Raw genomic sequence first — 144,179 nt, 5'->3', positions numbered from 1 at the left:
CGGCCATGTGACTGCGTCATGGACGGCAATAGTAATGGAGGATTTTGAATCCTGTTTTTATCGTCACACATGTACACAGCACAGCACACACAGGGAAATTTAGACTCTGCACAGTATAGTATTAGTAGCAGTGGGCAGCTATTCCATCCAATTGTCAGACCAGAAGGACCCCTAGTTGTTTGCTGACTAGCAGTTACAGAGAAAGAGTGAGAAATACTGTCAAGAAGGGACATGAAATATGAAGTGTAAAATGTAAATTCCTAACATTGTTCACCAATGGTAGTTTAGAATAAGACCCCTCAAAAAATGGGAAGCAATTATCCACCAGAGCAGAGACTGAAGATAACGATGCAAATAATTATTTCTAAAAGAACATCAATGAAAGCAAGACACATTAATGTGTGTTGCTACTTGGTGGTTAGGAGTTCTCTGTCCTCTGTGAAGAAGGGGGTTTTGTACAGGTTATATAAAGTTTTATTACTAATTAGAGGACACATGAATAGAATGAGTTGTTATACTTGTCATAAGTGTGAACTGCAGTGTGTTTTTGGAGCTCTAGAAAATAGTTTCACTAACACACAGAATAGCAGATTGTAAAATACAAATGATTGGGAATGTTAAATGATTATGTAACTACATAGTCCACCACTTTGGGCCGGACTAAAATATCAAAAAATCTTTTGGATGGATTATATCCATATATATTTTTAGGATAATAAATAAAGCTTAAAATGCTGTTAATGTGAACTTTTTTATTAATGACTTACAGTCAGTCGAACGTAATGAAGCATCCTAAGAGACAAAAGCAAAGGAGAGTGGGAAGTTATTACGAATTTATGAATTACAAATTACGAACCAGCTATGTGATGTCACGGACGGCAATGGTAATGGAGGATTTTGAATCCTGTTTTTATCATCACACATGTACACAGCACACGCAGGGAAATTTAGACTCTGCACAATATAGTATTAGCAGCAGTGGGCAGCTGGTATATATATAGTGACCAGGGAGCAGTGCAGGGTGTTCAGGGGAAAAAGTCCCAAACCAAGTCCCTGCAGACTGAGCTACTGCCGCCCCATGTTCAGCCTCCTGCATGCTCTACCCAGGTGCCACCCCTCAACTAAACCATATGGAGTATTTCCAGTAAGTGAAAACGTGCCTGACACGGACAGTCTCCTGTTGTGTGCTATATAGGCCTATGTCCAGACCGGATCCTCTAGACATTGTCCAGAGTTCATATGAGAAAATGGCTTTGTATATAATCTTGCTGACAGGTACAAGGTCAACAGGCAAGTTTTCGAAAAATGTTGGCGATGGAGACACTGGTGACGAGCAACATTTTTGTTCTGGGATTTGGAAATAATGAGAAACTTAATATTACATGTTTATTTTTATTAGCCTCACAACCTACAGCCAGGACACTCCAAACATAAAGCCTTACATTGTCAAAGGTATACCAGACAAGGACTCAGACTTGAACTCTTTGTGGAAGAGCCAAGAGGACGTCTCTAAGTGTTGCATCACTGGCAGAATTCTGAAGGCCCCAGGGTCGTTTTGATGCCCTGTCTCTATTATAACAGCCCGCTAATGAGGTTCCATTTATAGGCTGTTCATTTATATGATGTCAATGCTGAGGTCAAGCCAACGCACGTATCTCCATATCTGAGTCTCAAAGGAACACATTCCTAATGGATAGCCTAAATGTAATTTACGAATACCTTGAGAAGTCTTGCTTTCCTAATGTATTAGTCCAGTAATTTATTCTAGGGGTTCCTCTTAACCCAGATATATACTGTTACAGTTATATGACTGCCTTTTATTTTATTAGAATCGAACTGTACTTGAGCATAAGGGTTCTTTACATTGATCTGACCAACCCTGACCAAACAAGGTTATATGGCTGCCACCCTGGCATGTATTCGCATTGAGCTGGGGGTATCTCGCTCTTTTGATGATAGATGAGGATGGAGATTTTTTGCTTTATAGCTCAGCGCTCTGTCTGGACAGCCTTTTTCATGTCAACCGTCACAACCCCTGCTCTGGGTCAAGGCAAATGTCAGCTTAAAAACGATGAGCGTACCACATGCTGCCAAACTTACAAAACTGCCAACAACAAATAGTAATTGTGTTCAATTATCTCAAGCTGTATTAAGAAGACCTTTACAACCGGCTGCACGTCTTGATTCCACTGAAACATTTTATATTCGACATATGTCTGACTTCACAGTAGTACACAAAACATATTGCAACTTGAATCATATAACTTCCACTCAAACAGAGGGTCATTTATTGTACTGTTGCATTTGTCCTCAACTTAATAAGAAGAGCCATCTGTGCTTTATTGTAAAAATGTTCTCACCATCTGTATTTTCTGGCAAGTGTATTCTTCCCTCTGCAGATGGAAAAAACATTTTTGTTTTCCTTCATACTCTGGGTGCCTTGTAATCAGATGTCGTGCTAACTTGGATAGCATCCGAGTTTTGTTCTCCAGCAAGTTATGACAGATGGTGCATTTAGGTCATTGTCACTGTTTTCAATATACCAAACTCAATAGATCTGTTAGTTAATTTAGCGGGGAATGAACTCAGCAACCTTTAAAAGTATAAAATGGGGAGTCAAACTGCCATGTACATCAATGTACATGATACTTCAGTTTGTAAAAGGAACCACATTGTGATAACATCAAGTATAGCAGAAAATCATTACATGTTGGTAAAGAAAGTGCACTGTTAGCACAGAACAAAACATATCTTTGCTTTTTGGCTAAATATGAAAATAAAAACTCAAATGTAACTTTTTTAGGTATGGATGTTAGAGGTGGATCTTTTATATTCTTTAATAAATATTTATTTATACTTTATATATATATATATATATACTATAATAATTATTTCGTATTCTTTGCACTACAGGCAAATAGCAAATATGCACTTGTTTTCTTGTTTATCAAATAGAAGTAAGAAGGAAATTAGTCCAAGTAAAAAAAGTGATGGTATCTTTGGCACAACACAAACACAAACATTGCATATATGAAAACACTTCATATTTCAACCTGAAATTTATCAAACCATCCATTTTTTAAAATTGTATTATATTATATGTTAAACGATTATGTAACTACATAACCCACCAACTCAGTCCACCACATTGGGCTGGACTGACATATCTAAAAACCTTTTGAATGGATTGCCAATTGATTGCCAATTGTCAGACCAGAAGGACCCCTAGTTGTTTGCTGACTTGCAGTTACAGAGAGAGTGAGAAATACTGTCAAGAAGGGACATGAAATATGAAGTGTAAAATGGTCACCAATGGTAGTTTAGAATAAGACCCATCAAAAAATGGGAAGCAATTATCCACTAGAGCAGAGACTGAAGATAACGATCCAAATAATTATTTCCTAAAAGAACATCTATGAAAGCAAGACACATTAATGTGTGTTGCTACTTGGTGGTTAGGAGTTCTCTGTCCTCTGGGAAGAAGGGGGTTTGGTACAGGTTATATAAAGTTTTATTACTAATTAGAGGACACATGATTAGAAGGAGCTGTAATACTTGTCATAAGTGTGAACTGCAGTGTGTTTTTGGAGCTCTAGAAAATAGTTACACCAACACACAGAATAGCAGATTGTAAAATACAAATGATTGGGATTGTAACTGACAGCACATGATGACATGCACATTATTATGTTAAATGATTATGTAACTACATAACCCACCACCTCAGTCCACCACTTTGGGCCAGACTGAAACCTTCTGGATGGATTGCCATGAAGGTTAGGCAGACATTCATGGTCCTTAAATCAAGGATAATAAATAAAGCTTAAAATGCTGTTAATGTGAACTTTTGTTTGTATTAATGACTTACAGTCAGTCGAAGGTAATGAAGCAGCAAAGGAGAGTGTGAAGAACTGCAGAACAGGAGATCAAGTGTCACAGTTTGAGTGTTTGAGCCCTTCTCAACTTTTAAAATCAAACTTTTATCTTTACAAGGTGAGAGCACATTGACACGTGACATCATTCTCATGAATTCGAAGCCTGTGTGGCTTTCAATGGCAAGGTTACAAAGACCACATAAACACTAAATGATTTTAATAACCAAGCTAATTCAAACATGGGGTTATTATACATAAAAATAAGTATAATTAATGAGTAAAATTTGTGAATCTTTATTTTAAAGTCACTGGATGCCTGGTTAAAAATGTTCTATTTGATTATTTCCATTTTGGGCGAAGTTAAATGAAAAATATAAATACATCGCATGCAGGCTTTTATATTTTCAGTTTCCTGGTGATAATTTTAGGTTGTGGCCTTGACTGTACTGTGACCAAAAACAACATCCAAGAACAGAAAGTGGATAGCTAAAATAAGTTTTGGATAGGGCACTGCTGTGATCAAATGCATTTTTGCCATTGTGGGCAGCAGAGGTTTACTGCACAATCATTGTGTTATTCTTAGCTCTTTCTTTGACCTCTCATGCATATGAAAGCTTAGGAGGTTCAGCCAGTCATAACTATAATTACATTACTCACTTTCCCTAATCAGGTGCTCACAATGTAAGTGTAGAAATGGCGTTAAAGCAATTATGGGCTTTTTTGCTCTCTTGCAATCATGTAAGGAACAAAACAGCCAGGAGCCTCTGATACCTGCAGGTTTAAAAGGACCATTTGTCTCAAAATAGGCAAATTGCTATCCATGAATTGTCAAATGTGTTGCATTTACAGGATTATACATAGAAGCACACCTGCTGTTAAAAACAATTGTACTTACTGTTACTTCAATGATACGGGTATAATTTGATTTACAGTGAAATTTGTACAATCAGATAAAATATAAAAAATGCAACCTCATACAGCTAAATGTTATATTCTTTCTTTTTTCTTTTTGTTTGACAGAGCATAGGCTGACTGTTTATCTTTCAGTCTCTAGCTAAGCTTAGCTATGATGACAACTGATCAAACTTGAGCTAGCTAGTGAATGGACCTTGAGTTTGTTTATTTAGTGAAGCTACACACATCTAAAAACCACTGCATACTGTATACTGGAGCTCACAGTGGAATATATGTTGGTCCTCTAACTCTGTGTGAGGTGGCAAACAAACATATTTTCCAAAACATCTAACCATTGCTTTAAATGTGTTATGCCTAAAGTCTATTATATCAGTCACCTTAGAAAACAAAAATATTCTATTTTTGTTTTTTGGTCAGCATTAGAATTGAACAGCTTTCATGATCCTAAATAACACACTTTAAATGGGTGAAGGAGGCCTTTGACAAAAACCTACAATTACCAGAGGCAACGTGAGGAACAACAGCCAGGCTTCCTACCTGCTTTTACTTGTCTGTGGCCAACCAACAACTACTGTTTTCTTGTACCAAGAATGCATATTAGGTAAAGGATGAATTTGTGGTGTAATGGCTGGTTACACTGAGGTACTTGGTATTTTAACTGTCAACAGACATTGTATTGTTCTGTTTACAGATCATGCTCGTGCTATGTAACTGTTGTCTAAATCAACACTGTGTAAGCCTAAATGAGGCCTTCTGCTGTACTTGCAAATGGATGTCAACACACCGCAATAACAGAAAAAGTACTTACAGTACATGCAAGTCCATACTCGGCCTCTGCTTTTATCTATGTACATCATTTGTGCCCAGCACTGCCCTTACTGTAGGCCTACTCCCCTTGTGTGGTTTCATGGTTTGTGCATAAATACAGTAAGTGCACACAAAGTTCAGTATTTCCATCAAAGGTTCTAAACTTTGTTAGGAATGATTTCCATGGCCAGAATGGGAGTTTGAAGGAAACCATCTCTTCAGTAAGATAATGTTGTTGGGTTGATCAGTTTTGTTAACTTTTGGCAGGTGGCGGACATATTGAATTTCAATTCATTTCTGGCGAGTTATGGTGTGTTTACTTCTTACTTTTTTTTTAGTAATATCAGTGTGGGGGAACTGTTTCCTGATGCCGAGCTCTTGAGCATGCTGCAAAGGTCTGGTGGCTCTCATGCCAAAGTAGGTCATTGAGAAGAAATAGCATCCTTGTTGTCAGCTCCACTCACCTGTTGGTTCTTCTGCTACTTGACGGAATATTTATTTATAAAGTAGGTTAAGAGGAGGTCAGCCCAACCTTGAGCTCTGTACAATGATAGAGGAGAGTGTTTTGTAATATTCAGCACACTGTGGTTGCTGGGTTTTATCAAACATGTCTGAGCTGCAACATTTGTCACTAGGAGTCAGAAACACCTTCCCCAGTTGTCATCACTGTGGAAAAAGTAAAAAACCTCTTAAAGCAAGTGATTTAAAACACAGTATGAGCATACACAAATAGTGACCTATCTGACATGCTTTAACCACTTCCTGTCTGCAAACCTCAACGCCTTTCATAATCTCAGGGATATCTCAAGATTTATGTTTTTCTTTTTCTCTGTAAAAGAAGGATTCAGCTCCACCAGCTTCCTGTATATTACAGAACTGACTGGGCTTTGATGTTGCCCCTTTTCTACAAAGCACTTAAAGTTCTTGCTCCAGAATATAATCAGAAATCCTTTAATTGTCCCACGATGGGGAAATTTACATTGTTACAGCAAAGAGAGTACACAATTAAATTGAATAAAATAATATAAATAATATAAGTACAGGCGCACATGACGAAAGTTATAAAAAGAGAATATTGCACAGGCATTGATAATTGCACACAGTGTTGGAATAGACTTTTCTTGGTGTGGTGGTCTACCAGGGGCCGTGGGGATTGTACAGTCTGACCGCTGCAGGAAGAAAGGACCTAGAGTATCTCTCTGTGAGACACCGCGGGTGAAGCAGCCTGTCACTGAAGAAGCTGCCCAGTGCGGACAAAGTGTCCTGGAGGGGGTGGGACATGTTGTCCAATAGAGATGACAGCTTGGCCGTCATTCTCCTGTCTCCCACCACCTCCACAGTGTCCAGCGGGCTCCCAAGGACAGAGCTGGCCTTCTTAACCAGTCTGTTCAGTCTCTTCCTGTCAGCAGCTGAGATGCTGCTGCCCCAGCAGACCACTCCATAAAAAATAGCAGATGCAACCACAGAGTCAAAGAAAGTCTTGAGGAGCCCCCTGCACTCCAAAAGACCTCAGTCTCCTTAGCAGTTAAAGCTCTGTCCCTTCTTGAACAGAGCAGCAGAGTTATCTGACCAGTCCAGTTTATTGTTCAGGTGAACGCCCAGGTACTTGTAAGATTTTACAATCTCAATGTCCGTATCCAGGACGTTCACTGGCGTTGGGGGGGAATGATGGCACCATATCCAATTGAAAATCTAAATTAAATTTTCTCCAACAGCCTGTCTTCTGATTTGAGCTTTGCAACTACACTATTTGCTTTTAAGAATTAACTAAAGACATGTTGTGCATTGTTTAATTAGTTGTGTGCGTGGGTGTTTGTGTGTGCCGTCTGTTCAATTTATTTTCAACTGTCGTATCACTCTGTTATGTACATTCAATTACTTTTTATGAGATTGTTTTTCACAATAAATTGGAAATTTGAAACAAATCATTATAATTATAATTCCTACTGCACATTGGCATTGAACGCCTCTCAGAGGAAAGTGTTATTTTACGTTAGTGTCCTACACACCTTGTTTCATACCTTTGTAGTTAACTGATCAATAAAGTGATGCATTCAACAAGAGTAATATTAGGATACTATTTGTCGTCTGCACCTCATTTATGCTAATGTTTACTTAACAGTCCTAGCTAGAAATCCCCACAACACTAAAATGCGAGTGAATGATGTCCAAGCAGTAGAGGGGGACAGAGACCAAAGACTGAGCAGGTTCTAATCTACAGATGCAGTGTACTTACTGGCCAGAGGAAGGTAAGTGACTATTTATTGGTATGTTGGTGCTCTCTGCTGGACAGAAACGATTAATACAGCAAGAGAAAGGGGGTAGAGTTCATCCAGTTTAAAAGTAAAACAAAAGAAAATCATAAACACTTCATTGTAAGTGACATCTGATAAATCACACCAGCGCAATTATTAATTTCCAAGTAAATGTGAGATAGAATTAGCATGCAAAGCAATTGATGAAAACTATACCATCCAGATAACGAGAGGGAACGACATCTAGTACTCATAAATATACTATTTCCACTGCCCTGTTTTATTATTAGTCTTGTTTTAATAAAACAGCATGAATGACCGTGTTAGCTCATATTGTAAATTCTCCATGTTATCATTTCAATCCAATAGCAAAAGGGCAATAATTTAGTTCTCAAAACAGAGAATAATTTATTGTGTGATCATGCTTCAGGGATTGTTGAGAAAGGCTTCTTTTCTGTGACAGCATTGATGGCCCTCTGCAGATTGGTCTTTATCAGCTTTTTACATCTCGACAAACTGCAAATGTTCCCCATTCTTCTGCTGCTGCTTAAGCTCTGTAAAGTTTCACAAGGGCTTCAGGATAAAAGCAATTTTGAAGTTGCGCCACAAATTCTTGATTGGAATCTGACTCATCTACTCCAGGACATAAACATTGTTGTTTTTCAGTCATTCGTGTGCAGCTATGGCTTCATGTTTAGGGTTGTTGTCTTGCTTGAAGATAAACCCTGTCCCAAGTTACAGACTGCAGCAAGCTTTTTCTCAGAATGTCTCTTTATTTTGCTGCATACATTTGACCACCCACCATCACAAGCCCTCCAGGGCCTGTTGCAGAAAAGCATGATGCTGCCTCCACCGGGATTTAGGGATGTTGTGTTTAGTGTTGAGTATGAGTATGATGCCCAGAATCTTTTTTTTTTTTTATCTCATCAGACTATTCCAATATTTTCATTTAGTTTCAGAGTCTTTCACATGCTGTTTAGAAAACTTCATCAACATAATGAGTTTTTCTTCTTCTCATTAGTGACTGTGTGAAGCGCCTAAAACCCCTTTAGATTTGCTATAGGCCTTTTGATGGCCGCCCTCAGTGCCCTTCTCGTAGGGATAGGCTTAGTGCTACACTCTTACTACTTACTTTACATTCTTCCTCTGATTAGTACCTTTAAATAACTTTCTCAAATCTTTGTTGTTTGAGTGTTTCTTGGTCGTCCCCATTGTGCAGTTTTTGCAAGGAAATCAACTTAAAATTGACCTTCCGGATACATTACATTACATTGGCAGCCCTGGTATTGAAATCATTACCATCCGGTGTTCTGTTTGGAAGCCATACCACTAGACCACAAGGCCACCACCACTCACTTACACAGGATACAGGTGCGTTAACCATGAAACAACTTGTTCCACCATCAATTTATTAGGTCACTTCTAAAAACAAGTGCACAATAAAGCAGTCAAATATGTATGTAACCAAATGGTGTTACTATATTTGCAATTTGCTCTGAATTGGTTTGATTTGGTTTTCACTTTCTTGACGTTAGATTCAATTCTGTCATGTTTGTCAAAACTTATATACTCCCACAACACAAGAAGGCGCTAAATGCAAAAAAGCAGCTATCTACTGTATGTCATGAGTGTAAAAATACTTACAATGATTTAATGTAAAAACCTTATAAATTAAAGTAGATACAATATGGATTCCTGTGTTTCACACTCTTTTTTTGTTGCAGTTTATAGATTTAAGTGGCCGTTATTGTTGCTTTAACTTATTGTGGACTTTACAAAATGTTTTAATAAGTATAATTCATATATCTTAACTCACTAAATGATTTTCAAATTAAGTAATCCATTGATTGATTAACTGTTTAAACTAGTGATTGATTACATCATTAATTTAGTAATTAAATAATCTAGCAAATCTTCAGATGATTTATGAGGTGTTTGCAGAGGTTTTTCAATGGGACTCTGTACAAAAAAGGCAAATAAACTCACCGCATACAGTTCACCGTATCCTCACCACTGAATGGATAAGGATTCAGTACATAATAAAAGCCTTAATGTCTTCATAATTTATGTTATTGCAGGCTAATGTTGTTTCTGCTCTTGGGAACTGTTGCTATGTTGCATCTAAGATGTTATAATAGTACATCATAAATTATTGTTATTATAGTGTTCCTGTTTATATGATTCTACAGTTTAATAATCCAACCCACATTTACAGCCCATGTCTGCGTATTATATATTATTAGAAATACTCAATTTTATTAGTTGTCAAGACAAAGCTTTTTATTTGAACATCCTGGCACAAAGACTTTTCTCTAGAAACAAAAACTAAACTATTTCAAAAGAAAAAAAGATTGCTAATTCTCAGAGTGGGGTTTTGAAATGAAAATGTGTTGGCCAACCAAAATCTTGCTCTTTACTGGTAACCTTAAAACAAACTGTATGTAGACTACTGCAGTTAACTGTGCTAACCTGAGTGGATTTACGTGATTTGTTGTCACTCTTTTTAACTGGTAAGAGTTTTAATTGTGGTTTAATTGCTCTTAACAATTAGGAAAATGCAGTCTTTGGGAACAAACTGCTAATGGAGGGTTGCTATTTTCCTTTCTATTTAAAATGATCAACAATAATATTTTTTGGAAAACAACTGTGAACTGTATGTGACCAAGAGGGTATGATATTTTAACACATTAATTGTTCATCAGCCTAATACGCTTAATTCCTGACCTAATCAGCAACTATTATCTGATCAAAATAGCCTCACGTCTAAATAGTGTATAGTGTAGCAGTAAGAGCCTGCTAATATAATGTTCTCAATTTACATTAGAATATTTTCCTCTGCGTAATTTCCAGGGTCTATATTCCCTGAGTAACTTTATCGTCGGCCAACCATTTTTTCCTGTCTTCTTCACAGACTTTTTTCCTTTTTCTTTCTTTTTTTTCATGTAGGCTAATATACTGGCCGGCGCTGCAATTTCGGAATCTGCCCTTGTATATGGCGGACGAAATTTCCACAGGAGGAACCGCAACACTAACCCCCTGCGCGAGGCAGAAACGAAGAGCGTGCACGGACTGAAGTAGACCTCGATAAATTCATGATTCATTACGCCATTACTCTTTTCTAAAAATGTAACGTAGCGTGTTGCGGAGGAAAAAAAACGCTGTGGTGAAAATTTGTAACATTTGGAATTTCTCATAACTAATTCACAATTTTTTTTGAGGAAGCAGTTGTGCACGCAGTCACCTCTGCTCGGGGAGGGAAGATTTCTGGAGCGGGAGCCTGTTTCGCATGAGCTGCATCTTTTTTGGAGGTATGTCAGACCACTGGGTTTTCTTTTTTCTGATTTAGAAATCCTAAATTTTAGAAATTTCAGTCGTGGATGTTAAGTTTCAGTCCCCGCTACTTAACAAACGAGACCTGACAGGCTCGCGCACTATTGCCAACCACTGGACCAGGTGCAGGCTTTGAAGCAATCCGAAATAGTCCTAATCTGTTGATGTTTTTTTGACTGAATTTTCGTAATGAAGTTTCCGTGTAACTGCTGACTAGTCGTCTATGCAGCTGGTTTGTTCACATATACACCACATAGGTAAAACACTGTATATCCCGATGGAGCAAGGGGACCTGACTATAGTGGCAATATGAAGGACGACGAGGGGAGGAACAATCTGAAACACAAAAACCTCCTGCAGCCATGTTTTGTGAATTTTCCTGCAAATTTGAGCAGAGCTTCGGAGTTTCTCCTCTGAAACTCACACAAAACTAACGTTACTTTTGACTGTATTTCAGGGCTTGATATTAACTGTAGACAGACAAGAAAATAAAACCACACATGTCACATGTCAAAATACATCTCAAATTATATTTTTGGGAAGATAGAGGATTTTAAATCTGGGTGTCATTGGCGCCACCTGTAGGCAGTCATTTTGAGAAATTAAAAAATTGTATTAGGACTAGTTTTGAGACTTGTTTATTCAATTGAATGTTATTTTGTGCAAATGGAGACACATGTCCCAATGCTGCTTGAAATGCATAGATGTCATACGTAAATGATTACCAACCATTAAAATGAAAAGGATCTTGTGCTTTTCATACCAATTAATACAAAATGACCTTTTTAAATGCTGCAGTTTAAGCATTGTGCAAGATAATGTGTTCCATCTTTGATTTTAGTCATGTACTTGAATTATTTTTTGCCAAAGGTTTAAGCATTCATTGAAAACAGTTTGTCAGTGTGAGATGAAGATAAAAAACTAAAATCTGCTTAATCCACCCTGAATCTTTTCAGTCTAACACATTAACTGTAATTTTCCAGTTTTTACCTTTTTCTTGTTTGTCCATGGATGTGTATTTTTGTGTTATGGTGGGTAAACAGATATAATTGACTACTTTAGCAAACATGGACGAATTTGGACTTTTATTTCTAGAGATTGGAAATGTTTAAGCGGAAAATAACTATCCAAAGTGAACTGAACAGCACTGGAAGAAGAAAGAGCATGTCAGCATAATTTGAGGGCAGGAAAAACAATCACAACCAGTGGCTCCACTGTTTATATTAATCCTGCAGATGCCAAACAGTTTCCCATCTTGCATGGCTTGCTTTTATTTTAATGTAAGGGAAACTGTGGAGGCCATTTTGCTGTGGGTAATTTTAATGCTGACCTTCAAATCTGTATAAATTTGAAAGAGCTGGTGGAAATTGTATGGTTGGTATGCAAAATCTCGGTGGAAATTCTGACCTTTCCTTGGAGTCTAATCAAAATGCAGGAGTTTCAGTTAAAGTACAGAAGTGAAGAGAGGCAACCAGTGTCATGGGTTCAATGGGGTTGGATCACTCTGTGAGTGATGGGAATGTTTATAGGCAGAATACCTGAAGGTCTGAGTAATAAGTTATAAAGCTCGCAGGAATAATGCGTCGTTGTTGCAATGAAAAACACCTTTAACCCTGATGTGGTTAATGAAAACTGCATTCTAGGAGGGTTCTCATTTGAAGTAAGGTGAGAGGAATGCTGGTCTGTCTGTACTTAAAACAACAAAAGCTTTGATTCACTGAGGATATTTAGTGCGAATAGTTTGGATGGAAAAGTGAAACTTGACCCTCCAGGCACTGATAAACACTCGATGGTGAGGGATCATATCACAGCCTGCTGTGGTTTTCAGTGTTTGAAACATAGTTGCTGCTTTAATTGTCATTAACTTACTACAGAGGTTTTTCTTCTTCTTAATTTTAAAGGGTAAGCAGTGTTAAACAAACAATTTCTGTCTTTGAAGTCATGCCAGTTCTTTTTTGTTAATGTACTATTACAGATTCATGATTTGGGGCTTAGATGTGTCTGAACAAACATGCATCTTTTTTAAACATAGCGAACATAGTGCGTTCGGATCTTTTCTTAGTGGCATGTTGAAAATGTCTGAAAATGGCTTCACTTAAATTAGTCTCTAGGGAATGGCTTTTCAGGGGTTGGGGCTGCTGCATTAAAAAAATTCTGTGCATTCTGCACATATTATTCCTGCCTCTTCCTTTGTAAAAATGAACCTTATTGGTTTCATGAATAATGCATAAGGACGTCAATTGCTGCAGCACTGAAAATTAGGCTTGTTTACGTGCAGTGTACAGAGAAGCTTCTTTTTTCCCTTGACCATTTTCTGAAGGTAGAGCCTGAGTAGCTTTTCTGAAAATACAAATTTTCAGCGAAGCAAATCTCATTTCTTTGAGTGAAAAGGGGAGGGGTGAAACTCCCGCGGGTTTAATGAATCCATAAATCACAATAGTGCCAGGTTTGCTGCGCCTGCGTCAGTGTGCAGTGCAATTTTGATTTTCATCAAAAATTTAATCTGCCAGCCTACAAGGGTTTAGCAGCAGACCGGATGCCGCCCTGAATTTCTAATTTTAGGGGCCTGATCTTTCAGGATTTATTTTTGTATAATTCAAGTCTGCTTTTCAATATCTCTTGTTATTAAATTTTAATTCGTGGCATTAACATATAGATTGAAAAGGTTTTTATGGGGGTTTTGAGTGTATGCTGATGGAATTTTACTAGACGACACAGTTTCTTTTTCCAGAGCATCCCGGGTGTGTGTGTGTGTGAGAGGTGGGGTGAAGGGGGGGGGGTTTATCCATTTCTCTGCATTATTGCTTTTTGAAATCATTGGTCATACACCATCTTGGAAGACATTTATTACAGAGGACAGAAAAATGTGCATTTGATTAAAGAAACCGGGAAAGCAAAGCATTTAGTGTGAAACAGGTTTTGGTCAACCCTTGCTCCTAGTCACTGACTCTGCTCCGCATAATACAAACATGCAGTGAAAGCAGTGATTGAAGTGACCCCCCACCATCCCCCATTTTAGCTGATTCCTATTTTTAATCCCTCTCAGAGTAGAAAATATTTTCATGAGCCTTAAACAAATTTGTGTTTTATATTTGGAATCTCTATTCCAGTCTACTTAACATGCAAAGCACATCGATGTTTGGCATTACAAGGTATAATTCAAAGTAAGAATATCTCCCCAAGTTAGAAGCACAAGACTTTTTGCTTTAACCAAGCATAGTGATTGATTTACTTCATTATTGTGCAGAGGCAGATACAGTACTGCCCAAATATAGGCCAATTATTTTAAGTACCTCGACTAAGCGCTGAATTCTGAACAGAGCTATGTTTTAGAGATGTTTTCCTTGTATGCCTAACCTCCTTATTCTGTAACCCTTGATGCACTTAGTACATTGCTGCAATATATTGTTGTTAATATGCATGCATTGTCATTTTTAAACGGCGCTGGGCCAAAGTCACAAAGAGGAAACTTGTTTAATAGATTAACATAAATCACAATCACCGCCCTCTTCTTACTTCAGTGCCTATTACAATGCTATTATTGATAAATCCTTGATATGCTAATATCGTTTGATGATTTAATTTTACTACATTTCCTTGCCTTTTGTTTGAGTTAGTTTCAGTTGTGATTTATTTGTACGGAACATCAAGCAAATGTGCATCTGGTTTAGATTTTCGTTCTGCATGGTGCGTGCTGCAGGTTACAGCATATCAGAAGCTCCACACTATGAAAGAACAGAAGGCCAGATGGCTAATTTTGCATTTCCACTTTAATTAGAGGAAAGCAGGCCCTTTCTTATTTTCAGAGTATGCATTTAAAATGTTGCACAGGGAATATTACAGTGGGTGACTAAGGGATTGATCTAAATCAGATATGCATGTCTCTTTGTCATTATTTCATTTAATTACAGATAACTAAAGTCAGTTAATTTAGCCATTATTTCATTTTCATTTCCACCTACGGACTCCTCTCGGCTACAGAACAGGCTGGTTGTGCTTAGTGAGCACTGAGTACCTTTTGTTAGCATGATACGAGCAAACAGTGCTAACGGAGAATTTCGTGTTCTTTTTCTAAACAAAAGCAGACTTTTTGAAAAATAAGGGAATGATTTGTTGCTGAATGTAACAGTGTTGGAAGAAGTACTCGGATCCTTTTGCTTTAAAAGTACCAATACACCAACATACAAATGGCCCATTGCAAGTAGATTCCCTGCATTTAAAAGTAAAACTACTCTTATTACCTGCTAAATATAAGTGAGTAGTAAAGGTGCTTGTTCTGTATAACAATGGCCCTTGTGAGTGTTCATTATTGTTTAAGCAGCATTGTAAAGTGTATCTAGTTGTAACCACTCTGTATACAGTTATATAGGCCAGTGGTTTTCTTAAGGGTCACGTATAAATCTGGGTTGTGAGATGATTAATTGGAGAGGAAGGATGAATGTTCTGCTACACATCTGTTTTAATTTATTCTCTAGTCTTTGCTTTTTAGTGAAATAAAAATAATGGACAATTTTACCTCTTTGGACTTCAAACAGTTGTTTAAATGAAACCATGTGAGAAGTTATGATCGAAAATATCCCTTATTCGTGGCGCCCCAACCCCCCCCCCCCCCCCCTTTATCTTTTATAAGGGGTCCCAAGCCTAATGGTTTGAACCACTGGTATAATCTTTAACAATGTCGTGTTGTTTTTTATGAGCTTATGTGTTTTTTATATGTCAACTATTTATCCTTAAGTTATCTAAACAATATGTACAATATTTGTGTCTGAAAGGTAGTGGAGTAGAAGTAATAAATAACACAAGTTGGATATGCACAACTGAAATACAATAAAGTACGCTACCTCAGTCTTACTTTAAGTAGAGTTCTTGAGTAAATCTACTTAGTTACTTTCCACCACTGAGATATAATCAATCATTCATTATCAAAGTTTAAAGTGCTGTCTACATTTGTTTTGTCTGTAAGTTAAGATGACAGAAAGCCTTTACACTATCATTCATAAAAGAACAATAATGAGATGACTCATTGCTTTTTGTATTTGTGGGGGATTAGACTTGACACAGTAGAACATTTTCATACCAGTGTAAGTTCTGCCAGAACAATGCCAGATACCAGTGTTGTCGACTTTGGAATTGCTTCCCTTAGGCTACGTTTTGAAAAAGCGCTGAGACAGAGAAGCCTGGCTTTATTGTATTTTTCGTGTTCCACTTTGAAATTTTCACATAAACACACTTTTCACACATCATTTTCAGCAAGACAGACCAAACAGACTGACTGACCACATACTGTAACCTTTTAAGTTTAAACTGTAGGTCTACTAAAAATGGAAAACTGACATCACACAATAAAAATGGTCCAGTCAGCAAACTTTGACTGCTGCAGAACCTAAACTATTGACATACTGGAGAAGTTTATTTTGGCAAACAAATTCACTGCCATAATCTTACATCATGTCTTTCTCTGAGTCAGAACATGTATAAATCGAATCCCTTTCACCAGCAGGTGCTATTTATTTTTGTGACTATAATTTTTGTTTTTCAAACTCATAAATGGTGCTGCACGCCTGTCTGCTGGTTTTGCGGACCGTATACCACTGATACTGCACACTGCAACGAGCCTTTTAAGGAGCTTTTTTAGAGAGACGAACACCAGCAAAGCTTAGCTTTTGTTATGTATGATCTGTAATGCAATGCTTTTGATGATATTCGTACACTTTGCACTTCTGTCCACCAGTAACAAAACATTCATGAGCAAGTTTCTTACCTTAACTCCCATTTTCATATATTAAATGTATGAAAATGGCCGTTCCCTCTGCAGCAGGTTAATGCCGACCATTACAAGAGTTCACTTGTACCCAAGACACCTCTGTCCTCAAGCTCGAAAATAGAGCGCTGACCATTCAGTTAATGATGTCACTGGGATGTAAAATTTGGCACTGCTGCGTCGACGATTAAATGGGCCACTAACTTTGCTGACCCAAAATATTTCTGTGCCTGCATTAACATTTCACTTTTCATTATTTTGTGATTACACAAGTGTAACAATTTCACTACTTTCTAGCTTTAGATAAAAAAATAATAGTCCAGCCATAAATATTACCCCAACTGTTTTGGTTCACAGGATGAACTCTTCAAAGTGGCGGTATATATCTGCTGCTCAGGTTACATTTTGAATAAGTAAACCAGACACTATGAATAAATAATCATATGTGATTGGCTGTTGCTATAGCCCATATATATATATATATATATATATATATATATATATATATATATATATATATATATATATATATTCTGCATATATATTCTGCATATATACGTGACCTTTTATGTTTCCTAATTCAAGTAACATTTTGTATTTATTTATAATATAATTAGGGCCACAACTAATGATTATTTTCGATATAGATTAATGTGCTGATTTGTGATGTGCTGTGCGGTTTAAATTCTATCTTATAATTACTGTCATTTTTGATCAAACGGGTAACGTAAAGCTGTATCCTGCATATGCTTTTCATATATTCACACTAGCTTTTCAGCTATTTTCAGTTTGTCTTTCTCTCCAGCGATGTGCTTTATTGCTAAAGCTGTAACGTGGATGTCTTTCTGACATTTTGCAACATAGATTTGACTTTAAGAATAAACTCTTTTGGCCACTTAACGAGGCAATCCAACACTACTGCTCCGCTATGAAGTCTACTTGTATGATGCCTACATTCATGGTTTTTTACAAAGGGGTGTTAATTTAATGATATGCTTTAGCATTGGTGTCATCGTCACGTGTAGTGTTGTGCAGGCAGTGTAGTTGTTGTTCTTATGTATGTATGTTAATGGCAGAAAACTAGAAACGGCTCTCATTATAATCGAGTCCATTTCAACACCACCTTTAACTATGACCCCAATGATTAATATATAATTAAATGTACACATTACCAACAATGTCAACAACATCTAAACATTGTAAACTTCCTTAAAGTAAAAAAGGAAGTATAAAATGTAATACTTTCCTTTTTTATTTTTTACTCCTAAATGCTTCTATAAATGAAGCCTTTGACACACAGAAGCTTGGCTTTACATTTCTATTGTCTTGCAGTCCACATGTTATTCACATAGGGAAGTTTTAAAGGACCGTGGTTTAAAAGTGTACTAATGAGCCTCTGGTTATGAACCTGGCTTATGAATTAGTTGGTATCTTTAAGCAGCTGTCTGGTTTATGTCTGTAGTAAAGTACAGTAGTTGGGAGACATTTTCTCTTTTCAACAACGGTAATTATTTTATTCAACGTGTTAAAATGCATAACAAGGTCCCAAAGATAACCTGTGAATATAAACACAGCTTGGTGGCTCATGTCTGCTCTCACTTCTAATCCATGGACAGTGTGGACACAATTACACAGGTGTACACAGTTGCTGTAACCAGACACTGATGAGACTAATGGAAAGGGAAATTGAAAAACCTGAACTCAAAATGCCATTTCAGGTTTAAAATGGGGAAATGCACCAAGTGCATAAAACATACTCTGCTTTGAAAATGCTAAGAGTTATGTTAAAATGGAAATACTCAAATTAAAAGCAACGTTTCCCATAAAATGGATGGTTTTCCATGACATTTGGCTCTAAGGAAGGATCCTGGCTTTGTTGATCCCCCGGCACTTTTTTCTGTAGCGTCACAAGGAGATCAACATCTTTGTTTATTACAAGATACAAAATGGACTAAATGCTCATAAAATATGCTGTGGATTTTAAAGACTTAACAAAATGACAATTGCATGTACAATCTTAGTCATGTTAAGCTCGTTCCTTGTAAAAGTTGTAGAAGGAAGGTTTTAGGAAATCATAAAAACACAATTACACAACCTTAAGGCCCGCTTTTGCACATAATGTAATTATTAAGCTGGAAGTAGCTGTTTTCAGAGACTTCTTTGTCGTGTGTCATATCCAAAAAAAATTGTATTTGGCTATGAAAGGCTTGTTTTTGCTGTATTGGTGTGCTATTATTAGACTTTCCACTCTTTCCATAATATCAGCCATCCTGGTATAACTCTGCTTTGCATGGTTGCATTTTGAGTACATTCTCTTGACAAGTCCTTTTACAGCCATGTAGTGAAATGACAAGTTGTGTCATTTGGATAGTTTTGAAATTAAAGAATTTAGGCATCTGGATATTACGGTTTTGCGCTAACACATCTCTTGACTGTATTTAGAAAGAGAGGGGTGGTTGATTCACGTTTATTAATTTTTTTTACACTTTCAATAGTCAGATGCAGACTACTGATGTTATGTTGATTGTAGGTAGGTAGGTTCCAGACCACTTGTTTTTCTTGAATATTGGCTGTGTTGCCATGTTAGTTTCAAAACAACACATCTTTTTGACCTGGCAGTGCTGATATTGTGCACCGACGCTATATGTTGGGCTAGAAGTCGGAACTAGGCTATATTGTTATAGGACAGTAAAGTAAAATCTTTGTCTCTCTCTGTTTATCCCCCTGGTACAGAAGCAGGGGCTCAGAGGAGGTGGAGTCATGAGTGCACAAGAGGCACCCAATCCTGGGATGGAGCAGGCGGACGGTGGCAGTACAGTCACAGATGCTCCCTCACCAACCTTAGCCCCAAAGCCCAAGAGTACAACTCCACCACCTGTCACAGTCACAGTAAAGAAAGAGCCTGGGACTTCAGAGACGAGTAACGGGAAAGTGGGTGACGTCAACCCTGCTGAGATCTGTGTTGTCATTGGAGGAAATGATGGAGGAGCAAGTGGAGGTGGATCCCGTAGAGCTCAGACCGAGGGTATGTTTGCCCTAGGTACTCCTCCTCCAACGAAGAGCACAGACTCATGCATAGGTGTGTGAATATACATATGGATATATACATGCATTTCCTGACTGCAATCTTGTCTGGTGTCTCTTGACCCTGACCGACATCCTGACTGACAAAACAACACAAACAAACTGCTCAGCATTTTAAAATTGTATTATTTTTTTTATTTCAGCAGCAACATTTCAAAAACAAAGTTCTGGTTACTCAGGAAAATCCACAGACTTTACTGAAAGATGTTTTTATTTCTTTATTGGAACACTCTACAGAAGAAATGGCCCCTATGAAAACGAACGGCAGCGTTTTGTTACGGTTGAATTTTTTTATTTAATTTTCCAATCCTCTGAGCACAATTGAAATTCCATACACCTCCATTTTATATCGTGGATTGGCATCCAAATCTTTTTTCCCCATGTTTTTGTGTCTAACTGAATTTGAAATGAGTCCAGTACAGAGCGAGTACGCTGCATCCGCTAAACAGGGGCTGCTATGTAATCGCTTGGGCAATGTACGTCCACTAAAAGTAATTGTTTTTGACACTGAGGCTCGGGTTGTTATAATTATCTGACAACATTATGGAAAGGACTGCTGTCATTGGGAGGCTCATGCAAAAGCCTGTGGTTGGCCCATAAATGGATGAGGGCAGGGCAAAGGCGTCTCATTAGCAATTGACAAACTTCACATGTTAAAATCCAAAAGCACGCAGTACACTCACTATCCATGCACCCTGTTTTTCCTCTGATAATGCAACATTATGATCCACGTATCTGTTGAACTCGGCCGGAGGAGAGCTGTAACGTTGGCTGTTAGCAGCCGGTTGGCTAAATAACGGAACTAACTTTAACGAAGGTTGAGGAGGACAAAATATAAAAAATGCCTTAATTGGCCCTGATACCATTCTTTGCTTCTGACATTCATATTATTTCAATTCATTAGATTTGTAGTAATTCTTGCCTTTTTAATCAAAAGCTGAGAAAAGGTCTCAGTAAACATTTAATGTGATGTAAAAATGTTGTGATCTTTAACATTAACTGATGGGTGATATTGTGGGTGTACTCAGTCGTTATGATGATTACTAAGAACATGAGTTAGTTGTTTTATGAAATATGTTACACGTGTCTACTCCTGGTGCTACTATCACTTTGTTTTTATGACACTGTTTTAAATTGTCGTGCAGGTTCCTATGTATGTGGGGTATGTGGGAAGAAGTACAAGTATTATAACTGCTTTCAGACACACGTCAGGGCACACAGAGGTAAGACGCTTATAAACGTATGTATTGTCTTTATGAAAAGCAAAATTATAACTCACTGCTCGCTGTGTTATTCCTCTCTTGACTGCATCGGCGTAAAATTATTCACTTCCTCTAAATTAGTCATGCATGTCCTGTTTTGGCTAGGAATTGTATTTGATTTATTTATTTAATATCTTTGGCCTCTGAATTGATTTTAATGTGAGATAACAATTTTAGCACTGGTGGGAAGCTGTGAGCAGATTCATCTATTCACAGATTTCTCTAAGACTGACTGCCCCCCCCCCCCCCTTTTTTTTTTTCACTATAGAATCAGACACCATGGTTGCAGATGGTCTACCCCAGACACCCAACAGTGAGTACACATTTGCACACTCATCCAGTGAACACAACTCAAGTTTTTAAGCATGTCAGCACAAGCTGTTTATTTCATACCTCATTTAACAGACATTGTGTTGTTTTACGATATATCCTTTTAGATTCAATCCACCGCATCTTATAACTGAAGATACCTTTGTCTATTTGACTTAGCAGACTAAAAGCCATATTATTTGCCCTCATTGTCCCCCTTCCTCTCTCCCATCAGTCTTGTCTCCTCACTGTAGCCGCCTTCCCATAGGTGACATCCTAATACCAGGTACCTATAAGGCAACATCCAACTTTACCTCAACATTTCTGGCACAATCATGTAATGTTCTGATTATCACAATGATTTTTGTCTGACAGCATCAGTTCCTCTAATTTAAGTGAGGTTAACCTGAAACTACGTATCAAAATAAATGCTGGCCTGCAGGTTTGGGGATGTCGCTCTTTTAATTGCATTGCATATCAGCTGCCAGGGCCTGTATTTATCAGGCATCTTAAAATCACTCCCAGGATTCACGGTGAAAGTTTGATTAGGACTAAAAATACTCCTACCTCAGAGTAGTACTTGAGAGTTATTTATAAAGCATCCTACACGCACTCTTAGCAATCATTACATGAATGTGCACATCGCTTAAAGGCAGCAGTATCAACATGGCAAGGGGAAAAGAAAGAGTAATCATCTTGATGCAGACGGAACAACAGTATTTTTATCTACGAGGAGGAAGACGAACACAGTGCAACCTAAGGTCTGTGACGGTGTTAGTAGGTAGCCCAGAGAGGCTTCTTGGCAACAAAAGAACCCCCTGATAGATTAAATTCTTAAGAGGGTGGAACGTGCTGCAAAGCATTTTTGCTTCGACGCCACATATTTTGACTTTATACTTGAGAATGACAGGTATGCGAATTCGTAAGAACATTTTTAAATATAACTTGCTTCTATGAGCAGTCCAAGTGACCCCAAACGAATGTGGCAGCAAGTAAAGATAAAACGAGCGGAGGCAAAGTATAACTTGTTTTAGTAGCAATTAATTTAATATAGTTAAATAAATAGACTGATTTCCCTAGGAAGAATAAAATTGGTTCTACTGTCGGTGATCAAAATAACATTTAAAGCTTAGGTTTAGGGCAGCACAGTGAAGATATGGCATTAATGTAACCTTGACTTTAAGCCTGCTTAACACCAGACTTGTTCTTAATGACTGGTTACTATAGCAACTTTCCCTGGATCATTGCAAGCCTGTATTTTAAAACCAACTGAGGAAAAATGAAGCCAGGCCAACTGATAAGCTGTGATTTTTCCAGTTAGTATGGCTTGCAAAATCTCCCTCTGTTGAAGGAGTGCGTACGTAGGAGAATTTTGAAATGCAGGAGACGACATTTGAGTTAAATCCAGGCCAAAGGTTTTAATCATTTGAAAAAAAAAAACATTTGAAACTGAGATTTCATTCATCTTGAACTTTGAAAAATACAATTATATATTTACAATAACAATAAGTATATAAAAGGGTTTTTCAGGTTGAATGTTATATTTGATTCAGTTCTGTAATATTTTGGTATTTGAGTTCTTGTTTTTTTCATTTGCAGATTTTATGTTTGTTTTTCAGATTCAGATATCTTTACAGTTTAAAATCTTGTTTTTTCAGTTTCAGACTTTTGGCACTGATCTGGCATAGGGGGCGGGGCTTCAACTGAGGGGCGTTGAAATGTAAGTGACAGCAAAGCAAAGAAGGCTGAAGACCTTCCTCAATAATGTTGCCTTCAGGAAACCGCGAGAAGTATGATTCAACACTTTCTATACATCATATTCCCGGGAAAAAAACTGACGTCAGTGACTAAGTTCTGTAAAACAAGTTGTCTTAGATCATACTTGGGACCAATAGCAGTATAAGAGCAATACGCTTTGACAGCTTGTGCAGTTCAACAGCCACACTTCAGGATGGATGTTTCCCACTTCCACATAGCACTGTGAACGCAGCGTAGCAGCTCACTATCTTTAATAGACACTCTGGGAAATCATCCTAAGTATTATGATAGTGGGTCATTTTTGTTACATAGGGACATAATGGGAAAATAAGTTATTGGGTGGGGAATTTGCCAAAGCTAGAAATGAAACATTTTATGAACTAGCTTTATGCTATTAGCTATAGTGTTAGTGAATGTTACACTCTTTACAGTGTCCAGCTTTAAAGCTTTTTCCTTAAATGTCTTTGTTATCTGTGTTTGCGTGTCTAACGTTACTATAATTCGACACTGGCTGCACAGGTCTCACAAAGCTGCCCCTTAGATGTGGATTACTTGGAATATTTATATTTTTTAATAGGAGTGTTCTTTAGGCCTGTAAATTATAACGCCCAATGTTTTATTTCTTATGTAGAGCTATCTTCCAACGAGTACAAGCGGGCTGTGTACAGTATTCAAGGATTTTAATATGGAGCAGCCAGCCAGTGAGGAAAAAGTAACCAGCTAGGGGGAGAAAGATTTTGGCCATAACAGCCCAAATGTTGTGGCCTCTGGCACATTCTAATGCCAATATTCCATCATATACAGTGACCCTATTTTATTGCATATTTTAATGAGTTTCCCTACGTGATTGTAAACATGTAGTGAATTATTGTAAAGGAAAAGTAGGCTTCTTACAATCTTTAAATGGGTATTAATATTTAAAACCACACCCATTGCTGACTTATAACAACTTTTGCAATAAATAATCCTTAGACCTTTTTATTTAATTTTTTAAACTTAAATCCCTTTTTCTTCCCTATTGATATACTCCACACCTATAGGCAAGTACATTTAAGAATATACATTCACTTTGTTAAACACAAAGCAGGACAACATGTATATCTTTCTCACTAAATGTATATGTATAGGTTTTTCCACATTATCTGACATTAGTTTGCATAATTGTTCAATTGCCAAAAAACATTGTGAGGCTGGAGCAACCTACATTTCCCTCATTTTACAGTCATTTTACTTGACAACATTGCCTGTTTCAGTGTTTGCAATGTGTCTGGCTCTGCAGTAAAAAGAGCAATGTAAATAAAGATAATCCATTCATTAAGCCCATACACGTCTGTGTGGCGTATATGAAAAATGCAGAGCTTTCAGTGGACTTTTTAATGCTTACTGCGCACTCTCTGCCACCGGTGTTTTCCGACAAGTCGAGTCTCCACCCTCTACTCTGCAGGACACAAGCTCTCAGCTGAGCGCGTGCACAGTAGTCTGCTGTTTGACCGGCAGCTGGCGCTTATTGAGGGCTGATCTGAAAAGTGACACCGCTCCTCTCGCTGCCTCTCCATGTTTTATAGATCCACCCTAGACACATTATTTTGATGTGGCAATTGTATGATTGGTTAAGTCGATGAGGAGACAATTAAATATATTTTTTTATTGTTGAAATTTGGAGTGAAGGGAGGGAAGCCTGCTAGGCAATGGTGGGGCTGCCGTGCCCATGCTAAGAACCGGGCGCAGAGACTAGTTCATACGCATAATTTAACGTTAGTTATTACCACGCATTATTAAAATTAGAAAAGGTTCAGTGTGGGCGCATTTATAAAGACTGCAGCCACTGTCAAATTATAGTAACGTCAGACACACAAACACAGATAACAAAGAAAGGAAAAAGCTTTAAAGCTGGACACGTGTAACATTCACTAACACTATAGCTAATAGCATAACGCTAGTTCCTACAATGCTTAATTTCCAGCTTTGGTAAATTCCCCACCTAAAAACGTATTTCCCCCTTATGTCCCTATGTTACAAAAATGGCCCACTATCATAATACTTAGGATGATTTCCCAGAGTATCTATTAAAGATAGTGAGCCGGTTGTCCTGGTGGAGCGGACGCCAAGCGAAGACTACGCTGCGTTCACAGTGCTATGTGGAAGTGGGAAACGTCCATCCTGAAGTGTGGCTGTTGAACTGCACAAGCTGTCAAAGCGTATTGCTCTTATACTGCTATTGGTCCCAAGTATGATCTAAGACAACTTGTTTTACAGAACTTTGTCACTGACGGCAGTTTTTTCTTCTTCTGCCAATCACGGGAATATGATGTATAGAAAGTGTCGAATCATACTTCTCGCTGTATCTACGTTTCCTGAAGGCAACATGAAGCCTTCTTGGTTTTGCTTTCACTTACATTTCAACGACCCTCTCAGATGAAGCCACGCCGCTCACGCCAGATCAGGGCCAAAAGTCTGAAACTGAAAAAAATAAGATTTTAATCTGAAAACATAAAATCTGCAATTGAAAAAACCCCAACTCAAATATAAAAAAAAATATATATTTAGTATTATATAGTAAAAATAAAAATAAATAGTTTATTCAAAAGAACTACAGAACTGATTCAAAATACTATTCAACTCATTCACTTATCTTTAGTTTTAATATATTATTGTATTTTTCAAAGTTCAAGATCAGAACTTGGGGGTGTGTAGCTTCAGGTACCAGTTAGACATTAAAATGCCATCCAAGAAGTCTAGTTTGATTTATGGATCATGCATCTATTTAAATCATCAGACAACCAAACACTGAACAGTATAATACTTGTACTATGAGACGCAATTTTACAGTTCTATAATGTTACCACTTTCTCATATTTGATTGGCCAATGCAGTGACTTGCCTGATGTCATTGCACTGTGTATTCCAAATGATTGGATTGTAAAATCAAATGCAAAATAGATTTTTGCATTTTCAGTTTTGTTTAATTGGCAGACAGTGTGCAAGTTAAACTTGAAAATTAAAATTGCAATCTGTACTTTGGCATTTGAATGTGAAATATGTAATGGTTTTATTACTTATCAAATGAAAGTGAATTTGAAATGTCAGTTTCATTTTGATTTGAATAATGGCAGGATTTACATAGGCTTGTTTTCTGAAAAGCAGTGGGCGAGATATAACATCCAATTGCTTGAATTTTTAATGAAACACCCAAATCAGAGGACGGTCAAGGTTGTCATATCTTGTGCTCTGAATTTTTTTTTTTTATTCTTAAAGCTGCTTTGGAAAAAGAAATCGGAAAGTAATCAGTTTGGATCAGATCAGGCTTGTCACTTAACTGCCCTTGCTCTCTTAAGGAGTGTTTCTGTGTGGCTGTGTAATATGTCACAACCTGGATCGAGAGGAGGTGACAAGGAGGGAGACCACACAATGAAACACCTTTCTATGGTTTAATTTAAGTAAATTATACACAAAGCACAATACAAATAGCAGGCCAGAGGGAAGAGACGGAGAAGATCTTGCAGGTCTCTTTATAGCCTGAGCCCAGCCTGCTCAGGTGTGCTGAATCAGTGACGAGGAGATGACGAGGTCTCAGCTCCACCAATCAACCTCCTGAAACACAGGTTAAACACACAACATGGGAAGGACAGGGCAGGGGCATCTCTGAGGCCGTCACAAATAGCACACATGTGACATATCACATTAAAGGGTCCAACCTGCTAAGATCATGCCTCCATAACCAATTATCTATGTTATTACTTTGTTATCGATTTACTCAGAATGTGTCCTCACCTATGCTCGGAGCAATGATGTCATGTGAGCTTTAATTACACTGACAAATGCCAAGAACCCACTAATTTGTGGAAAATAGTTTTAATCATGTCAATTGGTGGAGGAATGATATAATATGCATGGTATTGGAGCCTTGAGGTGTTTTAAATGCAATTACAGTTTGGCACCATAATAATCGCTTTTGTAGCTGTAGTTCCTTGTTGCCAATTAAGTGTAAATTGCACAAACCCTTTTGCTGTGAAGTGAAGAAACTGGTTGTTTTTGAATCAACTCTTTTGGAATTGTTGTGCCCTTTTTGTATCACATGTGTAGGGAAGCCATTTAAAGTCAGTCGCTCTCCTGCTAACAAAGAGTCTGCATCCCTTATGTCTCTCTCGCCTCTACACACTTGACAAGAAATGGCTGCAAAAGTTAATAAACTTTCTAAACTTGTTTATAAGAAGCAATATAAAAAAAAATATATGTTGCATTTGAGTAAAAAGAAAAGAAAAGAGAAATTAATTTTCAATTCAGTATTCAAGGTAAAGAAATAATTCTATTTTTGTGCTCGGAATATGTACAATCTGACAACTTCCAAATAAAAAGGCTAGGACAATTTCCCATACAATTCTTAAGAAGTCTATTTTATATTCTACTTAATAACACTACTTGAATTTAATTTAAAATGCAGCATTGAACTAATTGACACTGTTTTGCATACATGCATTTATTTATTTTTAGCTTTGTTTATATGGAGATGTCACTCATAAAAAAAATTATCAAATCATTATTACCTTTTCTATCAATTTCCCCCCAGGGATTCATCTGCCTATTTGTCTTGTTTATCTAATCTCATTTAGTCTCCCTCTGTGTGTCTGTCCCAATGCAATCAAGGCTTTTCTTATGTACTTTAATCATATTTGTTTGTTCATTTATCATTTTCTCTTTAATGCAGAATGACTAAAAACAGGACTTTGCACCTCTTTCTATGGCACAATGAAATAAGATTATCAACTGGTTCTCTAAATGTTTAAATTGCTTTGTTTTGGGGCTCAGTTGGTAAGAATGTATGTACTGTTCCTTGAGCCTTGTCATGTTTTACCTTTGCCCTGCTCTCTGTACTGTAAACTGTGCACCAAAGCAAAGGCTTTTAATTATAATCAGGTTATTATTTTCCCAGTTTGCAGTTTTGGATTCAGTCATCCACAAAAGACTGGTTGTCAGTGCCAGTAATATCCATTGTCTTTTATAAACAGATTTGGTCTCTCTTTATCTGTTCATCTGCAGATAGCTTCCGTTACTCCTGTGACATCTGTGGCAAGAAGTATAAATACTACAGCTGCTTCCAGGAGCACCGTGACCTGCATGCAGTTGATGGTAACCAGGAGTTTTTGGACAATTTGCATGACAATGTATTTTTTCTTTGAAACTCCAACACTTGATCTGGAAAGCCATTTATAAGTGAACTTCCCATCTCACTGTGTCCCTTCGCACCAGAGTCTCTACTTTCTGCAGCAGCAACAAAAGCTGAGTAGCATAGTAAAGAAGAGTAGATCAGAAAAACAGGAAGCCAAAAAAACCAAATAATGAGCAATAACCTGACTCTAATATTGACAAACAGACTAGTTCTCACTTCAGTGGAGGTAAATAAATCCCACTATTTCAGAATTTAATGTAATTTGACAAAATTCAATATTGTTCCCTTTTTACGAGCACTTAACTGCAGAGTATCACTCCATGTGACGAGGTAGAGAAGGTAGACATGTGTAAGTAAACTCTGGGATGCCACTTGCCACTCTCCATCGAAAAACTAATTGCCTAATTATTTCTCATCCCCCTCCCCCACCTCTCTCAGATCCTTATGAACAGGTAGTGTTACCTGTGGATGGCCTTAAGGAGGAGGAGCCAGTTGAACCCTATCAGAAAATCGGACCAAGTAAGACTGTTTGATGCACTTCTTTTTAGTTAGTTCCACATATAGAACATGGCTGGACAAGACTACAGAATGCACTATATGTACAGTAGCGCCATTTGTAGCTGTAACCCATTGTTTCAAAATTATTTGATTTATTTTGTTTTAGGTTATATTTCAATGGGGTAAATCTGACATTTTTGCTTCGTTGACATTCAAATTCTAAGAGAATTTAGGTGCATCCATAATTCTACAGATTTTTCTTAACATGGCATACATTTGACAGCTTGAAGTCCACCTGTGCCCAGGTCAGCGTATTGGACACTAAACAACCTTACGTCATGGTGAAGATCCATGTTAGACAAATAACACTTAAGCATATGAGCTAACTCCACACTGGAAAGGTTGCAGAACATGAGTCCAAAAGTCCTCCTTCGCAGGGGAAAAAGCACTCGCCCATCTCCGCAGAGACTGCGGGTTCGACCGACGACAACGGGTGTCCCTTCAAACACAATTGGCAGTGTTCGCAGGTGGGAAGCCTGCACTTGTCACTGCACTAATGACTCCTACTGATTGGGGGATAGGGTGAACCTCCACACACTATGAAGGGAAACCCCTGTGTGTTTATGTTCTCTAATATTAAGGTATTGCTAAATGTAAATTATCAGTCAGGAAAAGATACAATTAGAATAATCAGCTCGTTCGTCTTGTCCGCTCTATTAGGACCTCTTGTTTAGGACATAATTAACATCATTTCTCTAACATCACAGTTAATCCAACAAACTGGACCTTAATTGATATGATGAAGGTTTTACCACTGATGTGGTTTTTTGATGAACGCAAAGGTTTGATTGTGTGTTTTCTTGTCTGCAGAAACGGGGAGCTATGTTTGTGAGTTCTGTGGGAAGCAGTACAAGTATTTCAACCCCTACCAGGAGCATGTTGCTCTTCACACACCAATGGGTGAGCCTGTTTACTTTCAATGTAAAGGATTTGAAATGTTGTCTATTTTTGTGATACAACCTCTTAAAAACAGACATCGTAGAGAAAGTGCCGGCATCTCAAATGTTTACAATGTTAGTTGTGCATCTTTGGAGCGTTTAACTACAATTGACTCTAAACATCTATCTTGTAGGCGCCTTTGATTTGAAGACAACACGGGTACAGGAATGTGGTAGCATGGATATGAGTAAATTTGGCCACAGCCAAACTGGTAAGATAAAAAGTAAGCATTTTTATTTTATATATCCTACAGTAGTTTATTGATTATATACTTCTAAACACCGTTTTTATGCGTCATTGTTTTATAATCCAAATGCTTATTCTTCGCAAGCACACATACACAGTTCTATGGTGACTCATTGAAATTTGATCATCATAGCTCAGCATCATGCACTTCTTCTTATAGCAGTGCGTAGAGCACTATGCTTCTTTTTCTTTTACCTTTTCCCTCGAGTATAATACTTACAGATCATATACATGATGTAGAACTTGACTGCTTTTTAATTGGCTGAGGTTGTCAACTTGACAAATTGCAATATTATTGGAAATGAGTCAGGTCAAAATTTAGCAGAGATTAAAGTTGATAAAATGGGAAAACAACCTGGGAACATGATCAGAAACCAAACACCTATTGCCTGTACGGTTGAATGATATATTTTTAAAATGGCAGTGTGAATCTTGTCGCCCGCACACGTCCACAGAATGGCAGTCAGTCGGCTCACTAAGATATTGGTATTGCTGGGTATGAGGGCGGGAACAGTCACAATAATCTAGCAGTCCTGCTGTGAGGGCGTGAGTGAAATTCATAAGAGCCTCACTGTGGCTAAAGTGTGTGTGTTAACCCTGCGCCAGTGGGAAAAGGATAGCGATTGGATCTACTGTAAGGTTTTGAGTTACCTTGGTACGTTGAACCCTCTCTATTTCTTAATAGTCTTTTTTTAATTGCCTGAAGCACCTAAACACATTTAAAAATGATGTTCAAAAACATTCAATCTAAATTTGATACAGTCCAAACAGATTCTCCAATTTAATACCAAATATTAGTCTTAAAGCAGCATTTTCTTTTTCACCGGAAAGATATAAAAACTAAATAAAATACTTTTTGTTTACTTTTGCACATTAATTTTTTTTTGATTTATGTTTACATATTGTCAACATTGCAGGCACCGTTTTGCTCCATTTCTTCACCAACATTTTCTTTTCTGCCGTCATGTTTCATAGATTTTTCTCCCAACTGGTACTGTATTTTGTGGTATATGACCCACCCCTTCCATCTTTTTGCTAAGAAGCGCTCTGCCATAAAGAACTATTTTAAGCATGGCACACACACATCTTAGAAGTGGGTCAAAAAGATGGAATGAAGAGGAGGAATTAAAACCCATATTTAAATGTAATACGAACATTTGGATCCTTTTGTCAAGGCTGTTAGCGTGATTGATTTGAATGCCGCAAACTAAAACTGAGTTAATAAATGACGTCGCAACTGTTGTGGGTTCGTAGCTTGAATTGAGAATATTTTCCATGTTATTTAGCATGGACATGCCACTCAGTGTTTTTCCTTTTTGTTTTCACTTGCAGACATTCCATTCAGGCGGAAACTGGAAAGTGCAATTCAGTCTAGTCTGGTTGACACAAACAGTTCGCAGAATTCAAGCGGTGAGCACTGATTCACTTATTTTATGTGGATGTGTGTGTATTTGGGTGGAAATGTATAATTTCTGCTCGAACGGTGAAAGGTATTTTCAGTCCTTGCTACAAAGCAGGTTTATGTGAGTGTCAGTATAGAAAGAAACAGTATTTCTGCAAACAGTGTTTTGCTGCTGATGCCTGGGCTGAAAATTGAGATGGAGGGGGAGTAGACGATGTAAAGAGGTTTGTGTGACCTACCTTGCATCAATTGTTACTATATAAAACTCAAGTCCATGAGCTCTATTATTATTCTGCTCCACACTCAGACCATGAAAATTGAGACCTTGTTGAATACCATGTTGGATCACTCTTTGGCCCTGATAACGCACACTAACATGACACGGCAGTAATTCTGCTTGTAAAGAGACTTGCAGTTAAAGGCCCTGCAAGCATATTTTCTTGATCAGCTTCTTACTTTGAGCAATGCTGTCCTACATGAACACAACATGTTCTGCAAAAGTTGCAAAAGTCTTCTTTGTTTCTCATTAGAGTTTTCTGTCTGTGCCATTTTGTCTGTGCTTTTCTCACTAAGGAAGGTTGTTTGTTTTGCCTGGTGCTGGAATCAATCAATATGTCCCTTTTTTTAAAAAAAAATTAATAAATGCAGTATTTAAAGTGGTTGTGCACAGTTTACATCGCTTTCAGTCACTGATCAACATTTCTGTGAGGTTTCATAATGTTTGTTAATTCAAATCATAGAAATATATGCAGTACATGCTCTTTGATTGCAAATCACGGTTGCCTTTAAAAAGAAAAGGCACTGACTGAGTAAACAAAGGGGAAAGAGTGATCAAGAATGGCCGACTGTGTCTGTAGTTTTAACTCCCTCCCTATCTTCCTCTTGTCCACAGGAACTCCGAGCCCTCTGGTGGCCAGCACCTTCTCTACAACCCAGAGTAAGTCCAACCCCACCTGCCTGTTAAAAACAGAACATATGCACGCTGCCTTCTCATTTCCACCCTATTGTTTCTGGTATGCTTCAATTTTTGTTGTTTCTGTCATTTGCAAATATTTTCCATAGAATCCATTGTGATTAAAGCGGTGTTCTGCTTTTAGCTTCATGATGACGAGGGAAAGCCTGAATAGGATTGATGGTCATATTGTTCATCTGCACTGTGTTTAGATTTAGCTGTGTTTTGTAATGACTGACAACAAAGCGTTGACTGACTCATACTGTTACAAGGTTTTCTTTTGGTGGACAAAGATTGTTGAAAAAGCTACAGATAAAAATTTATTACTACAATTACATTGTGATTACATGACCAGCGCCTCAAACTCCACAAGGACACATAAACATGCACATTTTAAACGTTTTTATTTGCAGTTATTTACAAAGTAACCGAACAATTCAACCACAATTTATAAGAAATGCTGCTGCAAATTGAGTCACTTTGGGCTGCAAACATCACAGAAGCAGCATCTTGGTGAACAGTGTATTAATTTTCTCCTCCAACAAAGTGTCAACGCTCTTCTGGTCTTTGTGATTTGTTTTAGAACCCTACACTTGTGGTGCCTGTGGGATCCAGTTCCAGTTCTACAACAACCTTGCTGGAGCACATGCAGTCCCACGCAGGTGAGTCCACGACTACTAATGCATGTTAAGCTGGACGGGGAAACGAATACAGAATGTGAACAGTGGCTGCAGTGTACAACATCTGTATAAACAGTTCAAAGGAATATATTGTTGTAATAAGGGTAGTTGGTTCTGATGCTGCTGGATATGACTCTTTTATGTCTTATTGCAAAAGCTTTAGTGCATCATACATGTCCCCATGTATACACACACTAGTGCATTGTCTTCTGGTTATTTTTTAATTGTCAGAAATACAGACAAATTCTAATCTCGAGCAAACACCGCCCAATTGTCTGCCAATCTAATAAAATAAAAATAAACACATTTTTTACAAACGAGGATAGCAAGCAAACACACATATTTGAGAAGCTGTACGTTTACTTGATGAAGTTACTAAAGGGCAGTTTGTTTACTTTTTTTTAAGCATGAACCTTGTTTTCGACAGTCTTAAAATACTTCATCCAGCCTTCACCAATGGGAACAAAATATATTTACACTAGTTGATAATTTATGATGATATCTTGATGTTTGGCGTTGCCCTTAGGTCCTTGCTTTTGGAATTATTGCTGCCGAGACTGACCTCGACCTCGACCTTTTGTAAACTTGCTGGTTTTGAAGGCACAATTTGTTAACGACAGACTCCGGGAGGCCAATAAATGTATTCTTGTCTTTTACTTTCACTGACGATTGTTTTGTTTGTTTAAATTTGTATCATCATTTTCTTCTTAACATTTTTCTCCACTGGAAGAACTTAACCTACACTTTCTCCATTAGAACCATACAATATCTCTGCCTGTCTGTATCTCCCCAGCGGACAATGAGAACCACACCAAAGGTGACTCTCCCAAAGCCTCCGGTCCTCAAGAGCAGCTGTGGAGAAGCTCTCAGGCTCCGGCCCATTCCTTAGTTAAACTACAAATCCAGCCTCAAAGTATCCCCCAGAGAAACCACACCGTAAGCCGTAAGTACTGAAATCATCTTCCTTCATTTTGCACTGTGGAAGTTACTGTATACTAGGGCTGCCCCCTAAGTCGACTTGACATCACATTTTTATATTCTAGCAGGGCGAGCTCGCTTGTTAAAACAACATGACGGACGGCCTTCAGATTTGTCGGTCATTGTTAAAATGTTTAAGTCAGTGACGGAAAGTATTCGGCGAGTTGCTGATATTGCCACAGACTCCTGACACACTGAGCAGTCGCCAGTCAGACCAGTAGCAGGGGGGCCCGGTCCCTCCCCTCGGGGAGGAAAGGGTGCAGCGAGAGCACTAAGTACTCGACCCTGAGAAGCTGCAAGCGGTGCTGGAAGCCAAACCGAGAGCCGGTCGTGGCACACTGCTGCAGAAGAAAATGTGCCCGGCGAGGGCCAGCCAACGAAGGGGAGAGATCCCACCAGGGGTTCCTCCGAAAACAAAGGAACAAATAGTCGAACCTTCGTGTTGAACAGCCAGATTCAATTTGAATAAAACAATTTAGAGTTTGGTACAATCCTAGTATATACGTTTGTACCCTCTTGACTCTCTGTGCACTGTTTTGTTAGAAAATTGTTAAAATGGAATTGTTTTTTGTGTTTTGAGCCTCCAGTGGCCTTGTAGTTAAGAGGCATTCCATATAACTGCAACAACGAGGTTTGATTCCTGCTGAGGAGCTTTGCTGCACGCCCCCCCCCCCAGACAATCAGACAATTAAAGCTAAACGAAACAAAAAACATGGAATTACGTTTTTATGACTTACTGTTATCTGTTGCACTAGAGCACTAACAAGATCCTTTTCATGTGATTTACAATTCAATTGATGCACTTTAAAACTTAGGGAAGGCTATATTTGGCATCTGGTCTGTATAACAAAGCCATGTTTATTCCCATGTTATTGCCATGTCTTTATTATCCTCGATGATTCTGTATCTCCTTTCCCCTTCTAGGATACTGTGTTTTCTGCCAATATATCAAATAAAAACAAACATAAACACTAATTATCTTTCTTATGTTTCACTCCGTCTTCCTGTCCATCCATCTGCTGTGCGTGCTGGCAGAGAATAATGGACTACCTGAGAAGGAACGACAGCAGGTGGCTGAGCGCCTCCTACGGGTAATGTGTTCAGATCTGAGCATGCTAAATGTGCTCAACAGCAAAGACTTCCTGAAGTTGGCACAGACCCTGGTGGATACGGGTGCTCGTCATGGTGCCTACTCCACCCGTGATGCTTTTGGCAACATGAGTTCCTTGGCACTGCGCCAGCTGCCCCGCATGTACAACCAAGTGAAAGTCAAAGTCACGTGTGCTCTCGGCTCCAATGCTTCACTTGGCATCGCCGTCACCTGCCACTCCCAGACATCGGGCCCAGACGCTTGCTATGTTCTAACGGCCTACCAGGTGGAGGGCTCGAGACTGAAGCGATATGTGCTGGGTGTGAGGGAGGCTGAGCTGAGGGAAGGGCCCGAGCAGGTTCACCACTGGGTGCAGAATGTGCTGTCTGAGTTTGTGATGTCCGACATACGCACCGTGTATGTCTCCGAGCCTAAAGCGTGGGCAGCAGGTTTAGCGGGATCACCACTTGGTGCTGGCGGCCGGAGCAAGGTATGCTTGCGATGCGCCGGGTGTTCACTCGGTGCAGTTGTCCAGGCTGTTCTCGGGAAGCGCAGCCTCCAGGCTCGAGGTCTTCATGAGTTGTCTGATCTTCTCTCAGCGTGCCGAGATATTGCCTCCTCCACCACGCTGTCCCTTCGCGAGGAACAGTTCACCAAAACATCCACAAGCACAACTGAGGAAGGTACACAGGGCAGCCCTGCACAATGCCCCAACCCTCCTTGCTGGGATCGTACGGCGGAAGCTCTTCTGCAGGTCCATGCCCACTTTGAACAGATTTGCGAGGCTTACGGACGCAGCAAGACCACGGCTCCACTCCTCCAAGGTCTCAACAAGCATCTGCTTGGTACGCTGGCTTGTCTGCTGGCACCTCTGCGTCTGGCAGCTCTGGAGCTGAGCAGCCAGAGGAGACCAACCTTACAGCAGGTGCTGCCCGTCTACCTCCGCCTGGAGAAGTTTTTCACGTCCAAAGCTGGAGAGGCTGGAACCGGCACAGCTAGCAAACTCTGCCACTACTTTCTCGAAGCACTTAAGGAAAACTTCAAGGTACCAAACTGGTTTTGCTTACATTAATTTTCCTAAGTTAACATTTAGCTGTCAAAGTGATAAGATTCCTCTTAAATTCTGTAAGGATTAGGGAACGATCTTCTGAAAAATGATTTGGTTCCAAACATTGTTAAGGATTAAAAGCCAGCCCTATGTAAGAGAGCCTTGATCTATGATGAATGCATAAAAGTGATTGGTTTTCGGAAGAACTGACAGTCATTGAAATGTTTGTCTGTCTCCAGGTTGAACGAGCCCACCAGGTAGCCATGGTCCTGGACCCGCAGGTCAAGCTGTGTTCAGTTCCGGCCTACCAGCACGAAGACATAATCTGCCGCGCATGCGAAATGGCTGCTGAAAGCAGGGATGGAGGTATGACCGGTGGTGGTGGTGGTGGTGGTGGAGGTGGTGAAGAGCGGGACACTGATGGCCCACCAACCCCTAAAATAAGCCGCATAGAGGGAGGGGGAAACAATTGTGGCCCCTCTAGGGGCACCTTCCTCTTCTTACACTGGCAACGATGAGGGTCAGAGCCAAGTTAGACAAGAGATTTTTCAATACCTGGCCGAGCCACTTCTCCAAGGCACACCTGACCTCTTCCAGTACTGGAGCTCAGCGGTGAATGAGAAGTTCCCCAGGCTTTCTCGCCTGGCAATGTGGCTCCTTGCTGTGCCCGCTGTGGGCATACGCAATGAGTGTGTGACTGTGTGTGAACAGAGCCTGGCTATGAAGAGGAGGCAACAGGTTACCACTGAGGAGATGAACAAACTCATTTTCCTTCGCTCCAACATGGGCTAGGGGAGACAATTAACCAAACCTTCACCTCCAAACAATGACTGAAGACTATTATTTATATACTGTAGGTTTAGACCAACTGTCAACTTAAATGTGTTAAATACTTCTAAAGACAGATATTTACAGGAAACTCACATTGTATAGGTTGCAAACACCCATAAAACAATACGGCTTATTATATATTTTATAGGGAGAAAGGACTGTTGTAAAGTACTGTGGACAAAATGTAGGGGTGGAACGGTAACTCTCAAAAGATAGTCTTGTTTGGTATGCCACCCTCGGTTTGGGATGCACATGTAAGCAGGATCAGTTATGGCCAGTGATTTTTAAAATAATCCAGCCTAATGACTAAACTGCTAAAAGGCTATTATTGCCTTATTATTACTATTGCTGTTATTCTCACTGGGTGGCAACATTTTCAGGTAAAGTCAGCTTTCACTGCTTGAAACTATTGTCATAGACCTCTGAAAACATACAGCAGTATGCATGTACAGTATTCAGAGAAGGATCATTTTCATTGGCGTATGACAATAAATTCAAGATGTGAATCCTCACTGCCATTGCACCTCTGATAATTAAGTTTACTAGGTCTATGATTTACTATCACGTATCACTGAAAACATCTTTATTTTTTTCTCCAACATATTCAGCCGCGGGAGACGGGTCAGGTATCTGTGAGCTTAATCATCGCAGCTAATTCGACGGTCGCTTCAGCGGCCTACAAATGCAGCGTTGGATCATTTGCATGCACTGCACTGCATGCATTTCTCATTCAAAAGGGTAAAAAGCTGATACAACATTAATAAGGATGTGATGCTTTCCGTTTTTGTTTTATGTTCCAAATTGTAAAGAAAAGTCAACCAATGGTTTGTTTTCTTTAAGTTAACTGAAGAGGTCTTATGCTGCTAGATGTGCAAGTCAAACGGCTGGATTTGCACAGAGGGCCAATATCATGAAGTTATCTCGAATGAATTCAAGCTTTTGTTTGAGTTTTCTTTACATGCACGCAAAGAGGACAGCATCATATGAGAACCTGTTGGTGGTCAGCTTTTACTTATTTCATTCAGCCTCACCATAGGGGGGGGGCTTACACTAACAGGGAATTAAATAGCATTGATTAAATAAATCTTGTATTGCCATTTAATACTAGATGTTACAACCCAGGTTATATGTCAGTACATGCACAACGATGACACCTAGAGGCCAATGTGTCTGGCTTGATGATAGTTTCCAGTGCTGCTACTTCAGATAGTCACATCAATCATGAGTCAAGGAAAGAGACGTCAACACTTCTCTATACCGGAGACGTTTTGTCTGTGCATTGTCCTCCGATAAACAGCAGAAATGTTATTAGCCATCAGTTTGGTAAGCTTGTAGGCAATTGATAATTGCATACATCCTTGTGTGCTTGCCCACTGTGTGTGCGGTTATTTGTTTTGTTTTTTCAAAGCTTAATTAGAAAAGATAAGAAAGTTAAAATTTTATTTATTCATTTCTCATTCTAATACACACGTCGTCTTCCTTGTGTGAGCTACACATGTCCATTTTTGAAGCAATAAGCTTCATCATCGGGCATAGTTTCCAACTTTATCTGCTAAACGCGACTGTTTTCATGACGCTCCTACAGTTTAATTATTAATGGTAAATTTATTTTTCTGTTTGTAAAATCAACAGGATTTTCTCAGGAATGCACCCGAGCAGGCACCGCCACTTTTTCCTCACTGTACCGAAAACACAACAAACTGTGACCTCAATGCCGAGGTCTGTACTGAGCCGTGACTTTTGTGAAACGTTCCACCCCAAATACAGTTAGTGCCATTTGCAACAAATGAAAAATGGATCACTGAGGGTTTATTTTCTTTTCCAGGATGAAGCAAATTCTGCCAGTACATTCACTTAAGTCAACACATGCATACTAATGAAGTCAAGTGGTTTATTTTTTTATGAATTCTAGTGTACATTTTTGCGAGCTAATACCTCCTAAAAAATGACTTGGATGAATGGAAGTTATACTGTACATTTGTTTGTTGCCTTTGGTACTAACAAGTCAAGTACTATTTTGTCATCTCTGTTTTTGGGCCTTAAGTCTCTTTTCATGCGACCACCCTAAACCCTACAGTCAGAGCCAACGTCATGCCTTTTTATTGCTGTTAAATCGCCTTCTTTTAACCATGTTTTTCAAGCTTGTAGGTTGTTTCCCCCCCCCCCCCCCCCCCCCCCCACACACTCCTGTAGACTCAAAGGAACGTCTGGGTGATGGTTTGAAACAGTGTCCCCTTGTGGTCAAATGTGGACTCAAAAAAACAACAACTGGTATTTGACATGTGCTTTATCCCAAAGTTCAAGTCATCTCTTGGTTTATAAAACAGGTCAGGTATTATTTCAACAATAACACACCCAAGCACAAGTATCAACTGTATAAACCTATACTCCATAGGTCAGGTTTTCATTGGGGTCATACCAGAGCAGGAAGACGTATCAATACTGATGATGTGGTATGGGACTCATTTTGGATTTTGATGATCTTAACATTTGTGGTGCAGCTTAAATATCATCTTTTGATCCTAAAGGATGCAGGACAGTTTAATGAGTTGGCTGCTCCGTGTTAATAAGAGGCTACATTATATTCTGTCAATCCTGATTATAAACACTTATAGTCAAAATTGAAAATATCAACTGTAAAAAGCATTACAGTATCTATTTTCTCATGTTTCCCAGCTTTAGGCCCCAGTACAGCTAAAGGTACAGTCACTCTACACTTCTACCCAACACAATTTAGCTCCCGTTCATTTCATTTTAATTAAACACATTTAAGCCTCCGTTTCCTGTTTTTGGAAATGGAGAAGTCACTATTCTAGCCCCGTGGCACCACTTTGTTTTGTGCAATATCACACCAACAAAAGAAACAACTGCTGCATCGTCCTCATAAACAGTTTTTAATATTATAATCACATAAACGTTTATTTATGACCCAGGTCAGAATTGTGATAGTTTTTGAGGCTGAGGACAATTTGGTTAAAAATGACTGCACCTTTTTCAGGGGACACAGGAAGTAGGGAGTACGGAGTCAGTACACTGCACATGAACAATTATACGGCCTTTGAGTGAACGCTTTAAAGCATAGGTCTTCAACAGGGGGTCTTCAACAGAGGTACTGCAGGGGGGGTCGCAAAATAGTTTGTAGATAAAGCAATAAAGAAATGTTTTTGTAATATTGTTTTTTAAATGACAATTTATTTATTTTTGTTTTTCGCTTTCACATTCCCTCGTCCGCTGTACTTCACACACGCCTACATTAAGAGACAGAGTGGAGGAAAGGAGAGGGATGAACTAAAATTATTTTAGTTTATTGACCCCCCCCCCAATCATACGGACCTCTTCAAGCCTCTTCTGTACAATATATACAGTAGGGCAGGGGTGTCAAACTCCTTTTAGTTCAGGGGCCACATAAAGGTCAATTTGATCTCAAGTGGGCCGGACCAGTAAAATCAGAGCATAATAACCTGTAAACAACGACAACTCCAAATGTTCCCTTCGTTTTAGTGCAAAAAAGTACATTCTGAAAATGTTAAAATGTAATGAACTATCTTTTTACAAAACATTATGAACAACCTGAAATTTCTTAAGGAAAAAAAGGAGCAATTTCAACAATATTATGCCTCAGTTTATCATTTACACACGTGCATTACAACTTACAGATCACAGTGTAGCTACAAAGGCACACAACATTTCGTCACAGGTATCTGGAACTGTATTTTACTTTTTTACACTTTGCAAAGTCATCCCGCGGGCCGCATGTTTCACACCCCTGCAGTAGGGGGTCCCTGCACCACGCTACTCCAGTTTGCCGGTCCTTGGCCTGAACAACGTTGAAGACCCCTGCTTTAAAGTATCAAACCAAGAAAAGAGAAGTCTCACTGAAATGCGAATCTGTTTGGGTTCAGCTGAATGCAATTGTATCAGTTTTCAGTTATATGATAAAATAACGTTTTATTATAAATGCATTAAAGTTTGAAAAATGTCTGTCAAAGGTTAATGACTCTCCGCTGCAAACTATATCATATTGTTTTTAATATGTTGCGCTCCTTACGTCCTTTGCAAGCTTTGATTAAGTATTTAATTGCTTTTCTCTTCTTAAAGAGTAAGGTCACACTGTTTTGCTGCCCTCTCTGGTTGAAGGTTTCTGCTCTGTTTCACCATCAGTAAAGGGTAGATGTGGTCTGAAATGTGTTCTGTTACACCTCTAACTACACCCAACAGTGATGCTGAACATCACTGCAGCAAGGTGAGAGGTTTAACCACTAGAGGTCAGCAAAGGCAACATTTCCATGGGGTGTTAGGTTACTCTATAATGGTTTCTTAAACTGATTTCTTCTTGTTAAGGTTCTTGAAAGGAGTTCTTGACATTCACGTTTGATCACATTTATCCATGTTCTCACTCTAAGGCTTGGAGAATGACTTGATTCAGTGTAACCAATACATGCATTATGTCATCGGGATAATATGTACACTGCTGTTTTCAAACTGATTTATGTCGCACATTTATATTTATTTCTTTGGTGGGGTGGGGGGGGGGGAAAGCCCAGTGATCCAATATTTTACCTCAGTACTCAGACGGTAATGTTATACTTTGATTTGGAAATCAGATGGTCATACAAAATTTAGCTTTGGTATAAGATAGTTAAAATACTAAACATTGGTTTGCGGTTTTAGCAGTGATCCTCGATTGAACCGATTTTAAAGGGATTTTTCTTACAGTTTTTAGATAAGTATTTTAAATAGGATATGCTCTGGGACAAAAGGCCATTGTTGACGTAATTATGTCAACATAATTTTACTTAGAAATAGCATTCTTTTTGTTGATTAAATGAGAATTATATCTAAGATATGCATGCTTTTTATTAAGAGAACTGATATATATAAAGTTAGAGCCAACATGATTCACTTCCATCTGATGAGAAACAATGGCATTACCTTAACAGATAAGTAACCCGGACTGAGTTTTAACCTTTTGAGGTGGGAGATGTGATTCTGATGTTGGGTTGGTGTTAATGGGTTGACATCATCCATGTTCAGAGGATGTATTATGTAAATACAAGATCATTGCTGTTTTTATGCCACAAGGGGGGAGCCTTCATTCAGAGATACAGTAGGGAACACCAATAACATTATACCTCTATTTTCTACAGTAGCATTTCAAAAAGGTTTTTGATATAATAAAAAAACTCAACTTAGATACTGTTATTAGACAATTGAAATCAGCTGTAAGGTTTAGTTTGTTTCAGGATTTTAACTTATTCAGATAATAATTGTAAAAAAAAGGTATAAGAATGCAAACAGTGAGATTGTTTCTGTTTTAAACTATGGATTATAGTCTATTATCAATTCAGGTTAAGAAATTAGTGTTGCTTGCATCCTATTTTACTGGCATTTCTTTTTATACTCTGCTAAAATGCAAAAAAATGGGTTTGATTCTCTTCATTTTGTCTTTTTTATTGCACTTTGGCAGCAGATTCCTGTGTAGCTTGAGATCTAAGTTGTCTTATTAGTAAGCCTAATTTATACTTTTGTAGCAACACTATTTTTATATAATGGCAAAGAAAGGGTTCAGTGTCTTTTTTTTTCTTTTCTTTTTTCCCTGTGTCATATGTGGCAGCACTGTTCAATGTTTCTTGAATACATTACCCACTGTAGTATGTGATGTGTGAATAAACTCCAAATATGTGTCAACACTTTTTGTGTGAGTGTGTGTGTGTGTGTGTGTGTGTGTGTGTGTATTCAAGGTCTAGAGAAAGTTTGAAACTAGCTTTAAACTCTCTGCCTGCATTTCCGATGAAAGAAGTTTCCCTTTCAGTCAAGGGATGAAGTGAAATGTTTAGAAAGCCTGCTCCTGTATTTATGAATCGAGGGAACTTGAGAGGATATTTGACGATGTTCCTGTAAAAAAAAAAATAGGCTGGTTGCTTATTTTCAGTATAAATGAGGACTCCCACCCAGAGAGCAATGAAGCAGAGCTTTCCACAGTGGCTGAGAGGGAGAGACCGAGGGCCTCAAACACATGCAGAGGGGAAAGAGGCCTTATATAAGGGCAGAGCGATTGAAGACTCACACATGGGGGAGTGAATATACAGAGGCTGCTTAGAGGTGCGTGCAAGGGTTCCCTAGGGGCCACGGATAGGGCAAAGGAGCGAGACAGGAAGAGGGAAAGAGCGAGCAAGTGTTCGTCACAGCGTGCCGTCTTTCTCCCTCCTTTTTGCACCTGGGTCAGTCAGCCCCCAAGGTGCAGCAGTCTACTGCCATGCAGAAACACCCGCACTATTGCTCCCAACACAAGGCCTGCCTACCCAAGCCTAATTTGCAGCACATGCGTCCAAGTTTACCTCCCCCACTCTTTCTCCACCCACTGCCCCACCAACCCCCCCCCCCCCCCCCCCACACATACACACTCACACACAATACGGCCTCCTCCCTTCCTCCACACCCGACTGCTGAAGGTGACGTTTTTCCAGAAGCTATTACTGCAGTGAGATGCTACGTTTGTTTTTGCTTACGGCACCAAGTGTTTGCCCTCGTTTTCAGTCATTTAGAAAAAGCAAAATGTGGGGGGGGAAAACGACCCGTCCGTTCGACAATTACTTCCGTTTCATTCTGGGTTAAGAGAAAAGTTGCAGATCAGCTCTTTCTCAAGGAAAGTAAGGAGGAGTGTGTGGGGCTGTTCTGCATACATTCACACAAGCCTAATAAGCAGAACAGATTAGGGTTTTTGTTGGATGCCATTGTTCAGGTTTTAAAATGACTAGTTTAAGCTTTAACTGCATGCATTCGGACTGTGATTAATGCAGCAGCAGCTGAACATAAAGGGGGTTCCCTCTGTGTAATGTTATGTAAACACTAGATGGCAGTATCTGGCCTTTTATCAGCGACAGAGTGGAGACGATAAAAGCATCACCGGTACAATATCATGCAATCCAGAATAGCAATCTCAGAAGTTAACATGGATTTGAGACCAAAAAACATCAGGTGTAGTTTTCGATAACACTGATTTAGGCTACTTGTGGGGATCCAGGTAACCTAGTTTAGGATGTTCCTTCAGAACCAGAACTTTCAAATATTATTTGATTTCCCAAGACAGCTAGAAGACCATCCAATAATCCAGATATGTTCTCCTTAAATCTGGAGGATTTGCATGTTGTTGGATAGTTGGAGAGATCCAGAGCCTCTGAGGAAATCCCCTGACGGAGTCAAGTTAATACATTAAATCAATGAGCTACTATGCAGCACTGTACCTACACAATTTACGCTGTTGGTGTTCATGTTTGTTGACTCTTCCACAATGATCCATTGAAGAAAATCTCAGACCATGAAACTGGTTGTTGTGCTTTACCCAGTAAGACACATGTAGCCATCCAGCTACATTTACAGTAACACAGAAAGCTCTGTACACTCCCCTTTGCCCTTGGCTGTTACACAACCAAAGGAGAGGCATCTAGGTTTGGTTTTCCAAGCCCAAATCTGGCAGTGCCATGTAGCTTTGCTCCCACCTCTGGCATTGACAAGGTTGGCACCTTCACCCCTGCCCAACCAATGGCTCACACAGCTGTCCTGACTTGTCTGCTCAATGAGCATTGGAGGGACAGGGAAGGACAGGCGGAAGGAAGTGTTCTCATCCTCCTCCTCCTTGTCCTGTATGGAGGACCCAGTGGCACCGGCACTGTAGTTTCTCCTGCTCAGCAGGTGCTGACTTTTATCAGTAGTGACATGAATGTACAGAACTGCCAGGGCGCATCCACCCAATTGCTGTCAGGTGTCGTTCCCGCTAACACTCCACCTAGCCCCTGACCTCACAGGCACCCGGTGCGCCTGTCTGTTTGCCCGCCTGCTCTGCTTCCTCTGCACACCTGTGCAGACACACATATGCACGCACCCTTGTACACATACTTCGATTTAAAGTCTTTTCCCATATAGAACCCTAAAGATTGAGTGTGTGGCTTCTCATGCACCTCTCAGAGAGTCTAGGTTCTGCTCAAAGCCACACATGATACAATATAATGGAAACTCGCATGATGATTGTCCAGGTGTTTTTGCACTTCTCACATACAGTGCATCAGCTCACAGGTGCTGGCAACTTCCTCCCTTAAACAAAGAGCACACAGTCTGTGAAGCTGGTGATGAGGAATTTCACCGCCTATTACAGTAGCCAGAGCAGCATTTGAATATTTCATATCTAAGTCAGAGTTATGAGATGACGCTGAAGTGTGAAAATATGATGTCTGACTCTTGGCTTGAGGAAGGCAAGTGTGGTCACTGTGAAAAAAAGAGGTCAAGGTTAAATTTTCTTTACGGATATAAATAGCCCTTCAGTGATGTCCCCCTGATCTCACCGTTATTATTTATTAATCGTCATCATGATCTGGGGAGCACATCCAGCCTCACCATGCAATTTCAGACAGCTGAAGACAATGACAAGAGGAGGACAAATGTCTAACCAGAATTTTAGACCCTTACAATGAAGCCCGTATATTTTCCGTTACAGTGAAACAGGCCTATTTGTTTTGTGTAAAGACGTCATTGCCCTTTTGTTAAACTGCCATATTAAGGATTGCTGACGCTGGTCTTTACAAGCATTGTTCTTGCCAGGGCACATCAGTGGTTGTGTTCCCGACATGACTCTGCCTTTTGTTAAGTCATTTTTTTCATCAACATAATTTCTCTATTCTACAATTAATTTGCACCAAGGGAACCAAATGCTTGACAAGTAACATTACACATACCAATAAAATGGTGTTATTTGGCTGGGAAACTATTACAAAATGTCAGGAGTTGAAAGTAATTAACTCGTCTGTCTTGGCTCATTATACAATCTGTTTCTTCTGTTGCCGTTTGTTTTTGCTCCCCTGTTTTGCCCTTCCTCTGTAGCGTCTGCAGTTTTCCGCTGTTCACTGAGTTCACTTTCTGCAACTTCTTTCCCTGCAAATGTGTTGACAGCTCACTAAGCTAAAACATATACCATGTACTTGTAACATAGTGGATTTAAATCCAGTTTATGATCTGTGTGTTCTTCCATTTCCTCTGTCTCCTCCCTGCTTTAGAAATATGTCCCCCGCTGTATGTCATTATAATACAATAATGCAAAAGAGCATTTAATAAATGTAAATGTATGTTTTAAAAGAACGTATTCACATCTCTTTGGGCATGCTTTTGAACTCAGCTTTCTGATATATATATTTCTGCAATATATGTATCTTTTTTTAAATTACTTTTCTTTTATAAATCACGTCTCTCTCTTTTGTTCCATGAATTACAAATTTAAAGAAGTAACATTTGCTCAAAGAAAAAACACAAAACGTTTTTTAATGGAGAGGTAGGTGAGAAGATTTCACACCACTTTCATATTGTTCTGTTATATATGAATACATATATATATATATATATATATATATATATTCTGAATATGAAGCTAGATACAGCAGTCTTTTAGCTTAGCTTAGCTTAGCTTAGCTTAGCTTAGCTTAGCTTAGTTTAGCTAGCAAAAAGCTAGCTTGGCTCCAAAATCCTCCTACCAGCTCCTAAAAAGCTCACAAATTAACATGTTTTATTTTGTTTGGTTAAACTGTTCAACAACTAAAGTGTAAAAACTACAAGCTGCGGTTCAATGGAGGGTTATGTGCCTGGACTATTTCTTGAATGGGTGCAGTGGAGAGTGTAGGGAGTCACTGCCCCAGGTCAACAAATAGTCACATAGCCCATAACTACCCTTTAGAGGTGGTGGTAAGTGGATTCTAGACTTACCTTAATGTCTGCAATGTCACAAATTAACTGGCCATATTCATGATCTGTTAATTTGTTTGTTGAACAATAGTGATCACGTCTTTGTAATTTCTTTTTTTTAAATCCTGAAACGTATAAACGTATTAAAAGAGGAATGGAAAAAGAAAAGATCAAGAGAATTCTGTTAATTAAATATTAAACCAATTATCAATTAATAATTAATTAATTAAACCATCTTGTTTTGCTTGTTCTCTTTAGGTTTTGTGATGCTTGGGAATGATTGATGACTTTGATGAGTTCATAGTTATTTTTATGAATTGTTATTAAGCTATAGTGTTATGTGATCTGAAGGTAACACAGAAGTGAAGAGAAAGTAGTTTTGCGAGCGACTTCCTCCGTTTGGCAGTGCAAGTGTCATCACTTAAGTGTACTGTTTGGCCTGATTTTACAGCATTCCAATTGTATTACAAACCTTTTAAATCTGTTTTATTGTTGCGTGTCATGTGTTGTTAGGATATTGCCTTTAGTTTTAAAAGACTTATCTTTTACCACAGAACAGCCCAGGCCAGCTCGCTCTTTATGCTTGGCTCTCCGCCAACCGATGTCGTGTGAGGCATCGCTCTGAAACTGAGGTAAAGAAAGTACATTTTTAATGATTTAACATCGAGTGCCTTTCTATTCCATATTCCATCAGCTCATTTCCATGATTTGTAACTACTTGATGGCTAGAATCATTCCTTAGGGAGAATAATTCCTTGGCACAGAAGCACAGTCAATTGAAAATACACGCTGGGCAATTTTAGTTTGAGAGGATACTGAAAAATGACCCATTTATTAAGCCTGTTTGATAATCAAAGCTAATGGATCGTTTCAATTTTCTTAACTCTGCAACTGCTAAGAGGAAATGAGGAGAGCGAGACTGCGTCTTGTAATTTGGATATATGAAATAAGCTGATTTATAATTAAATGAAAGTATGCTTTTGTGATCGTAAAGCTTAATTATTTGAGTTATTTTGTCAAGAGTAGTTTCCCCCCCCCCCCCCCACTGTAAGGACCGGAGATGAATGTGTACTTCTACAAATATTAACCTTTTTTTTATTTTTTATTATAGCTCACACTAAAGAAGACCAAGATGGTCAGAGTATATGTGTGTGTGTTATTGCCATAAGGAACTGATGACTACGCAGCCACAGATCTAAATCTCCTGCAAGGTGTCTCAGATTTGGAGCAAACACAGAGGGGCCCAAGGGCATTACAGGTGCATCATGATGACGCACACGGCTCATCAATGTCCTAGTCCTTGACAATGTCATTCTAAACTGAGGGAAAAAAAGAAGCTTCTGGGATCTGTTCAGCGAGGCAGGCTTGTTTACATTCTCTCTTTTCTTACTCCTCCTAATTCTTTATGGCATTCTTTTCCCTCTCACTCCTTTGTTTTGATGGAAGCTGATATCTTATTGGTGGAAACAAAAAGAGAAGTTGATTGATCAGGCCAGGGGGTATTGATCAAGCTGATCCTCTAGCCGTGACCCTTGACCTTCCGATTGACAGCAGCCCCTATAATGAGGCCTCGGAACAGAGACCATAGGATAGGGGGTTTTGGGAAGGGCATCTGTGGGGAAAAAAGAAACCCAAGGGGATGGGTAGCGTACACACACACACACACACACACACACACACACACACACACACACACACAGCCCAGCTCAATCAACTTGGTGCCATTGTTACATTGCAATGCCCTCGATAACCCCAATTTGCATAATCGGCTTTTGCATTGTTTGGCCCAGACACATTAAGGTGCGGCATTGCATTGTTGACTGCAAATCAGCACGTGCCCATTGTTTGCTCATCTCAATGTAGCATTTTGCATTGTTTACTTATGCTGCAGCATGTGTTTTTCTGCTTGCTGACTTTACCATCACACTAAACGCATTATGTTTCCTTTCCCAGCCAGAGTAAAATATACATTACATCTTACGCAACACAGTGTGTCTACAAAAAACCACAACGTTGTTTACACACTCCACAAAGCAACTCGATTATGTACGACACACCCAGTCCACTGCATTTTGACCACGTTGTTTACCAACCGCATTCTAGACGTTCCTGACATTATTCTCTTGGTTATAGTCGCTTCAGGACTACACCTCTTTGAATACTGTGAGACACACAGAGAATTCACTTCTTTCAGTCTGATTAGCACGTTCACACGAACAACCGTAAAGTAAATCTACACACACACACACACACACACACACACACACACACACACACACACACACACACACACACACACTATGCATCCAAACGCAGGCTCCCACCTACTCTTTTTGGCCATATCAATTTCTGTTTACAGGTAAATGCAATCATACAACTAAACTAAACACTCGTGTGCAAGCGTGCACACTCATACACATCGACAACACAGAGCCTTGAGGCCGGCGCCGCTCTATGAATCTGATGCTTTATGAGCATTTAGGAACATAGTTTTTCTTTTATTGTTCAGATGAGTGTAAACATGCCCTGCCAATGAAATACACAACCTCAAAGATATTGGGCAATGATGCTTGGTTGTATTAATAAAGGGACAGTTTTATGTGAAACTTTGAGATGTGCTCACAAAGGATACTTGAGAGAATGTTGACTTTGTTGACAGGTACTTGTGTAGGGTTTGTTGAGCTTTTGATAGCCGTTGATTTAGTTTTATTGCAGCTCGGTAGCATACAGTAAATATTAGTTAATAAATGTTGTTTTTGTACTTAAAATTGCGGACCAATATGCTACAACAGCAAAACACCGGGACACCCAGTGGTCTCTATACTGATTCATTTTAGTGTGTTACTATATTTTAAAAAATGGTGTATGATGTGGAAACCTCCCGACCTCCACACTGCTGTGTTTTTGTTTGGATGAAGCACATTGTGCTGAGGCAAGCTCCACCGCAGCGTTACCTCCACTTTGAAACCAGTTACACCGGTGAACAGTTGTTTGAGCGTACGCAGTAAAATGTGTTCTTATTCTTGAAACTCATCTCCTATTTCTTTTTTGAAATCTTGCAAACATTGACTCCAGATTTCTGTTAAAGCTATTGATCTTTGTGTTCAAATAGAAAGGTTATTACGAATATGTATATTGATCAAAAAACGATTGCTGCCCTTTTGGTTTGGGGGTTGTTAAATACATTTAAACCTAAATTAATTGACGTTTTCTGCCTATATGGGAACAGCGCAATAAACTGTGAACACAATATGGACATATCATCAGCTAAACTTGTTATCTTATTTACAAATTGTGCAGCCACAGGGAATCATTAGCATTCATTTGGAGTTTGATTGTGTTTCAGAATTAATTTTCCTTTTTAGCTCTGTTTTGGTCTTCACCAACTCCTTTGGGCAACATTTGCCTCTTTCGTTGCTAAATGCTCCACTAATTTTACAAGCTAACATTGTCTGTCATTTGGTGCTGGGAGGTTAGCATATAGTGGGTTTATCAAAGCTCTTTTGCAGACTGTAAAACCCAAAAACAATGAGTAAAAAGTAGGACTGCTGAGTTGGGCGATAAATCTGAATGACATTTTTACCAATGCATATAATAACTTAATACATCTATATATCACAACTTGAAGGTGACAATAAGTTACAGTATTTTAAATCCTTTTGATTTAGATTGGCATAACGTTTTGGTCATTTACTTAATGAATTCTTTTTTTGGTTGAACCCTAAAAGGGCTGCAGTTTTTCATGCATAGCTGAGGGGAAAAATGACTTTCCTTCTTGCACCATGAGTACAATTTTCCCATGGTATCAGGTTCCCCAATTTAACTAAATCAAGCCTGTGTAGACATCTACTGTCGAGAAGGTGTTGAAAGCACGCAAGGCGCTTTAATCTACAGCTCTCTAAATACAAAAAGGGGTGAGATATACCGTAAATAACCATTTTTATGGGTGTAGTTTACAACGTGAAAGCCTACATAATATACAGTTTATTTTATGTGCGGAACATCTTACAAGTAAATGAAAGAGGGTTATGCTGTTTGAATGTAATGCTGAAAATTCATTACTGACAAACTGGGAATGGTTGTTGCATGCACTTGGTCTCAAATCTTGTTTTGCCCTACAGCAATTCTCGGGTCACCCTAAATGGTTTTAATAAGACCAAGCGATTTCTTCCAATGGGCCATATCCCATTCACCTTACCAGACATGTTTCCACTCTTCCTCACCCAGATGGATCAGACTACCTCAAGCTAAAAGCTCCAGAAATCGTCCAAGAAATAATTTCTCTCCTTATTCCTTTCTTGGAAAGCATGCCGTTTCAGCCGTCATTTGGTGAATTGGAGGCCTGCGCCAAATTGTTGTCAGTCCTGGGGGCTTGATGTCTCAACCTGGTTAATACCACTGCAGAAACCGCTCTACTTTGTGTTTTTATGGACAAGCGTCACTGCAACTGTATTTCAAGTAGGCCGGCTAATGAGCTTTTTAACCATCTCCATATGGACGTGCTCTAACGTCTAGACGGAGGGGCAGTAGTGGTGGCAAGCGGTGGTGTGCTGACTGTGCCGTACTCTGCACCCTTGCACATATAATTATTCCCCACAAGCAGCAGAGTTAAAACAAGGGCAAGCCTTGGTTGCCGTTGGGGACCCATAATGGGTTATTGTTTACCGCAGTTTACAACAGCGGCTAAAATCCAGGATGTGAAGATGATGAGGGACACACTCCTCATGCACATTTACAAATGTAGGCAATGATGTGATGTTCAGCGTGGTTCTGTATTTCCTGAAGGATTTCGTTTTTACTTTTGAAGTATTTTGGAAGTACTCAGTATTTCTTTTAAACAATTCCTTATATAATATTTATACGCTCTCTCTCTCTTTCTCAGTTGCTTGTTAGGTTCGACAAAAGCATTGCTTTCTTCTTTGCTTTGGCTCCCCGAATCGGAGACATTTGGAAATGTCAGTCCTGCATTGTAATGCGGATGGGAAAATTAAGTTTTAAGCAAGATACCAACTTTCTTCCACCTCCAACTCTGCATGTTTTTACTTCATAGTAGCCCAGCGGTCTGACAACATAAAAAGCAAGGCACGCTAATGGCAACACCCATGTTGTTTGGTCAGCTATACTAGAACACAAAATGAACGATGACAGAGAATGTCTGATACAACAGAATTGAGCTTAACCAGCTAAGGCATCGGCAGCCAAGTTTGTCAAAGAAATCTACCCATTCCACCACACAGCTCACCAGACTGTGACGGTAAAGCATCATGCCATCGTCAACCAACATTTAACTAAAACACAATGTATTAAAATATTTTGCTTGTTTCTTTTGGCATTACAGCGTGTACAGGAAACATTTAGACAATGAACCAAAAACGCAAGCCTGGACAGAAAACTTTTGAGAAGTAAATTGCATTTTTTAACTGAATCCATGTTTCTCTGAGAAAGTGTAGCTTTTGTGCGACAAGATGCCAAAAGTTCGCTAAATCCACGTGTAAGTTTGTGGATGGCGGTACGTACAGCCGAGTGTATGACCACCAATACGATGAGGCCTTAGTCTGTTAAATTGGGATTTCTTTTGTGTTTTAAAAATGTTTTGTTCATCCCAAATTGTTTTAACCCAGAAACTAATATTTGAAACTAAAACTACTTTTTGCTCTTAGAAAGAGTTTTAATTTGCTTGAAAGGTACAGATGGTGTTACAGAACGACAGAACTTTCTGTGATTAGAAAGTCTCGATGCAAAAATACAACATTCCTCTTCTCTTAATTTCTGTTGGAAGCTCTAACTAAGTTAAGGATAGGGATGACAGAAGAAAAAAAAGACTAGAATGTAACATATCATAGCGTCGTGATACAAATGCACTTAGGAGAGATGATTCAATTAAAGATTTAAAAGTAGGAAAATAATCATGTGCTTGTGTTAACCTCTCCCTGTTGCCTGTGATCTACTATCTGACTTAAGAGGATTCAATTTGCTCTGATGAATTATTGTCAATGAAACGGTAGACTTCACTAATTCATGTGGCATGACATGGAATAATTGACCTTTTCAACAAAGTGTGACATTTCATTGATTTCATGCATCATACCAGACAATAATGTCACTGCTCTGTGCTCTAAATAATATTCCACATCCCATTCTGCCAATGATTTCATTATATTTTGATTATGAAACTGTAACACAATAGCAGTTTCTATTTTCAGTGTTCATGTCTATAATATGCCACTGTGCAGCTGAACTGGCTGCCCTTCCATGCTAAGCGCATATAAATGACAGCTGTCATAAGCATTAGCAAAGATTAAACCCGATTTACGCAAATGTATACATTTTCTGTAATCTTTGCGATATTCTGTTTTAAAATTGCCAAACAACACCTCTGTCTCAGTTAGCGCATCTCTTACTGGGACGTGGTTTCTTTTTTATTTATTTCTTTTTTACTGCCTGCGTGACAGTTTCCTGGAATCACTGAATATTCGACCTGGTATGAGTTTGTAGGTATCACAGGATTATACTCTTAAGGGCTTTAATGGGTGTTCTGTAACGGCATTATATTTAGAAAGAGCACCGCCCTACAAGGTCCCGGCCACTATTATGGAATCCTATTGTCACTACAGCTTTGATTTTTTATTTCCATTTCACATTTTTCATTCAGAATTCAACCATATTTACAGTAAACCTCATCTGTGCTATTCTTTAATGTGTTAACATTGTTGACACTATATCATTTTACTCTCCAGATCATCCACACAAAAATGAAAAATAAACGAGGCAAAAGCATTTAGGTTTGCACTTTAGAACAGTCACAGATTAATCCGGGTGCATTAATGGATTATCGGACAATGTTTTTTTCCTATTTGACTCGCACTGCTCCTCAGTCACTCTGGTGACATAGTGGGATTATTGTACGATACTGCAACCACTTTTATCTGAACAGTAGTGGAAGCGACGGCTGCATCACCACAGAGCTGGAGATAAAGTTTGAGGATGCTTATGATCTACATGCATTTAGACAAAGTTAATAAAGTTTGTATTCAAAACACATCCTCATTGATGGAAACTAAATCGAAAGAGCCATCAAATGCACTTACCTTTTGCTCTATTCTACTGTTGAATATTAACTTCCTGAGCTCTGTGTTCCCAGAACGTGCTCATCAAGCTGTTACTTTTAGAAAGCACAGATGTAATCTCCCTGGATCAAAAGTGAAAAAAAGAAAAAGCCAAAAACTGTTTTCATGCATTCAGATACTGAATGTGGATAATCCTGACTGTCACTGACTGCTACAACTCTGTGTACATACATGTATAGTAAACATGGGTAAAGATATTTGGACATTAGACACGATAAAGGTCAGATAATGCGACTCAATAATCTTTTTCAATTGGGTTAAAAAAAGATGTAATTATATCACAATCGTGTAGAAGATGTACTAGTCACTGCTGCATTTGTCTTCCGTGTCTGTTTTTTGTCTGATTTGAAATCGTCGAACGATCTCGTTATTTCCGCTTGTGTTTTATTCACTGGTGACCTCTGACTGGTTTTAACTGCGTATACGATGCAGTGTATTCTGCTTCATGGACTGACTCAGATTTGCAGTGGGATTTGCAGAATTGCGCAGGGGCTCTGTGGCATGAACCTTCACGGGTCATTAGGTTAAAATGGGATGTTGTCTTCCTGGACCAAATCAAATCCAGGAATAACTGGGAATCAGCCTGAGATATTGCGACGCTCTTTTAATGGCAAATGTTGGAGCCAGGGAGGCACACAGTTTGAACTTTGCTCAAGTTGATTGGTCCATGCCCAGAGGGGTTGGGCGGTGGGTGCAAGACTGTACTAAAACAATTCAACTCAATCTCCTTGCATAATGGAGGGAATGCGAATGACCTTTATGTGAGCATGTCCCCCCCCCACTCCATCCTTTATTCTGGACATAGTGTACCAACCTGAAAGGATGCTGACTGTAAGACATTAGGTCATCTTTTCTATCTATCCACTCACGTTGCATTATAGAGAGAGGGACAGTCTGATCTTAGGTGAAAAAGACAAGAATGCAATACATTTATAGGAGAAGTCTTTCACCTTTTGTTATGATACTTTGGTGCCTAAGTGTGTTCACATTTCCATTTTTACTTCAGTGTTATCAAGTATGTGTTAGGAAAATCCACTTGCAGTACATTGCAACACTGAATTGCATTCAAGTCGATGACCCAGCGGTATTTTGCATCCCGAAGAAAAAATAGGCCAATCTTTTAGACAAGGACCCAAACAAAAAGTCTCAAGTGCTGCCACACAACCACATCAAACGAGAGAATGTGTGTTGACAACCTGTCATGTGAAGGTTAGGACACCCAAAGTTATCCAGTGTCTCCTTTGACAAGATTTACATTTGTGGTCCATGTGAAACTCTGCTTACAGGTCAAACGCCTCTCAATATGTGATTTTCCCCCTGCTCAAGACACAAAGGGAAATATGTGGCCCAAAGTCGCAACATCATATGAAAAAGAAAGCAAATATTTAATGTTTGTTCTCTCTTTCCTTTATGGTAGGGGGAACGTTTTTGGCTGTCTAAACACACATTTACAACAAACAACCGTGGGAGAACAGAGAAGAGACACCGACATTCCAGCTGACTGTCTCTATGGAAAGCCATTAAAAAGGTAAAGTCACTCTCCTCTCTGGTCAATGTTACTGTTACTCTGGTGTTGTTTTCATTTCACTCAGCAGCTGAGACTTACGAAGGCTTTGTCACCGGACTCAAAGGCTTACGAACTTTAGTCAAGAGTGTGGTTTTGAAACTCACATCCATCTAAAGTGACGGGTCAGTAAACATTAGGATGTGTGAGTCAACCTGGAACCTACAAATCCCTTACATTTTTCTTTTTCAAATCCTTTTCACAAAAATCCTTGTGTGCTAATAGTGAAACTTAGATTGGAGTTAAACGAGTTGGCCAGATAAAAAAAAGAAAAAGAAACCATGCACAGGAGGGAAATTCACATAAGTGCACTCATGTTGCCATTTTGTTGTTAAACACCTCAAACTGTGGCTTTTAAATTCAAAGAAGAAAGGACATTATGATCCATCAAATTAAGTGAAGTAAAGAAAGGACAAGAACTGCTCTGGCTTTGTCAATGTTCTCCCATTACTTCTTTGATCTACTGCTTACTTTTTTTTTCTAAAAAGACGTTAATGGGAAACATGACTTTGAAGGCACAGTTAGATCTACCTTTATATAATATGTTTGCCAAAGTTAAATTGGAGGACTTTCCAAAGAGTATGTGAGTTGCCTGATAGTTGTCTTTTTTTATATTGGATAAAACATTTAGATTTAAATTCTGAAATTGATCAGAAATGTTTTTTTTAGCATTACAAATTAAACAAAATAAAAGCTTCGATCTCTACATCATATTTGGCACGATCTTTATATTATATTCTATAGTACATTTTAAACATTTACATTTAGGAGTAGTTATCCGTTTAACTAAGCTTTCATGTAAGCTATATCTTGAGGAATGTCGGTGCCAAAACCTTTTGACTTTCAAAATGAAATCAACTTTAAAGCCGAGCTTTCAGGTTTTTTTTTTTTTTTAAATTAAAGATCAACAGAGGGGGGATTGGAATAATTCGTTCATGTTCTCAGACTGCTTGGTTGTGGTCCATGTGTTGTGGACTTGGAGGAAGTGCTGGATTGTTTAAATTGTAACCGCTAGAGGGATACATATACGCCTTTCAAACTCCGTAAACACCATCCTATCCCTATGTGCCATGAAGAAAATTGCCGTCAGTGAGAGTTGCCTACCTGTGTGACTTCCCACTTTGAAGAAGAAAAAAAAAAAAAAAAAAAAACACTGCCCCGGAACATTTGAAACATGAGTTGTTCTTAAACAGACTTAGAGAGAAACTGCCTCTAAAGCGGACGGCGAGCTCCGACTCCTCCAAGTGTATCTGCTTCAGGCAATCAATGAGGACCGCGATGCTTACTTCTGCAGCTCTCTGCCCCTCTTTCTCTCATTCGCCTTACCAGATATTATAGTGCATTTCAACTTTTGTATACAGGCATACAGGCAAGGGGAAGTTTGGATTGCATTTTTGATCACAATTTACCTCTTGTTTCCTGTAATAAATATGAGAGGTCGGTTTGTTGTCACTTTTGTTTGGAATTTAATATGTGCTATTTCTTATGCTGTTTTACGGGTAGGATAAGGAAACAACAAAAAGGTGTGACAAGAGCTTGGCGGACAACTGTGGATTTCTGCGAGTTACTCCTACCGTCCAAAGGGGATGAGGGGGGCATCGGCCGGACCCCCCTCTTGATTGATTAGTTATTAGTCATCCCTTTGGCTAAATGGGTTCCATTGAAAAGGCACCGTGGAACACATACATGAAGCAAATATTCCTGTGTCCCCTGAATGTCTCCAGAGTAGTTTTGCTTAAGAGAGGGGGTCGTGGCTTAGCATTATAAAGAGGGAAAAACAGCATAGCTTTATGGGTTTATTTAGACAGTTTCTACGGTTTGACATTCTACCGCTGTAAAAACAAGAGAGAAGGAAAAACTCGAGAGGATTCCAAAGAGGAGAACATTTTGGACATACATTTTTTGTAGTTATTCCGTTGTTTCTTTTATTTTATTTTTTTCTCTTATTTTAAATATTTTTTTGACATTTCCTCTCCCGAAAAATGAAACTTTGGACATCTCCCTGGGTGTCTTCCCTGGTGATTCTCATCTTGTGTTTTGGATCAGAGTGCGGGACAGTCCGAGGAAAGAGGGAGTTGGTGCGCATTAGGGAGGCGAAAGCCACCATCCCAGGGGCTTGTGCCACACGTCTGCCCCGGGGCAAACGCTCATTGCCCGGCTTGGAGCGTCGGGTTCTTCGCCAGCGTCGGCGCTCCTCTCAGGCGGAGGAAAACTCTCCAGACCGGGGGAAAGCTGTTTATTTTACCGGCAGGGGAGATCAGCTACGGCTGAAGCCTGGCGTGGAGATACCCAGAGGAAATTTCACTCTGGAGATGTGGATCAAACCAGAGGGAGGTCAACGATCACCCACAGTGATTGCAGGTAGGATAGTCTACACATCCTCCATCCTATTGTCAACCCAACTCATTGTGTTAGTGATAACTCCAAAACTGGCCAGTTAAATTTGACAATTATAACTAAACATGCAAATGTACAGTATTTTATCCCAGTGTCATGTAGTATGAAACAAAGCAACATGCAGTTTCAGCGAGTTGAAAATGAGTTCATCTATCAGACTAGACAATGATGTAATGCTCTGAAAAGTACAGCGGATATTTTAGGTAGTGCACGCATAGGGTCACTGAAGATTTTGATCACATTTAAGTTTTCCAGTGTACAGAGAGAAAATCGCTGCAATATGATTTTATTTTCAAAATATTTTTTTTCTGTATTTTTCTACTTTAGAATGATAATTTATGTGGGTAATGATCATAAAAGTGAGGAGTACGGGCAGCAGATAGGCTACTGCATCATTTGACCGGCAGCTGATGTCACTGTGCGTAAAATGTAATTTCTCTGAACCGACTTGGCTATTTTAAAACTATGATGTAATGGCCAAAACTTTGTGAGCGAGCACGTCACGTAAGGCACAAAGCGGGAGAGATCTGTATGTGTAGGCGCTCAATGCGCGCAGCTCAAGCCGCAAGCTTGAGTGTCCCCAAAAACCAACACCTTTGGATTGGCTACCGGAGTTACGGGACAGGACTGAGAGATCCAGGGTTTCCCCTCATGCTTGAACATGTCTTGCGTGTGTTTGTGCTGTGGCAGTGTGCATTTATGGTGACCGGTGGTGTTAAGTAAAGTCTCTCCAAAACGCAGACTATTGTGCGAAATCATGCGTTATTCGTTATTATTATAGTCTCTTATTTAGGGCACAACCAGATTTGATGCATCCCTATCCATTGACGCAGAGCTGGATACACACACACTTGAGTAGATCTCTGTGGTCAGAGGAAAGCTTGACACTTTGTCATCTTTGCGCACTCCTTTTTCTCCTGCAGCCATGCGTAAAGGAGTTCCAGAAAGGTGTTGAAAACAGTTCTGCATCATCTGTTTTGACCAATAGCGCTTTTGTGCATTACAGTACAGTACAGGTTTTTTTTGTTGCTTTTCTTTGCCGATAGGGAGCGTTGCATACACAACTCATTGCCTGCTACAGTACTTGTGCAGATGGCTGCCTTTGAACTGAACTGAACTGAATTGAACCCAGTCCTCCTCAACCTCCAGTATGCCAGTCTGCACGTATGGGGACTTGACTAAACCATATGAGTAAATTTAAATGCTCCTTTTATTTTCTATCTGTATGGCTGTCTCAAAACACCCCCCCCCCCCCCCCCCATCATAAATAATCACTGTGTGTGTGTGTGTGTGTGTGTGTGTGTGTGTGTGTGTGTGTGTGTGTGAGTGTGTGTGTGTGTGTGTGTGTGTGTGTGTGTGTGTGTGTGTGTGTGTGTGTGTGTGTGTGTGTGTGCGTGCGTGCGTGCGTGTGTGTGTGTGTGTGTGTGTGTGCATTGAGATACACTTTTAGGTAGTGCTAGCCAGTTGGCAGGGACATGCTCTGCAAAACCAATCCCTTGTCAGAGTCTCAAACTAGGGGAGAGGGGGGTGAGAGGGTCTGTTGTGACCTGAGTGACTCCTAGATTTACAGAGGATGGACACAACAGGAACATCTGTACAGTATTATGCAATCCTGTACAACAACAACACTAACAACGGCCCCCACAATGACCATAGAGTTAAATAAACACCTCAGGGGCACAATCTTAACAGAAAATGGACAATATAGGCTTTACGAATGTGGTATTAGATCACATTATTTTGTACAGGTGTTGTTGTTGTGCCCTGCACCCATATTTTAATGTCCTGTCATTACTAGAGATTACTGTTCATGTATGATGATCAAACAAATTCAATAAAGCCTAATCTTTTAAATCCAATTCCTCAAAAAGCCCAGTGCCTCTCAAAATGCTCCATCCCCTTGTTTTGATCCCAGCCCAGTGTTGTTTGCAGCAGCTGTTTTTTTTTTTTACAGTTGTTTTGACCACCACCGTTTCCCTCTCTCTCTCTCTCTCTCTCTCTCTCTCTCTCTCTCTCTCTCTCGAGATATAGAGAGAGAGAGAAGAAGCGAGGCTCTACTCTCGAGAAAAATATAGATATGCTAGAGAGATCTCTTATATAGATCTCATCTTCTATCTTCTCTCCATCTCTTCTCTCTCTATCTCTCTCATCTCACTCTCTTTCTCTCTCGCACACTCTCTTCTCGCTCTCTCTCTCTCTCTCTCACTCTCACTCTCTTTCTCTCTCTCACACTCTCTTTCTCGCTCTCTGTATCTCCCTCTCTCTCACTCTCTTGCTCTTCTCTTCTCTCTATTGCACAATATGATCTTATACACTCTGTGGAATACCTTCCATTTAATTTAATCGGTGAGAAAATAAACTACAAGACTTCTAGGGCGAAAAAAATAGTTTTTCTAATAGTTACAATGTGGCTAGAAATGATCCCAGGTTCAAAAACATTTGAAGCACTTGATTGTTTATACGCACACACGCATGCACACACACACACACACACCACACCACACACACACACACACACACACACACACACACACACACACACACACACACACACAAACAGAACTTCAAGTTCTGTGTCCAAATGCTATGCAAACTTTGTTGTGCCCTATTAGCCCTTGTATCCGGGTCATGTTGGGTTGTCCCGCATCAAAGGAAGCGGAAAATTATTCACAAAAGGGACAGAGGCTCTCTTCCATGACCTGCTGGGGACAATTATATGCAGACGTTAACAGATAATAGCTGCGATAATGGATATATAGTGGGATGATACACACAAAAATGTGTTCAAAAACACATATTGCTTTGCTGGTCCTTTTATTCTTTAATACTTAAATATGTAATCCTCTTCCTGTTTCATCATCAAGTCATCGTGTAACTGGAACACTAAGAGGGATTGTGACTTATTACCTGGCATGTGGTTAGAGTTTGAAGAGGGGTTGAGCCCTGAGTGCAACACTTTTCACTCAGCGATCACTACCTCAACGAGAGACATCTTCACAGTCTTCTTATTATTTCATTATCATCATGGTCATGCACCGTTTGTTAAGGAGAGTCTGGAAAAGTGTATTCATTGTTCCTTTCCTCTCTGCTTTTTATCAAGTCCGTGTGACATTTTTCTTTGTGTGAGATGTGTGTGTTTTTTTTTTTTTTTACCTTTTTCCTGACTGTGTTTTTCTTGGAAGAATACAAATGCCCAGTGCGAGGACAGAAACAACTCTCTACCGTAGCGTGTGCACACGCAAATCCCTTCTTGTGTTTGTGTGTGTTTCTAAGAAGACACAAATGTGCACTTTAACTTTTCAATTTGTCTGTGCATACGGGAGTGTGTGTATTTTTTCATGAGCATATATACTGTGTTATACTGTATAAGTGTGTGTGTGTCTCTGTGTGTGTGTGTGTGTGTGTGTGTGTGTGTGTGTGTGTGTGTGTGTGTGTGTGTGTGTGTGTGTGTGTGTGTGTGTGTGTAAGCTGGAGGAGTCGCAGTGCAGGGTCTGGAAAAGTGTAGTGTGTTAGATTAATTGAGCATGGCAGAATTATGACAGCTGTTTACACTAGGAGCCCTACGAACATTTTAGCACACCTTTTAGCCTTGAGTGCACTAGCTGACAGATGGAAGGCTTTTTCCTTCCAGTGTAGTGGAAAGCCTGAAAACGTCATCCACCAAAGGACTGACCTTGACGTTGAACCCAACCCTTGCTCTTTGAACATTAGTCCATTGAAATACCAAGTTAATGAATGCATACTGGAGTGTGCATCTAATTAGAAATGGGTCAAAGTTAGCAAGATGTCTGTGCAATTACCATTAGCCAGCCACTTATTGCAGGCTCAGGTAGTCTAATCGATGGGGAACAAAGGCATTTCAGCAGACAAGTGCATGGAGGCAAGGATGTGATCATCACTATGATAATCAGTTTATAATTTCAGACCACACTAAAGGCAGCAGAGACAAATATAAAGGGTACGTACAGGAATTTGATGCACATATCCTAGAAGCAACTGCAAAAGACTCTCAATACTTCTATGGGCTGGGTGTTCATGTCACATATTGAGGTTCTATTTGTGAATAGGTATAATTCCCAGAAAGCGTGTGGTTAGAAGTGCTACCCTGATGTTAGCAAATCCCAGGAATGTATACTAGTCACAAGAGTGGAGTCCTGCTCTCTCCCCAGAATCACCTGCGAACACACAGACTTTCACATGCTGAGATGGACCTTGTGAGGCACGTCAAGGTGCTTTGGAATCTTTGCCCACTTTGACTGGAGCATATGGATATATGCACATAGTCACGAACATGCATTAAAAAACACACACGCACAGACATGAACTTGTGTGCCTGCACACATGTACCTCAACAAGCGCTAAACAAACAAACAGTTAACATTCAGAGATCCCCTAAGAAGTGAAAACACATTACCATGCTGAAGCTGACATACAAGTGAAAACAGGAAAAAGGTGTTTTGGTGCCTCTACAAAAACAAGGCTTTAGCAGAAAACTAGCCTTTTCTGGCTACCCCACTGGCAAGGGACATTCACACGAACGACTTTAAATGCACTCAGTGTTCGCAAAAAGCCTATACAGTGAGATTTCCATGGGGTCTCCCTTAGCTAAACATGCACTTCAACCCAATTTCCAGGACAACACGCACTTAAATATGGAAAAAATAGATTATATATATATATATATAGTTGAGATACTATAATAATATATATATATATATATATATATATATATATATATATATATATAAATATATATATATATATATATATATATATATATAAATATATATATATATATATATATATATATATATATATATATATATATATATATATATATATATATATATATATATATATATATTAATTGGATTATATATATTAGGGCTGTCGAATTAATGCATTCATTTTGATTAATTAATCACAGAAAATAACGCGACAAAAAAATTAACGCAGATTAATAGCGCTCTTAGATGCCCCTTGACTCTTTACGTCACTGACGCGGCGCGGCCACAGCAGCCTAGTCAACATGATGAAGCGGATGAACGTTACTTAGCCCAGTGAATGGACAGTTTACATTTAATAAACGCCCGGATGTAACTGTAGATAGCATCGTTCTGTGTGATTCCTGCAGAAAATAACTTTCGTATCATCGCAGTACTTCTAGCCTGACATCATCTCAGAGCAAAGCATTTAGCAGCTAGCTAGCACCAAGGTGAGCCTTGTCAAAGCTCTTGATCAGGCGTTCAGAAGCAGAATTAGTAAATCTACCTCTGACAGATTAACCAACTCAATCGCGAGATGGATTGCATTGGACTGCAGGCCAATTTCGGTGGTAGAGGACGGCGGTTAACGGAGGTTTTATGGATAGTGCAAAAGAAGAGAGCAGCCTTGACATCTCAGAATATAATCAAGCTAGTTTGTCTCAGTAACTGGCTGAGGGAGAAGTGAGAGGTATTGTGAGGCCGATGGGTCCGTTAAGTTACACTACATGTTGATAAATGAAACTGTTATGGCATATGTTGCCAGAGGAAACTTTTGCTTGGTTTTGTTCATTTTGTTGTACAAGAGGTTGTTTACTGTACAATGAAAGATGTTAGGCTATCTTGTGGCAAACAAGATATTGGATATTGGTATTGAAATAAAAGACATGTTGACCAGTTCATAATGCCTACTCATTGATTCAACAAATACTAAATATATAATTAGCATTAAGTATCATATGCATGTTAATTGTGAAGATTACAAAATATTATATTATTAATAAGAAACAATGTGGACTGAAAGTATAAGTAAAGTGTCATCTCTCTTACAGGTGACCGTTGAACAAGGCTTTTAAATTTTCTGTTGCTGATTTTCTCTCATGTTCAGGTCCACATTCACACCTGGAAATAAAGGCATGCATATATTAACTGACTTTTTTTCATTCTCTCTCCAGGCCTATACGACAAATGTTTCTATGCCTCCAGTGACCGAGGCTGGCTGCTTGGCATCCAGGCGGTTAGTGAACACGGGAATCGTGACCCCCGCTTCTTCTTCTCCCTTAAAACTGACCGTGCCCACAAAGTGACCTCCATCCACTGCAACATTCGCTATGTACCTAACCAATGGGCACATGTGGCAGTCACTTATGATGGCGTGTACATGAAGCTCTTTGTCAATGGCGCCCAAGTGGGTGTCAGTCGGGAGCAATCGGGTGATGTCTTCAGCCATTTGACCAAAAAGTGCAAAGTGCTGATGATTGGGGGGAATGCACTAAATCATAATTACAGGGGTGCAGTGGAGAGGGTGGGCCTATGGAGGCAGGCCAGAGGGCAGAGGCAGATTGTCAGGGATATGCAGGGCCACGAGGACCCACAAGATCTACCTCAGCTGGTCATACGTGAAACATTCGAGCATCCAGGCCGGAAGTGGCTGACTGTAAAAGATGGTAGCTTTCCTCAGCCTGAGCAGGGGAGAGGTGGTGGTGGAGTTGTAAATTCTGAGGGATTATTGGACACAACTCTGGACCCTCCAACTTGTGGTCAAACTGTCTGCGACAATGTTGAGGTCATCAAAAACTACAACCACCTTAGGAACTTCCGTCGACCCAAGAAAGTACGATATCGTGTCATCAATGTTTGGGACGATGCACGGATAAGGCCAACTGTATCCGACCACCAGATCAGCTTGCAGCACCAGCAGCTAAATGATGCCTTTAGCCCCTACAACATAACCTGGGAGCTTAGCATTCACAACGTGACCAACTCCTCCCTTCGAAACCGCTTGATTCTAGCTAACTGTGACATCAGCAAAGTTGGCGATGATGCATGTGACCCAGAATGCAACCATCCGCTGACAGGGTTTGATGCAGGTGACTGCATGTCAGGGCATCGGAGCCGTTGCCCTGAACACAAGCAGGGGAATGGTGTATGTGACTCTGAATGTAACTGGGAGAACTTCTTCTATGACCTTGGCGACTGCTGTAACCCTAATGTTACTGATGTGACCAAGACATGCTTCAACCGCTCCTCTCCACACAAGTAAGATCACTCTCTTCACATGTTGCATGTTATCATGTTTGTAACACTGGTAATCCTCTTTGGTAGTTGTCCAGACTTAAATTCACCAAAAGCTTTATCCAACCACAGCATTCCTTGCTTAATTTGATAAATGTTTTCGCTTGACATGATTAAATAATTTTGGTAAACCAACTCCACACCATGGCCTCACATGTCTGGAGTAAATCAAACAACACATCTTTCCATACATGTGTCCCTGAAGAGAGGTTTTAATGTCTAGTCCTACTGTTTCCTGACCATTTGGGCTGAGGCTGAATGTAACATAACTCCCCGCCTGTGTGGCCTGGGAAATCCTCTGGGAGCAGCTAGTCCAATCTAGCCTTGGCCGGGTTCAATCAGTGTTCCACACTTAAGCAGGGCAAAACAAACTCAACCGGATGACTTTCTTTGTAACTAATGCGCAGGCCAGATCACTCATTTTTGTATAACTCTTTCAACAACTATCCCCACCGTTTTCTATCCTGTCTTCTATACCCAGTGGTCCTAATGAATCTGGCTTGATTGGAGAAGGGAGTTGGTTGGAAAGACTGACATTGTAAACAGAGTATAAGAGTCAAGTATGTTTTTTGCTTGTAGCAATGTAAATAATTTCAAAAAACATACCACTCTCTCCAGGAAACCCCTGAAAGACATGTTTCCTGAGGAGGAAGGTATGGGTCCCTAAACGTGGGTGCCTAAAATAATTTTCCAAGAAAAACGGTGAAAGAAAATCTCCTAGGTGTACTGTACGCCAACAAGCGATTATATGGTTTCATGCAGATACTTTAAAAGAATACAGAGGCCTTCATAAATGCATGCAAATTTTTGTTTTTGTGGTAATGTCATTGTGGCTTGTAGATGATGAGTAAAAGCTGGCAAGGAGAAAACTGCTGGAATTTGTTGTAATAAGGTTTGTGCCCGACCTCCAACAGCAGGATTGTTTGTTTCTTGGTATTCTGAAACTCAACACAGTAGACGGAGACATTTTTGTGGACAATGCAGGGGATCTTTATGGTTACGCCAGAAAAAGAGAAATAAGTGACCAAAATTCAGATGTTTGTCAGGATCTCTTGCCACTGTCATGTGGGGACAAGCGGAAGGGAGAAAAACTAGTAGGCCTAGTGTGTTGGATCGTTTGGGTCTTTCTGATAGCGTGAATCAAGGAAACCAGGCTGTTTTCAATCACAGTTAAACTGGAAGCATTGTCTGTTTGGCACTATCCTATTGTTTAAATGACCGCAAAATAGCTAAATAATGACATCTAATTAACAACATCAGAGGGGGAAAGCAGGTGGGTTTGCCGTTGTTTCCATCTCTCAATTCCCATCACATCCCTTCCAGTTTAGTCATCATTAGAAGCTCATTCATCAAGTGGCAGGCAAATTACTTCATTCAGACATCAGCCATTGGCAAAACGCTTTGCCGTTGCAATGTTCAGACCTCCCTGCGGGCGTTTGAAAGATGGGCTTGTGAAAGGAAGGATACCAGCAAGAGAGAGAAAGAGAGACAGAACGAGGACAAGAGAATTCTCAGTCTAAAAACATAGATATAATCTCCCCAAGTGGTTGCTTATTTTGCTTTGATTATGGTATGTCTGGAGAGACTTGCACAGAGCTGCACTACAAACAGTTTGACATTCCTCCTTAATTATGGAATTCTGGATGAACAATGTGATGTGTATGCAGGGGAACAATGGTTGTGAGGTCCTGCATTTATTTTTGCAGCGTATGCGCCTGTTACCACTTACAAGTAGTGTTTTCAAAAATCTGGCTGACACAGGACACAGGCAGCTATGTGGTCCTGCAAAACGTCTATCCTCTGAAAATACCATTGATACCCCCGCCCCCCCCCTCCAAAATTGGCTTAGGGAAGTATTTTGCATTGTTTTTACAGCCCTTGGTTTTGACACTTCTTATGGTTTTGGTGGTATTTGATGTGATCTGACAGCCTTTACATTCTTATGTCTGGAGCTAAGGGCATTGGCAATTGTGGCTGTAATTTATACACTGAGAGTTAACATTATGTGGGCAGAAAAGCAGAAAACAAATGGCACTCTGAAATAGTTGTTTGAGAAGCTGATGTGTGTGTTTGACTGTCAATGAAGGATCAATATAATATCCGAGCAATCAATCCCATAATATCAGAACTCATCAGATTCAGAAGGTTTTTGCGCCTGAAATTAAAATGTTTTTTTTGGAAACCACTCCCAAACTAAAGCAAGATGGATGCACAAACTTAACCAGGTGGATTTTAGGACCATTTTGGACTCAATATATTTTTGGGAAAATGAAGTCCTGGCTTTATCAGAGGCTAATAGGTCATCTGTTTTCCCTTGGCCTCTGTCTCTCTCCCCCTCCTGAGTCAATACCTCTCACTGTGGCAGGTTAATGGATGGACCACCCTTTCTCTTTCATTCACTTCCTCTCTCTGCTGTATTCTAGCTCAGAGTGGGAAGCTAATCTCCAGGGCCCTTCCTTGACTTGGGTGTTTTACAGTTGGTCGTCTAAACCTTAAGCCCCCGTCCCATAAAACATAATGGAGTGCTTGGGCGTAAATACCAGGAGTTTGCACTTCCCCTTTAAAACCATAGCGGTGCTAGTACACTTATAAAAACACCTGTTGCCAAGGTTTCACCTGTGCTCGCATGGGGGCTTATAGATGTCTTTTGGCTTAAATAAGGGACTGAGATGAAAGTAAGTAGGGAGGGGCTTTACTTGGGCAGGCAGGAGAGTTGCATCTGGAGGATGGGATAAAATGTAGCCAGATACTGTAGGTGGTCTTTTGAAAATATGACACACTGGGGAATTTAGTTGATTGGCCTTTCTGGGGTCATTGCTGTTCAGACCGTCCCATCGTCCATTCCATATGTCTTCAGATCCTTCTTGTTCAAATTCTTCTCTCAGCAAAGAGCAGGCACGGCAGGGTCTCCGGAATTTGAGCATTGAAACAGTGTCTGCATGTGTCTTCCTTTAAAGGGAAAAAATAATCAGTGGAGTAAGATGGAAGGTTAAAGAGGAGAGGGCAAGTATAGTAATAAAGGCAGAGATGAATGATGGGTTTAGGGGCTGTGGTGTTGACCGACTCGATGACAGAGGAGCTGAGGGCCCCCTCCAATTTTAAAAGTGTTCTTGGCTGTAAGACCATCATTGCCATGCCAGCTAACCCCAGATTTCACACTATGCTGCCCCAGACATATGTATACAAGGCAAGTTTATGGGCTTATATGAATTATATATGGGTGTAAATGGATGAGGTCATAATCCACCATTTAATATGTATCAGATACAAAAGCATTAACAGTTTGAGCTGCCTCGCGCACCCCTGGATCTCCCTCCAACAGATGCTCTGCAGTGATGCGCTCTCTCTCTCTCTCTCTCTCTCTCTCTCTCTCTCTCTCTCTCTCTCTCTCTCATTTTTTTCTCTCTTTCTTTGCAAGTCTTTTTTTCCCAGGAAATGTCTGAATAGTGGTGTGGTTAAATGCATGGAAAATACTGTCTTTCCCAAGTGGCTCATCTCGGCTGAAGAAAGTTTGTTGGGAGGCAAGAGAGGGGAACACAGGGGGCTACAGGATGGGGAAATAGTTGAGGGGTGTGTGAGACAGAGATCACCGGGGGTAGGCTAAAAGGTTATTAGGGAGGAGATTTGAGTAAGATGTGTATGGACAGATAGAAAGATAGTGTTTGAAAGGCCCAAACTGCTCTGACGACAAACACCCTCACGATGTAATCATTGGGTATCGACTTCCTACAGTGGTAGCTAACCTAAGCCTGTACTAAATCTTTACCAGTGTCTTAATTAAATCAAAATCAAGCATACATATGTATGTAAATGCAGACACACATTGTTCAATCAATCAGTTATCTGTCTGCTTTGTGATGCAAAGTGTTTTTGTAAAGGTCAAGGGGGTGTTGGAATAATTGAACTCATTAGGTTCTGACCCTTCAGTAGAACTGTTGCTCTTATTCATTGCTGACTCGATCATTTCAGCATCAAACCTCGCTGACCCTTTACCCCCCTCATGCATGTCCAAAAACTCTGGATAAATATTTTCTGAGGAAATAATGAAATTCCTGAAATTATTAGGAAAAGGGACCTTATATCATCTGTTCTCTCTCAGTCTCTCTCCTTAGACCTGGCCCCAGTGAGTGCCCCCACTTGCACTCGCATAGTCTTGAAGAAAGCTTTTGCTACACTGAACCCTTTTTTCAAAATGTTTGTTTTGAGGAAGCACGGTGTCTTCACCAAGCAGAAATATACATTGTTGGTAGCTTTATCAAGTTTGTCACAACCCTTCGGAACACCGCCACACACCTATGTTACTGACATCGGCTACATTGAATATACTTTAATGTATTTTATGCTGACATTTAGTTTTCCAACGTATAAAAAGGAAAATGAGGGATCTATAGCACAAAATAGATTCTGCAGGTCTAATAGTGTAGTGTAGTGTTCAACTTTGGCGACTCAACACTTTATTCGGTACACTTTTTGTTTTTGGAGCTTTGATGCAGCCATCCTCAGGCACAGCTCTAGTTATGTGATCATTTACACTAAACATGTGACACTGCACATATTTCATTTAGAACCTTTACTATTTCAGTATATGATAGAAATACAGCATTCAGTAACATTTCGAGAGCCTTAAAACTGAAAACCTTTTTTATGGTCACTATAGTGACCCATGGGATTAAGTGGGTACACTGAACATACACTGGTACCACTTCTTTTGGCAACCAAGTACTCCAATATAATTAAGCTAAAATCACAAGATGTCACTTTTTATTCCTTCTGCTTTGAGCTGCTAATTTTGTGTATATCACTTTTATTATCACAGGGCCATTAATCATATATTGTGTTGCATGTCAGTGACTCTTGCTAACCCTAACCCTAAACCCTTGACATTATACCAGTGTGTTTACTGTCAATGATAACCTCAACCCCTCAGCTTGTACTCAAAATAAATCTAATTAAATCAAATCAAATCAAGTGTCTGTGGCTAGTAAAACTTATAACTTTACAACAATTCAACACATAGTGTAAATATACTTTTATTTGGAGACATCTGTTGAGTGGGAGAGTACATATAAATAGCACACTCCAGGATTTTGCACTTCACAAAGGCATGAGCCTTTGAAATCTTTGCTTTTATATTTATATTTACTGAGTTCACTTAAGTGGGACAAATGTGATGTACACTTAATAAAAAACAAAGCATGATATACTGTATACGCAAAATGAGAGGAAACTCTCCCTGCTATATAGGGTTAGGTGGAGTAAAGGCATGCTGTTTTAGCAACACACTTATCACACTTAATTTTATGATTTAATCACATCCATATTAAGAGTACAACATATAAGGCAGGCAAGTGGGTCACACAAATGAGGTCAAAACATCCGAAGAGTATCTAATTTGTGTGATAGCAGTATGTTTTCTTTCTGATAAACTTGTGAGTATCCATTGTGTATCTATTTAAAGCCAAAGAAAAGGAATAAAGTATCACTTCAGCGTATGCAACAGATTTAAATTGACTCGTCAAAGAGTACTGAGGTTGTTGAGGCTCTCTGCCAGGACCACCAGCCAGAGAAGAACTTATTTGATGAGTTCATAAAATGAATGCCAGTTTCACTGCTGGAAAGACATCTCATTGTGTTGAATGATTGCTGTCATTAGTGCTCCCGTTAGTGTCCCCAGGGCAGACACAAAACATTATTTCATCAGAATACCTGAACAATGAACTGACAGTGTCAGGCTGACTTGAATGGGTCAGGCTGACCTGAACACATTCTATAGATGCAACCTAAATAAAGAAAAACATGGAACCAGTGTTGCTGCAGGGACACATACTGTAGCTGTATTTCACGGCCACGTTAGCACCTCCTCATATACAGTATACTACATTATTCTGTATATTTAGGGATAGTGTGGATATTTGAATACATCATATTATATGCATAAATCAGGCAGGAGCCATTCACTGTAAATGTCACTTTAGGAGTCAATTCGAGTTATTCCCACTGGCACCTGTTTGGTACTTATGTGGCTTGCCATGACGTCTCTTGCACGATGTTAAGAATTAAGAAAAAGAGCACACTCAAGGGGATCGTCAAAGATGAACAAAGAAATGGGAAAAATTAATTGTTTTTTCCCATGTAGTGGTTATGCATGATTCATTGACTTCTAACATAAAACATCCGACATCATCACAGATACATAAACATTTCGGCATGATATTTCGTGTCTCAACATTAAAAGTGCTATACGCCCATAGTTGCATATTTGGGGTATTGTACTGTTTATCTGCGCCTCCTAGACAACAAAATCAACAACATTGTCTGTAATCCCCCTTTTCGAGTTAGTTAAGCGTGGTGTAAGTGAGAAGGGATTGCAATAAAATGTATTGGAATGAGAAAAAACAATATAATTAATCAAAATTGATACCAGTCCATTTCACAGTTCTTTAATTAACCTTATCTGACACCCTGCTAAATCGCACTGCAGGTGCAAAATCACTGTGGAAGGACCTGTAGACACGAAATTACGAAAGATCTGTTGGTGGTATCCAAGGGGAAACATACTGTACTTCAGGCACTATTAGGCAGAGCAAGGATATTCATTTGGGCTTATTGGTTAAAACGCCAACTGGTTTCAACCTTACACGGTCAATTATTTCTATTGAACCTTCATTCTGCTGGTTTAAGGGCCTTTGGACATGCCAATACACTTAAAAGAAATACTTAAATTCAACAGGGACCTATTTCTGAGATGACACTTTTTGGCTAGGTTGTAATTTGTAAAACTTTGCCTTGGTTAACTCTGCATTCACGTGGAAGAGACTATCTTCATTGTAGAGTTATTAACTTAATGAGAATTAACTTTTTATCTTCCAGAGCCTATTTGGATGTGAAAGAGCTGAAAGAGATTCTGCATTTGGATGGCTCGACACACCTGAATGTCTTCTTTGCCAATTCTTCTGATGAAGATCTTGCGGGGGTTGCCACTTGGCCCTGGGACAAAGAGGCCCTCACACATTTGGGTACATCCATACATGCATGCATGCATACACACATCCCCTCTTTGGCAGCCTAGATTGTTGATTTTGAGTAATTACAGTTCAAGCTCCAAGCTGCTTTTCTCTTAATCACAGCTCTAACAGGGAAGAATGTGATAATGAAGCTTAGGAGGCTCATTAATAATGCATTTTCTGAATATTACTCCAGTTCCACAACTACTTTACACTACACTAGGAATAGACTTTTGTGTTTGTTGCACATTCACTTGAGTTATTGCAGTGTTTACATGTGTATGTGTGTCTTCCTCCTTCATTTTCTCAGGTGGAATTGTGCTAAACCCTTCCTTCTATGGTACGTTTGGTCACACTGACACAATGGTCCATGAGATCGGTCACAGTCTTGGGCTTTATCACGTTTTTCGAGGTATATCAGAGATTGAGTCGTGTAATGATGCATGTTTGGAGACTGAGCCCTCATTGGATACGGGAGATCTGTGTGCGGACACCAACCCCACTCCCAAATTCAAAGGCTGCCACGATCCTGAACCTGGCAACGAAACCTGTGGCTGTCGGCATTTCACACACACGCCGTTTAACAACTACATGAGTTATGCAGGTGAGATGGAGCCTCCACATATGTTCTGCTACTTATCTAGACAAAACGTTAGTTATACCTCTCACATGAAACTGACACACAGAGATCTGTAGAGGAATTTGTTGAGTCTGTGTGCATACAGAGACAGGTGTGGAATTTAGCAGGGACATCTCATGGGGAAAAACACAGCGGGGGGCGCATCCTTTCATGTTACTTGTGCAAAACATTTCTTTGTCATAGTTAAATGGAAAAAAGAGGGCGCTAAAAACACATAGGTAGTCCATTTAATTCATGGAATTGAGACCAGTGGAAGGTTTTAATACCTTCTTTTCCTGTCACTGATCAATCCAAAATCCAATCCCCACTCCTCACACTAACCACCTACCTCTGTTACCTGCAGATGATGCCTGTACAGACTCCTTCACGCTGAACCAGGTTGCTAGGATGCACTGCTACCTGGACCTCATCTACCAGACCTGGCAACCCGCCTCCAAACCTCCTCCAGTGCCAATGCCACCCCAAGTCGTTGAGCAGCATCATAATTCCATCACCCTGGAATGGTTTCCTCCGATTTCTGGACACTTTTACGACAGGTGAAATGAGCTACATAGGTTGCCAAACAGTTGGTAATAAAGTTGACAGAGATTAATGACATTATTGATCATTGTTTGAGTTAATATAACAAGTAGTGAAATTTTATGTTCAATTCATTTTTTACAGATTAAAACACATTTTAGTGAGCCAAATAATTGGAAGTACCATCTTAAAACGTTTTACTTTAATGGTTTGTCACATAACTTGACCTTATTGTCATGACTATAACTTTATATCTTGTATAAATTATAAGTATTTGGCCTGTATCTAAGTTGGTTGCTGTGCCTGTCTGTTGGTTTCCTAGAGAAGTGGGATCAGTGTGTGATAAATGCACTGAGGGGAGAGTTCTACTGCAGTACGCCTCCAACTCCTCCTCCCCACGACCGTGTGCTCCTTCTGGACACTGGTCCCCACGAGAGGCTGAAGGTACAGTACGATATGATACACTATAGTGGTTGTTGGGTTTCAAGGCATTGGACAAATTACAATTTGTAACAATAATAAGTAACAATAATTTACAAATTGGACACGTTCAAGGCTCAAGTGTACTCTCACTGATGCTAATCATGCTAATCATAAGAAAAGCAAATACGTTTCCTTTCCTCGTCCTTCACTCAGCACTGAATCTGTCTTTAGTTATGATGCACATTTAAAACAAAATCAAAGCCACATCCATCTTTCATCCACAATTTACAGTATGAGTCAATATTCGGACTTGCAAAAATAATGTGGTGCAAATGACTCACTGGATTCATGACACTTGGGCCATGGGACAATATGGAAGAGGTCACTTCCTAACGGATGATGCTGTATGATAACACAACTCCCATATGTGGCTGCAGGCTCAAAACCAAGGTTAAATATTCACTTTTAACTGTAATTCTATTTAACATTTCAGTTAAGAGGGATTTAGGTGTAGTAAATGCTGAAATTAGCTGACGTTTCATTTATATTGTTGACCTTCTAGTAAATCCATATTATAACAACTATACAGTGAGACGAGTCAGCGATGAGGTATTAAAGTTATAAAAATAGTTGCTGTCACCTCACTCTGTGGTTCTGGCAGTGGCAGGATCAAGCATACTCTGGATATTATGCATGTCACTATGTGCAGCTATGTGTTCATGCTTTTGTTTTTTATCAAGTCATTTACACTATGTCTAACAAGGTTGTGTCCAGTCAAGTATCTCAGATGTAGTAATGTTTCCCACTTGAAAAGAAATTGGGTGGAGATCTGTATAGCACCGTGTTGGCCTGAATTTAGGATTTTCTCCCCCCCCCCCCCCCCCCCCCTGGAAATCAGAACTTCACGTTTACACCAGCACATGTTTGCTTTAAATTGAGCAAGCTAGTACGAGCATTTAAGAGCATGTTGCATTATGGGTTGTTTTTAGCCTTAATGTTGCTAGACTAGCAAGTGTATCCCTGTCTGCAGTGTGTAAACTGAGTTTAACATTCAGGAGTTAATCTATTGGCTCATGTTAATGCTCCACAGAGGAAATACATTTGTAATAAGTGGAGTGTTTCCTTATGTTCTGACTGCAGTAATAGACCCAAAGTCATTTGTCAAGAGATACATTCACAGTGCTCATGTTAACAAATGAAAGAGACTAAAAGACTCACTGAAGGAATGGCACACTAAGGTGACGGCAATACTTTTTTAAATGTATGTTCAAAGAATATGTTTAACTTTAGAGAAATTAAGAGAAAATGCTTCCATGAAGAGGACAAACCGATGAATTTAACACTATCTTGGGTAAACCGTCCTAACTGTAGTAATGTTAAAGCGTGGAACCAATCTGCTACCCTAAACAATGCTACGTAAGCTCGGTACTAGCTAGAACTGAGTTAGCTAGCTTATTATTATTAGCTAGCTAGCATAACTCCACTGATTAATTAAATGTAAAATTGTTAAAAGTGTGATAACATTTAGTTGTAAAAGAACTCACAGTTTTGAGATGCGTGTTGTACACACTTCGAGGGCCATGCTATTAAATAATAGTAGTTAATGATCCATTATGTGAGTGCATTTAGTGCACTTCATGCTACTTTTCATTAGCTTCTAGTTAACTTTAGCATATATTTTATATGTAGATAACTTTTATTCAAGGGAACTAAAGAGGTCTTGAGCTTGAATTCTGACTAGTTAGCAGATATCTAACAATAATAATAATAATAATAATAATAATAATAATAATAATAATAATAATAATAATAATAATAATATCTGCAACTGCATTGTAAATATCTGTAATAAGAAATCCCACAGGCCTACATATTAATGGCAAAATGAGTTTGAATCTTACTAGACAAAATGTAATTAAAGATATCTAAAATTATAATTTTGTCTAGTCAAAATAGAATTACAGATAATTTGAATTAGAGCTTTGACTGGGCAGAATGACATTGCAGATATCAAAAATGAATATCCAGTCAATCTAATAACGAAAGGGTTGCTGTAATAGTGTACGTATCAGAGGCAAGTCTGGGCTTGTCTAACATGCTGTGTGTGTAAACCAACTGCACTCTATTTTCCCTCCTGGAAGGGGTCCCTGTTTTTGGCAGCTCCCCATTCCCTATTAACTCCGCTTGCACCAGCTACTCACTGGACACCACAGCTGCCGTTTCCTGCTGTGATGGTGCATATTACTAACTACCAATAGGCAATCTGGCAGTTACTGACTCTAAGATGTAAATCTACACTAAAGTATAGGCTTATTAACTATTGGCATAACATCCTTATACTGGATGATACATGTGTTAACGTATGCACGCTTGTGACTGTGTATGTGTGTCTACATTACATGCATTCATCAGCATTTATGCATACACATGGCACCTGTTATCTAAGGACTTGTTGTGTCCTCACACTACTTGACTGGGAAACACTGGCATGGTCAGAGACAGCCAGAGTACCTCTCATAAATCTTTACTACTCTATACCCTGGAGAAATATGGCTGAAGGAAAAAAAAAGAAGGCAAAAACACACATGGATATGGATTCAGGGAGGGGGTAAGAGAGGTTGGGTCGGGTGGAAACCACCCAAGATAGTTAGGAGAATTGCATGTGGTTAGTGACATTCACAAGGGAGGATCCTTGGTTGATTGAAAACAGCAGTGTGCATGAATGGAAGTGAAAGGTCCAGGATGTGTATGTTCGCCAGCATTTGTGAGTATGTGTGTGTGTGTGTGTGTGTGTGTGTGTGTGTGTGTGCGCGTGTGGCTCTATGTGAATACACATTCCTGTTATTTTGTATCTGCACATGGAGGTGCACTATGAGAATAATACTCTTCATTTGCATTTGCAATATATACAGTGTACAAAATGTTCACTTTTGTGTGTAAATATGTTTGGATTAACTCAATAAGCCTTAACAGCAAGCATATGTGTGTCTGTATGTTGAGGTTCAAGAAATAACCAAGTAGCCTTGCTGATTTACGTGATGCAATGCAGGGTTTGTCTGCTTGACATTATTCAATGCTGTGCTCCAGGTCCATGCTCCTAACAAGGATAACTAACGCATGATTGTTACATAATGTGTGACACATATTTTTTGGTAAATAGACACTCTTCTGTAATGCATAATTGCCCTCATGTACAGACTACTTTAAATCCCATTCTCCTCACTGAGTCTTTAGCACCAACTATTGGTTTTAACAGTAATAGGCTATAATTAGATTTTGTAATTCCCTGGAAGCAGTAGGGTCTAACTTAATCCAGAGTCATTAATTAGCTAATTCCTTCTCATTATGGTGCAAAAATAGTTCAACTCAAATAAATATTCTGAAAAAGAACAAAGATATGCTCACTTTCAATCCCTTGATTTTGACCGGATTAAACTGGGACAGGAAAAAGAAAATACGATTACTGAGAATAAAATGGGTAGTTCTCATTGACATCTTGATGTGATCTCTTTGTTTAAGCTATCAATCATTCTGATCCATTGGTGTATACCGCGTAATTTGCTACACTGAAACACAAAACAAGTGATCAAAGAGAGAAAGAGAGAGCCTTGTTCTTTTACCTTTCAAGATCAACACTGGCCATGCTTGAGTAAATGGTCTAATGTGTGATGTAGCTGAGTGAATATTTATTTTGGTATAACATTTACACCCCGAGTGAACAGTAACTCTATCGTACATAGAGCACTAAGCTCTGTTCAAAAGTCTGCTCAGTTTTACCTTGCCAGGGGCTAACATTATACATGAACTGTCGGCAATTTGACCCCCTTTGCATTAAAATGCTTCCCGTATCCAGATTGTACCTAGATATGATTTGAACTGATTACATTTACAGCTGGTATAAAGATGTGCCTCCAGTTTTCACATTGAAATCCATTTAAAATCTGCTCAGTCTGTCCATCTCAAACGACCAAACGTCACATCCTCCTCTCGTTTGCACGGAAGGCGAGGAAGAAAGCTGTTTTATGCAGCTGTTTTTATTCCAGCTGTGGTCAGCGCCACCATGATCCCACTCACGGCACTGTATGTTCCTCTACAACTACTGTAGCTCCTCTTTTGATATTTTCTCTGTCGGTCAAACTTATCTGTAGTGATGTGTACCCAGAAATAGCACCTGTGTCAATTACTCCATGTGTAAAAAATAAACTAAACAAAAAACAGCTGCTAACAGCTATGATGGATTAACCTCTGAGATCCTCGAATGAAACGTGATGTGACATTGATTCCCAAGCTGTAGAGTGTCTGTTACCTTCATAAAGTGTGTCTGTGAAGTGTCTCTCTGTTTGTGTTTGTGTGTGTGTCAGGGTAAAAGGGTTAGCGGGGGTTGATGTCTGCCTTCGGAGTGAGGAAGTGTGTGACAGTGAGTCATCGATAGTGAGAGCCAGAGCCAGACACTTCTTAGAAAGCATAAAGCGTGCATGCCTGGACATATCCCTGTCTGTTTATTCATCCGGCTCTCTGGACTTTTTGTGGATCAGTATGATTCTCCATCACGGAAGGATTATGGATGGATAGCGGGCAGGCACCAGCATCTATGCTTTGCATACTAGTCATTTTTCCCTAACTTGTATCAAACATTGATTATCCTATTTTAGAACAGCACAGTATCAGTATTATTTCTTTACCGCATGAACAAGATTAACCTTGAATGGCTAGCACAGTTGCTGATTATGGAATTGCCAGTTGTCTGATGTTGCTCAATTATCAGATAACTTAATGAACGCATAATTGTTGAATACATCACTGTCAATTCAGTTAGTAGTAGATGTTAATATTTAAAGAAGTGTTTACTCAAAAAAAAAAAAGAGAAAGAAGTCTCATTATAACCCCCATGCCCCTCTGCCCATATCAGCTATAATCCTGCTGAAGTTCTGACAATGAACAAGATGAAGGAATGCTATTATTGCCAACCACTACGTTTAACCCTTAAAAGAACAAATGTTACAGGGATGAAAATAAGACTGTGTTACATTAGCGCAGTATGAAATAATGAACCCCCCCCCTCCTTCCTTTGAACGAGGCAACTTCGAATGAGCAGGAGTGCCAACAAAACAAAAAATCAGCATCGTTTAGCAAAAACGGTTGAACCAGACTAAACTTTTGCCGCAATGAAATCAAACGTCATTCAGCAAGTCGCTGTGTTGGCCAGTCAAATCCATGCACACGCTCAGTTCTAGTACGCTGTGTTTCAGGGCAATCATCGCAATTAAAGATATATGATTCTCATCGTAATAACATTTCACTTAATAAGATCCTGTCTCAGAGTATTTTAGACCCTCGTGCATAGGTTTCATGTCTAATAAGCCTTCAGACCCATGTAGACTTCCTGGATCGTATTTTATCTTCTCATTTTGATCTGTTGAAGGTAGCTGCTCTGTCTTCAGTTAAGCAGATAATTAATGAGACATTATTGTGGATTTGATGTTGGAATTCAAACCCTTTGCTTGCACAGATTGTTCTGCCAATCATAGATACATCTTTGCATCTTTGAAATACAGTTTACATTGCCTCAGGTTACACGGTGGATGAGACTCTTATTCTGTCTCCTCTTAAATCTCCAACCACATTAGCAACAGCGCCAGAGCAGGAGTAGGGCCCATCATAACAGCTGACATTACAAAATATTTTCAGTGGCTACAGCTCCTTTTCTTGCAAACTCCATGAAAATGTACCCAGAAAGCCAGGACTACATAAGCCGAGCAAAGCCAAGCTCTTGGAGTATCTCGGTTCATTCTCTCCCAGCCTCCCCTCTCTTTCTCCCTCCCTCCCTTTCTCTTTTTCTTTAATTCACCTCCACTCTGGCCACACACACACTTACAGTAAAATAATAAATGTGTTGAGATAATGTGGCTTGGAAACCATATTCAGTCCTCACTTGATTAAACACTGGAATTTTGCACGGTGCCCAGAAATGAGGTTAGCAAATGGCTTCGTTGGTTGCCAGCTTGGAAATGCACAAAAGGAAATCGAGGGAGAACATAGTGTCTGCTGCTTGCTGGCTTCTAAAAGTGCTTGATGAATGTTAGTGTACGTCACTTGGGATAATGCGAGTTAGCTGTGTGTGGACTCCAAATATGGCTGGAGTGTGACTGTTAGGGGTTGTAATGACTGTGCTGAAGTGAGAACCCTGCACAGGCCCCTCTCAGAAGGTACACACCTCAGCTCTGCCTTTCCTCTGCAGATGGACTCACAATGAACTCTCAGTTGCACCTCTACCTTGATGTTGCAAGAAGTGCAGCTATACTAAAAAAGATCTCTGATGCAAATGCTTGATCTGTCACCACTCATGAAAATGCTATTAGCTTTACGATTGAGATATAAATTAAATATACATTTTAATTTTTCCTGTGCACAGTATTTGAGGACATCCTTTGAGGAATTCAAGGACCTGTGGCATATCATTTTTGTATTCATCACTACATGTCTAATCTAACAATCATTCATTATGTTAACATCGGAAATGGTTCGGTGACTTTTGCTTATTGTGTCTGGTTTATCTTAAATGTCATTTTGTTGTGTCTGTCTTGTATCCACAGGACCTCCAGATGTGGAGCAGGCTTGTGAGCCAAGCGTGCGCACCTGGAGCCCAAATGCCGGGAATGAGCATGGTTTTGTGGGCCTGTCGGAGTGTCCTCTCCAGGGCTGCATGCTTCAGTTAGAGTTCCTCTACCCGTTGGTACCAGACTCCCTGACTGTGTGGGTCACCTTCTTCAGCCCCGAAGAAACAGCACTGCCAGCTATCCATAACATCTTGCTCCTTACTGTCAGTGGGAACAACATTTCATTGGGCCCCAGTAATGTCTTCTGCGATACCCCACTGACTCTGAAGCTGGATATAGAGGAAGAGGTGTATGGAGTACAGTTTTTCACTATGGAACAACACCTAGAGATCGATGCCACCCTCTTGGCATCCAAGCCAGATTGCATACTTTGTAGGTATTGCCAACCACTACGCTATCGACTGTTGCGTCAACCACCCTTCACTCATGCACCACATGGTCTGATGCTGAATGAACCTACCCGTCGATATACTGACAGGTGAGTGACCCGGTAGGTGAATACTTTTGTATGAGTGCGCAAAGATCTATATATGTCCTCCCTGACATTCCTGAGTTTGGAAAACTCTAAATACTATCAAGTTAGAGTTTAGTCTTTGTCAAGGTTTGAGAAAGACCAACCTTTCCTCATAGAAGAGGGAGAAAAGCCAAACAATACATTGGACATGCTTTGGTTTGAAACAATTGTTTTTACCCAAAGCATTTTCTTTTAAAAGTTGAGAATTGCTGAGTACTTACCATTTTGCTTCCTGCTGCAGCGTGATGTAATTATGTTTTTTTTGGACATGCAATAAGTTATTTATTTATCTGTGGAAACTATCCACAAAAAAAATGTTTTCTTGTAATACCAGATATCCTTTTCAATACCCCCAGGAGCACAAGCACGCCACCACTGCTTCTGCAGTTTCAAATCTACTGCCTAACATTTGTTTCCTAAGTCATAGGTCAGTTGTTGCCCACATTTGTTTTTTCCCATATTCCATGAAGAAAGGGCAAACAGATGGCTTGTTAAAGGTATTATCTGCACACTGTGGTGAGAGTTTAGTGCTTTGCTTTCATGGAATGTGCTGACTTGATAAAGATTGTGCTATACATAGGGCCGCTGCTTGTTGTGCCATCTCACTTTCGTGCTGTCATTGTGGTTCACATGAGTAGGAAAGTGCTTGATAAGAGGCGAAAGGGTGAGCATGCATGTTATGCAAGATTGGACTGATGATACCTAAGTTCCATAAAGTGTCCGTACACAACTTCCTGGTTGAATGGATGTGTCTGTGGAAGGCTGTCTGCAGTACACATGCATTTATGTGGGGTTTGGGCACACTTCAGTGATCATTGATGTACTGTAGGTAGTTTCACTGCTGTGGTGTATTTCACTAGCTGTGGTTGCATTCCAGTGGTAGTGGTCAGTGGCACTGGCTGACTATTTTCTGTTGTGAGAGCATCTTGTCTCTGTTAAATGGTCAGAGAAGTTTTATAGCAAGTTTGTATTCCAGGCATCAACGTCTTTAACTAATTTAAATGAACAATATGTGTAACAAAAAAATATGCTGTCTTTTTTTTTGTTAAACTAAAATATTTACCTTTAAAAACAGTTTTTGGAACAAAACATAAAAACTTAAATTCTAAAAAAACATAATAAGGAGATAAAAACAAACAATTGAGAGCAAACATGCGAAAGGTATTAAAGGTACTTTTCTTACAATGAGTTACTCTTGGTTATTGATCATCACATGGACATTAGCTTTATAGTTTATGATACTGATGCAGGGGGAGCACTTTGTGTGTACTACTATGTTCTGGGGTCTGTTTGCATGTCATGACAAACCAAGTAACTTAAATGCATAGTACTAATGTGGCTTTCTTGACAAATAATCCTAAAAGAAAGTCTAACAAGAGAACCAACAGTCACTCACGAAAAGGTTTGTTAGAGATGTTATATTCTGTGATGTCAGTTTGACGGCTAAGATAATGCCCCATCTCCCTCACTGTCTGACACCAAACATAACCTTTGACATGGTGGAGTAAAGAGCAAAGTTCACTCAGATGTTTTGGCATGCCACAAATCCAATGTGAAGTACTCTGTTTGATCGCCTTTGTGCATCTGCTGAAATGCTTTTGTTGACCACACAGTAAGCTGCTTCTTCTTGCAACATGTTTCCATGGGGTTGGGTGGAGTGATGGAGGTCTTGGTTGAGGGGGTTGATTGACCTCCCACTGTCAGGCCACTGGCCTTCACCTGAGCTGGGGCAAACTGACCAAGAGCACAACTGACATCTTGGCTCCGTCCATGGGTGGTGGTTAGTTTGGAATGGCTAAGGGCTGGGAGGTCAGGGTGACAGAGTAAATTATGGTGGGGAGTAAGAAGGGTCAAGTAAAGAGGAGACGCAGCGGTGGAAGGCTGGACCAGTTGGGGGTAAATTATCGCTAGGCTCAAGGGGGGCAATAGGTGATGGAAGAGAACATTAGGGGGTCGAGAAAGTGTAGGAGGATTGGATTAGTTTGACCCCATCCCTCTGAGGCACCCCAGCCCATCAGCTAATCCTCTTCCTGATGTGGATTTCAGAGCTGTCATTCAGTCAAAGCCTATCTCAGAGCTGATGTGAAAAGACCTCCCAGCCAAGAGAGAGAGAGAGAGGGAGAGAGGGCAGCTCCCCCAGCATCATTACTACCCCACACCCCCTCTGTAATCTGACTCTACTCTGGTTCTGCACAACTCTTCCACATAATACCCCCATCCATCCATTACCTACTCTGCTGCTGCTTGGAAAGTCAGTCTACCACATGTTTCCTCTTAAAAAGAAGATTCTAGATTTGTTTATCCGCATTTATGTTTTTTTGAGCTACACACTTTTTTGGCTAATTGTGAAAAATAGCGCTGTGCTCTGGCAGTCATCATTGTGGGTATCCTCTGCGTGTATCAAAAGGCGCCAGATACTCTGACAGTGGCTGTTTCAAGATCACTTTTTATTCTTTACACAACTGTTGTGGTCACTTGTTGTGTATACACATTAGTGCAACACTATGCATGCCTACCTGAAAATGTCTATAAAAGCAATTAACACTTTTGCCTACTGACATAGTTGGTACTAGACTAACTCTTAGTGTCATTGTAAGAAATGAATCAATATTTTTAAATAAACTGTAAATGATCTGGCAACATTATTACATTTTCATTCCCTCTCATCACTCATTGATTTTACTTCGAAAATGGCTTCTTCTTTTCATAACAGGCTGACCCCCGTCGCCTTCTTTATAGGATGTTAGACATTATAATGCCTTGCGTAATCCTCCTAATATGAACCATATTTATGAGTTGCAGACAGAGTTAACGGTGTAGTCCTCGTGGGGAGTCATGGGATGTCTGGTGCATTCACCAGAATTTCTCCAGCACTCTGTATCAAAGGATTGGAACCAGACAACTCATATAGGAATGGATTGGGACTACTCTAATATCAGAAGTGGGTTCGCAAGTTTGTTTGTGTGGATGTTCAAGAAGGAGGTCATATTTTTTGGACAGAGGCTGTCTTTTTCACGTAAAGATAACAATTATAACCAATAGCTGCAATTAAGGCAATTAGCGGACTAATCAGCATTCCAATGTAATATTAACAACACACTTCACCTCACTAGTATTTGTGGGTTTGCATTTGTCTGTCTCTTTTGAAGTACCTCTTTTAAGTCTAAACTTGTGCCATTAGTTTGTAAGACACACCATAGGTGTAAAATTAATAGCAGTACTACCGCAAATGCATGTCAGCTGCCAAACTGACAAAAGGAGCATTGCCCTGTTTGTTGTTCTTGCAGTCTCAATATTTTCTCAACTTCCTTAAATCTATCTGCTTTTCTCATCTGGGATCTCTCAGCCAAGAACAACAAGCAGCTACAGAATGGAAACACATCCATATGCATGCTCACACATAAGCCTAGTGCACACGGTAGACAGGAACACACACATAGATGAACACAGACACACACCAACACTCTTCTTGCTCTTAGTAGCAGGCACATTCATTAGCACATGCTTCCATCTGTAATCATCTGGTGTTATCAAAACACATTTGAAAGGCATATTACAGTGTCAAAGTCAGGTACAAGGGTACCTGACTTTGAGCATGAGCCAAGATAAAACCTCTATTCCTACAGGGGTCTTGAGAAGAATGTCTGGATGCACAAAAAAAAGCACCAATGATGAAATCTTATCACGTGACACCTTGTCTGCGACTGGAGTAAAGTCCTTTGTAGTATGAGTTGCATCTCAGATCAGTTACATATCATATCTAATCAGTTACAGATGAACATGTGGTTTTATGAAGTCTGGATTTTTCCAGTCATGTCTTTCACAGGTTATTGGCCATTACATACACACGTGTCAAATGATTGTAACACATCGAGTGAGACTCAGAGATGATGCTGGCCATACACACTTTGAGAAACTTGCTGTTTAATAATGTCCCTGTCACTCTAAATGTTGTTCTTATATACAGTATATCCACACTCATCGCATCGCAAGGTATGGATGTTTTTAAGGAACTGTGTTACATCTGCACTGTTCTGTTTCATTCTTCCCTGCTGCCAACCGCAGTGTCTAACACAGCATGGCTATTAGCAGTGAGGTCAGAAGGAATCAAGCATGCACCTAATTGGGAACAGGTTGAAAGCTACGTTTAAATAGTTGTTATCACGCTATGAGGAGTTGCACTATTGACCCTCTAAAACCAAAGGTGCATTATGAGACCTGGGTATTATATGTTGCTTAGCAGCATTACTAGTCCAGCACAGGATGTTAAAACACTACTGGTGGAGCAGATCATGGATATGTCCTTTGATCTCAATAATCTGTTTAGAAACACTTTACCATTGTATGAACATTTTAAACTCTGTAACAAACAAAAAAAAGAGTTATACAATAGACAAGTAGTCTTTTAAGCCTGCTAAACAGCATCTGATCTTCCATAGTCCATGGAGTAAGGCCACAGTGCCCTCATGTGTGACTGGAGGAGTCCAAAATCCTGGCCTGCAGACGCCTTCATAGAGTGAGAGAGCTGCCTATGTGGCCCAAGCAGGTAACGATACATGACACAGTGGCATCTGAGTTCTTAGTGTAGTCTGGGTAAATAATTGAGGAAGGTCTTTCTACTGGAGAAGGTTATGGGTCTGGTTCCAGGAGTGTTTGCAGTAGTCCACTATTGACCCTGCCAACTGGTTTGCAGTTTTTAGCCTAGATAGACTGTGTACGCAGACCGGAGAGACCATGGCCGTGCGCTCATCCACCTCGACTTTTTGTGGTGATACACCAAACTCCCGCTACTTCTGCCTTTGCTGCTAAAAGAGGACCATCATTATTCCCAGGACAGCAAGACATTGCTTGCCAGGAAAATGTAAACGTGCAAACAATGCTCTCATTTCTCAGGTGTCTTTGGTCTCTGAATCTCCTATAACTGGCATGAATAACCTAACATCAGCTGATTCAAGGCTATTGGGAGAGCGCTATCTTGATTCTAGCTACCCGTGGGAAGGTCGATAGAATAAACCTCAGCATCATATTTTCCACAGAAGCCCCCCTGCTCTATATACAGTATAAAACTCTAGGCCCTATTTTAGAAGTCACCATTCACTCCTCCCTTTTTTCCCCTATCTCTTCTTATTCTTAGTTTTTCTCTTCTTGCTCTCCTCTCCGTTTACCACATACTCAGCCGGATCTAGCCACTTGTCTCTTTGTTCTTGCTCGTTCTTGCATGACCATGTCTCTCAGTGTGGTCTGAAGAAGCGGCGCAATTACTTTTTTTCTGTGCATTGGATTACCTACATTATATGGTAGCCAGGATTTCTCATTATCCATAAAAAATGATATTCATGTGCTGCCTTACTGGCTTTTCTCTCTTCTTTCCGTCTATTCTGTGTGTTTGCTCTCCTCAAAGATAAAGTCTCCCACAGCTCGACTTTTCCAGGGGCTAAACTAATTCAATTAGAGGGGGCATGTTTGAGTGTAGCCTGGAGTTACACCCCATGAGCCAACATTGCAGAACAGGACATACCGAAATATAAAAGAGAGTCTGTCAGGTCAAACATTCTGTGTTGATAATAATAAAGCCAACATAAATATATCATCCTAGGCACAAATTTTGCTGTGGGGAAATTCATTTTGTTACATGATCTTTAGGTCTATCAGTTTTTATAATTGAGAGAGCTCAGCGAACTTGAACTTCGTCTGCCGAGAATGTGATGAACAAACACAGGAGAAATGAAGATGAGGGGAGAAACAAAAGCCATGGACCATAGTCAAAAATGTCATTAAGGAAATACTTTTTCCTGTTGTAAATCTTTTGTTTGTGTACTTTTTTAACATGAATCAACAGGGGAAGAGCATGAATGCGTGTATTCACAAGAAAACACAGACTCGCACACCTTTCATGCAATGCAGTGTATTCGTGTGTATATGTTTATACACCAATATGCACAATACCTGCTTCCTACATTCAAACATATCTTATTGAACATTTGACTGCACTTAAATTAGAAATGGTAAATGCCTCTCATTCACCCACACTTGGGGTTCACTGTCTTACCCAAGGACACGTTGACCTGTGGACAGGAAGAGCCAGGGATTAAACCACCAACTCTGTGATTAGTGGACAAAAATGTTGAACTCAATGGTTTGACTTATAACCAGGTCATAAAAGGTTATGGCTTCCCTGCACACAACTCAAACACTTTAATAATTAGGTCTATAGTACTTCATGGTCAACATGAAATGATCGGTCTTATTTACCCTCATTTACTGATGGTGTTCCCCATTCATATACCTCATTTCTTGCCATATGCTTAACCAATACTACCCATGATGGTACACATGTTTTCTGACATAGTAATCACCTGCCATTCAAACAAATCAGAATTGCAACTACACCAATACATGACAATGAATGAACATTGTGGTGTGTGCAGGACAATCGTCGGTCAATAGTCAATGCATACATAGTATATCGAATTCACAAAAAGCCATTGGACATTTATAGAGCATCATTTATTAGTGACTGTATGTCTGAATCACAATAAGAATGTAATGTAATAATGTCTTCAGTCTTGGGTACAAACACACCTGGACACACAACACATAGGATCAAAAACTCTGAAAGCCAAAAAAAAGAAAACCATGAAGGAGAAACCATGACCATAAGCGACAAATCAAGCTAGAAATGAGAAACCAAAACTATAAGCAAAAGGAAAATAAAAAGTCAAAACGGAAAACAAACTGTAAACAGTAAAGTTGCAAATGAGAGTGCTGATGAGATCCTGTTTTTATTGTTTATAATAGTCAAAATAGAACATTAAATACATCAACCTTTAGATTTTTTGCTTGCCTTTACTTGTTTATTTTTAAACTTCTGTTCTTAGTTTTGTTTCCTGTTAAGATTAAACAATAATGTGGAGTTATAGGGCCGCTCCATATTTCTTCTTACTTAAGATTGTTTTGATTGAGGCTGATGAGACCCCATGTTGGGTGTCCTGACTTACAGGAACCAGTAAACCTGCCTGCTGTTAAAACAGGGCCAGAATCCATCAGAAGTGGTTAAACCTGAGGGTAACACAAGTAACACGTAAAGGCAAACAACAGATCAGAGAGACAAAGGAAGCATACAATAACAATAAAAACAGGACAACTCATTTCATGACGGCTCCCTCACCTGCACTTTTGTTGTTTCTCATTTACAGTTTTCTTTCCTTGAGTTTTGTTTTGTTGCTTTGCTTATGGTTTCTCATTTACAGCTTTGATTTTGGTCCTTTTTCATTTATGGTTTTGGTTTTCTCATTTATGTTTTTTTTTTTTTCCTTTCAGACTTTTTTTTTTCTTCTTCAGACTTCCTTATCATGGTGACTCAAGAAACCATCATGGCAACTTACACCAGTGAAAGTGAGTAGTCCCCCCCCAATGCTTCCGCTGACCATTGTGTATTCATCATGATGGTTCCTCGAATCACTGTGATGAGGAAACAAAACAAACCTGGACCGAAGACGGTAAACGCAGCAACCGGATAGGTAGATGTGTGGAAGCGTGCGCTGAGACAGATCATCTAATTTGTGTTGTGCTAGTGGTACTTGAGATATAAGATTGCTACAACACACACACCAGCAAACGGAGCAGTAGTCCTATCGACCCGTTCTCCACAGGCCTCGTCCCAAGTATCTTCCTCAGCTGCTCTTTCCTCTTTCTTTGTGATTCTTCATCAGACATATTTCCGAGTCTTCACATTATACCGAAATGTGTGGACTTACTGTGATCTTTGTCTCTGTTCAGGGATGTGGCGCCACATGTCGTGTACACCTACCAGGTCCAAACCATGTCCAGTCGGAGCGAGAGTGAGCCCTCCGCACCTCTGGTACACGACCTGGGGGCACCTTACTGCGGGGATGGGCACATCCAGAGGTAACCGGCACCCATACTGACATGATCAAAAATATTTATAAAAGCATGCAGACAGATGTGCAATGAAGCGTTTTCAGAAAAATAAACGGTGTGTGTGTGTGTGTGTGTGTGTGTGGTTTTATGAGTACCTCATCCTGCTTTTTTTTTAGTTCCAAAGGAGAGGAGTGTGATGATAAGAACTCCATGAACGGGGATGGCTGCTCCAGTCAGTGCAAGAAAGAGCCCTTCTTCAACTGTGTTGGTAAGTCATGTGGACAAAGGTATCGTCAAGGTTACAAATGCAGCCGCTTTACTGATTTCTTGTGAAAAGAAAAGGTATTGAAATAATTAAAACTACATATAAAACTCTATATTACATACTGTATCTTTCTTTTTTTCAATTATGTAGACTGATTAACTTCTAAACATATTTTACTTGCCAAAAGTGACATTTTAAATGACATGTACATGTGAAACATTTATCATTATGTTATGTTTTAACCACCGGTTTCTTACACAGCAGTACAGTTTGTTTTTCTTCTGTGCCATGGTATTATTGTCTGTGTGGATTCGACTGACAGTTTAAAAAAAAGATTTTACAAAATAGAAAAGACCCACACGCTGAAAAGACCCACAGGCATACTTTATGAATGAACAGATTTAACATCTGGGCGTCTTTAATCCAAGTACTTGACGCCTTTCTCAGAATACTAAAAATGCCATTAGATATAATAATCACTTTGACCTCCTGTTAAAAAAATAAATAAATCTGGAAATCATTATTTTGTTAACGGGTGAGTCATTTTATTCTGCATAAGTTAGTAACTGGCATCTCTTACGTTGTTTTATTTTATGAATAGATAGATGGTTTCCCGTCCAGTTCTCTTGCTGTAGACTATCATTTTGCCCCCCTGACGTGTGTGTGTGTGTGTGTGTGTGCGCGTGTGCGTGTGTGCAGTACATGGATGCATGCACACACGTGTGAGCCTCTGTGAAGTGGCCACTTAATCCTTGTCAGATTGCTGGATGACTGCATTGGCTGTGCTGTTTTTCCACCAACTGCAGTGTTCAGGGGTGTGCGTAAGTGTGTGTTTGTGTGTGTGTGTGTGTGTGTGTGTGTGTGTGTCCGACACTGTCTGACATACTTGTAGTTTTGAACAGAAATCGGACACTATAATGATGGGACCGTCTGTCCATCTGTCTGTATGTGTGAGAGAGTGCCTGCTTGTCAGTGTGTTGGATAGTGAAAGAGAGAGTTGGATGGAAAATTGACACTAAGTATACAACAGGGTCCAGGGTGCTCAAGCCTGGATGAGCTTTAATAGGCTGTTCACACGATTGAGCCGAATTATATTTGGAATTGACTAAATTTACAAGTTATTCACCTGGCGTTACAATCCCAGTAATGTCTCAATAGGGCTCCAAGCCACAGTAAACACAGGTGCAGGTATAGCATAAAGGGAATGCATCAGAAAAGTGATGGTTTTAGAAGGTCAGATTAGCCCCGCTTGGACATTTGGTCAGTGTAGCTTGGGGTGCTGTCTTAAAAAAATCAAAGTGGTATAGTTTGCTTTGTCAGCCTCTGGACCTTTCTTTTCTCTGGCTCTATCCATCTTTGTTCATCTCATCGCTCTCTTTCTTTCTCCAACTGTAGAGCTCTCTTGCAATCAATCACCTTTCCACTTTTTCCCCATTCTATCCCTGTCCAAATTCAAACACAATACCCTTTCTCTTTTTCCTTTTCCTTATCTTCTCTTATTAGTTCACACTCTAGGTATTAGTTCTGCAGCTTTCAGAAGCCACTGTTTGAGCTTCCTCATGCCTCGCTCCTTCTCTTTCTTTCCTCTGCTCCTGCTGAGTGAGTGGCGGGAGCGCATTCTGTATGCCCCCTCAGTAGCCCCTCGTTTCACCATCGCCAGAGCACAGAACTGACTTGAGTTTTTGGCTTTGCTGGAGAGGGCTGGAATTTCGAGAAGGAGGCCCCGGCCAACTTGGCACAGAATGCCGCCTTTCCCCCTCACTGGAACCCCACCGACTGACACTGCTTTAGCTGAGAGCTGAGAACAATGAGGCCCAGGCAACCTCACTGCTCCCCTCTCCTGCAGTCCATAAGCTTCCAGTTCCAGACCTTAACTCTGGGCAGGATGTCTGTAAAAATTATGGCTGTATCTTTCTTTACCTCTTGACTTTGTCCCCCCCCCCAACCTCTTGACTTTGTCCCCCCCCCCCAACTTCCTCTCCTTGTGTTTATCTATATTCTCCCTTTCCTTATTTCTTCTTTTTTTTTTCCACATTAACATGTTCTCTTTCTCTTTTTTGTAAATCCTCACAAACTCAAGAATGTATCCTCCTTTTTCCATGCACCTTTTATCACTTACCTTCCTTCCCATTCTTTATTTGGTCCTGTCTTTACCTTTAAAAAAAAAGAAAAGAGATAAGGTTAGAATGATGTCCCAACGGATCAGGGAGTACACATGTTCTATAAAGTAAAGGGGAGTGAGTAGTAAAGGTTGAAGTGTGGAAAAACTCACCTGTATGGCTTCGAGCAAATAAAAACATGTGAGAAAAGGAAGGTGGTGGTCGCGGGGGATATTTAGAATCTGACTGACTGATATCTTAGCTCTACTCAAACCTCACTTAGATAATTATTTATTCAAAATTAAATCGTTTTTTTTCTGTTTGTTCACCTTCAGAGGAGCCAAGCATGTGTTACTACTATGACGGTGATGGGGTGTGTGAGGACTTTGAGCGAGAGACCGGCGTGAGAGACTGTGGCCTCTACACACCCGCTGGTTTCCTCGACCAGTGGGCCTCCACTGTCGAAGTTTCCCATGAGGAGAAGCCCTACTGCTCCGGTGAGGTGGCTGCTGGATATCCCGCTGTTACCAAGGTAGGGGCATACGCAGTTTTCCTGGATGTGTTATGGAATTTGCGATGTGTGTTTTTTTTTTTAATGCTATATTTTTATCTGTGTGACTATAACACAATACAGTTTGATGTTAATTATCACATCAGATGTCAAGAAGAATTTAAATTCTCCATACGTAAGACGTCAAATATCTTATCAAACAACCAGTCAGTCAATGTAGGAGTCCTGCATCTGATATTAAACACATCGGCTCATAATAGATCGTTACAGACAAGGATTCTCCATCACTGTTTGTGGTGTGGTTTTTGATTGATTGATGATTTGGTGCTATTACTTTCTCATCCAGAAATGTTCACACAGTGACGTTAACAAAGCCTAACATTTTTGCAATACACTTGCAAAAAACGACTCATTTTGCATGTTTTTTTTTTAGAGATTGGGACACTTAATTAGATGTCTCCGGGAGTGGATTGCAAAAGTTTGCCGCTCTCAAACATAGTAATATAAGTAATGCTTATTGAAAACTAGAGAAGAAGCCATTGATTCCACATAAGCCCGGTGGAAGCATTGATCTGTTGCTGTCGCAAAGCAGAGAGGGGCTGATTGCCCAAAACATTAGGGTGAAGCACACACACACACACACACACACGCACACGCACACACACACACACAGCTTCGGACACATAGAAGTGCATTAGGCTCAATCCTATTCAATCTCCTCTCCCTAATGTGGATGATCAAAGTTAAGGAACAGTTTTGAAGTATACTATCTCCTTTAAAGCCCACTTCATTTGTTTTCAATTCATTATTGTTATTAGTATTTGTTGTTCAAACCAAACATCTTGCAGTATATTGCATTGATGTTAAAACTGGCATCAATATGCTCATAAATATTTTAACCTTACGAAGGACTTTGTATTGAAATGTTTGGCATCACATCTTTTCACTGACAGTGCTCTCTCTTCTGAGGCATTTGTGTGATGTTGGAAGTGTGGGATGTTGGCTGCAGAGCTTGTTCCTACTGCTGATGAGGCATTTTACAAGGCCAATGAACTAGGTATTCTTGAACAGCTGTGGTCAGGTGTCTTGCTCAAGAACAATTTGTCAATGCAGAAGGTAAGAGTTTAACCGGCACCGTTTAATATTTATAAGGCACCACTGCTGTCCGAGCGTGTGTTCCAACCAACAACATTGCAGATGGTTTATCCTCTGAGAGAAATGAGACAACAGTGGAACATGTCCACATGACTATAAAAAGGATTTCTGCTGTGAAGGATACATTGTTCATAGAAAAATCTCTTTTACCGTAGAGAACGCTCTGTTCCCAGAGGCATATATGAGATGAGTTCACCTCATTACAAGGCCACTGACTGTCCACTCTGTGGACACCAATGTGCACGTGCACGTGTGGAAAATAACATAAGTTTCGTCTCTCTCTCCTTTTCGCTCCGTATGTTATCTCACACTTCTAAAATGTACATTTTGAGTTGCAAATCATCGGTACATGTTGACGTAAACACTGACATTTATGTTCCCACTCCAGTAACATGCACTACAGCAGAATAAACTGCATCCTTGCAGTGTCGAGCACATGTACACATAAACACAAATTCTGCTTGCACAAAATGCACACAGCATAGTATACACACACACACACACACACACACACACACACACACATTGACTACTGGTTATTTTTCATATCTCATATCAGCATTCTTTATACACACACAGGTAAGGTATATATTTGGCCTAAAAAGAACGTTACATTTATAGCGACTAAGAGAGGTATCTGCTCTGCACCCTCCATCCTTTAGTCTGATGCTTTGATTCATTTTAACACAGACTGCACTATTAACAAAATAATATTTTATTTAAGGTCAAAATGTTGTTTTTAATTTAAATATTGGATTGTTTTCTCTTAGTCACAATACAATTGTGCTCAAATCAAATTTATTTATATAGCCCAATATCACAAATTATACATTTGTCTCAGTGTGCTTTACAGACTGTACAGGTTACGACACCCTCTGTCCTTAGACCCTCGCACCGCACAAGGAAAAACTTCCTAAAAGAAACCCCATAATTAAAGGGGGGGAAATGGAAGAAACCTCAGGGAGAGCAACTGAGGAGGGATCCCTCTCCCAGGACGGACAGATGTGCAATAGATGTCGTGTGTACAGGATAGACATCTTACCTTTTACTTGTAAAATCTTCCATTTTTGGCCGTCAGTCGGAGAAAGAAACTAAACTAAACGGTGCTACAGTGCACCTGACTCTGATGTTAGCTAGCAGTAGCTTGTTGGCGCTTATCGTCTCTGCGTAGAAGAACAGCAGCAACACCAACCTGTGGGCTCACGTGCGCCCTCTTCAGTGTGAGTACTGTCTGCCTCACCTGGTGTCTTCTCACTGTGGTTTAGTGTCACATCAGCAAGACTAAATATGTTACACACATTAACTGGACTATGGAAAGTCAGGACGCATAATAAAAGTGTCTGTAATCATTATATTGGCGACATACAGAGAGATAGTCTCTTGTCTCCTGCCTCCCCTGACCGCACGTCCCTGCTGAAAACAAAGATAACATAACACAGCCTCAGAGTTGAGATTCTTGTGCAGGCAATGCTCCTCAGCAATTGCACAATTGCACAATTGCATGCATGTGGTTATGCCAACTGTCCTGGAGGCTCATGCCACAGATGAAGCATGTGACGATTGGTTCTGGAGATGAAGACCAGGCCACGGCTTGCCTTTTGTCCATGGATCCAGTTTAAATGTGGCCACTTTAGAACAACATATAAAACACCACAGTGTCTGATCAGTAGCAAAACAAGAAGAAGTTATTTCACATGTCCTATCTAGAGTATTCAGTTCTCAGTTTGATGGCGATTGTACACATACGGTGTTTGATTTTCCTGGATGCCTTTTTATAAATGTGTTGGTTGAAAGGGATGTGAAAATCTATAGGCATTTGACGTGAGATCCAAAGTTCAAGCCTCAGAGCTGTATAGTTACTTATGATGATATACTGTTAAACTATGATCTTTGTTGAGATTTTGATGTAACTTTGAAAGTGATTTAGAGCTGTTGTCATGAAGTCACCTTACTGCAGCTTGTAATGTACTGTATGTGGTACAAATAGCTTTGGTGTGAACTTGCAGCACCCTGACATTGGGTTGACTTCTCAGCTAGGCTTTAGGTAGTAAGATAGATAGACTGTGTACAGAAGTTACCTTGCCTTTTTTCTTGCTCTTATCCTTTATCAGCATCCATTTGTGTGAAATCACAGAATATGGATGGATGGCTATATCAGTGATGTTTGTTGAAAGAGGCACTTCCTCAGCAACAGAAGGCAGAGAAATGCTTCACACTTTTTGTAACATTGCAGGCTTTCATGCAGCGTCACTGGATAGTTAATTGACATTGAATTACTCGCCACTTCAAGGCGAAGAAGTCTATCAGAAGAAGCCAGACAATATCGTCGCTTGTATGACACATGAACAAAGTGAATAAACTGTAGCCTCGCCAGAACCGGCAAGATAGAAAAGGTTAATTGAATTACAGTATGAGTCTATTCAATCATTTTAATAATTTCCCTCTACTCCCTCTACTTGAAGTAAACAAGATACAAATGCGGGGAATGTTGCAAAACTCTTAAGAACATGTGACCACGCATAAATAAGCTTAAGGGTGACCCTGACAGGAGCTTAGCTCTTGTGTTAAACAGCATTCATAATGTGGTTACATCACACTCACTCTATCTTCGTTATTCACCCTTTCCCCATATACTAATAGTAAGTGAAGTTACAACGACGAAAAATGAGTACAGCAAGATTCTTATTCTTGACAAGATGTATAATATAGATTATTTGTTGGAGACTTGGCACGTAGAGTAACCCTTTGATCTCAGCCGACCGCAGTCCCAAGACATTACCAGGGCACAAAGCCAAAATGACAGTTAACCACTAGCATCCATCTAACCAACGATATGTACCATCATTCCTTCTAGTGATTGTGTGTGTGTGTTCATTTGTTAGAGAAAAATACAGAGACGAATAAAGGGACCGAGGCAGATCGAGGCATAGAAAGTCAGGTTATAAGAACACCAGCAATAAGTGTCTTTGTGAAGTGCTTTACCGCCACAAACCACCAGATTCTCCACATCTCTGGATCCCTACTGGAGGAATGAGCGACATTCTCCCAACAGGTATTCCCTAATTTCTTAAGTCTGAGAAGAATAATTGAAAGATAAACCAGAGCCATATTCTGTCTAGTATTTATTGAATACAACATACAAATGCCAATAACAATCGCTTCCATGCTCATACCTGTCGTTTGTGACTGTGCTCCCAACTAAATCAACATAATCAGTATTTTCAGTAAATGCCCAAAAACGACACACATGTATGTTCAAGTGACAAAGCCCTCTAGCAGCCATAGTAGTGATCAAGCGAAGAGGGTTCAAAAACTGTTGGACTTTTATAAGGTAGACCAGCATTCACTACTGTTTGTTTACTAAAAGACATTATTGTTTTTTTTCCCCTAACGCATACAAAGTCATTTTTGTTCCTGAACCCAACCAAACCTGAATCAAACCAGTGTCAGATCACAACAATGGTTTTATCTTAACAACAAGGATTTGTAATGGTTTTGGAAGGCACTTAAAAATGTGCTAGTCCTGCTGATGGTGTCAGATAATGTATGTGCTTTCTGTATTTGTGTCATTCTGAAGGGAAGTTTCAAACAACACATTTTGTCTATTCATTAGGAGAACTTCTTGCAATGAACTGAAATCTATCCAAATTCAAAACTTCAACCTCTCTTGACACTTGACATCCACATGCATAACTGAAAAACTGTCCTAACTTAGTATTAGGCTTAGTACCATGTTGTCAAGCAGTTAAGAAGTGGTAGTTAGTTTTAGTTATTATAGTTTTTTTTATCAGAAACCAACAGCACATTGTCCTGCCTTGTTAATAACTCACTTCATCCTTTGCGGTTTAATCTAACCATATTTATGTTCATGGCTTACAGCTCTTTGGTAGAGTTTGGTTAGAGACACGCTTCCCTGATACAGGACAATGCAGCGTAGTCAACACTCTGCGTGTTTGTGAGTCTTCTTTTGTTTTGAATGAGTGTGTTGGCGGTCGGGGGAATGGATAGTACATCATTTCCAACTGATCTAGTAAACAAGTCTTGTATTGGTTTTGTGGATCAGTTCCTTTTGTTGTCTAAAGACAGTGTTGATACTGTATCTGTGTGGCTGGGTGTGGGTGTGTCTGAGAGAGCGAGCGAGGCGGGCAGCAGTGATAGGGATCTTTGCGGATGCAAGAAAGCAACAACAGCACAAGAAGTCACTTGAGAAGAAAGAGAGATCAAGTATCTGCACGACATCTCAAGTGCTGTGTGTGTGTGTGTGTGTGTGTGTAAGCGGTATACACTGAAATATATGTCTATTGTTAAACAAACAGGGATACTAAAACACATCCTTTTATCCACTAAATGCCACGGTGAATGATCATTATTATGCAGCATTAGTACATGAGAGCTGGATTTCTTTTCTTAACTTCTGAATCTTCATGCACCAGAGAAAGGCCAAGGAGAAAGATGGGTGAATGCTCCCACATTAAAACCACTGCTGAGGGAGGGTTCAGCAATATAAGAATGAATGGTGCATAGAGCCATACATATATACTGCCCTTTTGTACACAATAGTTTAGTAGCCTGCAGTCACGTTCATGTTTAGGTCATTGAGTATAGCTCAGCTCTAACGTGTAGTTATGTACACTGTTGAGATAGAAACTACCATAGCAGGGCTATAGCAATGTTTTTTTTTAATGCTAGTATGATACCTAAAGAGTAGTTATGTGATGAAATAGCAATTTGAGTAAAACAAAAATACCTACATAAAGAATAACATGCAGATTGAGAGAATGGAGGAGAAGTTGAGATTTGTAAATGAGCACACAGAGGAAACTGTTAAACAAACAAGAGTAAGAGGAACTTACACATAAACATATAAAGATGAAGATTATATGAAACAATGTAATGAGAAAGAAACACAAATGACAGATGGATTAACAGTTGAGTTAAGTGGTTGTAATTGGAGGTAAAACAATCTGGAAATGAGTTTGACTGCATTCAAAAGAAAATACATAAGTGAATAAAAATGATTGTGGAAGTGGGTCCAAAACCTCTGTTATCGGCCATTCCCACATCAAAATGTCCTCAAATCAGCAGTTTAATCCAATCAAAAGTACCATATGGACACCAGAAAGTGTATGAAGTTAATCACGTTGAGACACATTAATGATCCCAATAGTTTGTGTTTTCGTTTTTAATTTTTTTAACCTTTCTGTTCCCTCTTTCAATGTCAGGCCCATTTCAGAATGTTGAAGACCTCTAATGTGGGGCTACCTGTGAATACAGTACAGTGGCACCAGCCTTTTTAAAAGATCCTCCTTTCCTTCCTGAACACACACAGGTACGCAGTCAGACAGAGACACACAGACAAACACACACACACTCACAGTGCCGACTCCATGCAGGATTATAGGGCAGGTCCATAGGGGTCTGAAATGTACTACTGCCGTCTTTGTGGAGCAGAACATAATGTTCCCCCACTACCACACCATGGAATATGGTGAGCCAGCTCGACTTGCTCTAGGGGGATTGGACTGGAGAACTGGCCCTAGCAACTAACCTGTGTGTGTGTGTGTGAGAGAGAGAGAGAGAGTTTGTGTGCAGGCTGCTTGCCTTACATGTGTGTCGATGAGTTTGTGTAAGTGGGGAGTGTGCATGCGCATTCAAACTTTAAGATCAAACAGCAAGCCAGGTGATTTCTCCAGAGAGGGCTGCTGCCCAGGCAATCTCTGACGCAACCCCTGGGCACCCCTGGAGAACACTCCCCTTAATTATACATAAGCAACAGAAGGGATAATATTTTAGTCCTCTCACGCTGCAAGAAATTGCCTATATATGAAGTTCACCCATCTTCAGATGTAAAACAAATATATGTGCATGAGGTCTGACTTAAATAACCACATTCATCTCTAGGTGAGTAATGCTTCAGAGGGAAGCAAGAGAGCCACATTTTTTATTATAACTATACTGCTTTAGTAAAAGCAAGGAAACAATAAGTGTCCCAGGTCCCTGAAAACAGTTTGTGTACTTCAATATTCAACACATGCATACTGTATAAGGGCTAGTGCAGAGCAAACATACACAGTGACACACATTTACCTCCACATATACATGCAAACAAACACACAACTAAAACTTGCACATACCGTCGTTCAAGCTGAAACACACACACACACATGCCCACAAAAGCAAAAGCTCATACAGTAGCTGAGCTGTTGCTTTCAGCAGCACAGGAAGGCCAGCTTCGCTGGCACTGTCTCCCCCACCAACATTCCCCCAAACCACACAGCCCTCGTCAGGCACAGTGCCAGTGACATAAGCGTGTGGTAACATTAAAAAGAAACCTCTGGGATGGCGTTCCTTTTTCCCCTTTTACTTTTCCCGTTTAAATTATTATTGTGGTTCTGCCATGTGGAAACCTCATTGTGACTGGTGTATTTTTTTCATGGCAATGATGACCCCCCATAACTTTTTCAAGCTGTTAATATGCAGGTTTTTGCCCTGTTTTATTGAGCATAGGGGGCCACTGACTGAGGGACATTTATATTCTCCGCAGACCCATCTGTTTTCAACTTGCTGGCATTGTTCACTCACCAATCCTTATACATTAGTTTGTGGTCCGTGTTCCCTACCACCCAGTCACTACTCATGTCTGCCCTGATGAGAGTGGGATAGGTAAACTGCATAATTGCACCCACTCACTAACTTTTACAGCCCCATGGAAGTGGCCCATCATTCGACCTGGACCAATGAGACGGTGAGTTTCAGTGGGTATGGGTGGGGCTGGGTGACAGGACATTACCTCACACACCAGGCGCTCACCAGCATTCCAGTAAACCATGGGATGGTGCTTGGAAACTCATACTAGTTTCTCTCTGTTGCTCTTGCTCGCTTTCTCTCCACAAATGCCTCACAGATGCTCACTCCTGCTTCCCGTGCTCAGTCTTCAAATTCGTATACAGAATACGCCTTTAACAAAGCGAGAGACAGGAATGGAAAAGTGGAAAAATAAATACCTTTTGCATGGAAAATATACATGTTTTAGTAGGTGCCGTGACGGGATAAATATTCTCTTAGGAAATTGTTTTCCGAATTTGCATGTGTACAAAATTTCCACCTCTTCAGAAAAAAACAAGTCAAATGTCTGAGCAATACAACAGGATCTGAAACAAACAATAAACTCTGAAATGCTCTGCAGGTATCCTTAACTCCTGGCGCACCAGTGCTCACACTGAGTTGAATAACTGTGTGTGTAGATGTTTCTCATGATCACCACTTCACAACTCAACAATACATTACCAAAGCTTCATACTTACATCAATTGTGAGATTCATGCTAAATAGCAATACCTACAAATGATAACAAAACTGATTTTTGTGAAACTGCTGCAGCACCAACAATTGTGTTACTTGCTGATCTAGCTTAGTAAAAAAGTACTCTCCCTCTTCGCCGCCTTTGTGTCCTACGTCAACGGGGCTCTTTTGCGAGTTTCCACAGTTAACAAAACTCCGACTGTCCCACCATCCGCTATTTCCGCTACCTGGAGATAGCTACTGGAAGCTACTTTGTCGAGTTGATTCTTAGCGAAATGCTCTCTGGTAAGCAGTGATGCAGTGTATACGGATTTTATTTTGAAAGGTAACACCAGAAGGTATGTATCTGTGGTAGTAATAAAGAATTTCCAATCTTTGTTCAAACTACGAACCTGTAGTTGTTATTATTTTATAACCTTCAAAAGTAAAGACGCAACTCCAACTCTAATTGTGCCTTCTTTTCCCTGGAAGATTGTGACCCGGAGGCAGACACAATGGAATAGTGCAAACAAGGCTTATGGAGAACCAATCTAAACGTTAAGTGTGTCATTATTCTACAGCCATTAAATTGTGCAATCAACGTTTACTTCATAATGATAAGTTAAAGCAAAAAAGGTTGTCTATTGCCACTTAAACGCTTTAAGACTGAGCTCATATATTTTTTACCACAAGTGATTTGTCAAGACATTGAAACAGAAATATTTGCTAGTTTATGTATTACAGTAAATCGTTTAATTATTGACCCTATCAGGTTTGGCATGGCTTTATAACAACAGGGCGTGTTGATGTGAAAAACGATCTCTCGCTTCTTTGTGTTCGGTGCTCGGTTTAGTGCAAAGTAAAGAGACCTGAGTATAGAGAGAGCCGGAAAAGTCCTGAGTTGGTGCTCAGATCCTTCTCAAGCTTATGGGCTCCTTTTGTGTTTGGAGGATACAGGGAGGACCTTTGTTTGGCCTCCAAAATGTCCGAGGGCCTTGATAGTCTTCCGAGAACATATGGCCCTTGTTTGTGCATGTGTCTGTGAGGTTTATTGATTTCAATCCAATATAAGACATTTGGACAATCTGGAGGCTTCAACATCAGCATTTGAGCCAAGGAGGGTGTCGAGCATCTGTGCATTTCAGTCTGTGTATGCGTTTGTACATGGATATGTGCTCTGTGCAGGCTTCCCTCAGTAGACGTGCTCTGGCAGTAAATCTCCATCAGAAGGGGAAAGAGTGTGGTTGAGGTACATAAGAGCCATTATTATTGTCATTACTCTGTCTTTAATAGAAGTGCCACTCTCCAATGCCCCCTTTCCAAGTTTATTTTATGCTTTATGCTCATGGTGAACGTTTTCACAGTACAGACATGTTTTCAAGCTAATGAGGCTGAAGATGACACACTCTTTCTCCTCACCTTTATCCAGTTTCCCCTTGGCTCAAGACTCTTGGCTCTCCTTTTATCTCAAGTGGGGATTTACAAACAACAGTTTGTGTCTACAGACCAGGGCTCGGGTGTTGTATACCAGTCTGACTAGCCAACTTGTAGAAATTAAGAACATGTGTGTAACCGTGTGTGTGTGTGTGTGTGTGTGTGTTCGAGTTAAGAAGTTGAACTCATCTCTAGTGTTGCTGTTACTGTTTAACAAGGAAGGCGAGAAGTTGTTTTGATTGAAATAGATGGAACATTTGACTTTTGTAGCTGGAAGAGTGTTATGTCCTTGTTATGAATCAGAACAAGGGAGACATGTGTTTAGAATGAGCGGGGGTCGGAGATAACCTGACGTGCCAGATGTTTTGTTACACAGAACCATCTGAGAAGCCGTCATTGGAAACTGTTTGGAAAAGAGCAGGCACTTTCAAAACATACTTGGCAGTTGATTGGATGAACCATCTGTCAATCAAACCTTTACTAAAGCCAGTCTTGAGACAAGCGAAAACATTGAGAAAAGCCTTCAAGGCCGTTCTTTGCTCTTATTTTAATGAAGAAATACTCTCCACTGATGCTAATACAGCGTCAACACTAACCTCTTTGGGATCCACCATAGCTGTTTTGAACCTTTTGAACATTTGCGTCTCACACACACCTAAATCAAGCCTGTAACTACCAGCACAGGTTTGGAAGATGCTGATTGGGCCAGACAATGGCGGGCCGGACACAAATGAATTACTTGAAGCCTGACTATAGATTTTTGTGCGAGAATCCAGATGCTGTGTAAGGTAGAAGAGGTTATCAGAATAAATGATTTTTGCTTTGTCATTTTACTAAACAGGCCTCAAATTTGCCTCTTTGCAGAAACATTTACAACTTCCACTCAGACGCAAATCCCTTCAAAACAGGTATTACACATTATGAGCATTACAACTTTAGCTTTTCCTGTCACTTGCAACAGTTTTACTCATCTATTTTTACCTCACAAACAACAGGATCACCTTACTTTTTCTAACGGCAAGACTTCTTTTGACTGCCTCTTGTCAACAGTTCCTTCCATGATATTATAGTTGTAATCAAGCAATCCATTTGAAGGTCTGCTGGCAGGTGGTATATTTTATAGGCATAACAGATTTAAGTAGGGCAAACAAAATCAGGTCTTAGTATAGAGTCATGTGTCATGTTTCTTTACTTAATTTGCTTGTTTTCTACCATCCATTTAAACTCTGAGCCTGAATGGGTGGCAGTTTAACGTGGACCTTATATTTGGAGTGTTTTTCATGACCTCTGCCTTCCTTTTCTGTTTGGGGTAAAAAAAAAAGTAATACAATGCTTTTGAAATCCTTTTGAAACACATAGATAAGATCTGTTGTTATGATTATATCGGTGTTATATCACACATTTGCGTATACCATTACCTAGAAAGGCACAGTCACATTATATAATATAATTAATTACGTTTGCCTCCATCTGTTTCTCAGTGATTTAATAATCGTAATATCAGGGACGGGCTGATACAACGCATCTGGGTTTTATTTGCTCTCATTGGATTCAGCTGATGTATTAGCCATAAAAGTAAATTTTTATAATTGGAATTTGTCTGACACGGATTATAAAAAGGCATAGAGAGTACTGGCACTTATTAATAACAGGTACATACTAGATTAGATTTATGCATTTAAAATACTGGGATGTTTTGTGCAGAACAGTGCTGCCGCCGTAGTTGCTAAGATGGAGCGTCTGGATATTAATAATTATCGTCTTATGCCGTGAACTTGGTAAATATGTGTAAAATGATGAGGTTTTCTTTATTTATCCTGTGACAAAGTGAGTGCTATAAATATTTCTGGGCTCCCATCCCTCTCTCCTCCGTGCCATCAATGCACGTGCCTTTTTACCGTCCTTGGGGACTTACTGTTGAGAATGCATTCATCCCAGTGATCATAGTAGAAATACAGGAATTTGCATCCATGATCTCCAGCAGTCTGCATTTTGTTTTCAACAACGGGAGAACTTCCTAGTTTAAAGAACGGACTGGATGTGTAACAGGATTTTACACATTACCTCGCAACATTAAAGCATTTAGAAAAAAACCTTCAATGCTAATATTTTACATATATAATGTGTAAAGATGTTCTGTAATTTAAAGGTATTAAAACCCTAAATTAGGTTTTTCAGTGTTCGGTCAGGTTTAGTGAAATTCTGTGCAAAGTAGTAAGGTTTGTCAGGTTTACTAGCGCTCTGGATATTATTTGTGTGCTTATGAAAAGCGTTTACTGATAGGTTCCTTATTTAACACACCTTTTAAAAAAAAAAAAAAGGTTTTGTTCATTTAACCATAGATCATTGTAATGTAAGCTTATTTAGGCTTATAGTTGACGCCTTTGCTTTAATCTCTTAACAACAGCAAACAAATAAAGCTTTGTGTTTGTTTGAAAATGAAGAAAGGTGAATTAACCTGATTACAAAGTCCATAACTCTTAGCAGATTACTCAAACGTTAAACCTTTGATTGCCCTCTGGTTTTTGGTGTTCTTGAAGAAAGTTGGATTGGACGACACTGGACTCGGATTTAGGAGAAGAATCAATCATTGTCAAAAGATGAAAAATCAAATCAAATCTTTCAAAAATTTGAAAGCTCGTCTGCAGTGGTGGCTGGCTGGAGGCTCTGGCATTTGCATGGTCTTCCACCTGATGTTCCAATTTCCTCCTTCAGTCCAAGACTTGTGTCAACCCTGTGATAGACTGGCAACATGTCCAAGGTGTACCCAGCCTCTTACCCAATGTGTTCCCGGTCTATTTTGACCCCCGCAAAGGATAAGTAGTTATTGATGAATAGATAGATGAGTAAATGGATACAACCAAAAATTTTGGAACTGGAAGTAGCGTTGCTTGGTTGAGTGCTGGATGGGTGTAAAAGTGTGCAGCCATCACCACCCTCGGCCCCTTTTTTTAATGACTTAATCAAATCAATGACAAATCTATTTAGAGTGCTTTGACTCTTGCCATCGCATGGGGAGGAGGTTGGAGTAAGTGTAATGAGCCATAGGAGACTTGTGAATTGCCACCTACTGGTGTGATACTTTACGGGGGCGTTTGCTTGAGTGCAGGGGCTTTCGGCAAGCCAAGCAGTCTGTCTTGAACAGTGGGTTGTTAGAAAAACACACCAAGAGATGGGGGGTGGGAAAGGATGAGGGGAGAATAGGTGTTGGAAGCTGTAGCTAGTGCCACCTGTGTGTACATGAATAATTCATCAGTTTGCACATGGAAAGGGTTTTGTCACCTTCCCTGTGAGAAAAAAGGTAACAATGGAAACCAGCTCCTCTTGACTCCAATTCATTAGCAGCATTAAATCATAGTGGTTAGTTAAGTCAAGCCCGGGAAATAATGTGAACTCTGGGAAGCCCTGCACATGCCAAAGTAAAAATGAGCGCTCAATTTAGTTACTGTATTTATTGTATTAATATTTATTAAATGACTTTCTTGTAAATACAAAATGGAGACAGAGCTTCCCCTCAAGTTGGGACAAAGTCTCATTGCGAGACTCATCTCAGGTGTGTGTCACCTGCATTTCTCATTTCTGCCACTTCAGCTCTGAGCAGAAAGGTCACGTCAACAGATCCAGGAGACAGATATAGACAGATAGCTGGTCTGGCCAGTTTTCCACGGTGGCAGGATTTTACAGTAGCCTCTCTTGCAAAACTCTCACGTTACTGGTGTCTCATTTCACTAGCTCAGGGCAGCGGGCGAAACTCACCGTCCTTGGGTATGTGCCCTCTCTCCCCTTTGTCTGTGTAATGTATTGCTCAATAGTCTTTTACCAATGTGTCCATCTATCTTTTTATATCTTTCTGCTGCTTTTCCTTGCCTTGACATACAAACCATTCTAACGTAATGAGATGATAATGTGTGGGACACAAATCAAAGAGGAGGTCCCTTGTTTCTTCGGTATGTCAACAAAGCCACAGTGATGAGGTGACTTTGACATCGTATAATTTACGATGACTGGATACTAGCGCAGTTTTTTTATTTTATTCAATGCATTCCTTGTCCTTTTTAAAGCTCTGCTCTTCCATTATCTTCTGATAGGATGACAGAGTGAGAGGTTGAGCAGCCAATCACCATACCTATTGGCTTGTTTACACTCGGTGCCATATTCCACAGCCTCTGGGAATACATCAACTCTCTTTATTACTCATGTCAATTCATTCTTGATACTTTCTTTACAATTTAACATATCAATTGATAGGAATACAGTATAATTTCTATAAGCAGCAATAATGAATATCACCATTTTGTCTGATTCAAATGTCAGATTTTTCACTCTGGCACTTCTTACATTACATCTTACTTTTTATCTATTTTTATCAATACACAGACTGTACTTCAGAAAAACAAATATAAATATAAAAAATCTATCAAAATCTTTATCTAAAGGGATTTGCATTCTGAATTAATGCCGTGCAGCTGCAGGTGACAAAATCAGTTGCTGCATTAAATCATAAAACTCTCTGAGGGCTTCTAGTGGGCAGGTGTGGCATGACAGGGTTTTAAAAAGCCAGCAAAAGGTGAGAACACAAAAACACAAAGAGACTGATACAAGGGAGAATCAAAGACAAGGAGAAACGGGGGATACGAGACATGCGGCACATGACGGGTTGCCGGGTTTGTTGACAAGACACAAACAAACCGTACTGCACAGAATGCGTGTCAGCTGTACGTCAGCCAAAACAGCAGACAAACATCTGACAGCTGTAGAAAAACAGGACTCAAAGCATTTAAGGCCAAAACAGCAACCAAACTACAGCTTGTTTAAGTATGTGGAAAATACAACTTAGTTAGATACTTAGACAATGCCTTTTTCTTCTTTCGTTTTTTCTCGTTTTCTCCTGAACCTACCGCTCTTTACTTTTAAGGTGTGTTGTGATGAGAAACAGCAAGCATTTAAGCAACAGCTTTTTTGACAAATGTTGTCAGTTGAAAAGAAATGTGTTCCTCAATTTTATCTTAACTTGTTTATGTTTATTACATAACAACATATTTGGGCCTACAAAGTGAAAAAACAAACATGCTTTAGTGAGAAGGATTCACACAAAATCACCCAATTCCCTTGTTTTTCTCTTATGTTTCCATAGACATGTCAGTCCAAGGTGTTTGATCTATCAGACGGAGTGTCCCAGTATGCATGGTTCCCCTGTCGTGAGGCTCATAAGACAGCCTGGGGATATCATACCTATCTGCTCAAGGTAAGAGCTATCTCAATGAATGATGCATTTTGGTGCAGTGTTTGTAGAAAATACACTCCTCATTGGGGATACTATAGTTAATTTCTGTCACCTGATATTGATGCTTTGACACATGAGTCAAATTAGGAAAAAACAAAGAGTAAAACTTCAAGAAATAGCCGTAGAATCCAGTTATTGAAGATTGGTACTTTTTTCCCTCCTTCATTCAGGCCCACTTTTCTCATCCCATGGTGGCAGCAGCAGTGATTATACATCTGGCTGCTGATGGGACTGGCTACCTTGACCAGACGCAGTGTAACATCACTGTTCAGCTGGTGGACACCAAAGAGGGCATCCATAGTTTAGGTGAGAACTGTCTTCTGTACTTTTAAATTGCAACCCTTTTAATTCACCTCCAGCTTCAGATTGCTAAATATGACTCAAATGTGCTTTGGCTACTGTAACTAACTAGAGCTTTATACAGTTGATCAGATATAATATTGAGCGAAGCCTCCTTAAGCATATGTCACACTCATCTGTCTTTTCAGCTTATGCAAATGTCTTCATTAGAACACTGAATCACTCTTTTCCAGCCTTTTCTTCTCCACTACTTCACTTCTAATGTTTGCCACTCCAATTCCTTCTGATCTCACTCCCCTCACCTCAATCTCAATACACTTTGTCTCTTCTCCATTCCCAATATCTTCTCCCCAGGTGAGTGGCGTCTCAGCTGCCGCACCAACCCTTTGGTGATCCCAGTGAGCCATGACCTATCAGTGGCCTTCTACCACACCAAGGCTATCAAGGTGATGTTTGCCTCTCGCCTTGTGGCCATCTCCGGAGTAGGCCTGCGCTCCTTCCAGTCCTTCGACCCCATCACGATAAGTGGTTGCCAGAGCAATGAGATCTACAACCCAACGGGCCAGAGGTGAGTCTGAGGGAATGGGGAATGGAACACTGGTGAACATGAGGCCTACATATGTTACACACACATCGCAACGAAAGACACGCATATGAAATCATAAGATTATGTGCACACATGTCTAAACGGGCATGAAGCCACACACAGAAACACATGCCTTAAAGGTACAAACTTGATTTAGAATAATGCTTTTCCCCAAACGTCTATATAGGTGTACATGTGATGATCACCATAGTTTATCTTGACTTTCCTTATGGAACTTGATACACCAGGATTATAGGAGCAGTTTCTTTAAACTAAACCCGGGTGTACGAATACACCTGAGAAATGCATTGAAAGCACCATATGAAATCAGCATAACAAGAAATGGCAAAATAAGTTCTGTATTCTGTCATAATCACAACCTCAGAGGGCTTTATAGTCACGGATAAAGAAAACTCCCCCAAAACATACAGAAGAGGGATCCCTCTTCCAGGATGGACAGACATTCAGTATGTGCTGTATATGCAGAGTAGACAGAAGTGTCAGTAAAATAAATATTAAGTGTAATTAGTGAAAGTCTTTCAGGCAAGCAACTTCCAGGTGGTAAGAGCTTGACCACAACATGCCTTTCTAGTGCCAGGAAAGAGGACAGACTACACATACACACAAGATGAGAGTCAAGGATGCCATCCAAACAAAAGAAGAAGAGGCTAGAGATGCTAAGAGCTGTGTCCGTGTGTGCATTTTTTAAGCCAAAGAGAGGGAGAGGCATGTGTTAATGAATGAGGCTAAGAAGCTGTTTAATGTTAGAGGTCTGCCCAAAGCTACAGCTATAACAATAAAACGTTCTCCGTACCAAATATAGTATCACTGGAAATTTGCAATTAATTTGGACCTGTTGCTGAGCTCCGCAAATTTCCAACAATAGAACCGCCGTGCTGCTGCCTCTAGCACTAAATCTTGTTTACCACCGCAGTTTGTTTGTATTGAGTTCGGCTGAAGTGCACACACACACACACACACACACACACACACACACACACACACACACACACACACACACACACACACACTGCATACAAATAGTCCTTTTTATTTTTAAAAGTCTTGCCAAACTTGCCAAATCACTTTGGCATTGTTCAGTATGGCTCAGCAACATTGAGGTTGTCAGTCTCCATTTTCACAACTCTAAATAGTTATTTAAATAAATGACCTGTCAATCAGGCATCAGAAGTGCTTCCCTAGGGTCGAGCAGTACTCCATATTTGGAATGTCTCTGTTTACGACGGAACAATGCGTAACAGCTGAAAACCTAGCATCTGAAGGAAATAAAGATGATAAAATGTATTTTTAAAGCCCTAAACAGTTATCCAAACCATTTCTAAGAGCTGTTGGCAAGACCCTGAATAAACAATTAACACCTTTTCAGCTACAAATGTAAATGTTTTGAGTCTCCAGTACCTTTTTAATTTGAACTACTAACCATATGATGTCAATTCACTCCTCACAAACATAGTTAAACCAGACCACACACGCACAACGAGTCCCAATTTTCCCAATTTCCACACCACTGTCATGCATGACACAATTCATACTGATGATGCTCCCACAAACCCTTTCAACAAGAAGTGCACTAATGAACACCACAATGCACACAGAATGGATGCTCGGGGGTCTGTGCAGAGAGATAGAGCTGTTTGTGGCTTTTGTTGTGTGCCATCCACAAGTGAAACATCCAAGAGCACCTAAATAGATTAGAAATTTGCTGTGTATTTGCACCAGCCATGAAATTGTTGTCGGACTAGTTGCTTTCTCCCAGAGTTCTCGTGACTTTCCTATCTTTCATATTCTCTCACACTTCATCTAATTTCCGGAGGCTCCTGAAAATAAATGTGTTTTTATGAGGGCAAGTCAACCAGACATGCCCGCTAATCTTTCAGACAATTTGACTTGAACACGCTACAGGCTGAATATTATTAAATATTATTCGGATCAGTTATTATTTACCGTTCTGTCCTTACAACATCAGTAAAGAATCCCGGCTCGGTCTCTTTGTCTTTTTCATCGATCTGTTTCTTCTTTTCAATCGTCTCCAATTTATCGTCTGCGTTCTGTTGTCTATATCGCACTTCTCTATATCCACATCTTTCTGTCTTCCCTTCTTCCTTATTCCATTCCCTTTCCTTGCTTTTCCAGATCTCCCCTCCTCCTCCCCTTGATCAAAATGTTATCCCATGCTGTCTTCTCATCCTTTACTTTTCACGTCATCTTCCTTTCCCTCTAACTCTTTGCCGTCTCCTTCTCCTTAATTCTCCCCTTTCGGTGCCTCCTGCTCCCGCTTTCATTCTCTCATTCTCCTGGGCTAAGCAGCACATTTCCCGTAATACTTATGCCTCCACAAAACACCACATCCCTTTTTCCCTGAGTTGTTAACAACAGAAGCTATTAACATGACTCAGTTTTATGTTCCATGCTTGTCTTTTGCACTATTTTTTCATCACGTATCACCTCTTACTACATGGAGAATTGTTGGAGTTCTGTTTTTATACGTTTTTTCTTCTTTTTGTCATACTTACTATTCTATTGCGCTGTATGCTGTACTTCTCATCCACAGGGGAAGAGGATAGTTTTACAGGTAGTTAATTGTAATTTACTGTATGTCAGAAATTCCAGAGTGACTAGCAAGAAACCACAAAGAGATTTTGTTCCAAGCCAAAGTGGCCACAGAGGAGGCTTAGGCTTCCCTAGTTTGTCCTTAAAAAGCCTCGACGTGAGGGACTGCTGCTCTTGTGCTTTATAAACTGTTTTTCACCTGCTCAACTTACAATTTTATTAACATGAGCATTTTAATTCTAAACTTAGAATTTTACAAAGAGCTCATTTGATTTGACGTTTGCTTTCTTTTAATGCCAACTTCTTTTTAATGGGAGGGACAGTGAGGTAGAACAATGGACATGAGTCATAATCTAGCTGCATAGAAGGTTTGTGTCATTTATAATTTGAGTGAAATATTCTGTCTGCTCTTTTCATCCATTTGTTTTTCTGCAAACTATAGATTCCATTCTTGCAGGAATGAGTTTAACAATGTTTCTCCAGACCTGTATTTTCTTTCATCCTCTCTCTGTGCCCCCATACCTTCCTCTCTTCCTCTCCTTCTCTCTCCTTCGGCTTCATAGGGGAACCCTATACTGTAGAATGTGGACTGTTATAAAAAGGTGCCTTGGGCATCCAAGCCTTCCAAGAGCATTAAATGCCTTCTCCATCAGTCTACCAACATAAAGCTGTGGCCAAACTCTGCCATTGTAGCCCGCACATAATATATCCTGTCGCTCTTAATTCACAAACTGCACTCTGCCGTGTGTGTGCACATGCAGACACCCCTTTCATGCGCATAGCATAATATGGCAATCTTTTCTCCATGTGGTTTATTGATTTGATATGTTAAACAGTCATTGATGGATGGATGTGGTTTACTCAATGCTTTTCTGTGTGTGAGAAAATGTGTGACTGCTTCCATGTTTGAGTGTCTGCAGTGTTATTTTATACATTAAATTTATGTTGGTTATAACTTTAAATGTGGTTTTTAGTTTCTTTTTTTCTCTCTCTCCCTCTCTCACATTCTCCCTTGTAGTTGTGTACATTATTCGTGCGAAGCCATTGACTGCCAGGAACCCTTAATCCGCAATGCAGAGCTCAAGTGCAGTAGCCCTGGCCGCCACTTCTACAATGGAGACCGCTGCACCATCTACTGCAACTCTGGATACGTCCTGCAAATCCACCAGGACGATGACATCATCAAGAGCCAGGTAAACACGCTGCTACACACGTGTTTAAATACACACAGGCAGTCAGAGAGCTCCGTGCACAAAGAGGAACATGAGTGCATAAATGTACACATGCAAATGCTTAAGTGCAAAAGCATTTCTGCAGCATATGGGACCATGCGTGCAAACATGCATTTGTGAATGCACACATGAACATGCATTGATGCAAACTCAAGTACACAAATAGCCATATGAGAGAAGTGCAAACACGCTTTCTTTCAGCTCTCCTCTCTATCTCTGCATTTACTTTGTCACCTGCAAAAACTGGGCTTGGCACGGCAAGCCTCCAGGGAGGATGACATCATGAACATCCAGGTAGATGAGTGCAGCACTGAGGACTGGATTTGCCACAGTCTCCTCCTCTTGCTTGCTACACATATATATATACACACACACACACACACACACACACACACACACACACACACACACACACATTGTCACACTCGCATGCATGCACACACACACACACAGCACAAATTCCATACTAGCACAGACATAATAGTGTTTAGTCTCTTGCTGAGCGTGCTGCACCAGTCACTTTGTACAGCTACTCCACCGGGACGATGACATCATTGCATAGTGTCTGCTCCCTCTCCCTCCCTCGCTCCATCATTGCTCATTTCGCACACATTGAAGTCTCTGTTATAGGGCAGAGAATTTGCTACTGCTCTCTCGCAGCAGCACACATTAAATGCTTCCATGTCGATACCAACACACATACAGTAAAGTAGAGACAATCTCCTGCACAAACAGGACACGGATGCGGACAGATACAGTATACAGTATACACAGATGCGTGCACACCACAAGTAAACAAACAAACAGGGTAGTTGACACCGCATCGTAAACCTTTTGGATTGGGGCCAAGCTGCTGTAAAGACCATATAAACGCTTTATCCTTCTCCACGGCTCTGTAAAGAAGTCTGCAAGACAATCTATTAATGCTCCCTCAGAGAGATGGGAGGTTCAGAGAACAAGGAAAATGTTGTTCTTATATGTATTTCAGTCTGGAACTGCGGAGGTGTGTTTTTGAGGCAGAGAGAAGAGTAGAAGAAAGGTTTTTTCTTTTCTTTTTTTTTGGTATTCGGTCAGGATTCTGACCTTGTTTTCACATTGCTGTTGCTGGGATCTGTAAGTCGTCATAATTGGAGGGTTTCTAGAACCACGCAGTCATTCAGCTGTCCCTATGCCTTCCACTATCTGCACACAGAAATAAGCACATTTATAATATATATGTGTGTGTGTGTGTGTGTGTGTGTGTGTGTGTGTGTGTGTGTGTGTGTGTGTACATGCAGGGAAGCACATTTACATCCACATCCATACATGCTGTATGTACACACACTAGGAGAATAGTTTGTGCATTGAGTTTGCACAAACTTCTAATTGCATTCGATTTTGATTGACAGTCCACTATTGTGGCTATTCATCAATGTCAATTCATTTAGTTATAAATTATGCTTTTCAGAGAGGGAGAGGCAGGAAAGTACAGAGGAGGGGGTGGGGGGGGGGGGGGGGGGCAGGAGAGAATAGAAAACAAAGTAGTGCTGTGCCAAATATAAGTTTTTGGACTTTGAAGGTTTGCCGCAAATGATGACTGACAGTTCAAAGGTATTTAGAGGACATGTTATTTATGAATAACCTTTTAGCATCCATTCATTCTATTAAAACGCATCTGGTCAGTTTTGTTTGTTGGTTCAATATCAAATGACATTTTGCAATTCATTTGATGAAATTATGCTCCCCGAAAATCATTTTAAGCTCATATAATAGCCATATAATGTCAGTCAGGACGAGTAAATCACTGCGCTCAGCTGGCATGCCACTGGTAAAAATGTGATGTTGCAAACTAGATGTGCAGACTGAATAATGTTTATAATTACCATTTTTACTCACCCTGGCTGTCATAGCAGGAGGGCTTTATATTATTAGCTTGTTGATCCATTTCATGTCTAGTGTTTTTTTTCTTAAAGAGTGAACAACTATTTCACCAGTTGCGTGTCCCTCCAGGAGCAGTAGAAAATCTCCTCCCGAAAGCCTTTGTACTTTAAGTTGGAACGCAGAAACTCTCAATGGGCACCGTTTACTGTAAACTGTGTTTGTCCAATCAGTGTAAACCATCAATTTTGACATTTATTTTCCTTAGTTTTGACAGCAGAATGCAATATTTTGAAGCAGGTTTTTACTGCAAGCTGTAGAATCCAGCGGGGAAAACTTATGTTTTTTCTTTGACAGCAACTGCACCACATCTGTGATAAACTAAACTGTACGACTGCAGGGCGGAATTGGACAAATAGTACAATAAAGACTTGAAAGAAACATTCGGGCCATCCATTTGAGATGTCGAGAAAGACAGATGTAAGAAAATGTGCTTCATGTCAAGCAGTCATTGGAATTAGTCAAAGGGCCAGTAGTCAAAGGATCCAGCCAGATTCTAAATGAAATGCACAAAAAACTTTACTTTAGATTTTCTTTATCCTCTCTGTCTTAATTATTTCCCCTCTTCTTGTTTTCAGTAACACAAGAGCTTAAAAAAAGACACACACACACCTCAACACCAGGGTTGAAAAGTGCAGCGTGAAGCACAATCTTGTACATTCTTGTCTCACTGGTTCTGGGAATTATTAGATAATGCTATCTTCAGAACAAATCTGTTTCCATCTTTTGGTTAATTTGTATATGTTTGTTTTATTGTCTGTTTTCCCTATCGTTGTCTCTCTCTTTAAAATGCCAATGGAACACTGAGCGCTGGCACTAAAAAATAAAGTTTTTTTTTCACATTGACTTCTCCTTTAACAGGCTCTATATATGTTTTACAACTTTCCACCATAGAACATAAACCACCATTACCTGCCCACTACATGGTCGCCCATCCGCTTTACTCTTATGACTAAAACACCCTCTTCAGATCTTATCAAAGCAATGTTGCAAACAGTTTAGAAATAACTGGTATAATGTGAGCCATTACATCCAATATACATTTAAGGTCTAAATGGCTATCAGCATATTATTTTGATCGTATTCATTCGAGTGGGCAGTCAGCCAAGCTCAGTTTAAAAAAACTGCCATAAAAGATGTTTTATGGCCTCCCAATTGCAGACGTTATGATGTTCTCATGCATGGCTTTACTGTGTGTGCTCCAGTTTTCTGTAAGGTACTGTAGTAGAAATGCTCTTGCCTTTGACCTTCATCAAGGCACTGACCTGAGAGCTGGAGCCGATCGAGAGGTGCTAGTAAGGATGGGTCGAATGCAGAGGACAAATACCAGAGTGGGAATTAATAAACTATAACCTAAATCAACTTTAAGATCTTATTCTAGGAACTAAAATGGTAAACAAATAAACGATACCTATGGATGTTTTTGTAACTTTAAACATTGCTTGTTTGGTTTTGACTATTCAATGTTTAAGAAAAATACTTCTAGTTCTAACTTCTAACTTCTGTGTGTGTCCCGGTGTCAATTGTTCATTCAGCTCGTGTTACATACTAAACACATGTCACCATTTGAAGTGTTTTCAATCATTCTCATAACCGAACGCCACCCGAATATTCTGTTTCACAAGGAAATGTTTCACTGGGGCTATTTTTGTTTGTCACTTCTTACCTTTACTCCCCCTGTGCTGGGGGTCATGGAAGGGCATCCTGCTTTCATGCTGCGCCGAGTCTTATTCTGTTCTGATAGTGCCGCAGCAGGGGATACCTGCACTGGTCTTCACCCTTGTAAGCCTTTAAGCAAAATCTATGTGAGTAATCCTAGTTTCTAAAGCAGCACTGTTTCAAAAGGGCTTTTCCATGAGGACTAGACAATAATGAATTATACTTAATTCCTCTACGAAGCAATACTGTAATAACTCTAGCTATCAATGGACAACTCTGTGTTATTACTATTCTTTTTCTACATGCTAATGTGTTTGTGTGCCATCCGAGCTAAAGCAATCCCCTAAGATTAAAGAAGAGGCCGTCAGTCTGTCAGTTCATTTGTCTGTTAGTCTGTCTGGCTTGAATTAGGCAGAGTAGCCAAAGGTTGTTAAAATTGCTTCTGGAAGAAAAATAGTCAGCTGTAAATTTTTTACAGGAAGGAAAATTCCCACACATTTACACACATAGTGTACACACAGGCATACGAGCCTTTATACGCTTACACACTTGGGGATACATGCTTGATTAAATGCGAAAACAACTCATGGGAGATGTACGTAAATGTGTGTTTGTGTGCACATTCATTTGACCACACTTTTACACACATGTCGGGCAAAACTTGTAACTTAACACCACTTCACAAACCATTTCACAAACTTACTTAACATTCCATTTGCACACATATTTACAGTCAGCACATTAACACTAAATGGATCCTTCCACATTTCTTCCATGCAGACTTTGTTCACAACCTCCCATCAAGATTGACTCCTTCAACTCTACACCCAGTTATTTTTCAGCAGGCACTCACATGCGATGCATATGTTACTTTGTTGGATATCCAAATATGAAAGGAGGTTATTTATTTTAAGGGAACTTGATACTGTTATGCAGTATCATATAATGGGATCAAGATGAAAGATAGAAATACATGGGAAGAGAGAATGTTATGAAGCAATAGATATGTAATGCTAACCAAGTCCAGCTTGTGTGGCCTTAGAATTTGGCCACTCTTTAACATGGGTAATTACGGTCAACCAAAAACACAGGTTTCCCTTTTTTTTGTTCAGAGAGGGAAAAGTCAAAATGATTGAGCTCTTACAGCTTTGTTGTGAAATTTCTTGGCACCGCTATCAATTTAAGCATTCCTGTTGCGTTACATGGTGCTATTTAATGGCATAGGATGAAAACAGTTGAGGTTTGGATGATTCAGTGGCTCCCCATTTTGGACTCATCTCTGCAAATATGCCACAAGCCAAATCATTTACAGGAATCGGAGCTATTTCTAATAGAAAATAGACTTATGTTCAGGAAATGTTTCTGGTGGGGAAAAAAACCAGGAACAAGAAATTGTTGTTTTGAATTGTGATATTTTAGAAAATTTCTGAATGCCATTTCGGTTCCCAGGAACTCATACAGTACAGTAGACCAGCAAATACCTGGTCCTAAATGCTATGTTCTATTCACAATCTTCTCATCATGCTTGAACAGGAATGGTTAATGCAATACCTGTGGCCTTTGCCAGCCTCCGTGAGACCTTGCTAGGTCATAGCTCCTTCAGCAGTAGCATGAATGGCTGCTGTTTCTATCAGGGGCTTCTTTCAATGATAGGGAATGGAAGGGATGTTAATTTATTCTACTAGATCCTAAATCGTGCTGTAGACTTGAGCTTGTCTTTGTTTGTCATGGTAGAGTTACCACCGTTGGGTTTGACTCCTGGCCTGAGTCCATTTTCTTGCAGAGTTTTCATGTTCGCCCCATGTGTGGATTTCCTCTGGGTTCTCCAGTTTCCTCCAGTTTCCTCCCACATTCCAACAACATTTAAGGACCTAGTCGCACAGGATGCACTTTGTACGTATGAAAATGTGAGGCAGTCTGCCATTTTGCAGACAAACTTGAAAAGTTGTTTTTTGTTCTTTTGTTCAATTTCATAGTTGACTTCTGTCAATTACTGCACCATGCAGCACAGTTAACTTAAGAAAAATTGCAACCATAGCACTATTTAATCAATACCTGAATATAATTGTAGTTGGTGTAAAAGTCACATCTCAGAAATGTCAACTATTCAGTGAATATAACTACTTTGTTAGTTTCATGATTACACAAAAACTCAAGGCCCTGTCACACATATCCGTATGACAGAAACATGCCGGCGTATATGAAAATTAGCTCAAAATGTGTCAGAGTCCAAATACGTCCAACTTTTCCACAGCGGTGTTGTAGCTGACGTATACATAACGAATACATAACAAATTATTATACGTATGTCAAACATTGATAGCGTATCACTTACTTATTTAAAACGTATCAGAGCGTCTGGACAACGGAGCTGGAAAAGTGCCATCTGGTTCACGTCATGCTGATGCTGGAGAACGGCTAACATGCTGAACGCTAGCTGTACTGTAGAAACACTTTTAATAAGTTACTCCGTCGTCAGGCATAATCTTAACATAGGGTAGGAATAGGGTATCCACTCGTTATCAATACATTGGCTGTAGGATTCACCGTCAGCCGACGTAGCCTATATCTAACGTACCTCTCACGTAGTCACGTAGGTATTCACGTAGGTAAATATTCACGTCCGTATTCACGTATGTCTAACGTCACGTAATGCACGTCGGGTACGTCCAGTAATTTTGAACATGCTCAAAACATCAGCGTTCAACAACGCACCCCAGCGTAACACAGTGAGCTCTTAACGAATACTACTTGTACCTTACCTTATATCTACGTAAACCAGCGTGTTGCCGATATTTTGTATTCGCCATATCTTTGTATACATTATGCATTTGTTGGGCATTCGTCTGATACATTTTGTATAAGTAAGTGATACGATATCAATAGGTTAGACATGCGTATCTGTATATGTTCACTTTTCCGATCCGATGAAAAGTTGGACGTATTTGGACTCTGACAAATTTTGGTATGCGCCGGCATACAGTTGGCATTCCAGTCCTGGAATATTCTCTTTCTCTCGACTCTGACTTGTTGTCAATCTGTTTTGTGTTTGGGATGATTGTGCAGTTGTTGGATATCACATGTCTGAGTTGAATGACTTGACTATACAAATGCTATCAGCCGTTACTTGAGCTCCTGGATAGCCTGTAAAGCTAACTGAGATACAGTAAACTAAGCACGGTCAAGCTTTGCTAGATACAATGATTGGAGACGTGTTGGATTGGTGTAGTGATTTTTTTGCGAGGTAAACATTAGTAATGTGTGTGCTGGACATCAATCTGTCACATCAATTCGCAAATGAATGTTTGTGTCAAAGCACACTTATGCATATAGCCTACTTCAATACATCTGTGACACTCACTTGATATCTTGTCTTATCTTCCAGTCGGACTCTACAGTGACTATAACCTGTGCAAATGGGAAGTGGAACAAACAGGTGTCCTGTGAGCCTGTGGACTGTGGTCTGCCAGACAAATACCATGTTCATCCTGCCCATTTCAAATTCCCTGAGGGCACCACCTACGGCAAGAAGAGCACCTTTCTGTGTCGAGAACCTGCCCAGCTCGTAGGTGAGATGCTTAGCGGAGCAAGCACACATCAAGGCAGCGAGAGGGCCTACATGTTTTCAGGCCGTTATATTTAGGGTCCATGAGATTAGATTGAAAGGTTAACAGAGGTTAATAATTAATTAATTATAAGATTTTGCCTTTTGATTTTTACCAATTTAATCCTAATTATTTCTATATTTTTCAGGAATAAATGGTCTTTGACGCACATATACCTTTTTTTTTTACATTTTAAAACCTTTACCCATAATGCATAACATCCAGATCGGAATAAGTGACAGTCAGGGTTACAGGATTTTGGAATTATTTTATTCATTTTCATTTCAGTCACTTAATTGTCGATGAGTTTCTTAATTTTTTTGTCTTTTTTTTTTATTCAAATTCAATAACCAACACTGATTTTCTTTTTTCGTCTACCCCTTTCTCCTCAGGTACAAACAATACTCTTACCTGCCTAGAAGATGGTCTCTGGTCCTTCCCAGAGGCTCTGTGTGAGCTTCGCTGCCCAGCCCCTCCTCCTGTGCCCAATGCTGTGCTGCAGACCAAGCGCTGCAACGAGACAGGCCTCAAAGTGGGCTCGCTCTGCAAGTACAAGTGCAAGCCAGGATACCATGTCACCAACAAGCCTAAAAGGTACAGAACATATTTTTTTTTGTTCTTCATCAGAAATGTTTCCAATTAGTTTCTGTTTTATATATATTAACCTATATATAAACCTCATCGCACAAAACCCACAAGTCTAAATGTTAAACATCTCCTTCCCCTTTAGGCGTGCGTTTAAGCGGCAGTGCACGGAGGATGGCAGCTGGCTAGAGGGGGCATGCGAGCCAGTTACTTGTGATCCCCCGCCTCCCATCTTCCACGGCTCCTATCACTGCACTGATGGTTTCCGCTTTGACAGCGTATGCAGACTCAACTGCTCTGATCCTGCCGGTAATACTGCTATCGTGGCCACAGGAGGCTCTGCCCATACGGTGAGGCTGCTGCACGCTCCATGCAAGCAGGTCTGTCCATCTCTTTCCTCTCTTTCTATTCTTGCTTTACCTAAATGTATGTCTTCTTTTCGTCATGTGTATAAAAAGTAGACATTCTCTCTTTTTCTCCCGTCTTTGTATCCCCAGTGTTGATCACTTTTTGGGCTCAACATGGCACAAAAGTATTGGATAATATAAACAAAACAAATACTGAATAATTCATTAGAAGCAGTTGGATATTAAGCACCTTCACGATGCCGTATTAGTCATGTTTCTTTAAATATTGTTTGTTTAAAACACATTATTGTGGACATACTTTTATCTAATACCACATAGGTATAACATACTCATGATAGCTGATGATAGGATGCAAAGTTAACGCATAAAAGAAGCAAGTTTTCTCAAATGCACTCACTATCCTCGCCGTCTTTGATCTGATACTTCTTACGCTGCCCTCGCTGCCTGATTGCTCGTCTCTCCCTGGCTGTTTCTCTCCCTGTCTCCCTTAGCCCTACTCAATTTGACGCCATGCTAATTAGATTGCTATTGATTTCCAGAATAGTCCTGCTGCCACAGACTTTTGAAATGTATACACCTTTTAATCTGTTCTGCCTCTAAGGCGTTGTGGGTTAGATGCCTGATAAAAGTTGGATTGTATTTCCCCCTTTGCAACGGGATGCCATCTCAATGTCCTTGGCCTGCTTGTGTTTGCGTGTCAATGTGAGTGTATAATTGTTTGCCTGTCACTATATGTGTTCTTTTCAGGGCTCTGGGTCCAATGTGATCCGCTGTAGGAAGGATGGAAACTGGACAGGGTCGTTCCGCCTATGCTCACACAGCAAAGGCCAGTGTTCTTTACCTCAAAACCTCCATCACAGCCTACAGTACTCATGCAAGCGAGGACACGGCATAGGTCTGTATACACACATTTACTATTGTATTATAACAATTCAAGTTTTCTTACTGCTGACTTTTTACTTACTACATACTTTTATTGCTTTTGTTTGTCTGTTTCTCTCACACACACACAGGTGAGGAGTGTGAGCTGACGTGCAGAGAGAGCAGCAACGACGTGGTGATCCTCCCTAGTAACATGACGGTAGAAAGTGTACTTAAAGAGCACTGGAGGAACCCGCACAAAGTCAAGGTAAGTTTGTGCGTGTGTTTGTGTCCACCTCACAGCTCTGACAGACGCACTTCGCAAAGTTCTGCGATCCACAAGACTTCTGTAAGGAATTTCACATATTGTGTCTACATCCTGGATCTATTACCCACAATGCAAAATGCCTTCAAACATTTTAATTCTATTTTTAATTAGTGGTGTGAAAACATGCTGCCACCCTCTTGCATCCTTGTCCTCTAATATAACATTTCAAATACCTTCTTGGGAGACATAAAAAGCTGCAAAGCCTCTCTTGGAATGAAGTATTATCCCTACACTGAGATTTGTACCGTTCAATTTCCCATGTATGCGTCTTAACCAGAAATTGGGTGAAAAAACTAAACAAAACAAACTGTACCACCACTACCATTACGAGTGATTTGTAAAACTGTATCAAGTGGCTTGTCATCAGTAATCCCTGCACTTTTCTAAAATAAACCTATGACGCTCACTGGTTAATGAACTCATTTGTTTTAGATATAACTCAAAGCTACAGACTGTTACTGATTAAGCACTGTTTGCTTAAACTGACAGATACCAAAATACAGGGGTTAGAGGTTATTTTGGGGAAGGTCATTAAACACAGAACTGTACACCTTGTCCCTGTGGGATTGCCACCCCATCCCCCATGGTGACATTTGGGATTTTATGAAGCTTGTGGGTGGGGTCAAGAGGCGGATCTAGGGCAATGGTGTGTACACGTGTGTGTGCGTGTGTGTGTGTGTGTGTGTGTGTGTGTGTGTGTAAAGAGTACTAGACAACCCCTACTCTTCTAATTTCACTCTCCCCTTTTAAGTTGATTAATGTCGATGATGTGCAATTTATTTTAAGTGTTTGTTGTCAGCTTAATGCCCTTTTAGCTGTTGAGTCAGAGAAAGATCTGAGCTTCAAGTTTTGTAACCAGAGAAGGGGAAGAGAGAAGCCACTGCCGAGTAAAGGAACACATTGTATTTCGCACTGTATTTTATTTCCCTACAACTCCTTTTGTTTTTGTTTCAGAGTCACACTGAGTCAGCAGCTTTTTGTGGTGGATGTCGGCAGAGAGGGGTGGCTTGGGCCACGTGGACATGAAATGATCTGTTTATCATTGATTTGTGTAATTGATATGATTTGTGCTCAGTGGTAATTTGACACCTAAGGGAAGGCTGTTGGGGGCAGTGGATAGCATAGGAGAAGTCAGAGTAGTGCGGCTGGTGGGTCGAGGGTTTCAGAGGGGTGTCTTTCAGACAGGCACCAGTGATAGACTCCAAATAGAGTTTTTGAGAGCTGAGATTTAAAAGTACACACACACGCACACACACACACAAACACACACACACACACACACACATCAAAATGATTACAAACATCCCAGTGATGAGAAGAGAGAAATTTGCCTTATGGCAAAATGTAGTCATTTGTATGACGTTACATTTGCACTTACACTTATAGAGTCTTTAAGGGATCCTTTTTGGTCAACCTTTAAAGAGTGCTGCACATTTGATTCTCGCAGCTCAGAAATGTATGCATCAGGGAATGCCTTAAATACCCGAGGGCTAAACAGAACAGACACATATGTCTGAGATATAAGACGCAGGGAGTGCACAGGTGGCTGTCATGAAATGGTGTTAAGAAACAAGAACAGGAGGTTGCTGTGGTGGAAAAAGAAATCAATCATGACTGCGTCTTACCGTTATAGTAATAAATTGGAGTGGACATCATAACATACTTCTAAACTCCACTCTAGGTTGAAGTTTTTCACAAAGTATCCAAAAGGGGAATGATGTCGCCAAGTGCACTTTCTAGTTCTGCTTTGCTGAGTTGGAGGTTGATGTTGCCCACCTTAATAAGTGATGTTGATTTATTGCCTTTAAACTAGTTGTATTTCAGTTCTTTGTGTGACCCACTTAGAATTCCCCCCTGCTTCTCTACCTCCTCTTCTTTCCCCCCGTCCCTCTATCTCTAACCATTATGCACCCCCAGCCCCCTCCTCCCCCTTTATCAGCAAAATTACCCTGTCGGGCTTGCTGCGGAATTAGTCATTTTCTACATGACATGACCTCGTCTGTGGTGGCGCTGAGATAGGGATCTATTTTTATGTGGTATCAGCGCCCGGGGAGGCTTCAGAGGGTGAGGATCCTATACGTAGTTAGGGGTGAGGCCAGGCCACGATCATGGATTATCATGATTTACGGCCTTGCTGAGAGAAGGGGGGAAAAAACAGTGCGAGAGAGAGGGGAAGAGAAGGAGTTTCTGGATGACATCATCATAGCACTGCATGGGAAAAATTAATGAAAGTACAGTAGTTGCAATAATAGTCACCTATAAAACAAAATAATGTGCTTAATCTTCCACCATATGGAGACTACCCATCATTCCCTTCACTACGACACACGCATGTGTACACACACCACAGACGTTCCTACATTCTGCTATGCAGTAGTACATATCAGTAGTAGAAGGGTTACTCCCGCAGCTCTCAGTCGTCCTCAGATGTTATGTTGTTCTCTCTCTCCACCCTCAACTCCTCAACTTTATTTTTTGCATTGATTTGCTGACAGCACTGAAATGAAAAATACCTTAGTTTGCAGCAACAAAAGAAAAGCACGTCAACTTTGGGAGATATTGGGACACAGGGGGTCTGAGAAATGGACCCTCTAAGGTCAGATAGTCCTTTGCTGTGGATGACACTTTTGATCATGCACACTACTATCCAAGTCTGGGGCCACACTTGTGCTGTAAACAAAACCCTGCTCCACCTGCTGGCTTGAGTAAACTCGTATACTGTCCGCCCCTCCACCCAATACACACTATATCAAGACATCGACACACAGTACAGGCACACATGCCCCTCCAGATCCATGTGAACATATGTGTTTTCATGTACCTACAGTAAATGCCTACATGAATGCAGGTACACATGCTATGCACAGTGCTGCCTATTTCCTCTGGACTCAAATGTTTTCTGTTGCGCTTCAATGACGAGCACAGTGGTAGAACAGGATGGATTTCCACACATTCTGCAAATCTCTCGCTCTCTCTCTCTCTCTGCTCTCTCTCTTGCTCTCTCTCTCTCGCTCTCTCTCTCTCGCTCTCTCTCTCTCTCGCTCTCTCTCTCTTCTCGCTGCTCTCTCTCTTTCTCGCTTGCTCTCTCTCTCTCTCTCTCTCTCTCTCTCTCTCGCTCTCTCGCTCTCTCTCTCTCGCTCTCTCTCTCTCTCTCTCTCTCTCTCTCTCTCTCTCTCTCTCTCTCTCTCTCTGTCTCTCTCTGTCTTGCTCTCAGCTATTTCCCCCCTGGGGCCATGACTTAGTTATGAAAAAAAATACTTTATCTTGTAAAAAATCAACTTATTCAGCTTTGTTCTGAGGTTGAAAAAGGTCATTGTAAATCAAAGAAGGATTCACAATGAAAGCCTCTATGTGTAGCACATCAGCCTCTTTGATACCCCCTGTGTTTCACACGTGTGTGTGCGTGTGCATGTGTGTGTCCAGTGACTATGGGGTTAGAGTTATGTTGACTGAAATACAAGTTAAAAGACTTTACAAAGCTTTTTAAAAGCTGAATATATGGTAAAGGAAACAACCCAAACCATTGAAAGCTCTACTATCTCTTAATTAATTACCCAACTGTTGTCTTATCTTTCAGAGTATAGTCTGTACCATGGGACTGAAATGGTATCCACACCCAGAATTGCTCCACTGCATCAAAGGATGTGAGGTAAGGGCTGGACCTGAATTAGATTTCTGTTTTTGTTTATGTCTTTGTTTTTGTGGCGTAATAGTCTCATCCATCATATGAGACGTTAATACTTTAATCCTTCCACCTTCCTTGATCCCAAACCAAATAGAGTGGTGAAATGTGTCTGATATAATATGTTGTCAGTGTAAACACTTTTAGTGGCCAATATTACAGTTTATTCCACTTTCATGGTTAATATACATATTGATACAAGCATGAAAACACTAAACATTCTCTCGAACATGCTCGTCTGTGCAGAGCAACGTGTAGAAATGTCCCCCAAACACATGTAGTTTCATAGAACTGTATTCGCTGTGCTTGGCCAGTGGAATTGGACAGACAATGGACTGGCAGATGCTGGACAAGTAAAACACTCTCTTACATAAATACTCAGAATACGTGTATTTAAATGTCTTAACATATTTCCACGTAGGGCTGAGGTGGATCGTTTTTTTCTGACCGGCTGGCTGGGGTTGAAATTAAATGTACAGTAGTGTTTTATACCCGAAAATAACTGTCGACATTGAGGTTTATTTCTGATGCCAGTTGCTGATGACAACCTCCTGCACACAGTGCAAAGGTGGTTGTTAGCAGAAGCCACTTAGGCATTTGTAAACTATTTAAAAATTCCTTCACTACATGGGTATCTGGTATCAAACTAATTGACAACTCATACACTTGCTGTACTCTGATGTAATTACTGATTTATTACTTCTTAAACTCATGATAATGTGCTAAACATGTCTTTGCTCTTAAAATGTTGCATTCTCATCTGACTACAATATGTGAAAGAATTATACTTCATGGAAGAATGATATCATCTACTCAGTTTAGGCCAATTGGTAACCCAAGTGGAGAGGGTGTGCCCAACCCAATAAATCACCTTATTGGAGTGTTTTGTGAAGTGAATAGTTTATGGTGTCCTCAGTTTGCTTTACGGGTCTGGCCCACTAAGGGCTTAAAAAGTCCCATTGAAAGATGAGGGAAATTTAATTTATGAGATTCATCAGCAAATGTATCCAGAGACCTCTAGAAGGCTCTGAAATGCTCAAAACCGCCGGAAACTAAAACCATATTTGGTTTTCACCTTTTACCCATTATCAACCAGATTAAAGGAGGCACTTTCCTCGTTCAGTGTTTGTCACTCATTTCCTGCTCTCTCTGATCTCTCTGGTATAGCCATTCATGGGAGACAACTATTGTGATGCGGTCAACAACAGAGCCTTCTGTAACTATGACGGAGGAGACTGCTGCCAATCCACAGTCAAGACCAAGAAGGTTAGTGGCAAGCTTGTACGTCAGAATAAACCTCACCCTTCAGACAAAGAGAGGATGTTGGAGTTGGTCCTAGTCACACTGATCAACAGTCAGTGTTTGTTCACCAACTCTGGAGTCACACAAAGCTTAGTAATAAATCCTACCTCCCACATGAGATCCTTTTCACCTTTCCATGCGCCTACTCCACTTGGACTTCTTTATTTTCTCACTGCCATGCATCCGGTGGAGGTTGCCACTGTCAAGCCTTGATTTATAAATGGTCATTTCCACTGACAGAAGGTAAGTTTAATGGAAACCTCAACTGAATTTATTGTTAAAGACTGCCATATTTCACCTCTTGGAACATCTCTAAACAGATTCTCCCTTCCTTTGCTTTATATCCAACCTTAAAGTTCTGCTAGACAGATTCCTGTTACCACACACAAGACAGTGGGCATTTTCAGATTTCATCAATAGTCTTTGATATTTGTGTAAAATGTTGAATTTGTCTTTGTGTGCCTGTGTTCTTGGGAAGCGTTTAATCTAACTCATAGAGTAAAGATTTAAGAAAATATAATTTACTTGTTCCTCTTGTGATTAATGTAAATAAAATCTGTCAACACTCAATCAGCTGCGTTGTATTTAAGCATTCAGCTGAGCATGACAACAAGTTTGGTCATCCTTGTGGTAGTAACTCTTCTAATTCAGGGAGGTGCTTTGGCTCTGTCCGGCCAGCTGCTGGCACAGGAATTGATTGGAAGTGTATTGTAGCTTCTGTGAAGCAGCATCTGCTTCTCTGGCCTGGCCTGTTTCTGTGAATCTGGCGAGGGAGTTTAGTCGTGCTCCTGGCATATCCATCTGTAAGTCTGGCTGGACTTATATTGCAGTCTATGTGTCTCACTGGCTGTGTCTGACTGGAGAGCTTCTTCATTTCCTCTCTGGAGGAAAAAGGACACACAAGCCATGGCCGCACACAGGTTTTTAGAAATGCAGAGGTCCAAAAACTGCGCTTCTGGGACTTGTTTTTATTTCTCTGATCTTAATATGTGCATTTTAATATGTTTGGAGAACAAAGGTTGTGCTCCTTCTCTCAGCCTCCTTTTCTGTGTCTGTTCTCCATAACTTGCTCCCTCTCTCATAACCTTTAGTCTCTCTGCCTCCAACATCACATTCACGTTAATTTCTCTCTCCATCATCGACTCCTTGCTCTCTCTCACCCTCTGTCTTCACAGTCTGTCCTTTTTCTCTGTGACTCCTCACTCGTCTCCTGACAAAGTGTTTTCAACATATTTTAGTAAAATGATATACACCTTCATTTATTTAATGTTTGTGTTTGAGATCGCATTATTTTTGTGTTTCTCAAACAGTGCATAAACGTTAGCAAAATGTGTGTTAATACTACATTTTTACACTAGCATTATGCTGGTCAGCTTCCATTGTAATTACCAAATAACAAGAATATTTCTGAGGTTATGACATTGTTTGACTTGCATCAGGTCTGTTTCTTGCTTCAAATGCTAATCCTAGACACTCAGTGGGCAGTACCTGCTCTTCCTCTTCCATCTCCATCACCTTCTCTTTATCCTTTTCTCTCTTTCTTTCCTCACCATCTCTTCCCTTCCCAAAGCTGAGCATCGATTGACAGAGTCTTTTCATTTCCGTCTGTCTCAGTGAAGAAAGAGTACACGCGATTAATTGATATTCACAGTATATGTTAATGTTACTGGCCTTAGCTAGGATAATATTTTACCGATCTAAAATATTACATCATGTCACATGACTTGTTTTTACGGCTCTCTTTCCCGGCGTTGTAGGCAGACCTGGAAGTGGAGAGCCTGCCAGTTTGATTATGCGACACTATGACCGTGGCCTATTTACTTCAATAATTTGAGACAACTAAATGTGATTCCAGTTGGACTTTAATCAAGTATGATCACAAGCAACTAGCTAGGAGCCTCAAGAGAGAGAGTTTATTACACCTCGTTTTGTTATAATTAACATAAAGTCTGCGTTTTGTACAATGTATTCATACAGGTTTAAAAATACTGCCCTTTAGTGTGTGACTAGAGCCTACATTATTCCTGGCTAGTTAGAAATATGTAGCATACAAAATAACTCCAACATCTATAATATTTTCCAGTATTTTGTTAATTTGTGGTGTAAGAAAATGATGGACAAGGCAGGTTTGTAAAGGAGTAAGATCACTGAGACTTTTACAGTTATCACAAATTACTTATGTGCAAAACAGGTTTAGGAGGCCAAACAACTCCTCTTCATATATTTAATTGCACTGTACTACTCGGCTTTGAACATATAAAACCCCCCCTCCAGCTAGAAACAGGTCCAGATATAACTTCAGTGTCAGATGCAAGGTATTGTATCCTAAGTTCAATAGCAGCAGGAAAGTCGGGTGAGCAGCCCGCTGGGAAGTGACCTCACTCCTGAAGTGGGTTTTCTACTGTTGAGTGACACTATCTCATCTCTACATCTTCTGGCCCCAATCCAGTGTGGGGGCTCAGCCAGAACTTGCATAACTCACTTTCACTGACAGACCCCAATGGGAGGTTAGCCTCCATTAAATTACTGCAGCAACATGAGGTTGAGCTGTGTGAAAGGTGCGCAGGCCATTGGTTGAGTTAGGATTTGTTATGTTGTATCAAAGGCATTGACATGTTGGTTTATGTCCCAAAACAGGGGTTGAGACTATTCCACATTTGAGTGGATATATGGTCCTTAGTCTAAGATTAGCCTTTAACTTCAATGAAATACCATGTTTGTTAATTTTTTTCTGCACCTTATTCTTTCGAATGAGTGACCAAACCAACATCCACGGGAGAAAAGTGCAGTGTTGACATCAGTTTGCAGGCTCAGCCTTTCAGCTGCTGTTAATCAAACACGCACACACCACTCCAGTGGCTGAGAGGAAAAGGAGTATTTATTTTAAACAATTATCCTCTTTTTAAAAAACAAATGGCAATACATTTAAAATACATGTTGACATGATTTATAGTGCATTAAGGGATGACCTAATGTGATTTCAGTTGAACTTTATTCCTTTTAGAGGAATCTGGACCAGGTTTACTGCTGCTGTATTTCCAAGCCAAGGATGCTACATGCCAATGGTCAATAGTAGTGTCTGCAAAACAGGTGTTAGCAATTTGCTGAAATAATAACTACAGGCAAATGGAGGATCCAATTACCGAGTTGGTACTAACTTCTGTCACACCAGCAAAGACGGATTGGGTGAAGAGCAGTTCAATTGCAACTACTGAAAGATTCAGCGGGCTGGTACAGTAAGTATCGTAATGTAGCTGGGCTTAAGAACTCCAGGCTGCTTGTCTAAATTCTGCTTGAAAGAAGTTCCCCTGGCATTATTTGAAGAAAGCAGTCCGGCTGGTGTTTTCCACTAGTAGGTCCCCTGGAAACTATTTGGAAAGATAGGAAACATTGCTCTGAAATGACCAATCATAATTTGATTTATCAGCTGCCAGCAGAGAGGGGCGAGAAAAGTGGATGAGAAACGAAAAGGAAACACTGAGGAATTAAGCTGATATGGGAAATTGATATGGGAACAGAGGAAAGCCAGATGTTTGATAATCCCTTTTCCTTGTTAGTCTGTGAGCCCAGTTCATAATTGATGTTGCTTGCTTGCACACACATGTTGCTTAATGCCTTGGTTAATATAAACGTACATGGTAGAAACTCAAATTAACCTGAATTAATTTTCATTTTTTTAGCCAGACAACCTTCCTGTCATTGTTTATGACTTTGATTTTTTTTTATCACACTAGATACTTAGATTGAGTTGTTTATTGCTCTTGGGCAAAGCTTATTCTCATAGTCGTCTCTGGTAGGCAGCCAAGGACGGATTTAAAAACAACACAACTCTTAAAAACAAAACAAATGACACAACACATGAAAAATGGAATCTATTACTCAGTTGTGGCAGTTTCTTTCCTCTAAGCTGCTGAATAACATACTTGTGGGCGTCAAAGATGGGCAGTGTTTTCCTCTTTAGCGGGAAATCAATTTTCTTCCCCCAACCTCTCGGACTTTGTCCCAACTCGAGCTGCTCCTGAACACAGAGTGGAGGTCATTTGGTGTCAACCATTAACTATCTATCTTTGTTTCTGGTCCTAGCATTTATTTTGTACTGACAAATACTATATTTTGTTTTGACAGTGTATTTGGCCTGCTCAACTACAGCAAACATATTTATGGAACTTGCAAATACCAAATTCAGTGCTTTGCTATGGTTTGTGGATTGTATTTATTGGTAGAGTTTGAGAAGTGACTCTTTTGAAAAAAACAAAAACATTTTGGGTGGGTGTAAAGCAGGGGTGGGGAACCTTTTTCCTATGAAGGGCCATTTAAATTTTTACAACATCCCATGAGGGCCATACTAATTATTGAACTCATAACGTCTGCTAAAAAATGTAAGACGCAGCCCATTCATTTCACCTTTCTTTCATGCCGTGCAAAAATAGTAACTTTCTGTTTTATCTTTCCATATTTGTATGTTACGCTCTGGCGAGAGCTGCTTGTTGGGCCAAACTCTGACGAAGAGCGTTAACTTTATCCAAACGCACTCGTCCTTTCAGCTGTAATGACGCTCGAGAGCCTTTTTCATCCCCGCAAGCACAAACTAGGCACACTGGCCTTTTACTTCCACAAATAAATAATCGTTCGTCCATTACTCCTAGAAAGTGCGACATTCTGCATCCAGCTTTCTCTTGTTTACACTCGCCACGCTGCGTTCGCTGATGTCAATGACCGTCTCGTTTAATATTGAAGTTTTTTGATATGACGTGACCACGTGATGACACATACCGCTCGTGTTGTGTTCAAGGACCCTGACCGTGGCCAGGAAAAGTCAGTTGCTCGTTTTATTCTATTGCTGACTAGATTATTTGAGTTGATTTTTTGCGTGTGTTTATGAATTACGTCGAGGGCCGGATCAAATGGTCTTGGAGGCCAGAGGTTCCCCAACCCTGGTGTAAAGGGATGAATATCAACCCAACGAAAATGCACTACTTAATCCTGTTTAATAACGTTTGCTAAAAACTTGAGGTCGAGTTATTTTAGGAAATGATTTCGCTTTTTAAGAAATTAAACTATATATCTTTGAAACTTGTATTTTAAAAGATTTTCAGTAGGTTTTGTTTTACAATACCACATATTGCCTTATACAGAGAGGTGTTTCTTTTATTTAGCCACCCTTGCTCATGCACATATGGTGGACAAATTGTTAGAAACATCTGTCGGTATATTGTAAAACAAACAACATCATCCTAAATTAACACACAGTTAAATCAACACCTCTCTAAAACAGTTTCAACAAAATAATTAACATTATAAACATACAAACAGGATTTATTACAGTACTATAGAGGTCTGTTGCAGGGATGACCTGTTTTTGTAAGCCAACCCCAGAAGTTAGCACTGGTTCCTTCAACAAAAACCCAATGAGATCTTCCCATAGGATTTTGGATCGTATCAGTAAATAAGCTCTGTGGCAAACAAACATTTATGATACTTATGCGTTTTGTTCAACAAGTTTATCTTCATAAATTTGAAGCTTATATTCAACGTTGGGCTAGAAACCAACTACACCACGGTCACATTGCTCACGTCACCACCGCTAAGCTAAAGGTGCACTAGTGTTCAATGTGACGACGTTTAGTATTCTCATTTAGCCACTTGTTATCAACCGCCTTTTTTAAGACGCGTAAAAACTTCCAAATTCAAAGGTGGGGTATTTTCGTAATTTGCCAAGGAACAGAATGTTCAAATCTCTTAAGCTTGTGTTAAACCACAAACCTTATTTGAGGCGTCTAAACAAAAACACATTGACTTTGAGACGAGGGAACTGGAAGTGCCAGCACTCTATTGTATTAGACTACAATAGTTTTAGCTAGGTGTACCTTATAAACTGATTGTATATCCACCCATGTACCAACTCTCTCCTTGTTCCCCCCTCTCACTCTCATTCACAAACTCATTCTCATTCAGTCTTTCTACTACCCATTCCTATCAGTCTCTTTCACACCAGCCACTGGTTGTTATTCACAAGAGGTCTGGTGGCTCAGTGGGAATCTTGCTCAGTGTTGGTTTCCCCAGTGTGTTGTGACACAGCGCATGAGAACAATGACATGGTATGATCCACGCACACACACACAGACGCACTTCATTGTTTTCCTCTTCCAAAACAAATCTATTGTTTGCCTATGATCTTTGATGATAAAGTGAAGGGGAAAAATAAATTACATTTTACAATGGACTTTCATTCTCCTATATCTCTAAGTCTGCTTTACTTCTTCACTCTGTGACCTGAAACAACTGTTCATGCCAATATTATGTCTTCAAGATTTACAAGACACTGATGAAAACATCTGCTCACCCTTCCATAGTAGAAGATGCTTCAGCGACTTCTTTACAGCAGTTTCATGACATTATTATTGTATTTTCCAACATCTAATGCCATGCCTCTTAAATCTGAAATGATTCATTGGTCCAATATGAAAAAAATCATAATTTCTGGAATAATAAAATTTCTTCCAGATACAATTGTGCGAACACTCTTTTATAACAAGCCTCTATTGAAGGAATTATTTTTTATTATAAATTAATAAAGTTCCTCCTGCTCCTTGTCTTCTCTTTCGTCTTGTCAAGTTTGAGGTTAATCCTGATAAGAGCTGCATAACTGAGAGAAAAAGCAGCAGTATTGTGAAAAGCGGTGGAACTCATTTACTTTTACTTCCCTTCCCAGCTCTCGTCTTTTTATTTTGGTAGAGATTTGTGTATTAGGGAGTTCTGGATGACTAGCTGTGTATTATTCCACCCCAGGAGCTTTGAAGGTGCAAGGACTGGCTGCACGTAAGGTCACCACAGGATCTCCCCTTAATAGTTCCAAGCTGTTGGCTGAATTTGGAGAGGCAGGGAGGAGAGGAGGCAAGGGTATGGAGTATGCCTTTCTGAGGGTTGTCTGGCCTGCCCTCCCTCCACAGTTTGGACGGAATTCCTTTCTTGACTGCTGGAAACAACAGTGCGCAGAGTGCACCGATTATATAGTTTTACGGCTTGGACTCTCCAAAACAACTTTTTCTAAATGTGCCTGTTTGTTTTTTCTGTCTGCGTTGGTGGTGGGGTGTTGGGCAAGTGCTCCCTCGCTCCCGTTTACAACTCTCAGTCTGGCACAAGTAGGCTCGGTACGTGATTTCTTATGTGTCACGATTGATGTTTGTGTCTATGCTGATGGTCCGTCATAGCCACAGTTGACCACTTAACCTCTCTGTCTCTGTTGGTGATTCACGTAGACAAAGTCACATAACAGGATGCCAAAAGCACATGCCAGCAACAGCTCTTTATGTTTTTAACTTCTAAGAGCAGCTAAGTTGACTTTATTTCCTGTTGCCAAGGCTCTGCCAGGGCAGTTAAAGGAGAGAAATGGGCCGAGGCACCGATAGGAGCAGGCGCCTGCACATTCTTGCTCATGGCATTAAGTGTTGCTTTCTTACCCTTTTACTTTCTCTCTTTTTGTTAAGCCATTGCAATGGTTATGGCAAATCATTCAATAAGCATCAGCATGTCATAGCTTACTTTATTCCCAACTTTTTTTGTATCTGTGTGTGGGGAGTAGGGGCTGAGGGTATAGGGGGGGAGAATGCAACTGAGGAAGGGGAAGAAAGGATAATGTAGAGGGAGGAGCAGGGCTTTTCTACACAGCTGAGCAAAAGTAGTTTACACACTGGGAGGGACACACTCCCCAGAGTTTTAGGGGTTTGGGCTGTTGACTGATGCCAAGTGCTCGCACTTATTTTGGCAAATTAAGATATGTGTTCTTTTTGTTTTTGTTCATTTTGACATTTGGCAGAAGATTTACCCATTTTCTGTGCTGGCATAAGTTAAGTACATATCTAGCTAGCTAACGTTAAGTGGTTAGCACCTCCGTAGACGTTTTCTTTTCATAGACTTTACTGCAGTATCTCTGACGATATCAGTGGTCAGAAAAGCGAGAGATTCCGTAAGGATCGCATCAAATGATTGATATTTTACTCTCCAGTCTCCATACATTTTCTGTTCTTTGCTTTAGGTGAGAAATGAGTGACATCTGTGGTGAAGACCGATAGCATTATGTACCTATGTATGTAACATTACGTACCCAACATGGCGGCGACAAAAACACACATTGTCAGAAGTCACTTGATTGCAAGGCTTGAATACGGCTGTTCTTTTGGGGGAGGACGGTCTGATTAATTTAGATGAAAAACACCTTTTGATGCTTGCAGTGTGTTATGCAACCCTAGATCAGCCAGTTCTCCTTTCCCCAGGCCTGTGCCTCTTACCCACCTTCTTTCCTTTAAGCACTGGCTGACACGCACATAGCCTACTGCACACACACAGAAATGAGAGGAACTCTCTGTTATTTTGACCTGTTCCTGAGATGGAAGGATGGGGCTCTGACAAAGTCTGTGTTCTTCATAAGGGCTTTCATGTTGCTGTTAGTGGGTGTCCTCTCCCAGCCCTCCTCTAGCCCTGGGACATGGGGTAGCATGAGGGCCCCCAGGCCCACAAGGCCAGCCAGTCCCATTTCCCAGCCACCCTGAGAGAACCCTCAAGTCAGGGCCAGATGTGGCAGCTGGCCCAGCCACCCTGAAGGTCAAGGTCAAAGGAAACCATGTCAAATTTGCCACCCACCATCATTCTCTAGATAGAGAGATAAACAGAAGTGGCCTTGGAGGGGAACTGAGGTGTAGTGTGAGGTACAAGAGAGAGGAGTAAAAAAGCAAGGTAAAGTAGGAAAGAGAGTCTAAAGGAGACAAGGCATAAGTGTGAAACTGAGAGATAGTGTAATTAAACTGAGAAAGAGTCAGGTGGGAGCGAGGAGCCCCGTATTCTTGGCTTCAAAATGCCACAGAGGAAACACTGTTCGTGCAGCTGTTTCTGAAGTGTGTCCGGCCCTCGGCTTGTAAAGTCGTCACATGTAGGCCTCATTTTCTCAGAGGAGTCTGGGCACTGCCCACCTGGCCCTCACATTAGGAACAACCCCCCACACAAACAACTTATTTTATACCCCATTTCAAAGGGGAGCCTGCGTCACTGCTCCTCAGTGACTAGCATGCTCCCCCATGTCATTCCACAGACCTGCTGTCTACAAATCATTGACTCTCACAAACTATTGGTGGTGTTTCCTGTGTGTTTCATTTACCACCAGCTATAACATTTTATATTTACTTTACACCGCATAATAAAGGCATAATGTGACTAATTTCGTGACGTACTTTTTGCAAAACTAAAAGAAAGTAGTAAGATGTAAGAAGGACTTGTTGCATTTGCAACATAGCACTGTGCAGTTGGAAAGAGACTCAGAGTTTCATAATCAGCAGCGTTTTCTATTCTTTTCTATATATTTTTCTCTTCATTTTCTATTATTAGAAGATGTAGAGGAACTTGTTTAATAACAAGATACATTTGGATTTACCAGTCAGACACTCGTAAAGGGAGTGAGTTTCAAAGTCCCAAACGTTGATGGTGTGTAATATAGACACTCTTGTTATCGATGCCTCTTTTAGTAGATGGGAAATTCTCATTTCTTTCTCATTCTAATGCTAATGCATTTAGTAATTACCTGACTTACCCTCCCAGATAGTATTAGCTCATAATGCAATTTGTTTGATGGCATTACAGTAGTAGTCTGGGTAATTATACAGCAGCTACTTCATATTCAGATAATAACCCCCATGACCCTCCTTTGGAAACGACTCCTCCCATAGCAGCCAAACAGCTTTCACTAATAGCATTGAACTAATAGCTGTGGTTGGCATGAGGCACGCTGTCAACTAAGTAGCTGTGTTGGTTACAGGGGCCGGTATTGTTGTTACATTTACATTGTATACAGAGATCCATTGTGCAAAAAAAGGCAACACCACTCAGCCCTAACAAGAAAAAGCGACACCGCAGGCCCCCACAGATTGATCTGAAAAGCCACCAGGACAGAAATACAGACATGCCCTTGGTCTGCTGCCTGCCTGCCTCGGACCACATGTGTTCCTTGTTTGGCCTGTGCACATTTTGTGTACCCAAACAGCTGAAGCAGGCCCCTGAGAGGGAAGCAGACAAGGCTGCAGCAGCTGGTGCTGGTGACGCATTGCCAACGTTATCCAGTGACGTCAAACGCCAGGGGCAATGGCCAGTGGTCTTCCGGTGCTATTTTCACCTACATTATTACACTTTGACATCAGACTATTACAGAAACTGGGATTTCAATGTCTCTGATATTCACATACATGTTTACAATGACAAGAATTGTCACTTCTCATTGGCTGGCAAGTGTCTAATATTTTCTTTTAACTGCACACATCCAACATAATGTTTTCATTTTTTGTCGTTCTAAATTGATGCCACATCAGCTTCCAACTTCAGCGCCTGACAGTTTGGCATGACAGCTCTGAGTTTAGGAACACTGTGTACACATATTTTGTGTCCCCATTAGAAATGAGGCAAATAGCCTAATGAGAACCACACCGATTCATTTTCAGACCTGTTTGATATTTGCAAAAATATTGTCTGCATCAACTATGAGGAGACAGGAAAAGAAAGAAGGAGCTTGTGTGTGTGTGTGTGTGTGTGTGTGTGTGTGTGTGTGTGTGTGTGTGTGTGTGTGTGTGTGTGTGTGTGTGTGTGTGCATCTGATAAAGAGAGAGATGGAAAAGGCTAGGGGATGTCCACCACAAATATTATATAAATATCTACTAAATAACTACATAAAATAGTATCAATTCACATTATTTTTATTTCAATGACATGGTTAACTAATCGAGAGGTGGCACCATTACATCAATTGTAAAACTTAGAGATTTTATGAGAGTCCTCTCATGCAAAATGGCAGAATCATCATTTCAGCAAGTGCCCATAAAATTACTTTTTATGTTCATGTGAACATAAAAGTCTATCTAGTGGTCGCAGTAATTGTGATGGGGAGCAAAGTAAAAAGTCACGTGCCGAAATCTACAGAGGGATGAGGTCATTGTGGATGGATGGGTCAACTAACAAGGGAGGCCGCTGTTCAAAACAACAATGTTGACAACGTTTTTCTAACCTTGACCATGTGGTCATTGTTGTAACCGTGACGACATAGATCTCTAACCTGAACAACCTTGACCTTTCCTTAATCCTAACCTCTTTGTCTTTGCACTTGAACCTACCCAAGCCTTAACCACAGCAGTGTAAGATCAGAAAACAACTTTTCTTTTTCTCTCCCACCCAGGTGATTCCTTTCCCCATGTCCTGTGAATTATGGGATGAGTGCTCCTGTCGGGATCTGAAAGCTATAGAGAACAGAAAGGATGAACATGTCCAGTCCCTGGGGTGACCAGCCTGAGCAGGGACCTCTGTTCAACGTCCCAGGACCCTTGCTGCAACACAACACAGCCAGAGTGGCCGAGGCAGACCCCTCCTTCATCCTCCTCTCAGCCTCCAATTTCCTGCACATGCTGCTTAACAGGCATACCTCTCCATCCATACTGCAACCCCTACCAGCTGAAATGCCTCCGCCTCTACTTCACAGAAAGATCTAAAATAGAGGATGGGACTCATGAGACTCCGCAGAAAACTTCATTTCTCAGCTATAAGGAAAGTAACCCTGCAATATCATCATAAAAAAAAAAAGAAAAAAACATACAGCAAGGAGAAAAAAAATATACATGAAGCAGACTTTTCTTTTTTTGAATGAAGAAAACAAACAAACAAAAAAAACTAAACATAACCAAGCCTAGGTAGCATGCCTTTTGTTCAGTTTTGTGCTGGCTTCAGTGTCTATTTTAGTGACCTTGCTCTACAATCACATGATTGAACCAAAGGTAAATCAAAATGTGCAAGTGGGGGATTGTATTGATGTTGGCTCTTTGTTTTGCAAATATGAAGGAAATCAAGACAAATGTTAAAAAAAAAATTAGAATCTTTGAAGGCATGTTCAACACCTTTTCAGAGGGGCTAGAAGTCTGTGCTTATATCATTCCTGGTTTCAAACTGGTCAGACATTCTGTATCTCTATGTCCTTTTCAGTAAAGTGCGTTTCTTCATAGGCACATTAGAGGCTATAGAGGTTATTCCTAGCTTGGTGGGGAATGAGACAGCCATATTGTTAAGTTTTAAAGCCACAGATTCAACTCAAAAGCCAAAATAAAATGCACAAACACACACAAAAAAAATGTCAACTAATATGTTGACCAACCACACACTCAATATCCTCAGACAATTTTATATTTAGAGCAAAATCCTGAATGCATAATTAAAATAATTTTAGCATGGCTTCTGCTACTGTGTTTGCTGCTACTTGCCATATTCACATCATACAATCTAATAGGGTTAGACAGCTTTGTCTGCCTTGCTGCTTACAGTACCTCTTTAAAGCATTCATTCACACTTGCATGTCAGTCCATCATACTTTCAGAGAACACATGTTGACAACACCACATATGAAATGCACTAAGAACTTTAAAAAACCCAGAACCTCACTCGTCATTCCCGTTTAACCCTAACCGCCCAAGAAAAATACTACATACATTGACCACGACTTAAAGAATGTCATCGTTAACACCTCACTTCGGGTTGGGCTGATTTCACTTTCAGTTTGAACTCCTCCCTCATGGCGCTTGATCAGAACGTTGTTACCTCAAACACTGATTCAAAAAGGTTTAAACTGAAAATAAAATGATCCCAGCCCTGCTCAGAATGTAGTCAATGCTTGTCAGGAGTCTGTGGCTTTTTTTGATCACACAGTACTGCACAGCACAGTCACACATAAGGACAGAAATAAAGGGCTGGATATAGGCCGTGGCTCTTAGTCAGACTGAGTATAGGTGGAAGGAAACCACATCTGACACTCAAACACATGCACACATATTTCTCATTCTCTCCATTCCCAGTAGTATTGGACTTTCAGCTGTAGCGCTGCAGGCAACAATGTTACACATGAAAATGACATTTGGATGTATATGTCAACACAGCATTTGCAGTCACAATATGATCAAAGGTCGCTAAGATTCTCTGCTGGGTCTGGTGTTTAAGTAATTCATTTAACCGTTACGTTTGTCTCTGCAGTAAAAAAAAAGTGCACTCGGGGTGTTGTGATCAGCACTTTTCAGTATTTTGAAATCGGGTGTCCGTCCCCACCAATTAACTTCTTTAGATTATATGGCTGCTACAATAGCTTTGTATTGTGTTATTCTTCATTCCAGACACATATACTCTAGTGTTTCTCATGCACATTTGATAATGAAGGCTGCTTGGCATATTGGTCCAAATTTTGCTGCTCTTATTCGGCTGCAACCATAGTCGTGGTTACAATCAGCACGATTGTGACTTTTCATTTCATTTGGGCCAATGGCACAGTCCCTCGGACTCATAGTAGGCTGCTATAGCATTCCAGATCGTCCTCATCAATCACCGAACACAACAAGCTGTACAAGTGGCAACGTAAGACCAATTTCATGTCATTTTTAAACCAATGTAGTGATGAACTAAGACAATACCAGAACATGCAGAGAAAAGTGAGAAGGTATTATTTTCCACCAAATACAAAGAAAAAATATCAAAAATATCATGTAAATATTACTATATGTTCTTGATAGACGGGAACGTTGAAATATGTTTTTTTTTTGTTTTTTTTCATGTATTTCATTTTTACAAAATGTCATATTTAATCAGTGTTTGTATTATTGACCTCAGTTACTGCACTTTTTTAGTTTCCATGTAAGAAGAAAAAGTATATCTTTCGAAAATGTTTAGAAGCTGCTATTGTCAGAATGGTGATCTGAAACAAACTGTATGATATGATATTCATTCGTTTGACTCCCTGTGTTGCTATTAGCTTTCCTGTCATTAGTGTTTTATTTGTATCTAGACATAGATGCTCCTCTTCAAACTAAACTGACTTTGCATTAGAGGTTATTTTATGAAGTAGGGAGGTATTGTCACTATGAATTATGTATTCATCCACCCATTCATAATCCATGCAACCCCCTCCCTCCCCCCCCCTCCCAAAAAAAAGAAAATAGGGTACACAATAAAACATTATGTTTAGAAGGGTATTTAAGGTCTAGCTAGACTGAAGATTAGTTTGTCTTTTGTTTTGCCCTGATGTGAGTGTAATACATCATCTTAGGTTAAAGGTGTAGAAGAAACTAAGAGATGTCAAAGGGGGAGGAAGAAAAGCTTAAATGAAGGAATTCACATTAAAAAGGACTCTTGAGAGACTGTATAACTTTTATGAAATATAAAACTTTCTAAGGACGTTGTAGAGGCTACATCATCTTCAAAGATTGCATTTAACACTTTATATCTAAACAAACAGTATATATAGACCTGGTTAAAAAAAAATAAGAAAAAAAGACTTGTATTATGTTGATATTATCAAGTTATATGTAATATTAGTACTCCAGATACTGCTGCTTTACATATAACTGTTACCAGTGGGGAGAGACTGACCTGCAATCACTACACTATGCCAATGACATGCAGTTCTGTGGTTCATCATCTGCCATTCAGGTCGCCATTTTTAGCCGTGTGAATGGACAAATCTGAAATCTCTCATTGGATCCTTTTATTCATTCTATAAATTGAGTCTAAAAAATGTCGTTACATTTACATACTTTGACTAACTTAGAAATATCTTCCTCAACAATTACTTGTATTAGTCAATGTCTGGATACCAAAACAACTGATCATTATTACTTTTTTAGAAAGTCTACAGATTGTGACTGCATGTCAACTTGAAAAATTATATTCTTAATATTGGAGAAGGTACCCATAAGCCATAGCTAAGCAAGATATTCATGGAAGGAAGTATAAGATTACGCATTGGATAAGGACATCACCTCTCTACTGTAGTCATCACAGGATCCCTTGCTGTACCTCATGCCTGTAATGTTTGCTGCTTCTATATTTTTGGTATTTTACTGACATTTTTGCGTCTCATAACAATGGTGTAAATAGTAGAACTATTTATTGAGAGTGTTATACTTTTTTAAGTTATATTTAATGTCCATGTAAGTTATTTTTTACATTGTGCTTATAAACGGAAACATTATCAGTTGTGAGTCAAAACTGTCATTTTGTCTCCGTCATGGCGCTTGATCAGATATACAGTACACTTCAGGCACACAACCACACACACACACACACACACACACACCTGTTTCATTGGTCATTAAGTGTAGATGGAAACTGCTTGCATCCAATGAGGATTCATCACCTGTTCAAATAGTGCTGAGTGCAGTGTATCTTTCTTTTTCCTTTCAAACCAGAATGTAAAGTTTATTTTCTTTTCTTTATTTGCTTATTCTTTTTAAATGCACACATTAGCCATACGTACACGGAGTTGTGAAAAAAAGAACCAATTATACAATGGTCAAATACATAAATCCATAATATAGCAAATAATGTTTCAAGAGACGAATGTAAGGCACAAGGAATATACGTACACAGCCAGCTGAGTGAGGACAGGAGAAGTGGCAAAGAGAGGCATCAACACTGAAGGGAAAGAAGCACAGGAGGTCAGAAGGCAGCTGATGGTGCCCCAGATACAGTGTTCTTGGATGGCGGAAAAGTAGAAGGTGGGCAGGGAGAGAGGTAGGGATGGGTGGGCTGCTTTTCCTGGCCTGTCTGGCTATTTGTCCAGGTGTGAAAATGTGTACTCACAGAGGCTGCCCCTGGGCCAGGGGTGGCCAGCGCTGACTGGCAACAAGCCGAGGCCAATGAGTCAGAGTTTCTCCTGGGGGTGGCAGCCATCCCTTTCTGGGACTCCTACCACCCCCCTCCCTCACCCCTCCACCTCCCCACTCCTCGACACACTGCCTCATCTGTCACTGTCAGGTATGCCTGCGCAGGTCTGCCAGGGTCAAGCTGGCCTTGTGAAAATGAGAGAGGATGTTTGCCCAGCCTTTTGAAGTTAGGCTGAAGGAGCCCAGCTCTACTCACCTAGAGCCTATGCTTATCACATAATATGATTTGCATAGCGGTCTTTTTTTGAAAGGCTTTGATACCTCTCCACATTTTCCACCAACAGTCCCTCCTTTGTTTCTAATTTAACACCAGGTTGTTGTATTGCTTGTCTAAAAATGGCAGAAGCTTTGTAGTGTCTAAGTCATTACAAAGCGTTGGGGAGCGTAAGAAAGAGTGTCTGAAGTCCTAATATTTTTGCTCAGATCATTGTGGAGAAAAATACTGATGTGCCATCTTGTTGTAAGACATTTTCTTTGTGTATTGTAACACATGAAGTACCTCTCACAGGCCTCTGGTTATAGAATGGTCCACTTATGTCTGTTTCCTAATCCCTCAATAAATAAAATAAAAAGGTGAATTGTCCTTTTTTCTAAGTGGGAAGTACAATAAAAGTGTATTTACATATTACGTGGATATCTAGTGGTATTACTGCGATGTTTCGTACCCGATTGCTCAACAAATATATTTTAAGATGTAAATAATGATATTATATGATGATTGTATTTGCAAACCATGTACTAACTGTTTGGGAGTAGCTCTTGGATTGATTTTTATCATAACTATTATACAAAGAGATGAACCGTGAATATGTTGTGCATTGTGTCAAAGTATCACCTGCAAGACAGAAAAAAGGAAAAAAAAGACCTGTGATGCTTTACCACACCACTCGCTGTCAGCATTTATTTGTTCATAATGGCTTAGTACAAGCACTGGTGTCAGTTGTCTAAACCATGACTTTATCCATTGAGTCATGAATTATTTATTTGTTATCAAGATGAATAAAATCATAATGGTCATTTCTGGGTCTTAGGATTCTGTTGAAATTGACAGTTAATTTCAAATTGATCTGCAAACATCTTCCGTTTCTCCTCACTCCATACTGTATATTGTCGAGTCTTATCCCAAAGCCTTTGTGTTGATGCTTGTTGCTGAGAATTTCACCAACACTGTAAAGGTAGCCATCAGACTCAGTAGTCCCTCCCTTCCCTCCCTCCCTCCCTCTGATGGCCTCCTCTCTCTTCGGTTCTTACACAGTATGCACTTTTTCAGGCACATATACAACAGATTGGACTTTTATGTTTCAGTCGATGTTTTCTCTCTGTTTTCACAGTTGCAATTATATATATTTTTGGTGCTCTGGTACATGGCAAGACATGTCTAATGTGTACTATATTTTCATAAGGAAGAGTCATAAAGATGAATATCATGTTCTTTTTGCTGTCATTTATTGTGTAGAAATAAAACACTGGTTAAAGTGAACATAAGCTTGAGGAGTGTGGTCAGTTCTTTGAAAGTTAGACTGTTTTATTGTCAAGTGTGTCCAAGTTCATCTGGAGATTGCTTTTTCTTCTTTTTTTTTTAACTCTTGTGTGTCCTCCAAAGAGTATCTTTCTACTGTTAGTGAGCCCTTTCAAATTACAAAAAAAAAAAATGCTTAGGTGGTTTCAAAAGAGGAGCTCATTCTTTAAACCACCATTGATACATTGGCATCAAAATTTGAGAGCTGTTCCTGGCACACCAATGACGTTAGTGGCCTAATTTGTGAGAATAAACATCAACCTACTGATTTTTAAAGTGCAGTTAATGTTGCATGACTGGAAAGAAACTGGATCTGAGCTTAAAGGAATAGTTTGTTGAGAGAGATGGAAAAAGAAAATGCTTCCCAGCAGCTCACATGCAGAGAGGCATAGCCACCTTCAGTTAATGATATAAATTAGAGTAATTCATAGGGGATGGCTGTCTGTTAGTTCAGTGACTGATTTCCACCCCAGCTCAATGTAAATATTTTTCAGTTGGATCATGTGGTAAATTGGGTAAATCCTGGGAAGTCACACAATTGCACTGCAATCTACAATTTCTAAATACAATCTGATTACAGTTATTCTTATCTAAGACTCATTTTGCGTTCAGTTCAAATTAATTCTGATTCAAATATTGCTGTGATATCGTATAACTTCACAGTAGTGGCTTTAACTCCGACACTTCTCTACGCTGAGGTCTTCAGGCGGGTGACCCACATCAGCTGATCACCTCGTCAGATTAAGTTCGACCTCCTAAAAATACAGATCATTGACTTCAACACCTCCTTTATTCTCTATGCTGCTACATGTTGGGTTTGTATTGGATGTGCTAAATTGTATATCCATCCAATAGTTGAATGGATCCAATAAATATATTATTTTAAAACAACATGTGTCAACCTCATGTTGGTGCTAAAAAACAAAAATCAAGGCATAACCAAAATCAGTGGCTTTATTCTCTGGGGACCTTGTAAAAAATATTGGCAATCCATCCAATAGATGTTCAAATCTTTCAGTCCAGAACTAAATGGTACAATGACTAACGGACAGACCAACATTGTCTCTCCCTAGAGCAGCTAGCAAAGCTAACATTAATAATGGAAAAATATCCTATTTTAAAGCATACAGTACATAGGAAGTATGACATGTTGGACCAAGACAAGCATCATAAGGTGTGTTGTAGAATGACAGT

The 144,179-nt window shown here is 40.0% G+C and overlaps 2 protein-coding genes across 2 annotated transcripts; both read left to right on the top strand.

Annotated features, from left to right (window-relative positions):
* The first annotated feature begins 10,805 nt into the window (after window positions 1-10,805).
* Window positions 10,806-39,384, top strand: znf618 (zinc finger protein 618). The gene is given in 17 exon segments (XM_029444574.1): window positions 10,806-11,160; window positions 19,677-20,022; window positions 21,173-21,250; window positions 21,558-21,602; window positions 21,834-21,884; window positions 28,394-28,483; window positions 28,962-29,042; window positions 29,892-29,981; window positions 30,154-30,243; window positions 31,599-31,676; window positions 32,561-32,605; window positions 33,204-33,253; window positions 33,255-33,282; window positions 34,094-34,243; window positions 35,314-36,413; window positions 36,656-36,907; window positions 36,909-39,384. Coding segments are annotated over 16 exon segments (2,847 nt in total). The 5' UTR covers window positions 10,806-11,160; window positions 19,677-19,703; the 3' UTR covers window positions 37,209-39,384.
* Window positions 39,385-57,134: 17,750 nt separating this feature from the next.
* On the top strand, window positions 57,135-137,420 carry pappaa (pregnancy-associated plasma protein A, pappalysin 1a). Its single transcript, XM_029444833.1, has 22 exons — window positions 57,135-58,025; window positions 64,000-65,083; window positions 71,990-72,135; window positions 72,434-72,727; window positions 73,107-73,299; window positions 73,605-73,726; window positions 80,299-80,800; window positions 88,616-88,744; window positions 88,894-88,985; window positions 91,417-91,613; window positions 106,596-106,706; window positions 106,916-107,051; window positions 107,400-107,613; window positions 111,221-111,395; window positions 118,396-118,579; window positions 119,008-119,209; window positions 119,346-119,580; window positions 120,316-120,463; window positions 120,582-120,697; window positions 124,335-124,406; window positions 125,607-125,705; window positions 136,951-137,420. Exons 1-22 carry the CDS (start codon window positions 57,647-57,649, stop codon window positions 137,053-137,055), a joined length of 4,935 nt encoding a protein of 1,644 aa, XP_029300693.1. The 5' UTR covers window positions 57,135-57,646; the 3' UTR covers window positions 137,056-137,420.
* The last annotated feature ends 6,759 nt before the right edge of the window (window positions 137,421-144,179 follow it).

This window comes from Cottoperca gobio, chromosome 12 (genome assembly GCF_900634415.1).
Source record: "Cottoperca gobio chromosome 12, fCotGob3.1, whole genome shotgun sequence".
Lineage (NCBI taxonomy): Eukaryota > Metazoa > Chordata > Actinopteri > Perciformes > Bovichtidae > Cottoperca > Cottoperca gobio.
Note: the sequence above shows the minus strand (reverse complement) of the source record. Positions and strands in the feature narration are given on the sequence as shown.

Excerpts from the sequence above, each read along its gene's own strand:
- pappaa (XM_029444833.1), top strand. The coding sequence starts at position 57,647 with ATGAAACTTTGGACATCTCCCTGGGTGTCTTCCCTGGTGATTCTCATC. Across the intron at positions 72,136-72,433 it reads AGAGGCCCTCACACATTTGG|GTGGAATTGTGCTAAACCCT; the intron begins GTACATCCATAC and ends TCATTTTCTCAG. Across the intron at positions 88,986-91,416 it reads GCCCTTCTTCAACTGTGTTG|AGGAGCCAAGCATGTGTTAC; the intron begins GTAAGTCATGTG and ends GTTCACCTTCAG.